Below are 144,179 nucleotides of genomic sequence, written 5' to 3'. Positions count from 1 at the left end.
GAAACAGCAGTAGCTGGTGACCGGGTAGCTTCTCGAAAAGTTCTCCACGTCCCAGGTTTGTAAAAGTGGGTTTATTGTAAGAATAAAATGTTGATATTATGCATTAGCATCAGTCTCCAGACAGCGCTTTGCGCCTGAGGATAGCGCAGACCGCTTACGTTTAATGTTGCAATTTTTAAACTTTGGTTCATTTTAGAGGTTGGGGAAGGTGTTACTTCTTTACTTCTTTTACGAACTTCCTGGATTCTGGGGGGGGGGGGTTGTATTGTTATCCTCCGTGTTGCCGTCTTAGAATTTCATATCATCATCAGAATCGTCTTCACCGGAGATCTGGGATTCCAGTTCACCTGGTTCCCCCATTGTTGTTAGATTTTCCTTTGCTGGTGTTGGGGTTTCACTATTATTTTCTACTGGATTTGGGCTGCTGGCTTTTGTCCTTTTATTTTTTTCCGTGTCCTAGTCTCTCGTGCGTTTTGCGGCACTGTTTGCTTCCATTTTTTCTTCTCTTATTTCTGTTTTACTAGTAGGGGTTTCTACCTTTGCGGAGCGCTTCTTCTTTTCTGTTTTTCTTGGTGTGGTTTGTTTCAACACTTTTGTATCTGCTGTCAACATCGTGTCAGGTGGTGGCTGTACGGATGGAGCTGCTTCTTGCTCTGCCATCTCAGGGTTTCCGTAGGTGTTGCAGAGACAGGGGTTATATTCCCTCCTCTCCTATTCTTTCCGCATGTGTTCTTTACGGGCGTGCATTTACTTTGTGTTTTGTGTCTCCGCATTTTAAACATGATTGATTGCATTGATCCAGACTGTGTCCTACTGTTAAGGAGTTTTGGCATTTTCCTTTCGGGCAGTCTGCCCCCAACGTTCGAAGGATCCACATCTGAAGCACTGCTTCTTGACACCAGGTTAATTGATCTTTACCCTGGCTAAACCGATATAGACGAAGTTGGAAACGTGTGTTTTCATCTCCATGGAGACGTATACCACCCCCAACATCCATTCTGGGAAGTCACTGTCCTGCATTATTCTAAAGTCTTTAACTGTTCCCCATTTGGAAAAAAGATTCTTAATTAGAGCATCCATTCTACTATCGAATTGCCGAAGTGGTGTACTCCTATATTTATTGTTAATTACTAATTTAATAAGCCGAAAGGCTATTTTACCGGCGAAAATGTTAATAGAAGGGGGATGGTAAATCCCTTTATGTTTTCACAGCCGGGTAAGAAACTCGGATCGAACTCCATCGAAATCCATAGTTTCATGCCGAAAAAACTATCGGCGAGCACAAGTGTAAATGATCATTTAGGTAGTACAACAGCAGGGCAACTTCATGCAAAGGTGGTGCAAGATCCGTCACTAACTTTAATATTCTCTCATAATGTAAAACCCAGCTCCTAAGAGATGTATATATATATATATATATATATATATATATATATATATATATATATATATATATATATATATATATATATATATATATATATATATATATATATATATATATATATATATATATATATATATATATATATATATATATATATATTGTTTTAAATTATGAGAAGAGGTCACTACCCAGACCGGTTTCAACCTTTTTTGAGGTCTCATCAGTGAGTAGGTAGACCTGGAATATCAACGGTTTAAGTGAACACGAACTTACATAACTCTACTATCGAATTGCCGAAGTAGTGTACTCCTATATTTATTGTTAATTACTAACTTAATAAGCCGAAATGCTATTTTACTGGCGAAAATGTTAATAGAAAGGTCTGGGTAGTGACCACTTCTCATAATGTAAAACAATATATATATACATCTCTTAGGATCTTGGTTTAACATTATGAGAGAATATTAAAGTTAGTGACGGAGCTTGCTCCATCTTTGCATGGAGTTGCCCTTGTGTTGTACTTCCCAAGTGATCATTTACACTTGGACTCGCCGATAGTTTTTTTGGCATGAAACTCTATGGATTTCGATGGATTTCGATCCGAGTTTCGTACCTGGCTATAACAACATAAAGGGATTTACCAGTCCCCTTTCTATTAACATTTTCGCCGGTAAAATAGCCTTTCGACTTATTAAATTAGTAATTTACAACAAATATAGGAGTACACCACTTCGGCAATCCGATAGCTGAGGTATGTAAGCTCGTGTTCATTTAAAACCTTGATATCCCAGGTCTACCTACTCACTGATGAGACCTCAAAAAAAGGTTGAAACCGGTCTGGGTAGTGACCTCTTCTCATAATGTAAAACAATATATACATAAATCTCTTAGGAGCTGGGTTTTACATTATGAAAGAATATTAAAGTTAGTGACGGAGCCTGCTCCACCTTTGCATGGAGTTGCCCTGGTGTTGTACTACCCAAGTGATCATTTACACTTGGGCCAGCTGATAGTTTTTTCGGCATGAAACTTTATGGATTTCGATCCGAGTTTCGTACCCGGCTATAAAAACATAAAGGGATTTACCATCCCCTTTCTATTAAATGAATTCTTCATTGTTCTAATTTTTCATTTGAGAAATGTAACGTTTTTTTCTTTAAACCTAATGTAATCAAAAGCCGTGACGAAATAATAAAAAAGCAAATAAAAAACTTTTCTTCAGGTCGACAATAAGTTTATTTCGAAACATTATGCTGCCCTGGAACATACTTCTATCCATAGTCCAATATTTTTATACCATCATGTTGTTGTTGTCGAATTCGCATCTAGATGTGACCATGGACCTGCAGAACTGCTTTGGCATTCTGTTGAACTTTGATGGATCAGAGCTTTTCTATAGGGTTATTGTGAATTTTCTGTAGAGCAGCGGCAATTGCTAGACAGGAATAAATATGTGGAAGTGTTAGTTCTACTCGTAGACAGTTCTTGCATATTATTTAGCTTCTAGTTCCGTCCGGCTGAATTTTTATGCCCAGTCCGTGAAAAGTCTGGTGATCATTTCCATGCTTGGTCTGGTGATGATTATAGGTATTTCCCTATTTTCATTTATTACGCTGATTTCGTTCTTCTTCTTCTTCTTGATAGTTCGATTTACTATTCTTATTTCTGCAACAAAGTTAGCATAAGTTAATGATTATGGCTGTAATTTTTGCGGTAAGTATCTTGCTTCTTTGGCTAGTCTGTCTGCTCTCTCATTGCCTTCAATATTTACATGAGCTGGTAACCATTGCAGAGTACAGTTCTTATTTTCACATTTAAAGTTGTTAGTTGTTCTTGTGTGTGTTTTTTTTTTCATTTTTTTAATGCTTAAAGTGCAGATTTTGAGCCACTTTAGATGGCTATTCCTTCTCTAATGTTTATTACTCGATTAGAGAGACAGAAATTGAGAGCCGCTTGTTGGTTCACAAGTGAATTAATGGCTGTTAATTCACAAGTGAAGTTTGAATCTATTTTGCCAGCTGTAGTTTTGATTTGTGTTTCCTCACCTCCTGGTAGAGTTAGAAAAACCCTGCTCCTGCTTGTTTAGTGCTTCATCTATCAGTATAGGCAATGACATGATTTACATTATTTAAGTGATGTATAGTGTCAAGTTTTTTCTTTTATTTTCATGCTGTGAATCCTTTTTTAAACAAGGTTCTAGGAGAATTAAGTTAATCATTGTGTTTTTGGTAGTATAATAGTCTTTTTAAAATTTATTCGTATGGAGTTTACTCCCTTTTCTCCTCCATCCCTATTGGAGCGAGTTGATCCCCTCATGAGGTTTAAGTATTTATGACTGTAGATCTGTGTGTTTAATAGGCTGGTTTGCCCGAGTTTCCGGGTGAAAAACCCCTTACCACCGTATGAGACCGGCTAGCTCACCTTCGTCGAAAGAGACCAGAAAAGGGTCCTCAAGTCATAGAAGGAAATAGAACTCAGGTCTTTCCGACCGAAGGGATTCGTCTATACCAGGCATGTCAAACACGCGGGCAGCCTGAGGCCCGCCAACAAGTAACATGCGGCCTGCCAAACTTTGTAACCAATATGTTATTTAACTTTAGACAACACCGAATTAAATAAACATATTTAAAAAATTAACATTTCCACTTAAGATTATTTTATATGCCAAAACTACTCTGCAATTTCTAAAGGAAATAATGTTCTATTTGTCATTTCAAAAAATCTTGTTACACCACTGCATAAATACCGAATTTTCCCGAATTTTAACGGGCAAGTCTATACGCGACTACATCCGCTGACCACAGCAATCGGAGGCTAGCCGTTAGCAATTTTCAAGTGTTAAGAAAGTGTAGTGTTTTCTTTATAATTAATAAAGAATTTACAAAAATAACGTCGAAATCTTCGACCAGTTCAGTATGAGTAAAAAACGATTGATTGAAGAAGAAATCGTAGTTTTCAATAAAATGGGAGTTACAATATTTTCGTTATAATACAATATAAGTTAACACTTCAAAATCAACAAGGTGTATTTTGTTGATTTTGTTGAAACTCTATAATCTTCAATCAAACCTATTGAAGATTATAGAGTTATGATAAAAAACAGTTATTTTTTATCACATTTAATTGCAAGAAAGTTGAAACCATTCACTGACGGGGAATTTATTCGCGAATATATTATTAAAGCAGTTGAAGTGTTGTGTCCTGATCAATTAAAGAAATTTAAAAATATATGCTTATCTCGAAATACTTGCTAGCAGAATTGATGATATAGCCGGGAACTTAAATAATCAACTAAAATCAACAATTCCAACATTTCAGAATTATTTCCTTGCAATTGTCTAAAGTACAGATGTACCAGATATGCTCAGCTGGCTGTTTTTATTCTTGGATGTGATATGAACTTAAAAGTAAGTGAAAAACTTCTAGAAATTATTCCTATGTACGATAGGCAACCACTGGAGTTGATATTTTTTGCGCCCTTATGTAAGTTTTGAATTAATACAATTTACCGTTAAAAAAGGTAGTTTGTCTTGCAACTGATGGTGCTCCTGCCATGACTGGTGCTGTTAAAGGAGTTGTTACAAATTTAAAAGAAAAATGCAAAGAACAATGTAATAATAATTTTTAACATTTTCATTGCATTATTCATCAGGAAACACTCTAAAGTTTCAAATATTAGACATGTCCTAAAAATGTCAGCAAAATTATAAATATAGAAAGTGAATATAGCGATCGACTTTATTATACAGAAATTAGATGGCTTTCCAGTCATAAAGTTTTAAAGCGATTCTTTGAATTGCTGGACGTGATTACCATTTTTTTAATCGATAAATTATGAATGTGAAATATTAAAAACTGATCAATTGATAAAGGACCTGACTTTTCAGTTGGCATTACAAGCCACCTTAATCAACTTAATCTTAAGCTACAAGGCAAACATCAAGTAGTTACCATGTTATTTGACAATAATAACATTTTCAAACAGAAATTATTGCTTTGGCAAAAACAAATTCAAAGCGAAAATTTAACCCATTTTGAATGTTGTTAATCATTATTATAAAAATCACCGAAATTGAAATTTTCAGTTATTAGAAAATGAAGTGGAAAGATTTTCAGATTTTAAGTAATATGAAAATCAGTGTCATCTATTTACTTCTCCTCTACGGATCGATGTTGAAACTGTTGGAGACAATTTACAGTTGGAATTAATCGAAATTCAGTGTGATTCCGTATTGAAACAAAAATATATGGATGTTGGAATTCCAAAATTCTATAATTATTTATCAGTCAATCGATACCCCAATGTGTTATGTGCAATTAGATGTTTTATCTATGTTCGGTAGCACATACGATGTATTTATGCGAACAACTATTTTCAACTTTAAAGAATAATAAAACTGCTGAAAGATTAAATTAACAGACCAACATGTGTGAGCAGTATTGAAAATAACAGCTCAACAAATTCAAACATATTTTGAAGATTTCGTTAATGAAAAACGTTGTCAAGCTTCTTCAAAAAATATATATAATTTTATTTAAATATGTAAACTTTATATTTTATATGTAGTTTTGTAACATGGTTGTAGTTTGTACTTATATACTCTAATGTTAATATTAAAAAATCTGTTTCCGCTTTATTTCGAGAATTTTTTCTGTTGCGGCTTGATGGCTAATTCTTAATTTAGCCCTTGGAGGTAAACGGATTTGATAGGCCTGGTATATATTTGATATACTGACGGAACTATGAAGGCTCTTAGTATAGTGGACAAGAATGGCTCTTTGCTTATTTCAGTAGACAGATGCTCTTAGTTGATCGATTTTTTAATTTCATAACCATATTGTAAAGTACATGATCTCTTTAGTCTAGATTTTCCTGTCCAGGCATCGGAAGTCCTGAGTGAGATGTGGTCCTATTATTTTTGCCGTCTGATTCGCTTAGTGGATTTAACTGTGGAGAACTTTCATCTCTCTTCTAGTATGTAAAGCTCACACTCTTGTTGAGATTTTAAATTGATTTTGGATGACACTGCACCAATTATAATTTTTGCTGCTCTCGATTGTAATTTATCAAGTTTTTCTTTTGGGCTAGTAGAAGCTGGAGCCCAGATTGATGAGGCATATTTCATAGTGGGTCGTATGAGTGCCGTATATGTAGATTTGATTGTCTTCGGTTTTGCAGCCCACTTTGTTGCAGAAAGCCTTTTGATGATATTAAGCTTTTTAAGAGCTTTATTAGATATAGTTGTAATATGAGTTATAAATCTCAGTTCAGTATATGGGTTAGTTCTAAGTAATTTGAAGACTCTGTTTTAATACCATATTCGCTTTAACTGTTTACACGAACTGCTGTATGAACGCTTTTAGTACAGCGCTGATAGTTTTCTTATAAAAGGAATAATTAATTCATGAATAAGTGTAACCAAATGTATGGCATTAATAAAATTCTTTCAAAAAACAGGCAGAGAGTTGTTGATTTTGTATAATTTTAGGTATTATTTTAGTTATTTAATCAAGCTTAATCAAGATAAGCAGGAATCAGCAAAGATCAATGACAGAAAGAACAGAGCATTTTGTTTTCACTGACTATAAGTAATAATAATTAAGACATTAGCAATTTTTAAGTTAATTATCATGCTAGCCTATCTGAGATTATCCAACAGCTGGAACTAAAACTAAACTAAAATCATCAATAGTTCTCTTTGTAAAAAAAAGAAATTTTTTTTTCAAAAAGAGCGCAAAGGCAATATGCGAGAGCGTGTTTTTTTCCCAACTGCTAAAGAATTATACCTGATTTATCAATAATCATAAATCTGTAATAAAGTATTATTATTTTGGATTTAAAAAACTAAACCATCCTTATAATTTCCAAAAATAATTGCTGGACTGTGGTACAAATTGAGCTGTCTTCAGAAAATAAACTCGAACATCAAAAACAGGTATATTTGTGTACATAATTTATTTTTGCAAAAACATACGAACATTCTATACATACATTTTAACATATTTCGTATATATATTAATTCTGAAGAAATTGTAATAATTTATACTTTAAACAACATTTAAATATACACGTCAAAATTAAAGAGGAAAAGAAAATAGCATTCACGATTTTTTTTAAATTGTTTGAATAACTAACTGTATAAAAATCAATTTATGTTGAAAGATACCTATTGTTTAACTAAAATATGCGAAATATGACAACTGTATCGTCCATATAGCTTTTATATTTATTTATATTTATATATTATTCTTCAGAAGAAATTATATTTTCATTTTAATTCTTTACCGAAGCTTAAGCAACTACAATCTGCGTGTAAAATGTCTTCACGACTCGTCTACTTATATACAGAGACTGTTGATTTCACATCAGTTACTTGAGTATCCCATAATGCAAAAAACATATGAGAAGGATTGCTGTCCCGATCGGTTTCAATCTCTTATTAAATGCGCAGGGGAGGAGCATTTCTGTAAACACCGGGAACCTAAAGGACCACACTAAACCTTACTCAGTAATGTAAAATTATTACTCAAGGATACTCAGCGGTGGGTAGGGCAGACAATGGCCTCGGTTCCACTTAGTGACACAGGCAAAGCCTACCACTGAGCAAAATCCAAGCAGCAGCCAGAAGCCAGCGAGAACCACTCTATTCCCAAGGCAACAAAAGCAAAACATTAAATTTCGTCAGACCCAGGAAAATACGAGTAATAAAATGGAGTATCACCGCATCATATTATTGAATACTCCCGATCAGTGATTATTATATAAAGTTTCTTGCCAGGTTACAAAGTATATTATACTTGCTAAGAAATTATATTATTCCTTTAAACCTTTTCTTTATGATTTTAACTTTATACTAAAAATAAGCAGGCTATCTCCGTAATTTAACTTTTGCAATTAGATCCTTTAGAAACAAACCTGAGTTCGAATACCATCTAGAATGCATAGAACATTGACCATGGCTTTTCAGCGTTTTTCTGGTTAGAAGAACACACGCAAATTGCAAACACAAATATACATCCTTATGGATATGACAAAGTATCCGAAAATTATTGTAACGACTAATGGTTAATGACCAATCTGGTCCAGTCATGGTCATTAACCGGATTATTATTATTATTATTATTATTATTATTATTATTATTATTATTATTATTATTATTATTATTAATTGATTTGCCGTGAAACGGACCGAATGGCGATGTTAACAGTGTCGTGAGAAAATGAAAAACAATGACGAGACACCAAAGAAAAGTAACAACGCACATCAAGGTAAGCCGCTTCCGGTAAAATGACAGATAACTTTGATTCATTTAAACTCATGATGAAAGACTTGTTAAATACACGCATGGAACAAATTAACAAAAAATTCGAGGAGTATGAACATTACATACAGTTCGATAACGAGACCTCTGAAGAAATGTTAGGAACCGTGCGAGAAATAAAAACGAAGTTAACGGTAACGATAGAAACGCAAGAAACACTCCAGCGCGAAAATCAAGAATTGCGGAAAGAGGTAACACACTCAGGTGTCAATTGGAGCACATGCTACAAAAAGAAAGAAAAAAATAACTTCAAATTGAGGGGAAAATGAAAGAAAATACAAAAGACTTAAGCATATAATGCAACTGATCGGCAGCAAAATTGGAATTGAAATCGCAACAACAGATATCACCTCTATTAACCGAGGTCCACAAAAAAACAAAGAGAGACCGCCACTAATCATCAATCATTTTACCAACAGAAGTCTGAGAGACTCCATTCTTGCAGCAAGCAAGAAAACAAGGTCGACAACAACGATCTTAACTGATAAGAAACTCCCAACACCAATCTATATAACGGAACACTGGACTCCATACTTCAAAAATCTTTTATACCAAGCAAGGAAGACAAAAACAGAGAAAAACTGCAAGTTTCTGTGGACAACGAAATCCCATATATTTATGAGAAAGAATGAAAACACTCTAGTATACATAATTACAAATGAATCCGACTTACACATCCTACCAATATAAAACACTAACCTTTCACATCCTTAAGAATAACATTAGAATTCATTAAAAACTATATAACGATGCTCTCAAACATAGTCAAATATATCCAGTCAGACAACATAAACTTCGAAGTCGTTGACCCTTTGAAGAAATAGTCAGACAACATTTCCACCAATACCAACTTCACTATCATACACACAAACATAAGAAGTACAAAAAACACTGGCTAACACTGATAACACAGCTGAATTATTCCATGATAAACATAGATGTGCTAGTACTGACCGACGTTCCAATAAACGACACAGAAATTTACACACAACATAAATAATTATCAAACCTACAACTTATATAGACCAAACAAAGGAGGAGGTGGCATTATGGCATTTATCAAAGAAAAATACAATGTGACTGAAAAATAAACATACTTCGAACATGCGGAAACACTAATTTTGGAAATCACAAATAGCCACAATAGTATCAAATACATAATAAACACAATATACAGATCCACAGATAGTAATCCGCTCAGTTTTCATCATGAGTTAAAAATATGGCTAAGCGGCATCGAACCCCGTACAACACACAGGCTCATTCTAATAGGAGACATTAACATAAATACCCTTGACCATGCTTCTTCAACCACTAACGCATATCTAGATATACTAAGTCAGTACATCATAAACCTTACCATTAACTCCTCAACAAGAGAAGAAATACTCAATAACTCTCACTAAGAAAATCATGCATTGATCATATCAACATACCGGCTCCCATCCATACATATACAGCATCAGTAATTAACGTCAAAATTGCCGATCACTGCTTTGTCTCAACTTCGTTTTACTAAGTTCCCCCCCCTCCCACCACCACAAAAGTCGACAAACCTCGATGATACTAAAGAGCACTGTCGATAACCAAGTAAAAAATTCAGACTGGAATTCCCTACTTAAAATAAATGATCTTGTAACGTTATACGAAAAGTTTTAATTAAAGTTCACATAAATATACAAAAAAGCAACAAAACCTACACAAACGAGGCGACAAACAGACAACAATCTATGGATAAATGACGACATACTAAATACTATTACTGTAAAAGAAAATCTATGGAAAAAACTTAAAAAGCCACCCAGTAACACATATTTACAAACCTTATGCAAAAACACAAGAATTCAACTAACAACAAAATTTTGTAGGACAAAAAAGACGCTGCTACTTCCAAAAATTCATGGAATATAACGACAACATTAAGCAAATATGGGCTACACTCAAGGAAATAGTAACTCGAGAAAAGATAACTTCAGCACAAGATTTTATTGCAAAAAGCTTCGGTCAGGACACAAACCAAGAGGAACTAACAGAGTCATTCAACCATGCTTTCACAAACAACATCTCCACAACTCAAAAAAGACAAACTACCAACGAACAACAAAAAACTACCGACACAAAGTCAACAACAAACGATGTATTTTCCACCAGTAACAAAACAGGAACTGAAAGAAGCATTCCTACAACTAAAACCAAAGACCACTCCAGGAATAGACAAAATAAGACTCACAGATCTTATAACACACTTTGAACAAATAAATCCAATATTTTGAAACTTGTGAACATAATATTCGACACAGACATTATTCTACAACAACTGAAACCTGCAGTAATTACGCCAGTATACAAACACGGCAAAATAATCAATATTTAAAACTACAGACCACCAGTCATCTCAAAAAGTCTAGAAAAAATTACACACACCAGATTACGGAAATATTTACAGAAGTACAACATCATCTCACAAAACCAATACGACTTTCAGAAAACAAAAAGCAATATTACTTTATTAGAAGACCTCGCCTACACAATAGACAAAGCTCTCGACAAAAACAAGTACGCCGTCCTTATATGCTGGACCTAACGAAAACATTTTATACACTTGAACATGACATACTGCTCACCAAACTATACTCAATAGGTATAAGAGGAACACTGTATACATAGTTCAAGAACTACCTCTCAAACAGAACACAAGAAACAAAAATAGGTACATTTCACAATCGGGATATCCAAATAAAATACGGTGTACCTCAAGGTGTCATATTATCACCCACTCTATTCAACATATATATTAACGATGTTCATAACATATCCATAAGAATTTAAATATTCCAATACGCAGATGACACTGCACTACTAGCAATCCACACAGACATTAACAGAGTTCTCTGCAAAGCTCAACAAGCCTAAATGAAATCACAACATTCTTCCAAGAAAATGCAATTCTAATCAACGGCACCGAAACACAGATGTTGATAATACACAACCCAAGAATCATATGCCAGCATCACTATCGATACTTTGTCACACATACCGCTGCATTAACAACCGAGATGCCTGCCATTGTTCCGAAATCAAATCACGCAAAATATCTCGGTCTCTATATAGATTTCCACCTTAAATGGACAAAAGATAAAGAATACCTACACACCAAACTCTGGATCATCGCAGCAAAACACTTCCCAGGTAAAGACATTATTCCATCAAACATAAAAAATCATATATCACGGTATCTGCGATTCCCTACGATACGGAATAACAGTCAATGCAAATACATCAAACAGCCACCTAACAAAATTAGAAACATTGCATAGGAAAATTGTGTCAACAGTCATTTGGACACCTTTCACGCAACAAACAATATCTGACAAACACATGCGACACACAGACTTCTGAGCATTAAAAATCTGAAACACTACATGACATTAACAAGGAACTACTTCAACACTACCTATCGAAACAACAGAGACACATATCGTATAACACGACCTACAACAACTCTCTATAATCAATCATCTGTTGATAATTGATCCCCACACCCTTCAACAATTCATACGGTTCTTTTGTGATATCACATCAGATACCCATGCAACTCAACAACCTACCAAGAAATTTAAAACACGTAGATAACTAGAGAACACTAAAACACGAACTCTGGAAAATATACCAACAAAGTTAAGATACCATTAACACTAATATACACATCAAAAATCACTAGCATCCAATGCCTACATCCCATACACAAACAGTAGCAACAACATAAATAGTGAAGGCTAAATCCCACTCTCTTCATAAAAGCTAACCCAAGCTTTGAAGTAGGTGGGATTAACTTGCCTCACTTATCTACAAGTAATCCTTATAAACAAATGCAGAAATTTGTTTGTATAATCACTTTCTCAAACTTTGAAAGGAAAAAAAAAACATTCTGTATAATCTTCATTGTTAATATTAGAACTTGTGTTGTAAATACATAATATAAAGGCAAAAAAGTGTTATTAAAAATTTTAAATGAAATCCAATGTAGAAACTACAGCACTTAGTGCTGAACTCTGTAAAATTATAAGGTGCAATGTCACACAAGCTGTCTATTGTATGTATAAATATTTTAGCAATCAATAAATTATCATTATTATTATTATTGAAAAAAATAAAAAAAAAATATATATATATATAATATATTATTATTATTATTATTAGTAGTAGTAGTAGTAGTAGTAGTAGTAGTAGTAGTAGTAGTATTATAGGATTTTAACAATATAAAATGATAGGCAACCAAAAATTAGATTTTTTCAAAATCTTCACAGAATTTGAAATCGTTTAATATCCTTCAAAATGGTATACACATTTTAAAAGATAATATGAAATAACGTGCAGAATGCAGTTTAAAGTCCGATTTCAGTAACAGAACAAGCTTAACCAAATAATTAGATAATTGAAAGACCAGTGTTCATTTGTAATTTCTAGGATTTGGGGAAATAATAGATAAAGAATATCTAATTAACTAATGCAACTAACAGACACGGCAGACAGAATGACCCACCTTATCATAGCAACGATTATGAAACGAAATTTAATTTGCCATGGCTGACCATCGACATTGGCATGTTGTGTGAAAGATGGAATGATTTTAATTATATTATTTTCTTTATTTATTCTTTCCATAAATTTAAAAAAGGGAAAAATATATTTTATCTCACAAAATGAATTTACATGAATTTACAAAAATCAAATGCATTTACATTTGATTTTTGCTTCACACGATAGTGGCCTGAAAAGATCTCACTCAAACAACGAAAACACGAATTTATAAATTTCAAAATTATTTTTATATTTTAACATAATCTCCGTTAAGACTAATACATTTATTCCAGCGATGCTCCAGCGGCATTATCTCATCCTTGTAGTGGTTTTCAGTAAGATCTGCAAAATACCCCTCTACAGCTGCAATCACCTCTTGATTCGAAGAAAAACACTGACTATCGAGGAAGAGGTTTAGTTTTGAAAGAGATAAAATCAGAGGGAGTCAAATCTCTGGAATAGGGTGGATGTTCCAGCAATTCATATTGCAGATCCTTTAATTTTCCCATTGCCAAAAATCCACTGTGGAGGGGTGCATTGTCCTGATGAAAAATGATTTTTTTTCTGCAAACCGGGTCTTTTCTCATGAATTCTTTCGTCCAGTTTAGTTAAAATATCGGAATAATATTTCCCGATTATTGTTTTATCCTTTTCAAGATAATTAATAAACTAAATGACTTTAGCATCCCAAAATACTGATGCCAAACCTTTCCTGCTGATGGACCTGACTTCTTTGGAGCTGAACAACCGGCATCTGCCCGCTATTTTGACTGCTGTTTGGATTCTGGTGTACAATGTTGAATCCAACTCTCATCCATAGTAATAAATCGACGCACAAAATCAGTTTTATTCTTGTTAAAACGCTCCAAGCACTGTTTATAGATTTTAATTCGAGTGCGTTTTTGGTCTGCTGTGAACAAGCGAGGCACGCATCTTGCGCAAATCTTTTTTATTTGCATTTCTTCATGCAAACTATATCCTACACGTTCTTTGCAAATGGCTATAGACTAAGCAATTTCACGCACTTTGACTCGCCGGTCATCCAATACCATATCCTGCACTTGATCAAAGATTTCTGGTGTTCATACACTTTTTGTACGTCCTTCACATGGATCATCTTTAAGTCTGGTACGGCCACGCTTAAACTCCTCAGCCCATTTCCTAATTGTAGAAAACGAAGAAGAAGAGTGGCGATAATCTTTTGTCAACTTCAAATGAATTTCTTTTGCCATTAAACATTCTTTTACAAAAAATTTTATAACCGCACGATACCGATTTTTATACATTTTCAAGGGATACGGACAACACATTTGTTTCACACAGCTGTATAAAACAAGCTACTAGATAGAATGACTTGCAATTTCATATCGATGCTTATGACAGATGTACCAACTTAGAAAAAATCTTGCCGATAGTGTTGCCATCTATGGCGAGGCGGAGAATATTTTAGACTACCCTCGTTCTTATATATATATATATATATATATATATTTTTTTTTTTAAATATTTTTTTATATACATATTTTTTTATGTTATTTTTTCTTTCGGTTCCGACAGAAAAAAATGAATTAGTCGATGTCATAAGGGGTTGTAAGGAATCTGTCCTATGAACTCATATTTTTGTCCTGCATTCTGGGCATTTTAGCCAGCGAAGAAACAAATTACAGAAATATAATCCCATTATTGAGCTGTCAAGTGAAATAATTTCGACCAGAGAAGTTAGTTAAAAAAAAAAAAAAGGATTTAGTATTTTGTCGGAGTTCGCAGCAGACTGGAGCTACGGTAGTTCAAAATCACTGATTTGAAAGTAAAGATAAAGCTCATATTTGTATATTTAATGGAAACACCAAGTCATAAAGCACACTGGTGTGTTCAGAAATTTTAAAACAAGGTTTATTAGGTTTCACTTATAATCTCATTTGCAGGAAGCCCTTTTAAATTAGTTCTTGGTACAGACAAGTAGGAATTTTTTGAGAAGAAATTCAGATTTTTATCTCTCAACTAAGAAAATTCCTCTATCCAAGTCCAAGAATAAATTATTGATAATTGCAAGTAATAAAGCGATATGACAGCAGTTATCTGCCGTATTGCCCGCCCGTCTTTCTAATCACCAAATGAAATAAATTTGTTCGATTGCGAAGCCTACCTTCTAACCCGATTTCCGAAAGTTATAGCTAAAGTAAATAACTTATATTATCTTTGGGAATGAAATACTGTTCGAAGATTGCAAGCCGCTCAGAAAACACGTTCTCAATAACCTTAACTCATTTCTTATGTATTTTCTTCAGAGTGAGAAAGCAGTGATGTGAGCTGAAAGTGGTAAACAAAAGAGAACAAAACTATTTCTAGGACTACTAGCCAACACTCTTTCCAAACATTCGCTAATGACCAAAATATCTGTTATATTAGCAAATTCTTTCATAAGCTAGAGAACTCCTTGGATCGAAATATTCTGGATAAGTGCTAAGATAACAAAGGCTATGAGAACATTGTAGTATATCTGTCAATTACATTTGTTCTCGTAGATTTGCAGGTTTTGCCGAGAGAAAATTATGAGTTTCCGGAGCCAAGAACTCCACCACTTTATTACGATGGCGGCTAACTCACCTTCACTTGAAAAGTATTTATAAATCTTCTGCTTTCTCTAGACGAGGTTCAGACCTCGTCCAGAGAAAGTAGAAGTTTATTTCCAACCAAAGGGCATCTCTTTACCCAAGAGAACCCAAAGTGAGCACAACTAAGGTTGTGTAAATAAAGAATCATCGAAGAAGTCTGATAGACATAACCTATTCAAAATAATATTATTGAAGTATTCCGTACTGACATTACTTATTACGTTACACCCAGTGGATTGTTGAAGTCGATTTATATCTGACCATCTGATTATTGAATTACTCCACAAATCATTCGATTATGAGTTCGATTTAATCATCGGGAATGAACACACACACACACACACACACACACACACACACACACACACACACACACACACACACAAATTCGCTGTTTTGCGAAAGTTGTTTCTTTCTGTGCTGAAAACAGTTAATCAAATTATACACAAAATTGTTATCAATGATGGAATTAATGATTAAATTGCATGAAAAGTTTATTTATTTTAGAGTCAATGAGCATTTGAGTGGTTTTACAACACAACAGCCATCTCCTGACCCGACATTTTGCGAAAGGCTTCATATATTTATTTGTGAGATTAAAAATGAGTAGTAGTAGAGTGCAGAGGCAAAGAACATCAATTCAAAAAAACTTTATGGCACAAGATCAACAAGTCGTGTCGATACTGAATTATCATCTTTTTGATCAGCTTTCCGATTTCGTCTTTTGCGATTACAGCATTGTCGAAACCGCACTTTAAACTCTGTGTTAAATCTTTCCTGAAAATAGAAAACCAAGATATTTAAAATTACGATATTTACAAAAGAATAATGCACAAATTATCCAAAATGAATTACTTAATGACTGATTTAATTACATTCTCACCAAGGAATAATTTAGTTTAAATCACTTTACAGCAGATTTGACCAACGATTATCTAGTCCTGTTGAAATGTAACTATTAAAGTATAATTCTAGCGATAATGCCGAAAAACTCTGTTAACGTCTTTCGTAAATTCATAAACAATGGACGCTTAGATGTAGAAAACTAGCGATTGTTCTTCGGTTAATTGAAAGAAATGAACTATATAAAATACTAACTTGACTAATTTTCTAATTCAAAATTCATTAATATCTCTGTACAGATTTTATATTCAAATTTATCATCAACATCATCATCAAATTCCTGATATCTTCCTCGAAGAAGGGAAACTTTTCCTCTCGCATTCTGCTTAAGTGACCATACCATCGTAGATTACCTCTATCATACATTCCTCAGTGCAAACAATGTCAAGATCATACCAAATATCATCATGTTTAATATGATTACGACACCGAAGTATACTAATATATACACTCTCCTAATTTTCTCAGTGTATTCATGTCGGAAATGTCTGGTCTTCCATCAATGGTTTTATTTTAAATTCACATGTTAAACTTCTTTGGAACACTGCCTTTTATAATAATGATTCAGCATTTCATTTTGAATAATATCTCTCTAACTTCACACAAAAGTATTCAGCTGACACCAGGAATACTAGTTTTCTACTAGTAGCATAAAACGTTTCGTGCTATGCAGGCACTATTTTCTCATTTTCATTAAAATTGTGCCTGCATAGCACGAAATGTTTTATGCTACAGACTTTCTATTCAGGTGGAAGCTTGTGTTTTTGATGTCTTATTTTTAAAATCATTTTTATTGCTAATTTTATTACCAAATGTGTTAAATGTCATAAATTATTTCAAGGAAATCAGCGAAATTATATTCATCGTTATCAAACCACTCTTTCTGGGATTTCGGCACTGGCCCAGACAAAAAGCAACAGAATCAAAAGTTCCCCTTGAAATTCCCCAGGGACATACGTGTGACATACGTTCCTGTCACAGCAAAAATACGAACATTGTCAGCAGCCACGAAAAAGCCGAATTTGCCCATGTCAAAAGCTTCTGAAGACATGCATTAATGCACTTTCCAAACAATGACCACTACATACATTTACATTTTATTACATTACATTAGCCATGCGCTATCAGCCCAGGGAGACTTTTGGCCTCAAGCACCATGCGTCGCCACTGGGCTCGTCCTCTGCGACTGTCCACCACGGTCTGGTCTCCAGCCCGACAGCCTACAGGTCTTCCTTTTCCTAATCTGCCCATCTCTTTCTCGGTCTCCCTGGCGGTCCCCCTGATCTGGGTGGGGCCTCCCACGCTTGTCTCACAGTCCTTTCGGAGGTCCATACGGTACAGGTGCCCAAGCCACTGAAGACACTGGGCTTGCAGCTTCTCAAGACGTCTCTGCCGAGTTGTATAAAGCGTGTATGCCAGCATTGGACCGCCTCCTCTAGACTCCGTCTGCCATGACCCCTCCATAGATACGTCATATCATCTTGTTCTTGAATACTCTCAGGTGATCGGCTTGTCTCGCCATTGGAGTCCATGCTTCAGCACCGTAGAGGAGAACAGGCCTGATCAAAGTCTTGTATAGTCCCACCTTTGTAGTCCAAGACAGCAAGCGTGAGGCGAAAAGGGGATGCACCTGATAAAAGGCAACATTCTCAGCACTTACATGACTGTGGACATCAGCCTCAACTTTGCTGTCTTCACTCACGAAAGAACCCTAGTACCTAAATTCCTTCACCCTCTCAAGCTGTGCAGCTCCCTCTGGATCTTGAGAGCATGGCGACTCATAAAAATGTATTTTGTCTTCTCGGCATTTATTTTCAGGCCAACTTCTGCAGCTTCTTGGATAGCAGTAACCAATGCCACCACATCCTCCCATTGATGCGCTATAACGTTCAGGTCGTCAGCGTAGCTAAGAATCCTAAATTGCACCTCCATCTGCCATTTTCTGTGTATTTCTAATTACTTTTTCCAACACTAGAATAAAGATAATCGGGAAAGCCCATTACCCTGCTTCACACAGGTCTGTACTTGAAACGGGTCCGAAAGGTCACCTTCTGCTTTCACTGTTGCTCTCGAACCAGCTAGGCACACCTGCGCCATTTTTCGGAGTTTTCGAGGCATTCCCAACTCTTCTAACACCTGCCATATTTTTGGGCATATCATTGAGTCATAGGCTTTAGAAAACTCTATGAAAATATTATGAACTTCCCGGTTATATTCCCAGCACTTTTCAAAAACTTGGTGCAGCGTGAAGAGTTGGTCTATTGTAGAACGGTTCCTCCTGAAGCCCGTCTAGTAGACACCAAGGTACTCTTCTGCATATGGTGTGAGGCGCATTAGCATGATGTTACACAGTACCTTGTAGCCAGTCGACAGCAGTGAGATGCCCCTATAGTTGCAGCGTTGAGTCCTATCTCCTTTCTCATATATTGGGTTGATCAGCGACTCCTTCCACTCGTCCGGCAGCCGTTCTTCCCGTCAGATCATCAAGATGAGACGGTGCAGCTTCTCCAGCAGGACGTCTCCACCATTCTTCTGGAGCTCCGCTGGTATGCAGTCCACTTCTGGAGCTTTATTATTTTTCAGCATGCGGATAGCAGGAGTAATCACACTAAATGTCGGCTCAGCAATTGATATTTCAGCAATTGATGGTTCAGCAATTTGATCTTCTCTTCTTCTTCCTAACATGGAATATAGGCCATGTGGCCTGTTCCGGTCTTATGCCATCTCTTTCTTGGTCTTCCGATTCTTCTTTTTCCACTTATTTTGTATCTGTATAATATTTTTGGTAGTCTGCTGTTGTCCATTCGATTTAAATGTTCTAGCCATTTTTGTTTATACTGACTTATGTAGTAATTAATTGGTTTGATTTTTAGGGATTGTAAGATTTCTTCATTTGTTTTGTGGTCAGACTTGGTATATGCAGCTGTTTTTCTGAGGAACTTCGTTTCTGCTGTTTGAATTCGTTTTTCATCTTTCCTTTTCATGGTCCATGTTTCGCTTCCGTATAGTAGAGTTGGTTTTGACAAGACATTATATAGTCTGATTCTAGTGTGTTTTTGTACCAGGGATGGCTTATAAATACTATTTATTATGCCATTTACTTTGACAAAGTTTGATATTTTAGTGTCTATGTCTTTTTCTTCTTCGTATGATAGATTACATCCCAAGTATCTGAAAGTGTTTACTTGTTCTAGTATTTTATTATCTATCACTATTTTACTTCTTATTGGGTTTTCTCCTTTGAATGCCAGTATTTTTGTTTTTACTTTGGATATTGTCATATTATATTGCTTTGAGATATCATTTAATGATTTTAATGATCTTTGTAAGTCATCTTCTGATGTAGCTAATACTATTTGATCATCTGCAAATAGTAATGTATCTATCTTCATTTGCGGGGTCATTTGTATACCAAATGGGTTATGCTGTTTCCAGATTGTTAATATTTCATTTATATATATATTGAAAAGCAGAGCTGAGAAGGTAGCTCCTTGTCGTACTCCTCTTGATATATCTTTCCATTCTAAGGTATGTTCTAATTTAACTGCTATTTTATTTCCTGTATATATTTCTTGAATAGATTGTAAAAGTTGGTTTGGTATGTTTAAATTGGTTAATATTTTAAACAATTTTTGTCGACTAATTTTGTCAAACGCTTTTTCATAATCAGTAAACGCCACATGTGTTTCTTTTTGAAATTCTCTTCTCTTTTCTATTAATAATTTTAAAGTAAAAATTGGATCTATGCAGAATCGGCCTTTTCGGAAGCCATTTTGTTCTTCTAGTAATTTGTTTTCTACAATGCTGCTTAGTTTCTCTTTTAATATTCCTGCATATATTTTATATCCTGTATTCAGCAAGCTAATTCCCCTATGATTATTGCAATTGTCTTTATTTCCTTTTTTATAGATTGGGATGACCAGTGCTTTTTTCCAAGAGTTAGGGGTTTTTCCGGACATCCAAACCATATTAAAAAATTTCAAAAGTCTTTCATTAAATTTTTCACCTGCATTTTTGTATAGTTCTATATTTATATTGTCTTCTCCTGGGGTTTTCCTATTTTTCATCTTCTTTATTATATTTTTCAGTTCTAACATTGTGATATTTTCTATTAGGTTGTTCTTTGTCATAAACTTTTAATTCATTGTTCTCATCTGTCCAGAGATTTTGGAAATAGGTCACCCATTTTTCTAAATCTATTGTTTGTATTTTTATCTTTTCTTTTATTTCTTTATTCATGTATTTTATTACTTTATAGGTTTTGGGTTGTGGCTTAAATAAATCCTTTTCTAGTTCTGTTACGAAATTGTTCCATCTTTCTCTATGTTTTTTCCTTACTTCTCGTTTTGCAATTGCACTATTTCTTTTATACTCTATTTCTGCTTCTATTGTTTTGGAATTTAGCCATTTCTGGTAACTGTCCTTTTTGGTTTTTATTATATTTTCTATTTCTTTGTTCCAGTCCCGTAGTCCTCTTTTTTGATTATCATTGCACTTCTCATGTAGGCTCTCACTACCTATTAGAGAAAGGGCGCCACACACGCACGCTCTCTCCCCAGCTTCGTGTTGAAATCTCCCAGTAGCCACTAGCTTGACGTCATAAGACTGTAGATTAGTACAAGTACGCTCAACTACTTCGTAGAAACAATCTTTGGCTTCCTCCGAGCTCTCTTCAGTAGGCGCATAACAGTTCACAATAGACACATTTTGAAAACGTCCCTTAACTCTAATAGTACACAGCTGATTGTTCACAGGTTTAAAATTTAAAATATTACACAAAATGTTATCACTAACTAGAAACGCATTTCCGAGGAATCTTCGTCCTCTGTCGTCACCACTATAGTATAGCGTGTACCCCTGATTGCTGGTCGAGCCTTGTCCCGGCCAACGCGCTTCTTGTACAGTACAAAATCCAATTTTATACTGTCGCGAGATATTCGTCACATTAAAAAGAGCTCCTTCTTTCACCAAACTAGGTATATTCCAGGTCCCAAAACGGTTAATAATCATAGTCGCAAAGACGTCCGATTTCCGAGGCTTCTGTGGTGCTTGTTTCGTAACCAATAGGATTTTCTTGGTTGGCCCCTCGCTAACCCTCCCCTTATATTAGGATTCCTTAACTAAATTGAGCAGCATAGTATTAGCGGTAGAAATTCTTAAGCAGTTGCATACAACAAAGTACTATAATAAGCTTCTACTCAAATTAGGCTTAGTTGCTCGCACATTCTCTACCACTACAGTTTCATAAAGTATACTCACTAAAAAACAATAGACAATTTACACAAACCTATATGCAATGTGCTCAGCCTAAACATCATAATTTTAAAAGAAATACTCCTCAACAAAAATATTTCACTAAAACGCGTAAACAACTTTATACAGCTAGATCAACCACCAATAATAAATAACCAATTATAAATGACCACTACATAACCTGCCAAAATTAAACAACACGGACATCAATGGAATAACGTACACTTTCTACTTATCCTCCTCATCACAGTGCTTCTTCTCTCATGAAGAGGGCCACATTAGGAAACAATGTCCCTTTATCACCAACAATTCATCAACAAATATCCCAGCCTAGAATAGCAAACCGGTTGAACAAAACAACATCGTACACGAAGAAAATCAAATCATAGCAAAAAGTAAACCAAAACTTCTCTCCCCATTACGAATTTCAGAGTCAAGAAAATCCCGAACTGGTAAAGACAAGACTCACGTCTCTCTTGAAGGCCTGCCGAGTAATGAGATCCAAGGCTCTGTAAATGAAGTCTCACAGCACGAAAAGACGGATCCTCCCAACAGAGATGACCAGAACGAACTAATTAAAAATAATCACCAGATACAATAATCAGAATCACCAACCCAACTTCCCACCAATTCAAAACCTCATTCGATAGAAGAAACTACTCAAAATGGCCTTTCATCACCTGCACCCACCCACGGAGAAACTGAGCTCCCAGACCATGAAGAAACTGTAATTCCACATGACCTAGAAGAAGAAAAAACTGAGGAGGAACTTCCCCACACTGAGGGTCCCCTATCCATGAAGCAGCTGTCATCCTTCATACAGAACGGGCGAGGCTCTCCTCACAAATTAACTATAGTCCTTAAATACACCACAAGAATCCCGGAACTATTACATCAACTTCAGGAACTACACTTGTAAATGAAATGTAAAAAGAGCAGAGCAGAGGTTAACGGGAGTAAGCGAATCTGCTACCTAACTGATGGGCTACAAACACAATACTATGACCAATAATAGATTAAACTTACAATCAAACTTTCATAAACTTAATATCGTTGAGCTTTTTTCTCTCAATGCAAGGTGATGTGTCTCTGCTTTACGTAACAGGATAGTATTTGACCAGGTACAAAAATATTATATAGACCAAATACTTCTGAAAGAAATAAACATCAACTAATCCAATTTATCCAGAAGATGGGTAGGATGGTACAAACTGAAAGTGATTACTGATACACCAGGATATGCCTTGTATACTCACATAAAAGCACCCAGCCATAATACCTGCATGTGTTCACTCTCTACATATCAGAGCAGGATGCTCTGGCTTCACAAATCTTGGATTTCATTCAAAATTTCTTTATAGTAATGACCAAGAACACATCATAATATCTGCAGACTTTAATCGTGCTCTTGACTAACGAAAATACAGACTTCAATGTGCTGAACATCGTAGCCCATTAATAAACAAATTTCAAACACTGGTAAGCAATAACTAAATCATCGACGTCTTTCGGCATCAACATCCAGATAAGAAGTCCTACACCTGGATGCTTGCCATCACAGAGACTAATATGACACTCTACAAAGCATGACTGGACAGATACTACATTTCCAAACCCACCTTTCCTCTAGATTGAAACATCTCAGACATTATTCCTACATTTTCAATCATTGCTTTTTTAAACTGCAACTTTTATTATCTTTAGAAGCATCCAAATCAGGAAGTGCCCTATTGGATCTTCAACAATACCCGCCTGAAAGATCCAGATTACATAATAAACACTCAGGCTTTAATAATCAACCTCACGCACTTGAAAGGGGAAACAGAATTAATGAAAGCTTGTAGCCCCACTTAAAATCACAAATAAAATCCTTGACGCAGATCTACAGTCACCAGAAAAATCAACTGAGGAACATTACAATCTGACAACTTGAAGTATCTCCCAGAAGAAAGCCCTGAATATCATTCAAAGACACTCAGAATTATCTGCAAAAGGTGCCATATTTAGATCGAGGCATGCAAAAATAAATCTTTCAAATGCCCCCACAAAATATTTTTTCTCTTTGGAAAAAAAATGCCAGGCAGAAAACTGCGTTTCCTCTATCAGACTTCAAGATAGCAGCATCACAGAAGATTCAAGTAAAATCACTTCTGAAATCCTACAATTCTACAAAAATGCATACAGCTTTATAGGAACATCCCTTCATGCTATTCACAAAATACTGAAAGAAACCAAAAAAATCTCTGCAACAGATAGGAACCACTTAGAAAACAAAATCACACTACATGAACTGAAACCTACATGCACATTCTTGCCAAAGAACAAATCTCCCAGCCTTGGAAGAGTTTTTGCAAGTCTTCTGGAATCAACGCGGACCACTTCTCCACAAAACACTGCAAGAAGCCTACTTCAATCAATGGGCTCCAACTAATTATCATGACCTCAGTAGCACGATTGATACCAAACAAGGCAGACTACACGGATATTCGAGCTTCCGTCCAATCTCCCTAATTAATACCGATTGCAAAATCATTTCCAAAGTTATAGCAAACTGAATAACGCCAACACTACCTGACTTTATTGGCCAATATCGAACGTACTCTGTCCCAGGAAGATCAATACATGATAACCTCCATTTAATAAGACATCTCCTCCACACCGCAAACAGCGAACATGTAAACCTAGCATCGTCAGCCTTGATTAGAAGAAGGCTTTCGACAGAATAGACCACGAGTACCTTTATGAAGTCCTAAAGGCATTTTGGGTATGGTCCTCTCATCATTCAAACGGTGCAATTGCTATACAGAGATGCACTCTTCTATTTAAAAATCAACAACAGGCTCACACGCACTTTGCCATACTCTCGAGGGATCAAGCAAGGATGTCCTCTTCCTGGACAATTATACACAATGGCCATACTACACTTTTCAAAAAGAGTACACGACACCATCATCTCCAAACGAACCAGCATAATAGAGTCATATCAAAAAATAACCCTTTCAGGATATGCAGTTGTGGTCATTGTAATATTCCTAAATGAAGAAGAAATGACAGTAACCGAGGAAGCACACAGCTGTATGCACAAGCCTCAGGATCCAAATTAAACTCTGGAAAAACCACTGGCTTGTGGTCAGGCAGATGGAATGCTAGAAATGATTCTCCAATCGAATGTATTTGATCAAGTGAAGGACAAATATACTTACGTGTACACGTTGGCAACACCAAATTATATAACACACTGAACTGGAAACAGTTGTACAACCGATGTAAACATGTGCTAGTAAAAATGGGACAGCATTCGTTCCATGTCTTCAATTAGAGGAATAGTACCAATAGTTAACCAGATCGCTGCGAGTGTGTTATGGCATGCTCTCAAAGTACTCACATCCCCTGAAGACTTTCTCCATCACATTCAAACGTTTCCTCTGGAACAATACTAACTGGACAACATGCTCTGCAAGCCATTCAGTAAAGGAGGTCAAGGTCTGAATTCCCTTGAAAACAAGATTAGATCCTTCAGGATAATCTTCCTCGTAAAGACCTTTTACGAGGCCCTAAAATGGAAAACATTCACATGCCTACCAATGAAAAATCCAAAAACTGAATAGCAATATCAACAGATGCAAGCTTCTATTATAAAAGCTTATCCATATATCACTACACTACACCTTAAGGAATCGGTATTCCTTCTATACACTGCAGAGAGATGGTATTTCATCTTGCATCTTCTGAAACCTCACTTCCAATTCTTCCCTGCAACTGCAAGAAAATATACCACTTCCTCATATCAGTGCCTCCAACGTAGCCCTTCATATTTTTATCCATAACCGTCTCATCTACAAGGCTGCACATGCCACTCAGTTTTCAGTGCTATCTTCCATAAAATCGAGGTGTACCAAACCAGATTCCGATATATAGTGGAAGCTATGTTGCCATTTTGCCAACCCCTTTTAAGCTCTACAAATTATTACTTAGATAACCCAATTTATGTTTATTCTGCAAAGTTATAGGTTATCTTGGAACACACATACCTAACCTGTCTGGCAAAGAAAGCAGTGATCACCTATGCCCTGAATACTGCCTCTACCAGCTGGAACTAAGCACACAGTCAAGAATACTACTGGAATTTAGTCCATGCAGAAGAAAACAAACAGGGAATATGCAGTTTCCTCTTTATCTGTGCTAATGCCATCATTTACAACTTCTGTCTAAAGCACACAAGAAACAACCAGCATCCATCAGTAGTAGGGGTGGCACTCTGAACCAGATCAAGATCAAGATAAAATAAGGGCTCGTGACGTCACTGGTTGATAAGGCGATGACGTCATGGCGTCATGATCTTGGAATGTTTGGAATTTCCCTGGGGGCATATGTGTCAATAGCTTGAGTTCTTATGTTTTGGTTCGTGTATGGAACTATGGGTGAAGGTAGAGATAAAGATTCGTTTTGTGATTGGTAGAGCACTTTTGACCACAACAAGATCAAGATAAGATAAGGAATCACGACGCGAATGTTTGTTATTATCAGATGTAGATAAGTGGCATAATTTGTTAGTCGTAAATAAGTGACGTTATTGTTTTGAATGGAAAAGTAAGATATATTAGTGGATGAGGATTTGTGACGTGATTGGTGGGACATGTCTGACAAGAACAAGATGATTGATCTTGTCAGAACTGTCCCAAAAATCATGTCACAAATCCTTATCCACTAATATATCTTACTTTTCCAATTTGATTCCTTATCTTAAAGGAATCTTGACGTGTGTGTGTGTTGTTTTCAGATGAAGATAAGTGACGTAATTTGTTACTTGTAAATGAGTGACGTAATTTGTTAGTTGTAAATAAGTGACGTTATTGTTTTGAATGGAAAATCAAGATATATTAGTGGATAACGATTCGTGTGATGATTGGTGGGATATTTTAGACCAAATAGGGTAGGGGGAATGGTTTCATATGGCATTATGGGGGATAGATAGTGATAAGATAAAGTTTGGAATGGTTGGTTTCCCTGGGAGCCCCATTCTGTCAGGGACATCACGTGGGGTGTTGTGTTCTCGTATAGCATTCTGGATGATATTTAGAGATAACCAATCGTGACCTTATGTGTTTGGAAATTTCTGGGGAACAGATATCTCTCTGTGATATCACATGGTGTTTTGGTTTGCCAATGGAATTGCAGGCGATGTTTTTGAGATAAAATATTTTGGAATTTTCCCAGGGTGACACACATCTGTCATAGTCGTCATGTTTTGCCTTTGGTTGTCTATAGATGGATGTACTAATTTTCCAATACATTTTAGGGATTTCTTTCCTCATAAAGGCTGAAATTCTTAGAGTAGAGTCGTGATGGCGGAAGTGATTAGGCTTTTCTGAATAATTCAATCATACGCTGGTGCCCCTCAAAAACACACTTTTTTTTCCATAGCTCATACATATTTTATTCTATATTCATATTGTAAAGACTGGGAATTCCTAAAGTAGAGTAGAGTCTAGTGCCATTCAGGCTTTTCTGAATAATTTAATTATATGCGGTTGTCCCTCAAACAAACACTTTTTCTTTTCCATGGCTCAGACGTACTTTATTCTATATTCATATTCTAATTCTAATTCATGTGTTATTCATAATTCATCCGAATATTTTGATTTGTCTAAAATTAAGAACTTAAAGCTAAATAAATAAATAAACAAACAAATCGTTTGTGAATCCACTGTGATTTCAAAAGTTATCTCACTTAAATATGCATAACACATCAACGACAATATCTGTTATTTTAAGTTTACACGTTTATTTCACAGATATTACTTACATTTCTTTCCAGAATGGGACATCTTGGAAATGTCGAGGTTTTCTGAATATTCCAAATTACTGATTTTAAATATATTCATAGCACAAAACACACAAACACAAGATCTGAAGTGCAGTTGACTCTTTTTTCATTATAGGTTACTAGGGCATATAGTTTTTCCTTCTCTCATAGATATGTTTTTATTTTTTCACACATTTCTGGAGTTTCTTTGTTTACCGAGAAATTTTGTATGTAGTCTAGAAATTCTAATGATAATTTAAATTTACTTACATACTTTCCAGAATGATTTTCTTAATGCGAATAGATATTCCAAAATTAATAGAATTAAATCATATATCCATACCACAGCCCATCACACAAACTTGAAAGAACGAAATTTCTGTAAATAACCTGAAAAGCTATTTGACATTTGTTCCCTTAGATTTTCTGTCCGTTTGATAGTTCGCTAATTCCTTCATATTGGGGTCATACTGGTTTTATTCCCATCGTATTGAGTGTAAGCTCAAACTGTCTTATCCTGACAAATGATAATTTAATTTAAATTACTAATGAATTTAAATTAATGAATTTAAATTATTTTCCCACACTGTTAATTTCATTAGTCTTGTTCGTAGATAACTGAATGACTATTATCATTTGTTTTCAGTCCTCGTTCTGAGTGTGGGAACATTGGTTCATTTAAAACTTTACACTATACGATATGTTTAAGTAAGCACACATCGTGTGTTTTCATGACTCAATTTCCTAACTGTTGATGTTTTGCATGGTCTTTCTGTGTTCCTATGAACACAGAAAGCCCACCATTCTATTAAAGATTAGTAGTTTGCGGTTTTCGAACATATGAACAAAATGATCACAGTATCTCAAACAATATCAATAGTTAGCATTAGACAATTTTCTACAATTTTATTTACAGGATATCAGTTTCCCCATTTTTTCTTTCGTTCCCATAATGGAATATTATGTGTTAAGTTATGAAAGAAAACAAAGACAAATGTATATTTTATATTGCTCAAATATTAAATAATCAAATGTTTACAGTCGCATTTTAATTCCAAAGCTACTAACTCAAATTTATTTATTTTTCTTTCGTTAGCATTAGAAGGATTTTTTACATTACAAGGATTTTTCGCATTATTAACTAAACAAAAACAAAGAGATTAAACTTAACATGTGTCTGAAAGCAGGGTTACCATGTTTCTTGAAAATAATATGCAACAATGTCAATCATCAAAAAAAGAAAGGAAGAAGGACAGAAAGAAAAATTGTAAAGAAAAATAAAATGTTTACCTTCAAATAGATATTTATGATCACAGCGAGCAAGAAATTCATCAGCATTTCAAAGTTTTGAAATTCATACCCATATTGTCTTCATCATTTGGTATCATCTGAAAGAAAAATGGGTCTGCCTATAAAGTTCGCTAATGTTTTTGATTTTTTTCTTCCAATGGTGACCATTATTTGATATATGCATGTTGATTCCTTATTATCTGCATGCTATGATACCATTTTTTTCTACAGAAATCTTTTAGAGAGTTTTAGTAACGGGATGGGCTAAAATATCTGCTGTCGCCCTGAAATATTTGCTATTTCTCTGTAAAATAATCAAATTCTAACAGTCGTATTGTTCGAATTTGGTATGCTTTTTCTAGTCTGGTGAAGTTATCTATAGATATAGGAACAAAATTGTCATTTTTCTCTTCATTTTTACCTTATTCAAAAGTACAATTCCATCATTTGCTATGGTCTCTGTTTTTTAATTCCCCCATCAATAGAATGTGTGGGTGGTAAAGTTGTGAAATAAGATTCGACTTGCACTCAAGTCACTTGATTTTAACTTTTATCATGTACAGTTGTGTAAAAAGAAAACAAAACGTACCTTCTCTTTATTTTTGGAAATAGTGTAAATTTTTCTTTCTATTTCTTCTTTATCCTGTGTTCTCATTTCCCAAAATTTGTATTTTTGCTTTCTGCACACAGTACGATTCCTGTTTTATTTCTATGCCAAACTTTTTAAGAGTTTTAGTAATGTGAGGGGTTAAAATATATACTGTCTCTCTGTAAAATAACCAAATTCTAACAGTCATGCCATTAGTATTTGGTGCAAGTGTTTTCTTCTAGTCTGGTGGAGCTATGTACAAATATAGTAACAAAATTGCCAGTTTTCACTTCATTTGTACTTTATTCATAAAACTACAATTCATAAAACTACAATTTGCTATGACCACTGTTTTTAATTTCCCTACACTAAAATAGTATGGGTGGAAACGTTTTAGTGATGTCACCTCCAAAAAAAATGTTTTTTTTTTCCTCCAAAGTTATCAGTATCTGTTGGAAGTGATATCACTAAAAGATATCCACAAATGAGGAGCTCACTCATCTCCACTAGGCTGAGCAGACATCTTCTGGAGGAGAGAGGGATGAGAGGGATTAGAGCATGGAGTGGGGGAGCATTGCAGGGATGACCACTGTCACCCTCTCATAACCCTTTCACCTCCATCACCTAATGATGAGGTGAAAGGGTTATGAGATTTTTTTTCCATCCCAAAAATTTTGGACATACGAGTGAGAGAACAAGTCACATGGTCTTACATCCTGAGCAGACATATTCTGGAGGAGAATAAGGTGAGGTATTAGGGGATGGGTGGGGGAGCATTGCAGGGAAGGCCACTGTCACTCTCTCGCCTACCCTTTCACTTCCACCACCTAATGCTATTTTATCCTCAATCCCAACAATTTTGGATATGTGAGTGAGAGAACTAGTCACATGCTCCAACATCGAAAACGCTGTTTTAGGATAAAATACTTAACATAATAAGGACAAATAATATAGAATACCCTTCAAACCACAGAGAAAAGGTTTGTCCAATGATGTAACAAAGTAAGATAAGCGGAAACATGTCTGTTTGTCATCTGCATGAAAGTTTCATTTTGGAGGGAACAGTCAGTGTAAGGGTCAGGTAAACAGTACTATAAGGAAAACAATTGAGTCGATTGGCTTTTCAGTTACTGCAATTTGTTCATCCAATGCAGCTATCGTATTGTGTTGTGATGTTTTGTGTCCAGTAAAGTAAAATAATGAGTGAACCACAAAAGTGTTTGAATATTTTTAAGTAATCACATGTTTCTAATTTTTCTTCTCTTTAAATAATAATATTTCAGCAAATGAAAATATGCATTTATAAACAGAAATGAACAAAGATGTGTGATGTTGTTGTTGTTGTGTTTTCCACAATGAAATTTTTACACGTTTATTCTGTTTACAATTTGATAAAACAAATCCATAACTTTATATATCTTAATGCAATTCTGTTTAAAAAAGGTGCCATACTGTTCCAGATAACACAAATGCAAATTTTGGGGATTGAGAAGACAGGATAAATTAATGTTCATACAAGGTAACAAGAAGAAATAGACAGAAAACATTTATTGTGTTTTCAAAATAAGATACGGTGCATTTTCTTTTCTTTTCACACATCTGTACATGATAAAACTTTAAAATCAAGTGACTGTGAGTCGAAACTTATTTCACAACTTTACCACCGATACTATTTTAATGTAGGGAAATTAAAAAACATTTGCAGAACAGCTCCACCAAACTAGAAGAAAACACTTGTACCAAATAGTAACAGCACGTCTGTTAGAATTTGGCTATTTTACAGAGAGACAGTATATATTTTAACCATTCACATTACTAAAACTCTTAAAAAGTTTGGCATAGGAAAAAAAAGGTATCGTGCTCCATGCAGAAAGCAAGAATACAAATTTTGGGGAATATGAAAACAGGATAAAGAAGAAATAGACAGAAAACATTTATGCTGTTTCCAAAAATAAAGAGAGGGTACATTTTGTTTTCTTTTTACACAACTAGATGATAAAAGTTAAAATCAAGTGACTTGTGTGTGAGTCGAAACTTATTTCACAACTTTACCACCCATATACATTCTAGTGATGGAGTATTTAAAAACAGGGACCATAGCAAATAACGGAATTGTAATTTTGAATAAAGTACAAATGAAGTGAAAAGTGACAATTTTGTTACTATATCTATGGATATAGTAACAAAATTATTTTAGAGAGAGACAGCAAATATTTCAGAGAATCAGCAGATATTTTAGCCCATCATGTTACTAAAACTCTTTAAAGATTGCTGTGGGAAATAAAAAGGTATCGTAGCATGCACATAACAAGGAATCAACACTTATATATCAAATAATAGTTACCATTGGAAGAAAACATCAAAAACAATAACTAACTTAATAGCCAGACCCATTTTTCTTTCAAATGATACCAAATGATGAAAACAATATGGGTATGAATTTCAAAACTTTGAACTGATGATGAAAATCTTGCTTGTGATCATAAATATTTATTTGAAGGTAAACATTTTATTTTTCTTTACAATTTTTCTTTCTTTCTTCCTTTCTTTCTTTTTTTTGATGGCTGACATTGTGGTATATTGATTTCAAGAAATATAGTAACCCTGTTTTCAGACATATGTTAAGTTTAATGTCTTTATTTTTGTTTAGTTAGGTGAAACTATGTGAAAAATCCTTGTAATGTAAAAAAATCCTTCTAATGCTGAAGAAAGAAAAATAAATAAATTTCAGTTACATAAGTAAGTAATTTATGAGCTTTGGAATTAAAATGCAACTGTAAGCATTTGATTATTTAATATTTGAGTAATATAAAATATATGTTTGTAACTTATTGAACAAACACGTGTGCTGTCTGTTGTTGTTGCATTTTCCAATAAAAGTTTAAAAACATGTGAAGGCAGGCAAAACGTTTCTTTTTCAAAACATAACACATAATATTCCATTAGGGGATTGAAAGAAAAAAAAGTGGGGAAACTGATATCCTGTAATTAATATTTTTGAAAATTGTCTAATGCTAACTATTTATTTTGTTTGAGATATCTGTAAACATTTTGTTCACATGTTCGAAAGCCCCGAACTACTAATCTCTAATAGAATGTTCGTGTCATAATAGAAAGACCAAGCAAATAATCAAAAGGGAGGAAATTGAGTCATGAAAAGACACGATGTATGCTTACCTAAACATATCATATAGTGTAAAGTTTGAAATGAACTTATGTTCCCATACTCAGAACAAGGACTGAAAACAAATGACCGGGTATGAGTCACTCAGTTATCTACTAACAAGACTAATGAAATTAACAGTGTGGGAAAATAATACACACACGCACACAGAGTTTATTATTTATTTATTTATTTTATTCAGTTATTCTGGTTATAATATGTAGTTAACTGAATTTTAAAAGTAAATAGAAAACGAGCACTCATTTAAAAAAAAAAGAACCATATATACAAAAAAAATCTGCATTGAGAGATGGGAAATTACCGATCACTGGCAGATATATTAGTAAGGATAAGACAGTTTGAGCTTACACTCAATACTATGGGAATAAAAACATAGTGTGACCCCAATGTGAAGGAATTAACGAATTACCAAACGAAGAGAAAATCTAAGGGAAGTCAAATAGCTTTTCAGGTTATTTTCAGAAATTTCATACTTTCAAGCTTGTGTGTTGTGCTGTTGTGTGGATATATGATTTAATTCAACTAATGTTGGAATATCTATTCGCATTAAGAAGAGTCATTCTGGAAAGGCTCTAAGTAAATTTAAATTATCATTAGAATTTCTAGTCTACATACAAAAGTTCTCGGTAAGCAAAGAAACTCCAGAAGTGTGTGAAAAAAAAAACATATCCATGAGTGAAAGAAAAATAAAATGCCCAGTAACCTATAATGTAAAAAGAGTCAATTGCACTTCAGATCTTGTGATTGTGTGTTTTGTGCTGTGAATATATGTTTAAAATCAGCAATTTGGAATATTCATAAAACCTCGATATTTCCAAGATGTCCTATTCTGGAAAGAAATGTAAGTATTATATATGAAATAAATGTGTACACTTAAAAGAACAGACAGTGTCATTGATGTGTTATACATATTTAAGTAAGATCACTTTTGAAATCACAGTGAATTCACACACAATTTTTTTATTTATTTATTTATTGAACTTTAAGATCTTAATTTTAGACAAATCAAATTAAATCACGATGAATTATGAATAAAATATGAATTATAATTAGAATATGAATACAGAATAAAATATGTTTGAGCTATGGAAAAAAGTGTGTGTGTGTGTGAGGGACACCAGCATATAATAAATTATTCAGAAAAGCCTGAATGCTGACGACACTAGAGTCTACTCTACTGTAAAAATTCCCATAGCCTTTAGAATATGAATATAGGATAAAATATGTATGAGCTATGAAAAAAAAGTGTGTGTTTGAGGGACACCAGCATATAATTTAATTATTCAGAAAAGCCTGAACTCTGACACCACTAGACTCTACTCTACTCTAAGAATTCTCATAGTCTTTAGAATATGAATATAGAATAAAATATGTTTGAGCTATGGAAAAAAAGTGTGTGTTTGAGGGACACCACCATATAATTAAATTATTCAAAAAAGCCTAATCACTACCGCCATCACGACTCTACTCTATGAATTTCCACCCTTTAACAGGAAAGAAATACCTCAAAATGTATTGGAAAATTAGTACAGCCATCTATAGACAACCAAAGACAAAACATGATGACAATGACGGATGTGTGTCACCCTAGGAAAATTCCAAGATATCTTATCTCAAAAACATCACCTACAATTCCATAGGCAAACCAAAACACCATGTGATATCATAAAGAGACATATGTTCCACAGAAATTTCCAAACACATAACGTCACGATTGGTTATCTCTAAATATTTCCCAAAATGTGATGCAAACCCAACACACCACGTGATGTCCCTGACAGAAGCGGGCCCCAGCGAAATTCCAAACATTCCAAAAACTTTATCTTATAACTATTCATCACCCATAATACCATATGCATTTGCCCACCTAAATGACGACGAAATGGCACCCGACCCCTTAAGGATTCTCTGTAGTGACCATCTCTGTATCCCAAGTTCTACTGCCCCTTAGAACACTCCCGTAGGTAGAAACCTCTCGGTTAAAGCAATAATAATACTATTATTTCGAGTACGCTTAGGGAAACGATGAACAAACTGCTCATAAACAAGTCGTAGGCTTGGAGTATTTCCTTTACCAACTCTTTATGAACGAAAATAATGCTCAAAAATAAACTTTTCTTCCAATGTCAACAGCAATGCTACAGCTAAATATAATAGTGTAGACTCTAAAAGTGCTCTTCTATGTATATGCATTCGAATGGCATATTTTATGGTGCATATACTGCCGGGGTGTCGAAGGTCAGTAAATTTCTTATTTTGTTTTTTATTCTCTTTGCACCATCCCCTATATTTGACTTAACTTTATCTAAAGACGAAAATAATCTCATTTGAATGTTACTTACATTATACATGGCATAAATAAAGGGATTACAGCAAGAGTTACTCATTGCCAGCCAGTGACAGCAAAACCAAATCACATTGATATATTTATATCTGAAACATAAAGATAGATATCATATTAAATAATGAGAATAAACCTGATATTCTTTATGAAATATTAGAAAATCAAAAATAATGTACAAAGTAGACTAAGGTTTAAGAGTAATCCTATGTTATTAGCAGGTGAGCTAGTTTGTTTATTTATTAATGCGTCTCTCGTACTCATGAGATGCAAAATATTCTCATCAGAGAGTATTGTACTTTCTACTTGAAAATAATTTCTACCTGAATGAAGTCCTTTATCCTCTTTACAGCAAACAGGCGTTTTCAAGACTTTTAAATCGGACCTCTGATACGATATTGGAAGGATTTCTCGTCCACAGACACTTGCGTTTTTATCAGGTAAAACAGGCAAACCGGCCAGAAGAAAATGAGAACAGCCATCCATAATGCACTACGCAGTGTATTACGATGGATACCTTTACCAGTGCATTATGGATGGATTCTTTACCAGAGTATTAATTAGGTGTCTCCTCTACATGTGGCAGTTTTTTATCTGAACTAGCATCCATTAAGCCTCCCATTTCTGCCAGATCTATCAAAACTTGAGAAACAACCCCTCAACATCTCATTTGCAGTCGAACTACATATTCACTGAACTGGCTACTTCTTGTCATCTTTCACTGTACCCATCTGAATTCTGATGGAAAACAATGAAATATTTCAAAAGGCCTATATTCTACAAAGAAACTAATTGATTACGTTTACGTTATTATTGGCTTCCTGTCAACAATTTCATCTATGGGAAAGTGGCTGCAGAGAAGTGTCATTAATCAACTGGACGGACCATATCTGAATAGTAATAAGAATTTCAGGGAGGTATTAAGTCCGCCACTCCAACATGAGAGCAATATTCCATGTTGTCAGATTTAAGTAATTGTTCAACAGAGTAGTATTGTCTTGAGTAAGTCATGTCTTTCCGGAAGCTGATGAAGCGATAGAAGTGATATAGTTGTGCAATGAAACGTTTGAGTCAGTAGTAGAATACAAGGCACTATGAACCAGATCAAGATAAGATAAGGATTTGTGATGGAATTGGCTGATAAGATCAGTGACGTCATTGTGTGTGATTCGTTGCATGACATCACGAGATTGGAATGTTTGGAATTTTTCTGGGGAACAAATGGCAACTCATTGACGTCAGATCGAGTGTTTTGGTTCGCGTATGGAATTCTGGGTGATATTAGAGATAAAGATTCTTGTCATCATTGGTGGGACAATATGAACCAAATAGGGGTAGGATAAATGGGGGGAGCGACATCGGTGTCATGCTTGTGTTGTTATGAGATGTAGATAAGTAAATGGTTTGCGTATGGCATTGTGGGTGATGGTTAGAGATGCCCAACCAATCACGACATGATACGGTTGGGCCCTTTAAACCAAATAGGGTTAGGGTGAATGGGGGAAGCTACATCAGTGGCATGGATGTGTGTTGTTGTGATGGTTTGCATATGGAATTGTGGGTGATGGTTAGAGATAATATAGACTATGACAGTGTCATGGATGTGTGTTGTTGTGATGGTTTGCATATGGAATTGTGGTGATGGTTAGAGATAATATACACTATGGAATGTTCGGAATTTTGCTGTGGGCCGCGATCTGTCAGTGACATCACGTAGTGTGTTTATGTTAGCATATGGGATTGTGGGTGATGGTTACAGATAACATAGATTATTGAATCTTGGAATTCCTCAGGGTGACACACATCCGTCATTGACGTCACGTTGTGTTTTCGGTTGTCTATAGTTAGCAGTACAAATTTAGAAATATAGGTTAGTGGTATTTCATTCGTGTTATTGAGTATGGGAATTTCTAGTTTAGAGTCAAGATATGACGGAAGCATTTAGTCCTTTTCTGAATAATTAATTACAAACACTCATTGGTGTCTCTCTCTCACACACACACACGCACACACACACACACAAAGAAAACAAATATACGTTTTTCTTGTCAATAGATGAGTATGTGAATTCTTAGTTTGGAGTCAAGAGATGGCGGCAGCATTTAGACATTTTCTGAATTAATTAATTATAGGGTATCATTGCTGTCCCCTCAAACATACACTTTTTTTCATATACATAACTCATCTGAATATTTTGATTTGTCTAAAATTTTAATATCTTAAAGTCCATTGCTTTATCTAATTATTTTTATCTTTATTACAGAAGTTTTTTGTTATTGGAAATTTTAGTTTCAAGTCAAGAGATGGGCTCAGCCTTCAGAGATAAAAACGAGTTCTTTTTTGAATGAAAAACCAAATGGCATTTTTGAAAAAATAAAATAAACGGGTTTTAGGCAGAGGGACCCATTCGAAAAATATGTTACAGTCTCCCTTAGACACCACTCCTCAGCACTCTGCTAGAGGAAACTCCATCAATCGGCCCGTTTGGGGAGGTGTTTAGTGGCAGCGCAAAGAAATGGTTTTGCAAAAGGACGAAAATGGCAACGACAACGGCACCAGACTATGGCTTTAGGAAACTGGAACATCTTCTCTCTGACAGGGAAGGAGTAGGAACTGGTCGAGGAAGCCAAGCGCTACTGGCTAGACTTAGTCGGGCTTTCTTCGACCAAGAGGAGAAGCCCTGGAACTGTCGACCTGGATAAGGGGTGGAAGCTTTACTACTCTGGTATGAGCCCGACAATGTCTGCTCAGGCTGGTGTGGGATACTCACAAGCCCCCAGCTATCAGACTGTGTTGCTGAGTGGATCCCATTGGCGGAACGGGTATATGTGTTAAGGCTTCAGAAGAAAAACCATGATTTGGCTGTGGTGAAAGCCTATGCACCTAATCTGGAGTCAGAATACTCTGCCTTCCTAGAGGAAGTGCTTGCTGCTTTTGACAGGGTGGCAGACATGGAATCAGTCCTGCTAATGGGTGACTACAATGCACATGTTGAAACAGATGACCAGATATGGAGGGGTGTGGTTGGGAGGAAGGGTGCCCCTGACCTTAACGCGAATGGGTTGAAATCATTGGACTTCCACTGTACTAACAGCTTGTCCATAATGAATACATTCTTCCAGCACCGAGAAGTCCATAAGTATACCTGGTAGAGGTATACACTAGAACAAAGGTCTCTGATTGACTTCTTTATAGTCTCAGCAGACCTAGGACTTTCGTGTGAGAAGAGGGGCAGAACTATCAACTGACCACCACCTTGTTGTGTGCACTCTACGGCTTCAGAAACCAGATGCTACCATCAACGCTGGTAGGCCTAAGCAGCTGTACCGCGTGAAATGGGAGACATTGGAAAACGTGGCTGTGAGGAATAATTTTGCAGATGACATTTCCTCCAGGTTCAAAGAGATTCCCAAGCGCACTGCAGATGTTGAGGAGGAGTGGAAGCTGTTCAGAACAGCTGTCACTGCCTCTGCACTCTCATTCTGTGGCAGAAAATGGCTCGGCGTGGCAACAGGCAGTGAGAAAATGACACCTTGGCAGAACCAAGGAGTCCAAAAAACTGTCCGGGCAAACAAGGAGTCCTACCTAACATGGCTTAGAGTCAGGTCACCTGAGATACATTTGTGGTATGCTGAGGCACAAAAAACTGCTGTTGAGACAGTGAAGAGAGCAAAGCAGAAGGCTTGGTAATCCTTGGGAGAAAGATTAGACTCATCCTATGCAAATGCAAACAAAGTATTCTGGCAGACCATCCACCACCTTCGAGGGAGGAAATCGTGCACAGCTTGAGCAATTAAGGCCTCTGATGGTGCACTTTTAACAACCGAGAAGGATATCCTCCACAGATAAAGGGAATACTTTGAGAGCCTTCTTAACCTGGGTGGCCCAGCAGTTGTGGACATCCAGGAGATGCAGATCGGGGAAATGACAGCAGCAGAGGTCCATTTAGCAAAAAAATCGCTAAAATCGAGCAAGGCTGATGGCGATGATGAAATTCTGCCCGAAATGCTAAAAGCCTTAAATCGAGACGATGTTCTCTGGCTGACTTCAGTGTGTCAGGCTGCTTGGATATCTCGGCGAGCACGAAAGCAATGGCAGACAGGCATAATAATACTAGCCTTTAAGAAGGGAGACCAAAAGGATTGCAGTAACTATCGTGGCATCTCTCTGCTCAGCCTTCCTGGGAAAATGTATGCTAAGTGCTTGGAAAGACGGTGCAGGAGCATAGTTGGGTCAAATTTCCAGGAAGAACAATGTGGCGTTCGTCCTGGTAGAAGCACAATTGACCAAATCTTCACTTTAAGGCAAGTCTTTGAGAATTCTTGAGAATATGCCAAGAATGTCTACACATGTTTTGTGGAGTTGGAGAAGGCATATGACCGGGTTCCTCTGGATAAGCTTTGGCAAGTAGTACAGGAGTATGGAATGGCGAACTATTAGCTGCCATCAAGTCCCTTTATGAATTCCCAGAGTTTTGTGTCAGGGTAAACAGCACAAAGTCTGAACCTTTCACAGTCGCCGTTAGCCTCCGCCAAGGGTGTGTTCTGTCACCCCTCCTTTTCATTATATTTATGGACTGGATTGATAGGCACAGCTGAGGCAGAGAGTATGTCAGAATTGGAAGATGTAGCATTGGATGTCTGCTTTTTGCAGATGACCTATTTCTGCTTAGCTCTTCCACAGATGACCTCTAGCGAACCCTGGATAGGTATGTAGCTGTTTGTGCAGATGCCGGAATGAAGATCAGTGTGGCCAAAACTGAAACATTTGTGGTCTCAAGACAACCATCCCAGTGCACTCTAAATGTAAGTGGAGTCCCAATGAGGCAGGTAGAGAAATTTAAATACCTTGGGTCCATATTCATAAGTGATGGAAAATGGGACATTGTTACACCTGATATCTTGGGAATATAGTATTCTCAGCTACCATGGTGTAACATGAAGAATAAATATCATAAGTTAAAACCCCTACTTAAAAAAATGAATTATTTAATGGAAAAATTCTTGCATCCAGTAAAATGTATAAAACGTAAGGGTTGTTGTTAATGTAGCTGATAAAGGAAGGAATGTATTAATATTGTAATATGACTTAAAATAAGGAATTCTAACTAAATAAGTAGCTAACAAAGGAAAGTATATATTAATATTGTAATACGATTAAAAATGAGAGTGTTAAGTAAATAAGTAGAAATGGGTGAGTCATAAAATACGTTATGTGAGAGATTAAGTTATTAAGTAGAATTCATAGAAAAGGTTTGAAAGGGGATTAAGTCAGGCTAGCACATGAAAAGCAAAGCTATCGCTTATGACCCATCCCCGGATCGAAACATTGAGAACGGGCTTGCCGATCGAATGACATTTGGCGAGAAAACTCCACCCTAATTGGTCGATGATTAAAAAGCAAGTAGAAGGAGGAGAAAGGAAGTAATAAAAGGTGCCATAAGTGAAGCAGCTATAAAAGGGTTGGTAACCACATGAGAGGAGCTTTTTGGATAGTCACTTTTGGCCTTGGAGTTTGGTTTTGGTTCCGGTGGAATTCACAGGGTTTTCCTGAGTGGCGACAGGGGTGATATCTCCTTGTCACAACACGGAAACGAAAGTGAGCGGGATTTCGATTTCCGTTTTCCTGAATAGGAAGCAAAGGAAAAATTGCCATAGAGTCCTAGGAAAGGAGGGATCTTCTTCGTTTCGACGTTAGTGATAATTATGCAAAGCAGAAAGCTGTAAAGAGATAGATGTCCTCATTGCTAATAGTAGAGCAAATATATGTGTGTGTTAAAGTATTCCAGAGTTACGAGAAGTTATATCAGAGGTTCGTTTGGAAAAGGATAAAGGCCCATACGAAAAGCTCAAGAAAGGTACTGTAAATCATAACCTATGTTAGCTAGAAATTTGTCTGCGAAAAGTATCATGATTCCAATACAGAACTGTTGAAGTTACACAAGGACTTTAGTATATGATAGAATGTGTTATGTGTAGATTGACTAGTGTTAAAGATTTGTGAATGATTAAGAGTACTAAGGTATTTTTGCATGTCTATTATATTGCACAAGATATTTAAATGACATAATTGTGTGTTAGTGCAAATAACGGTAAAACGGAATAGTGTAAATTAAGTAATTACGTATCCTAAGAATTGAATGCCTAATGTAATGTATAAAATAATTGAAATGTCACAAGTATGTGTTAGCAGTGAATGATATGTTAATCTACTTCAGTATGAATAATCAGATAATGTGAATTGATCTAATTTGTTCACATCAGGTGAATTTATGAATTAATGTGTATGGCGGCATAATCACAAATAGCCATATTGCTTGTAATAATTTAATGTTAGTCTGTAAGTATTTTAGTTTAGTATTTGAATTGTACCATGTTTAGAAACTTAATAAACCTTTTGTTCAGTGATAAAAGAGTTGTCTGATGTTGCTAATCCAATGCACCGCTTAAAATCATCGTACCTAATCACGCGGGAAAATTTAATGTTGAGGAAAGAGATTAAGAGTCACGACTGCAATAATATTTAAATACAAAGAGATATATTCGAGATTGACTTTCTCTCTATTTATGACAACATAAATGGTGCAGTTGATAACCACTTGAAAATATTGCACTTAGTCACGTGGAAAATTTAAGTTGAGAATCGAGTTAAGTGTCACGACTGCAATAGTTACACTCTCATATATATTTGAGTTCTTTCTCCTTGTTTATGTATGTAATACCCTAAACTAATTATCCCAAAAGGCGCAGTATAAATAAAAACATTAGGGGTACTATGGGGGGCAATAACTTAGATATTGGTATAAGTTTTGGTAAAATCCCGGGAATAGAAGTTAGAAGAATATAGATAAAAGGAATTCGTAAGATTAGAGTAGAAATCGTAAATTGGGACACAACAACATAGAGCTAGATACTTGAATTGGCTTAGCAAGCTCAATATTGCCGGAGCTTGGCCATTCAGTAGAATTGAAGCAGGAGTTAAGCCAGAAGGCAAAGCTGGCTCTCTTCAATACAGTCTATGTCCCCATCTTCACCTATGGACATGAGAGTTGAGTAATGACCGAAAGAATGCGGACACGAATCCAAGCGGCTGAAATGAGGTTCCTTCGAGGGGTTGCGGGGCTGACAAGACCCCCCCCCACAGAGTCAGAAGCTCTGCAATTCGGGAACCCTCAATACTCAACCGCTGCTTCTCCGTGTTGAGAGATCACATTTACGTTGGTACGGGCACCTGGTCAGAATGCCACAAAAGAGGCTCCCTCAGCAGGCCCTCTTTGCCAAGACAGAGGGTGGGAGGCCACGTGGAAGGCCAAGGATTCGCTGGATAGATTATATCCAAAACCTTGGGTGGACGCGTTTGGGAATCCCACCAGAACACCTGAGTTTGGTGGCAGAGGATCGTGACCATTGGAAGTTCCTCTTGCAGCTGTTGCGCCCACAACCCAATTAGGAAAGGTGGGCATTGAAGATGTATGTAAAATAAACGGAGATTTAAATGGATTACAAGAACTTTCGTATGTAGTCTAGAAAAATTCTAATGATAATTTAGATTAACATTAGAGATAACAATGAGTTCTTTTTCAAATGAGAAACCAAATGACATTTTTTAAAAATTAACGGAGAGATTTAAATGGCTTACAAGAACATTTCTATGTAGTCTAGAAAAATTATAATGATAATTTAGATTAACTTACTTTTTCTCCAGAATGGGTCTTCTGAATGCAAATAGATATTCCAAATAGATGATTTTTAACCATATATTCACATACAACACACACAAAAACACAAGATCTGAAAGAATGAAATTGCTTTAAATAACCTGAAAATGTTGCTCACTCTCTTTCCTTAAGGTTTCTGCCCATTCGTTAATTTCTTCGCACTGTGCATCACCGCTATGTTTCTTTCCATACTTCTGGAAGTGGTTCTCTACTTAGCGACTGCATGGGAAGAAATGTAAACTCATCACTTGCCTATTCTGTTAATTTTCACAAGGTATTGCCATTGTGAAACATTTGGTATTAACACTTGTTTTAACACTTGGTATTTGGACTCATAATTTTTTTTTTCAATCTGCTTGGTTGTATTTTCTCTATTTTACTTTTAAAAATTCTAAATATGTTTTTCACAACAAGTTTAACTAGGATATTACATGAGAGGCAGCAGTTTAGCATCAAGTACGTGCAAATGCAAAGAATGAAGGTTTCAGGTCCCTTCTTTGACTCATTTCCGTTAGGCCCAATTGAATGTTTACCTCTCAGAATGAAATTCATTTCACAATGGTGATATTTATATATTTTTTAACTCATCTATTATACTAGGTATTTTTTACAACACAAATAAATAATTATTTATTCTTATTTCAACTGAATATGTTATCTTTATTAAAACTATACAGCTTCCAAAGATCATTCTTGAGAATCCTGTATTTTTCTTTTCCTTTAGTAAATATTGAGTGAAAGGAAATGAGACAAACTAGGGTTGTAAGTAGTCACTGCTATCCTATTCTGTTAATTTCTTAATTTCACAATGCAGTGCTACAGTCTTGTACAAAGACTTAGTATTTGCACTAGTATTTTTTTAAAAACTAATTGGTTGGTTTTCTCTATTTTACTTTTAAAATTCAGTTTAACTACATATATATATATATATATATATATATATATATATATATATATATATATATATATATATATATAGAAAGTATTTTACCTTGGGTATAATAAATGTTAAATTTACCAAGCTATTTTCATTCATTAAATGCAAGGGGGCCACTACTACCCAGACTACCCAGACCGATTTCGACCTTAATAAAACTATTTCGACCTTTAATAAGGTTAAAACACCTTATGGTAACTTGTTCTGGTAAAATATTTATGAGCTCTGTATTACTAAAATTTTAGTATTTCTAGCCTGGCTCCCACTGATGAGACCTCAATAAAGGTCGAATCCCGTCTCGGTAGTGGCCCCCTTGCCTTTAATGCAAAACATCATACACCTCCACTAGGAGTTGTGCTTTACATTAAGGGTAAATATTAAGATTAGTGATCAGAGCTTATAATACTTTTGCCAGGAGTTGCCTTGGTCTTGCACTACCTGTAGGATCAGCTAGACCTTGCAACACTTGCAGGCACAAACTTGACTTGTTTGTCTGTTTGCTTATTTGGGAAATAGAGAAAAACAGGTTTAAAATAGCTTGGTAAATTTAACCTTTATTATACCCAAGGTAAAATACTTTCTACATTTATATCTCCTCCTGAGATTTTCATTTAATAAGGTTAAAACACCTTATCATAACTTGTTCTGGTAAAATACTTATGAGCTCTGTATTACTAAAATCTTAGTATTTCTAGCCTGGCTCCCACTGATGAGACCTCAATAAAGGTCGAATCCGGTCTCGGTAGTGGCCCCCTTGCCTTTAATGCAAAACATCAGATACCTCCTCTAGGAGATGTGCTTTGCATTAAGGGTAAATACTATGAATAGGGATCAGAGCTTATCCACTTTTTACCATCATGAGTTTGCTTGGTCTTGCACTACGTGTGGGATCACCTTGACTTGCAATACTTGCAAGTCAAGGTGATCAGGCACAAAATTGACTTACCTGTCTGTTTGCTTACTTTGGAAATGGATTAAAACCAGGTTTAAAATAGCTTGGTATCTTTAACATTTATTATACCTAAGGTAAAATATTTTCTACACACACACATACACACACACACACACACACACACACATATATATATATATATATATATATATATATAAATTTAACTGACTAGAACCCGAAAAAGTATAACAAAAACCTTTAAAGCATCACGACTAGCTTCATCGGTGCTGCGACTTCTTCAGGTGAGAAATAAAAACATAAGATATAAAAATAACAAGGTAAAAAACAGGGATTTCCAGCTTAATAAAAAGCAGAATAGTAACAGTCATATATGAATAGATGACCGCATGCTACCGTTGGCATGAGTTTAATGTGTGCGACAGCTAATTTTAGAGCGCCAGTACTGGATTACTGCGCTATGGGAATCATGCAAATTGTAGCTTAGATTGTTGTTCAAATGTGAAGGGTGCAGAACTATTTCTTTTGATTCGATAATTCTTCTTTCGAATACATCCTCGCATATATATAAATTAGTAGTGCGTTCCCAGTCAACTTGATGTGGCTGTTCTTCAAGGTTAGAGTTTGCCGAGAAGAGGACATGACTGGAAAGGGCGCTCGCTCGTGTTCTACTGTAAGAGATGTCACGTCTATGTTCCTCAAGACGAAGTGAAACAGATTTATCTGTCTGGCCAAAATAAGGTCGACCACAGTCGCACAAAACTTTATAAACACCAGGAAAATTCAGTTGGTTGTGTTTTGGTTTTGGTCGACTCAGAAAATAACGAAGTTTTGGCAGAGTAGTATAGTCGGTCTTTATGTTCAATTTCTTCAATATCGTAGCTAGTTTTGTGGTAAGAGAGCTGATAAATGGTAACTGTATATGAGTGATAGGGTTGGAATCATCTTCTTGTCGAGGATGTTGGCGTGGTCTCAAACGTTTGGTGATGTTACGAGACGAATATCCATTATTTAAGGAGGTGTTTTTCAGGAAGTTAAGCTCTGTTTGAAGGTCTTCTTCTGTGGAAGTGAGACATTTTGCTCGATGGGCGAGGGTGGAGATGATGCCCAGTGTCTGAGGTGGGAAGTGATGAGAAGAACCATGTAAATATCTATCAGTGTGGGTGGTTTTTCGAAAAATTGAAGTAAGACAGTCGGGTAATCTGTTGATCTTTAGATCCAAGAATTGGAGAATGCGGTTAATCTCTAGTTCTGATGTGAATTTAATGTTCCATAAGGCTGACACTCCTTTAAGACCTATTGTGGAAGGGACTGACTCACCTGCGTACAATCTGTCTAAATATCTTGCAGCTTCTTTAAAACATTTAGTTGGCAATTCCTCCTTCTTCATCAAAAACTCTGAAGATTTCATCTCAAAAATAAAAAATTTGAATCTTTTAGACTCTGACAGAATGGTGAGTTTTGACATCGTATCTCTGTTTACGAATGTACCTATAGATGAAGTTGTGACTCTTCTTAAGGACAAGGTTTCTAAAAAAATGTTTACTCTTCTAACTCACTGCATCAATTCCGGCTATTTCTGCTACGAAGATAAAATATACAAACAAACTAGCGGTTTAGCTATTTGGAGCCCTCTATCCCCAGTGTTAGCTAACATTTTTCTAGAAGATTTTGAAGAGAAAGCTATTTCCTCAGCTACTTTGAAACCTAAACTTTGGTTACGCTACATAGATGATGTCTTCCTTATCTGGGGACATAATTTAGAGGAACGGCAAAACTTTCTAAACCATTTAAATAACAAACATCAGAACATTAAATTCACATCAGAAATAGAGATTAACGGCATTCTCCCCTTCTTGGATGTAAAGATCAACAGATTACCTGACTGTCTTAAATTTAAAATTTTTCGAAAAACCACCCACACTGGTAGATATTTACATGATTCTTCTCATCACTTCCCACCTCAGAAACTGGGAATCATCTCCACCCTCGCCCATCGAGCAAAATGTCTCACTTCCACAGAAGAAGACCTTCAAACAGAGCTTAACTTCCTGAAAAACACCTCCTTCAATAATGGATATTCGTCTCGTAACATCACCAAACGTTTGAGACCACGCCAACATCCTCGACAAGAAGATGATTCCAACCCTATCACTCATATACAGTTACCATTTATCAGCTCTCTTACCACAAAACTAGCTACGATATTGAAGAAATTGAACATAAAGACCGACTATACTACTCTGCCAAAACTTCGTTATTTTCTGAGTCGACCAAAACCAAAACACAACCAACTGAATTTTCCTGGTGTTTATAAAGTTTTGTGCGACTGTGGTCGACCTTATTTTGGCCAGACAGATAAATCTGTTTCACTTCGTCTTGAGGAACATAGACGTGACATCTCTTACAGTAGAACACGAGCGAGCGCCCTTTCCAGTCATGTCCTCTTCTCGGCAAACTCTAACCTTGAAGAACAGCCACATCAAGTTGACTGGGAACGCACTACTAATTTATATATATGCGAGGATGTATTCGAAAGAAGAATTATCGAATCAAAAGAAATAGTTCTGCACCCTTCACATTTGAACAACAATCTAAGCTACAATTTGCATGATTCCCATAGCGCAGTAATCCAGTACTGGCGCTCTAAAATTAGCTGTCGCACACATTAAACTCATGCCAACGGTAGCATGCGGTCATCTATTCATATATGACTGTTACTATTCTGCTTTTTATTAAGCTGGAAATCCCTGTTTTTTACCTTGTTATTTTTATATCTTATGTTTTTATTTCTCACCTGAAGAAGTCGCAGCACCGATGAAGCTAGTCGTGATGCTTTAAAGGTTTTTGTTATACTTTCTTGGGTTCTAGTCAGTTAAATTTCTTTTTATAAATGTATACATCCCGAGTAAATCCTAATTTCAATAATATATATATATATATATATATATATATATATATATATATATATATATATATATATATATATATATATATATATATATATATATATATATATATATATATATATATATATATTAAAGATACCAAACTATTTTAAACCTGGTTTTACTCCAATTCCTTGGTCTTGCCCTACGTGCATTGTCAGCTAGACTTGCAACACTTGCAGGCACAAACTTGACTTATTTGTCTGTTTTCTTACTTGGGAAATGGAGTAAAACCAGGTTTAAAATAGCTTTGTATCTTTAACATTTATTATACCCAAGGTAAAATACTTTCTACATTTATATCTCCTCCTGAGAGTTTTATTTAATAAGGTTAAAACACCTTATGATAATTTGTTCTGGTGAAATACTTATTAGCTCTGTATTACTAAAATCTTGATATTTCTATTTCTAGCCTGGCTCCCAATGATATGAAGTTCAGTTTGCAACGTATCAGGATAGTATTTATTCATTGTTTGATTTGTTACTAATATAGTGTTTGTTATTTATATTTTTTTACTAACATTTTGCATTTTTTGTATTACCTCTACTAACTTGCTGGTAGTGCGTTTTACGCACTACGGGATTATTCAGAGTCGCAAGACTCTTAATTTTTTTTCCTTTTTATTTCAGATGTAGAGACCAACATGAGTAGAGCAAACACCCGCCCCCCAGACTCGGACATTAGGAGTGGAGATTCCAGGCTTGGAGGATCCCAGAATATTTACAACAGTACTTAAGGAGCTTGTAGGAGTTAATAACATCTTCTCCTTCACCACGTATGGAATAGGACGATTCTTGTTCGTCGTCAAAAATGCGTCCACGAGAGATAAGCTTTTAGAGGGTTCCCCCGTCCAAAGGAAGCAGGTGATCCCAACCATGGTGGGATCGCAGGTTCGTCAACTCAGAATCGACCGTTTCCCTATGGAATACCTAGAAGCCGGAGACGACGTGCTCACCCAGACATTCAGCAGGTTGGGGGATAGTGAGCAACATCAAGAAGAGCGTCTCCAAGGAAGACCCCGCTTGGTACTCGGGAGAAGTTACCTTCACGATGGACATGCGACAGCCCGTTCCAAATCTAGTTAACATCGGCACGTTGCGCGTGATGGTAAATTATCCGGGGGTACAGAGGCAGTGTTTGCGATGTGGCTCGACAGAACATCTCGGGAGTGATGCCCCCGAGCCAAGTGCTTCAACTCTGTCTGCGTCGGGCACATCTCTCGCCAGTGCCCACACCCCTGCCGTAAGTGCTCCACCAAAGAACAAAAAGTAACATCTTGTCCTCTACGAACCTTTGTAGAGCGAGCAGGGGCGCCCATTGAGGCACTTTCACAGCAGCCTGCCCGAGACGCTGGGCAATTTTCAGACTTTCCCACCAACAACGGGGAGAAAGTATTCACCCAAACCATCCTGGGAAAAATAAAAAACGTCCATCTGTAACAACATCAACAGAAGAGACTATTCCCTCCCCACCAACAACATCCGCTGAGGAAGCAATCCCCACCTCGGCCACTTCCAACATTCCATTATCACCGTCGGAAGTAGAACAGCACACAGCCGAGGGTGTAGACGATGCTATGGATAGCACAACACCAGCTATCTCCCCTCAACAACATCAGAGGAAGCTTCGTCTGCAGACGCTTTACAGATCTCCCCTGCAGTAGTCAGCATCCCCCCCCCCTGCAGAAGAGAAGAAGACATGTAAGGGGGAACAACATCTTACACCCCCCAAAGAACCTCCAAAAAAAGAGAAAGGATGCGGCTTCACCTAAACTTGACAAAAACATCGAAGCTGCTCCAGGAGGAGTAGGGACTCCACAACACGGGAGTCCGAAATGAAGCTGGAAACCCCCTCTGTCGCATGAAAGTATTAACTCTCATATTAGGAACATCACCGACTCCCAGTTCAACCTATATGACTTCAGAATTCAAGACAACAAACTGAAAAACTTCAAGGTCAAGAACATTCGCCACGAGTTCGAGCTCCTCTCGAACTCGCGTGAAAACTGGAAGCCAGTCTGCAGGGCGCCGGATACTCTACCTCCCCCCAACAAATAGATTCTCTAAGAAAATACGTGAAACAACTAAGAATCAAAGACCTAGGCCGGGTTTAATAATCTAAGACATCGTAATGTCTTAGATTATTAAACGACTTGCCAGGGCAAATGCAACATTAAGACCAGCATTCTTCCAGTCGCTCCATACATACTTGTACGGCGCCCATAACGTCATCTTGATGGGGGACTTTAAATGTGTGGCGGACATGGCCTATGACAAAGTAGGGGGAAATCCGAACACAGATACTGCTGGCTACAGGCATCTGGAAACCTACATTAGGAATCTCCAGTTGACAGACATCTGGAGGGCTCACAACCCCTACTGTTGGGAGTATACGTGGACAGGCCAAGGCATCGGCACACAAATCGACCGCCTCTATTTGTCACCTTCCTTTGTCTCCAGAGCCGAGAGAATAAGGCACGTTCCAATTAATTATTCCATCTCGGACCACAAATTAGTCGTGCTCAGTTATCATCCATTAGAGGCTGTAGATGTTGGTCAGGGCCCCTAGAAGTTATCACCAGACTTCCCGTCCCTGTTCTCAGCCAAGCTTAACCAATTGTGCTCCACCTGGTGCACCGCTGGCTGGGACTAGGACGCCTGGGCAAGACTAAAACTTACCATCAAAGACAACATGATAAAATGGGGCCAGGAACATGCCTTCCTCAGAAGAGCTCGGCTCCGTGACCTTTACAAGGAGAGGAGCTGGTTCGTGGCCAGCCAACGCCAAGGCTTTCCATGTCACAACGCCATCCGTGACATTAATCTTGACATTGAATCAGAGAGACAGGAGCAGCACCTCCGCTTGGAAGACAGGCAATCGGAAGCTTTTTACAACAGGCGTTACGTCAACTTCCGGCAGGAGCAAACCATCACTACCATCAAAGAAGGCAGGTGTGATCACACCACAACACCTAACATCATAAACACCTTCTGGTGGTACTTCACTCAACTCTACCAAGACAACAGTACCCCCAATGATTGCTCCTGTTGGAATGTCGACCCCTTCCCTGTGCACATCCAAGCAGGGTTGAATGCACCATTTACAGCGGCCGAAATAACATCAGCCTTCAAACAGTGTCGTACCAAGAAATCTCCTGAGCCAGACGGATTAAGCACAGAACTCTACCGAGAGGGCTGGGACTACATCCTCCCCATTCTCGTAGCAATATCTAACATCTTCCTTACCACCGGAAATATGCCACGAGAATTTCTGAAATGCCATACCATCTTCATCCCTAAGACTGACAGGGACCCTTCCATCATCAAGAACTGGCGTCCCATCAGTCTGTCGAACACGGATTACCAGATCCTCGTCCGTGTTCTCAACAACAGACTGAAGATCGGGATGAGATATATCATCAAAAGCACACAAGTGTATGGTGTTCCTGGTAGATCGATGGAGTTCAATCTCATCCTCATCAGAGAAGTGCTACGTCTAGTTAACATCAAAAACTATTCAATGGCATTGTTGACTATCGATCGCACCCGAACGTTCGACAACGTCCGGCATTCCTTTCCCTTTAACATCCTGGCTCCTCAACATCGTCAGAGGAAGCTACAACAACAGCTCCACCCACTTCCTCATCAACGGACACCTATCTGACCCCATTACCATCCAGAAAGGGGTCAAACAAGGGTGTCCCCTCAGTCCGCTGCTCTTTGCTCTAGGCCTTGAACCGTTCCTGCGGGTTGTCAACAACTCCCATGCGGTTAGAGGAATTCCACTTCCTCTCACCACGGATGATTCCAAGGTAATCGCCTACGCGATGACGTGGTGGGCACTATTAGAGACAACGACGCTATAAGGAATTTTTATTCCATCTTAGACAATTTCAAAGTGTCAGGGTTAACATCCAAACCGACAAAACCAAGATCAAGACGTATGGAGTCTGGGACCTGAACAACATCCCTGCAGGTCTCGTCCCTACTGCCGACCCCCCCCATCCTGGGGTCCTGTTTGAAGACCAGCCCATGCTCAACATAGAACATCTCGACAACAACACCATCCAGAAACTCAAGGATTGGACAAATGACAGCTGTCACTCTCCTCCAGGGCCACTGTCATCAAAACCATCGTATGCCCTGCGCTTCAGCACGTCCTGAACATCACCATCATCAGCGAGGATCAGGAAATCCGGCTCTACAGGAAGCCCTTGAAGTTCTTCTGGGGCAATCTACGCCAGGAAGTTGAAATGAAGATCCTTCAACTTCCGGAGAAGCTGGGGAGCTTCGGCCTCCCCTCCTTCAACATCAGATACCTAAGTAATACCGCTTTCCATCTTAGCAGGATACTGCAGATCAACCATCCCTGCAGATCCTGTGCAGTATTTCTTGAGTTTCAAGCTTCCCCTTTTTGGGATCCCAGTCCACCAGGGTCACAAGGCAGACATTGTTCCAGAAGAATACAACAGACTGTGCCAGCTTATGCAACAACTCCGCTCGTTGGGTGTGAACATCGCCGCGATCCGGAACAGTTATACTTGGTACGAACATTTCTTCAACATCCTTCGTACCGATGTTCCTGATCTGGGGATCAACAACAACGAGATCCTCTTCGGCCACCTCTCCAAACATCGAGGCTACCCTTCAAGAAAGGACCTGGCATGGAGGATTGCGTCAGGACACCTTCCAGTTAACACCAACATCTGGTGGTTCAACACCACCCGGAACCCCTTTTATGACTGCTGCGGGAGCCTGGACACCGTGAAGCACGGCTTCTACTGGTGTCCCATTTCCATCCACATCTGGAAGAGGCTAAGCGTCGAGCTCCTCATCCCGCTCCTACTGCAGGAGCAGTCATCTTCCTGCAGTTCGCTCCCCCAGCCAACAACAAGCAGAAGTTAGTGGTATTTATAATTAATGAGCTCACATACCACAGCTGAAATTTTCTAATCCTACTAATCCTCCCAATCTGTTGGATCTCTCTCGGATCGTTTTTTTACAAGTTCTACGGTTCCTTAAGGAAATTTTTACATCTCGAAAGGGAGGCTCTGGATGTCACCACATTTAAGATCAAGTGGTGTTCACCTCCAATCCTGTGCAATGTCAGACACAACACCATCAAGTTTTGCCTGCTGCTGCTTTAAGATCTCCATCTGCAGCAGCAGCTCCACTCTGAATCAATTCCTTGGTCTCTCGTCCCCCCTGAGGTCTGTTTTGTTCCCTGGTCTCCCATGGGGGTTCGGAGAAAAAACCCAGGCAGCGCAGGCCTACTCGAGGCCGGCTGCCCTGATGGAGCGGGTCACCTGGGCACTGGCTAACTCCATGGTCTTTTCGATCTTGTGAGCCAGGAGGTTTGGGATGAAAGGTTATCATCTGATAGCATGGAGCTAGAAAGATGTGAGATATGAGCTGAGCCCTACACTTCCTTTCCCTACTGCCTACCTGCCCTTCCCATCCTTTTCCCTCTCCTGTCCTTTTCCACTTCCCCATCTTCCTTTATTTCCCCACCTCAACCTCGCTGTCACTTCCCTTCTCTTCTTTCTCTTTTCTACTGGCGCACTGTGACCCCGCCCTTTTCGTAGGCTAATGATGAGTTCCCCTGAAGCAGAGTAATCCCCGTCTCCCACCCCATGACTCGGACATTAGGAGTGGAGATTCCAGGAATGGAGGATCCCAGAGTCTTAACTCTACAGCCCTTAAGGAGCTAATAGGAGTTTCTAACATCTACTCCTTCACCCCATATGGAGGAGGACGATTTCTTATTGTGGTAAAGAACTTAGCTTCAAGAGATCAACTTCTGAAGGGTGTCCCCGTCCAAGGGAAGCAGGTGACCCACACAATGGTGGGGTCGCAAGTACGTCAAATTAATATCGACCACGTCCCTATGGAATATTTAGAAGCCAGAGAAGACGTGCTCATACAAACTTTCAGTAAATGGGGAAATGTGAGTAATATAAAGAAGAGCGTCTCTAAGGAGGACCCCACCTGGTACTCCGGTGAAGTCACCTTTTCCATGGACATGCGACAGCCAGTCGCATGCCCTGGCAGATCCAACATCAAGATCCACTTTCTTCCAGTCACTTTATACTTACTTATATGGCGCCCTTCACGTCATCCTGATGGGGGACTTTAACTGCGTGGTGGACCAGGCCTACAATAAATTGTAGGCCAGGTCTCCCTTGTCTCCAGATCCAAAGCTATAAGGCACGTTCAAATTAATTATACCATCTCCAACCACAAAATGGTTATACTCACGTATCATCCACTAGAAGGAGTAGAAGTTGGTCCAGGCCCCTGGAAGTTACCACCAGGCTTCCCATCCTTGTTCTCGGCTAAGCTTAACCAACTGTGATCCACTTGCAGTACCGCTAGCTGGGACTGGAACGCGTAGGCACAACTAAAATCTAACATCAAAGAAAACATGATAAGATGGGGCCTAGAACGTGCCTTCCTCAGAAGATCTTGGCTTCGTGATCTATACAAGGAAAGAAGCTGGTTCGTGGCCAGCCAATGCCAAGGCTTTCCATGTCACAACGCTATCTGTGACATTAATCTCGACATTGAAGTGGAGAGACAGAAGCAGGTGGAAGAAAAGAACACCAAGATCCGACTCCACTTCCACTCGGAAGACAGGCAATCGGCTGCTTTCTACAACAGCTGCTACATCAATTTTCGACAGGAGCAAACCATCACCACCATCGCTGAAAGCGGGTTTACCTACACCACAACACCCGACATCCTGAAAGACTTCTGAGGGTACTACAACAACCTCTACAAGGAAAATAGTACCCCCAGGATTACTCGGTGGAATATTGACCCCTTCCCTGTGCACATCCACGCAGGGTTGGATGCACCAATCACAGCGGCCGAAGTGACATCAGCCTTCAAGCAGTGCCATACGAAGAAAGCGCCTAGGCCAGATGGACTAAGCACAGAACTCTATTGAGAAGCCTGGAACTACATCCTCCCCATTCTCGTGGCACTATTCAACAACCTTCTCAACACAGGGAACTTGCCGCGAGAATTCGTGGAATGCCATACAGTATTCATCCCAAATCCAAGAGGGATCCAGCCAACATCAAAAACTGGAGCCCCATCAGTCTGTCGAACACGGACTACAAGTTCCTCGCCCATGTTCTCAATGACAGACTGAAGCTGGGGATGAGATACATCATCAACAGCACACAAGTGTATGGTGTTCCTGGCCGATCGATGGAGTTTAATCTCATCCTCATCCGAAAAATGATACGTCTGGTTAACCATAAGATGCACTCAATGGCACTGTTGACCATCGATCTCAACCGAGCGTTCGACAGCGTCTAGCACTCCTTTCTGTTTAACATCCTGCAGAAAGTCGGGGTCAGCAGTGGACTGCTTTCTAACATGAACAGCTACACCTGCCTCCTCGTCAACGGACACCTTTCGGATCTCATTAACATCCAGAAAGGAATCAAACAAGAGCGTCCCCTCAGTCTGCTGCTCTTTGCACTAGCCCTTGAGCCATTTATATGGGCAGTCAACAGCTCACATGCTGTGAGAGGGATTCCACTACTGCTCACCACGGATGACTCCAAAGTAATTGGATATGTGGACGACATGGTGGGCACCCTCAGGGAAAACGACTCCATACAGAACTTCTTCAACATCTTAGAGAGGTTCAAAGTGTCGGGGGTTAATACCAACCCCGACAAAACTAAGATCAAGACGTATGGAGTCTGGGACCTAAACAACATCACCATGGGTCTCGTCCCTACAGGAGACCCCCTCACCATCCTGGGGGTCCCATTTGCAGCAGAGCCCGTGCTCGACGTTCAATAACTTACCAACACCACAGTCGAGTGTCTCAAGGACTGGACAAACAGACAGCTGTCACTCTCCTCCAGGGCTACTGTCATCAAGACCATCTTGTGCCCTATGTACCAGCACATCGTGAATATAACAAACATCAGTGAGGATCAAGAACTCCAGCTTTACAGGAAACCCCTGAAGTACTTCTGGGGCAGTATATGCCAGGAGGATGACATGAAGATCCTTCAACTTAGGGAGAAGCTGGGGGCTTTCACTTCCCCATCCTTAACATCAAATACCTAAGCAATACCGTCTTCCATCTTAGCAGGACTACAGACCAATCATCCCTGCAGCTATCCTGTGCAGTATTTCTTAGGTTTTAAGCTTCCCCCTTTTTGGGATCCCAGCCCACCAGGGTCCCAAGGCAGATATTGTTCCAGAGGATTAAAACAGACTTTGCCAGCTAGTACAACAACTCCGCTCATCAGGTGTCAACACTGCCATGATTGGGAACAGTAAGATCATCTCTATAACATCATTCATACAATCATCTCTTTAACATCCTTTGTATCCTTTGTACTGACGTTCCAAATCTAGGAATCAACAACAACAACATCCTCTTTGGCCACCTCTCTAAACATCGAGGTTACCCGTCGAGAAAGGACCTGGCCTGGAGGATAGCCTATGGACACCTTCCAGTCAACATGAATAGGTGGTGGTTCAACAACTGGAACCCACTATGTGGTTTCTGCCAGAGCCTGAACACCATAGAGCATGCCTTTTATGCATGTCCCATTTCCAACTTCATCTGGAGGAGGCCCCCCAGCATGCCACCTTGACCTCTCTGTCACTTCCTTACCCTTCTTTTCCTTCATCATCGAGGACACTCTGACCCCTTTATTTTTCAATAGGACAATGTTGGGTTTTTTCTTTACTCTCACCCACCTCAATAAAAGTCGAAAACCAATCTGGGTAATGGCCCGTTGCCTTTAATACAAAGCATCATACATCACCTCCAGGAGATTTGCTTTGCATTAAGGGTAAATATTAATATTAGTGATCAGAGCTTATTCTACTTTTACTATGAGTTGCCTTGGTCTTGCACTATGTGCAGGGTCAGCTAGACTTGCAATACTTGCAGGTGCAAACTTGACTTATTTGTCTGTTTGCTTACTTGGGAAATGGTGCAAAACCAGGTTTAAAATAGCTTGGTATCTTTAACATTTATTATACCCAAGGTAAAATACTATCTACAATGTGTGTGTGTGTGTGTGTGTGTGTGTGTGTGTGTGTGTGTGTGTGTGTGTGTGTGTGTGTGTGTGTGTGTGTGTGTGTGTGTGTGTGTGTGTGTGTGTGTGTGTGTGTGTGTGTGTGTTGTCATACTTAAATTTGCATAACACATCAATGACACCAGTTGTTCATTTAAATTTATACATCTTATTTGATTGAAATATTATTTACCAATTGTATTTACTGAATCTAACATGCAGAAAATAAATAAAGTGAAAAATACACTCTATATTTTGTTCGTTAATTTTCTTATTGTTAATTTTTGTGCTGTTGTTCAAAGGGATGATTTCCCATGGTTGCAGAATTGCCATCACATGGTTTTTGGCAATGTGACACTCATCTGAAGGTTTATTCATTTGTGATCTTGGGAATTTGTTACTGTAGTAAAATTAAGGGTTACATTTTTATTTTTTTTTAAAACCAATACATATATTTTTGAACACTGTTATAAGCACAAAATATATAGTTATATTTCCAAAAACATATAAAAGTACATGGATTATATTTCACGTTTAGGGCAACACAGATCATTTAAATCAAAAACAGGTCTGCCAATTAAAATCGTTAATGTTTTGATTTTTCTCTTTCTTTGGCAAGCAATATTTGATATTTGCATGTTGATTCTATTTATCCAATCTTTTAGTTTGTCCAGAGATAGTGAACCAATTTCCCAGTTTAGCTGATGATTATATTTTATTAATCATGCTACCAGCCAAGACGTCTATAGACGTTAAGGTTATCCATGAATGCAAAGTACGTTTTAAAATTATAATACCATTGATATTGTATTGAAATATATGATGGATACGAAGCATATGAGGATGTATATTTGATCCATAATCGCTGGTGTGGTGGTTAACCAAGAATTCTGTTTTTTAACTCTTTCAGGTAATTCTTTCCAAATACATGTTGATTTTGTCAATGCATATCTTACAATCATTCCATCAGAAATACAAATTTCTTTAGAAAATAAAGTTGAACCCTAATTCAAATGAAATTGAACATCAATAATACCAATGATAACTGAAGCTTCGTATTTTTCACCCACTGTCAATTTTTCATATTCTTTTTCCTTCATTCTTCTTGTGTTACTTCATTTGGCACCACAGATAAATAGTTATTTATTATTATTCCAGAGATTATTAGCTCTGATCTTATATTTTATGTTAACTTGCTGTTACAAAATTCCAAACAACTAGAACATTACAGAAAGAAAATTTCAAAGACTTTTGGGGCTCACCCATTATTTTTATTTTACCAGACACAAACACCACTACAAAATACAATAACTGCAGTGGATGAACGAATTGCAATAACTAAAATTTACTCAGTTTTCCCTATAATGTCACAATGTGAGATAACATTCATATGAACATTATGCACACCAGCATGCAAAAACTTGTCCATGAGTCATCTGGCAAAAGTTACATTTTTGAAGAAACAGTCAGAGTAAACAATACTATAATAAAAAACAATTGAGAACAATGCCAACCATTCACTTATCTACATATCATAAAAACAGACATTATTATTATTATTATTATTATTATTATTATTATTATTATTATTATTATTATTATTATTATTATTATTATTACTATTATTATTATTATTATTATTATTACTATTATTATTATTATTATTATTATTATTATTATTATTATTATTATTATTATTATTATCAACAAATTGCTAATAATCAAAGTATGGTCCTATTCATGACATTGACATCCTAATCATGACATTGACATCGCTACTCCCCATTCACACTACCCCTATTTGGTTAAAAGTGCCCCACCAATCATGACACAATTCCTTATCTCTAACTATCACCCACAATGCCATATGCAAACCATTTACTTATTTACATCTCATAACAGCACACAACCATGACACTGATGTCACTTCCCCCATTTACCCTACCACTATTTGGTTCATAGTGTCCCACCAATGACGACAACAATCCTTATCTCTAATATCACTCACAATTCCATAAGCAAACCAAAACGCACGACCTGACGTCAATGACACATATGTTCCCTAGAAAAATTCCAAAGATTCCAATCTCGTGATATCATACAACAAATCACACACAATGTCGTCTCTGATCTTATCAGCCAATCACGTCATGAATCCTTATCTTATCTTGATCTGTTTCATAGTGCCCAGTATTCCACTGTCAGGCTGAAAAGACAGATCTGGTTAGCCTATTGAGCTGAGCATTATTAAAAGTGAGTGGAGAAGGCCCGTGGTCATTTATAAGAGAAAAAGGCAAAACTCGGTTTTGGAAACCTTGAATTTGACTAAGTACATTTCATCCCAATCAGAGATGCAGTTGAGTTCAATGTTCGTGACACTTATTACAGATGAACTTGATGCATCAGATGTGTGAGCACTGCAAAATTTTTTACATGAGCATTCACTGGCAAAGTATAACTACGCTAACAGTCATGACATCTATAGATGTCAAGATTATCATGGATGCAAAGTGCATATTAAAATTGTAATACCATTGATATTACATTGAAATATATGATGGATACGAAGTATATGAGGATGCGTATTTGATCCATAATGTCCGGTAAGGTGGATAACAGAATGTACAAAACAAAAGCAGCTCTCTTATAGCAGAAGGAATTATAAAGGTTGTGATTTGGACAGTCGTGATTGATTCAGTAGAAATTGAGGTTCAGTCAGAAACAGAACACAGGTAAAGATGATTGAAGATGATGCTGATAGATGTCATTTGACTTACTCTTGATTCCATGGATGTTGATAATTTAATATGAAAGATTTTTGTCATTTTGAGTTTATATTTTATTTATTTATTTATTTATGATTGGAGGGGTAGTTATTTTTTTTTATTTTATTATTTTTTTTGGCTAGCCACATAGACACTATACTTATTTAGGCTTAGTTTGATTTTTAATGTTATACTCATAAAAGATGAAGAGTAAAGAAAAGAAGCAGAACTTGGAAAGAAGAAAAATAGCCATACAGGAAATATCCAGTTTCCAAACCACAGCTTCGTTTCGATATTTCCCCCCTCCATACATACCATTACAGCCTACCTCCAGGTACTAACTGGCAGTGTACTGGCAAAGAGTATATGCGCCAATTGATTGCATTACTGTCTGCTTCGGTTCCAAACACTAACTAGTGGCCAGCCTGTGGCCACTAATTTACTGCTCTACAATCAAAGATGGAAGAGACATTGGATCCTGCAATATGTTTGGCATGGCCTCAAAAAGAAACACTAATGCTGCATATGAAAGGTCGAGGGTGGATAGAAACCTGAACCCTTGCTCTAGTAACCAGCAGAAAGCACTTCAGTTCTCAAATAAACAAGGGCGGGGGTGTCATTGGATACTGAAAGTCATCTTCTGCCTACAACTAGTTGGCATTTATGTAACTAGGAAAGTATCCCTTTGCAAAGGAATATTGCTGTCAGCAGAGAATCAGCAGAGAAACAAGCCAAAGCACAAGATAGCAGGAATGATTGATCTGGAGAGGCCATTTATTGCACATCACCGGTGTCCCTTGCTGCTGGAATACTAACTGTAGCCAATGCTTAGTAGAAATACACCACATCATGAGAGGGAAGGCTTGGTTTTACCCATAGACTCTGTATGTTGCTCATCGGCACACAGTGGCCCAGATCTTTCTTCAGTTGGGTCAAGAATATTGATTTTACATTACAAAAGCCCGATTACGAAACAATTTTTTATGCTTATCTACTTTTCTTGTTTTGTGTTATTTTATCCTCTCAAAAAGGTCATTAATATTAATGGATTAATAAATGAATCTATTAAGTGTGAACAATGATTACAGAATTTTTAAAACTCTAACGAAAAAAAAAATTAGTACGAATTTTGGTGCCTTTCATATAATATATATGCATTTTTTCTCTGTTTTTGTGTTAAACCCATATTGGATGATTGGACAACCTATTGTACGTTAACATGTATGGGAAGAGAGAAGGAGGAAATTGTTCACATGAAGGTCTCTAGATTGTATTAGTTGAAAAACGCATATATCCGCTATTTCTAACAAGTGCATTGGTATTTCATTGCTGCTGCTGCATTCTAGAAGGCTATTCCAGAAGGAGGCAGCAGCAATTAAAGAGGAGTCAAAGAAATACACCATTAAGGATTCGTGACATCAGTGGCTGATAAGATAAGTGATTTCATTGTGTGTGATCTGATGGGTGACACCATCAGAACAGAATGTTTGGAGTTTCGCTGGGGGACAAATGTGTCAGTGACATCACATATGGAATTATGGATGAAGGGTAGAGATAAGATAGAGTATGGAATCCTTGGAATATTCCTGAGGCACATCTGTCAGTGACATTACATTATGTGTTTTTTTGGTGTATGGAATTGTGGGTGATGGTTAGAGAAAGGATTCATGACATCAGTAGTATGTAATGTTTGTAATTTCCATGGAGGAACATCTGTCAGTGATGGTTAGTTGTTTTGGTTCGATTATGGAATTCTGGGTAATGGTTTGTATATGAAATTGTGAGTGGTGGTTAGAGATAAGATCAAGTATAGAATCCTTGGAATTTCCCTAAGGGAAAGATCTGTCTGTGACATCATGTTGTGTGTTTTGGTTCACATATGGAATTCTGGGTAATTGTTCGTGTATAGAATTCTTCATAATTGTTGTCATATTGCATTATGGGTAATGATTCTCATATGGAATTGTAGGTGATGGTCAGAGTGTGGAATTCTGGGATGTGGGTGTGTTTGTCATTGACATGAGATGAACACTTTTTCAGAAGAGGCATCATTTTTTTTCTTTCATTTTCACATTTTCTAAAATAATTAATTACTGGATATCAGTGGTGTTCCATCATCCTCCACTCAAACACAGACACACACAGATTTGTTTTTCATATACACAAGTAATACAAATATTTTTATTGTCGCCTGTGTAGCTCAGTGGATGTGGCGTTTGCACACCACCGCACTAGGCCGTACGAAGGAAGTCTTGGTTTCGAGTCTAGTAGGCGACTAGAGGAAATTTTTCTAAGCCTTTTTTCGACCAGTTCCCGAGTTAGTCGATCTCTGGCATGGGCAAGCAGGTTTTTCCTCCCGGAAACTCGGGTTTTTCGTCCTGTAAACTCAAGAAAATCGACCGTAGAACCCACATTATTTCAGACATTAAATATATTGTGTTAGGGTTAGAGACCACGAGATGGCGGCACATTTGAGCCGTCTCTCTTCACTGCGTACCGCTTAATTAGTGATAGCCTTGGGCCATCTGTCTCTGATTGGGTACCAGTGGAGATTGAACTGCCCACTCAGTCTCCAAAAGTTAGATAGGGCTAAATGGTCTCGCCTACTCCCGTATATACGGGAATAAAAAAGGCGTTAGCTGATTTTTTTTTTTTTTTTTTTAAATTTTAAGGTCTGAAAACTTCAATACTTTGCTTCATTAAATGTTACAATTTTTTTCCATGATTAAACAGAATTGCATTAAGGTATAAAATTATAAATCAATTTATAAACGGAATAACTGATTAAAAATTTCAGTGTAGTGTAATTTAAAAATGAAAAAAATCCAACAACACCAAACTTTGTTAATTTAGGTTTACAATTGAATATTTTTTGCTTAAATATTAATTACAACTATATTCCAAGAAAATAATTCGAAACATATAATTACCTAAAAATATTTCACAAGTTTTAATTTTCACTCAACATTTTCCAATGAGTTTATTAATCAAAATGTTCGTTACTTACTCTTTTTTTTTGGTTAGAGTACATCAAAATATCTCGTCAAGCAAAAGACTCTTAATAACGGATATCATAGGAAGCACAACACAATACATTTGATATATTGTTAGTCTCAAAATGACACCATGCATGATTATCCTTTCTATGTATTCCTTTATCACCATCTATACACAATCAGTCTCCATATAGTGCTCATAAATGTCCCATAAAAAGAATCTTTATCGAGTTGAATAAAATCTTGGAAATCTAATTTAACAACAGTGTGAAATTAACACAACCTTGCAAACAAGTGTACCTATGAGTTTACAGGCGAGACAGTAGTTTATCACTAAATATGTGCAAACACAAAGAATGAAAGGTGTTATCTGTTATACACAATTTCCTGTTGTCCTCTCCGATAAGTATGGATCTCTTGTTTGGAACTTGTAGTAGAGGATTCAACAGGTATCAGACTATTAAAAGTAAGGTATCAGACCTAATATTCAGTTAAAATACGAAAATGACAGCATTATTAATTAATGATGCTGTCATTAATTACGGAATGATGGAAATAATGATGGAAATCTTTATAATGGAGCCGTAACTTTATTTCCGAAATAAATTTGTATTTCAGATAGAACTATTTTAAGATTTACCTGAAAATCAAATAAGTGAATTCATTGCAAATTTCTAGGTGTTATATGAACTCTTCTAAATGACACACTTTTTTTAAAAAAGAAAGTTCATTCCTCTGAAAAATATGCATGATACAATTAAAGTGAATATACAGGGTGGCAAAAAACATTTATTACCAAAAATCGCCGATAGGGAAAATTTTGGCGCTGGCAGAGACCAAAGCAGTCAAATATTTGAGTAAACACATGTAAAAAGGATTATGTAAATTTTACTGTGCATACGTGAGAGCAGGTCCACCAGTTCCACTTAAAAACAGATTAGGAATGTTCAGGCAGTTATTCGAATGACTAACGAATTGTGCTCAATATGCATCGTACCTTGCCTCAGTGTGCTTGACTTGTTAAATTGTTTTGCCTTAAACAGTGCAATTCCATTGTTGTCCTTCGGGAATTTAGAAGGCTTCATAACCTGTACAGGTCCTATGTTCAGCTGTAGCACTGACAGTTATGATTAAGATGTTTGAAGAAACTAGATCACTAGGAGTTAGACCTGGCAGAAGATGGAAATAAGTGCAAGAGTAGACAGTAACAGACGTTACTACTGCAGTGTTTGTCGACACAGGGACCAGTACTGGTACAAGGGCTATGCCATAGTTTGCAATCTTGATATGGCTTATGTTATCATCTGGAAATCTTATGGAAAATGTTTCACTTCTATCTGTATAAGTTCAATCGTGTGCAAGCCAATGCAAGCCGATTTCATAATAGGACCATACTTTGATTATTAGCAATTTCTTATTAGAAACTTCTTTTGCCATCACAAAAAAATAGTTATTTATTATTATTTCAAATGAATATTAGCTCTGTGGTATACTTTGATAACTTCTATGTTACAAATTTCCAAACATTTAAAACTTCAGCCTATAGCCTTATCTTTATGGGAGTGTAAATTCAATGGCCTCTAATTATGATTCATATCTTGCCTTTTGATATTCATGCATGGTCCTTCTGTGATGCTAATAATACCAACATTCTAATTGAGATTATCGATTTTGGTTATCGAGTATATAGAAGAAATGTTTCCAGGTAACTCAAACAATTCAATAGTTAGCATAATACATTTTTCCAAAATAATTAATTACAGGATATCAGTTTTGCCTACTTTTTTCCCGTTCCCAGCATTATTTTTACTGAAGTGATTTTTTTATATTTATGTTTTTCTTGTATTATGATGTCTTATGATCTGTGTTAATGATTCTTCTTAAAGAATTTTTTGTCACCGATTTTTATATATATGATCTTCATTTAGATGTCATTGTCAAGATTGCAAAAGTTCATTACATTACATTTTCCTAAAGAAATGCTAACTTCGTTTTTTACAATAATTAAAGAGAATTGCATTAGGGTATATAGTTTTATATATCAACTTCTAAATAGAATAAGAGAATAATTGAGTAAAAATTTCACTGTGGAAAAAAACATCAACAACACAAAACGATTGTTCATTTAAGTTCACAAATGCATATTTTAATTTGCAGAAATAATGTTTACAAGTATATTCCCTGAGAAACTTTAGTTTATACTGTATTTTCCAATACGTTCAATAAGGAATATGATCCTTACTCACTGTTTCTTGATTACATTACATAAAAATAGCTGGTCATGCAAAAGAGTCTTAAGAATGGACACCCCTAGAAAGCACAGCTCCATACATCTAATTAGGTGTTAGCCTTAATATGACACCATACCTCCCTAAATGTTCCATGTATTCTTTTGAAACCAGATATAGAAAAGCAGTCTTCGTATAATGTTGGCAAATGTACCAAAATAAATAAATCTTTATCGAATTGAATAAAGTCTTGAAAGTCCAATTTTACCATTGAAGAACTTAGATGATGAGCGATAAGTTTTCCCTTGATATGAATACATAGTAATTCAGTTTCTAAAAGTAGTAAATGATTATCAATATCGTATATTTTCAGTGAAAATCTCTAAGATTCTTCACAAGTAATAGAGAAAACTTTACTTCCACCAGCTCCTGTATCATCAAAGTAGTTCCCCATCTTGGCATTTGAAAATATAACAGTCTCTGAGGTGAAATTCATAGTCTACTCTTCTTTGTAAGTAGGCGAGGATATCAGACCACTTCCAGTGTAACTTTTCCCAAGTGGTCCTGGATAACCACATTACAATGTATATATCTTCTAAAATAATAATCGGTTTCCATCCTTTTAAAGTTGTGTGAAGAGTTTTGTCTCATGATATTTTCCTGAAGAAAGAAACTTTCAAAGACTTTTGTGGCTCATCTATGATTTTACTTTATCAGACACAAAACACCACAACACAATACAATAGCTGCACTAGATGAACGATTGCATTTTCTGAAAAGACAATGGACTCGAATGGTTTTCCTTACAGTACTGTTTAACTAGACCATTTCTTTAAAAATATAACATTTGCACAAGATAACTCATGGACATATTTTTGGATGCTGGTGGATATGATGTTGATGTAATTTTATCTTAATTTGTGACATCATAGGGCAAAGCTTATATCTGTGGCTTGGATAGTTTTCTATATTATTTGTCCTTATCATGTTAAGTATTTTTTCCAACAAAAATAACCAATAACAATCAGAACAATAATTATTTATTATTTTTATTATTGTTTCAACTGAACATTTTCATGTTAAATTTTTCCCCACTAAAAATTCTGGCAAGTAATTTAACAACCAATTACTTGTGCTTCCAAGCTACTTCTGTAGGTGAATTTTGTATTCCAAAAAGTTGACACAGCTTCTTGAAACATTTGAATGTTGACAGGAACAAATTAACACGTTCGCTGCCAACTACGAGTATACTCGTAGTTCGTATATGAGCTTCACAAGCCAACTACGAGTATACTCGTATGTCGATTTTCCGACCTCCTATGCCAAACACGAGTTATCCCTTTGTATAATTACCTTAATTTGGACCCTTGGATTCTGAATAATGCGGAGAGCATGTCTGGGGGCTTGGTAGAAGAGAAATAATTTCAACTAAAATATAGTATATTGTGTATGTGCCTCAGATGCCAACTACGAGTATACTCGTAGTTCGTATATGAGCTTCACAAGCCAACTACGAGAATACTCGTATGTTGATTACCAACCTCGTATGCCAAGAGTGAGTTAATCCGTCGTATAACACGTAATTTGTATATCAATTTAAACTAGTAAAATCAATAAAAATAAAAACCAATCAATGAAATAAAAAAGCACTCAGTAAAATAAAAAAAAATCAATTTATTCAAATTAAGAATGGTACATTTTAAAACACTTTTCCACGCACAATGGTGGTTTTTCCTGGCAAACAGGACAATAATAACGTGTTTCGCGTCTACGTTTGTTTCTTGTACAGACACGGCATGGCTTTGTCGGTTGATTCTTTTTTTTCTGTTGGTGGTAAAATTTCCAAATAATGAAAATCCCGATTCCTCCTGATATTCTCTGATGCTGTAAGTTCATCCATCCCTTATCCATATTTGAATAACATCTGGTGGATTGTTTTTCCTATTATTTCTCAGAGTTCCACACACATACGTTTTTCTGTTGGTAAGCGATTCTGTTAGAGCTACAGAATTATAAAAATTGTCCATATGCAATACATAACCCCTGTCTAAATATTCTTCCATCAAGTGGAATACAACATCATATGCATGACCCATTTTCGCTAAAGACGATTCAGATTTTCCTGTATAAATTTTTATTTTTATCACCAATCCATTTGATTCGCACAGTTCATAGAATTTCACGCCATATTTATGTTTTTTGTTTTTTATGTATTGCCGTAATGCCAGTCTACCGCGCCACAACACCATTGACTCATCAATACATAAGTTTCTGTCTGGTGTGTAGCAATTTCGCATTACACTATTAAAATGATCTAGGACTGGTCTTAATTTGTGCAATTTATCATTAGATGCTTGGGAATTATCTGCGAAATGCAAATGACGCAATAAAATTTGAAATCGATTTCGGCTCATTTTAGAGCGCCAAAATGGCAAATTGTAAAGTTGATTTGTACTCCAATAATGCTTAATAGACGGTAAATTACAAGGACCCATATGAAGTAAAAGTCCAAGAAATAATTTCATTTCAGGTATGTCTGTTGCTTTCCAGTTAAAAATTCTTCGACTTTTTTTGAACTGCGTTCGGCTTTCCTCAATATTTTGTAAAGCATATAAATTGGTTTGTTCTACTAAAATTGTGAGAAATTCTTCAGAAAAGAAAAGTTCAACTAACTTTTGATACTGAAATTTCTAGTGTCAATTTTAAAACCTGCAGTTTCAACAAAGTCAAATTGTGGGGGCTCCTCTTCTGAATTTTCCCAATAAGTTGATGTTGATGCATTTGGCTGTTTGCTATCTTCATCTTCAAAAGTTTCTTCATCATCGGAGTCACCGCTAGAGTCGTCTGTAGGATCATCTTCGGAATCGGAACCAAATATTTCATGAAATTCAGCATCGCTCATATTAGCATAAGCTTCCACTTCTATATCAGTAAGTTTTCTTTTACTGGTCTTGGCGAAATTGAAGGTTCTTAGAGACTAGAAACTAAAACTGAACTAGATGCAATAAACACCGTCATCAGCGCATGTAATATATAGCTGGAAGTGATACGAGATTACTCGTAGTTGGCGTATGAAACAAAATTCTGTCTGATAAGCCGGCTACGAGATTACTCGTAGTGACCTTGAAGATGGGAGTGATACGAGATTACTCGTAGTTGGCGTATGAAACAAAATTCTGTCTGATAAGCCGGCTACGAGATTACTCGTAGTGACCTTGAAGATGGGAGTGATACGAGATTACTCGTAGTTGGCGTATGAAACAAAATTCTGTCTGATACGCCGGCTACGAGATTACTCGTAGTGATCTTGAAGACGCGAAAAGCGCTTGGCGTGCGGGAACAAACTATGACTGAGTAGCGTGGCAGCGAACGTGTTAAACTAATAATTCATTGAGTAGATTTTCAAAAATGTCTCTAATTAGTTTGTGGCAAGACATTTCACAAGATTTGTATGCAAACTCACAAATTTCTTTTGGATTTTTCGATTCTAATCTGTTGGATACATCTGTTGTCACTATTTTATTCATTTTAAACTTTATCCATTAAAAAACCCATAATTAAGTTATTTGCTAGCTCTGTCTTTTTTGTTCTACTTGTAGAATAGTAGGTCTTAAAGTTTTGAAATAGGTTTCGACTGTCAGTCACATGATTTTAAACTTTTATCATGTACAACTGTGTGAAAAGAAAACAAAATGTGCCCTCTTTATTTTTGAAAACACCATCAAGAGTTACTAATGTTACTTGCTCAAACAACGTTTTTGATGTAAGAGCAAGTGACTAGTTCTGTCACTCATATGTCCGAAATTGTTGGAAGGGGAAAATATAGCATTAGGTTGTGGGGGGGAACAGGGTTGTCGAGTGGGTGAAGGCAGTCTTCCCAACAATGACTCCCTCACCCCCTCTCTCTCCTCCAGAAGATATCCACTCAGTCAAAGGATTCAAACCGATAATCTCTGCTTATCAGTTTGAGTTAAGTGATATCACTATCAGATATCTGCAAATGGGAGGCCATTCAGTCCCTTGACTGAGAAGATATCTTTTGGTGGAGAGGAGGGTGAGGGAATCATTGTTGGGAGGGGACAGGATAGTCTCACGACTATCCTGTCCCCTCCCCTACCTTAAGCTATATATTTTTCCCATCCCTACAATTTCGAACATATGAGTGACAGAACTAGTCACTTTCTCTTACATCAAAATCGGTGTTTGAGCAAGTAATATTAGTAACTTTCGATGGCGTTTTCAAAAATAAAGAGAAAGTAGATTTTCTATTCTTTTCACACAGTCGTACGTGGTAATAGTTGAAAATCATGTGACTGACAGTCGAAACTTTTTTCAAACTTTCTACCCTACTATTCTACAAGTAGAACAAAAAATGACAGAGCTAGCAAATAACGTAATTGAGGGTTTTTTAATATATATATCATAAAATGAATAAAATAGTGACAAGTTTGTTGTTATATTAGATATATGCAATGTTAGAATAGACAAATCCAAAACAAATTTACGAGTTCGCATACAAATCTGAAATTTCTTGCCAGAAACTATTCAGAGACTTGTTTGAAAATCCATTCAGTGAATTATTAGTCTTATTTGTTCATGTCAAATTTCAAATATTTCACGAAACTGTATCAACCCTTTCAGAAAAAAAATTCAGCTAAAAGGTAGCTTGGAATCATAAGAAATTGGGCGTTAAATTAATAGCCAGACTCTTAGTGGAGAAGATATAACATGAAAAGTAAAGTATCAGACATAATGTTCAGTTGAAACAATAATAAAAATAATAAATAATTACTTTATTTGCATTGAAAAAAAACACCTAACACAATAAGGATAAATAATGTAGAAAACTGTTCGAGCCACAGATATAAGTTTTGCCCTATGATGTTACAATGTAAGTTAAAATCACATCCACAGCATATCCACCAGCATGCAGAAACATGTTCATGAGTCATCTTGCAAAAATGTTACATTTTTAAAGAAATGGTCAGGTTAACAGTTCTATAAGGAAAAACAATCAAGTCGAGTGTATTTTCAGTTAATGCATTCGTTCATCCAGTGCAGCTATCATATTGTGTTGTGGTGTTTGGTGTCTTGTAAAGCAAAATAATGGGTGAACCACAAAAGTCTTTGAAATTATCTTTCTTCAGGAAAATAGCATGAGACAAAACTCTTCACATTGCTCTCAAAGTATGGAAACCGATTATTATTTTAGAAAATATGCATATTGTGATGTAGTTATCCAGGACCACTTGAGAAAAGTTACAGAGGAGGTGGTCTGATATCCTCTCCTAATTGCACACAAGAGTAGACCTCGAATTGGACCATACAGACTGGTATATTCTGAAATGCCAAGTGAAGAACTAATGGTAGATGATACATGAGATGGTGGAAGTAAAGTTTTTTCTATTAGTTGTGAAGAAGTTGAGAGATTTTCACTAAAAATGTATGATATTGATAATCATTCACAATGTTTAGAAACTGAATTACCATATATTCGTATCATGGGAAAAATTGTCACTTACCATCGAAATTCATCAATGGTAAAATTAGGCTTTCACTACTTTATTCAATTCGATATAGATTCTTTATTTTGGGACATTTACGAATATTATATGAGACTGCTTGTGTATATCTGGTAACAAAAGAATCCATGGAAGTTTAGGGAGGCACAGTAGTGCTAACACAGTAGTGCTAACATCCAGGCTAACAGCTTATGAGATGTATGGGGCTGTGCTTCCTATGGTGTCCTCTCTTAAGACTCTTTTGTGTGACCAACTAGTTTGATATAATGTAATCGAGAAACAGTGAGTAATGACATTTTCTTTATTGAACTCATTGGAAAATGTTATGAGAGTTAACTAAATTTTCTCTGTGAATATATATGTGAATAATATTTCAGCAAAATAAAATATGCATTTTAAACTTAAATGAATGAACATTTTGTGTTGTTGATGTGTTTTTCACAGTGAAAGTTTTACTCAGTTATTCTGTTTAGAAGTTGATATATCAAACCATAACTTTATACCTTAATGCAATTCTCTTTAATTATTCTAAAGAAAATTAACATTTCTTTAGGAAAAAGTAATGAACTTTTAAGATCTAGACCAGTGGTCTTCAAAGCATGGTCTGTGAGCCACAGGTGACCTGTGGAACTGTTTGCCATGGCTTTCCTGCCATTTTGAAAAATGAACTACTTAACATTAAAATGCGATTAAATAAAAAATAATTTCATGAGGTCTGCAGGCCACTAATCTATACTGAAGTATTTAGAATTGTAACAATGCTTTCCAGATTCACAAGGAACATCCTGCATTTGATACTTTACATAAATTCCTATAAAATAAATATTAAATGGACATGCTTCTTCAGCCATCTACAAGCTCTAAGTAGTACTTAAGTACTGGTAATAAAGTCGCAAGTAGAGGGTGAAGCAGTATTTCGTTCGAGTATGCTGTCTAGTGCCTTCCAGATACATCTCTGAGGTTCTTGGTACTACATTACTTTCATATACATACAAGAGGATCTCATCTACAGTCAGCTTATTCGTGTATAAGCAAACGCAGGTGCATCATGTCAGTCACACCCTATTGTGGTTTTATATTGCCAGACTTTATTCATTAGTGTGAGAAATATTTCGTGGATAATAGCGATCAGATATCAATTTTGATTCATTTTTGGGTTCTCCTTCCATAACTATGGCATCTACGAGTAAGAAACGTAAATGCAGTGATTCTTGTCGTGTTTTTGTTGAAAAGTGAATTAATGAATTTGTACTTTCTTGTATCAATCGACGATAAGCCAATATGTTTAATTTATCATGAGTCAGTGTCAATAGCAAAAGAATACAGTATATAACCACGCTGTGAGACAAAGCATGCATCCAAATTCGATCACCTTCAAGGGCGGCTTCATGTGGACAAAGTGATTTGTCTCCAAATTGATTTAAAATGGAACCAGGGTACATTATTTGGAAGAGAGAAGAGAGTGAAGTGTGCATCAAAGTAAGTTATATAATAGATGAAAAAATTGCTAAAAATTCAACAGCCTTTTTGGACGGCGAGTTTGTGAAAGAGTGTCTCATCACTGATGGGGATATTCTGTGCCCAAATAATAAGGAAGTGTTTAAATAACCGTGTTTCTCTGGGATAACTGTAACACGACGTGTCAAAGAACTTACCAATGACATTGAAGGAACTTTATGAAAAGGGTCATCCGAATTTATATCATATTCACTTGCTTTAGATGAGAGCACAGATGTGAACGATACAGCACAACTGGCTGTCTTTATCTGTGGCATTGATCAACAGTTCAATTTGACATAAAAACTGCTATACTTATGAAAGGAATGACAAAAGTGACTGATGAAGCCGCCAAGAAAAGGATTTAGCATTTCTAGTTCAGCTTAACCAACCTGAAGGGTGTGGTAACTGATGGTGCCCCCACTATGGTGGGAAAGAACGAAGGGTTTTGTTGTACTGCTATGGAAAAAACCGGAAATAGAAGAAAAAGATTATTTCCATTAAGATTGTGCAATCCACCAGGAGAATTTGTGCGCGAAAACTATAGGATTTGAGAATGTCATGAACGTTATTGTGACTGTCGTAAACACACACACACACACACACACACACACACACACACACACACACACACACACACACACACACACACACACACACACACACACACACGATAATTTGGAATGTCATGAGGGATCACTGAACTTGAAAGCCTGAAGTAATAAATTTCAATAAGTTTGTAAGGTGTGTAGGGTGCATATTTCTTGTTCATCATATGTCATTAAGGCTATTTTACAGGCTACTCTATCTTATAAGGTTCCTGTGTCCAAAAGGTAATTTATTTAGCATATCCGGGGTGTAGAAACTTTGAGTGGCAGTTTCTTAGTGATTATCATATTTATATTTGATATATTTAGTTGTCTGAAGTCTTGTTATACGGTATGCGTTTCTGATTATCTGTAGTTGGAATCGAAATAATATTTCAGCATAACTGCATACTGGCATAAGGGTTTTGCTGTTAGTATTTTGTGCTCTGACATTGCGGTGTATATAAAGCCAGTGTTTGGTTCCAAAAGATAAGATCAGTTTCAGTTTTATCACTCTATACTATGTGTGTGTGTGTGTGTGTGTGTGTGTGTGTGTGTGTGTGTGTGTGTGTGTGTGTGTGTGTGTGTGTGTGTGTGTGTGTGTGTGTGTGTGTGTGTGTGTGTGTGTGTGTGTGTGTGTGTGTGTGTGTGTGTGTGTGTGTGTGTGTGTGTGTGTGTGTGTGTGTGTGTGTGTGTGTGTGTGTGTGTACCTGCAGAGTTTGCCAGTTATTGTTCGGAGTTTGTTTCGTTATTCGGTTATTCGGTTATTTTATTTGGTTATTCTAATTCACATCTGCATCGAAGTTGATCCAAAGGTATGGTATTGTTTCAACCTGAGTGGTGTTGGTGATAACAAAAAGATAACAAGCTATTTTAAATATAAATAAACCCAGTTTTTTTCACTCCATTTCCCGAGTAAACAAACAGACAAGTCAGTCAAGTTTGCACCTGCAAGTGTTGCAAGTCTAGCTTACCCTGCACGTAGTGCAAGTCAAGACAACTTTATATATAAGGTAGTATAAGCTCTGATCACTATTCTTAATATTTACCCTTAATGCAAAGCAGATCTCCTGGAGCAGATGTATGATGCAATGTATTAAAGGCAAGAGGACGCTACCCAGACCGGTTTACACCTTTATTGAGGTCTCGTCAGTTGGAGCCAGACTAAGTAATACTAAGTTTTAAGTAATACAGAGCTTATAAGTATTTTATCAAAACAAGTTACCATAAGGTGCTTTGACCTTATTAAACAAAAATCTCAGGTTGAGAAATAGATTTAGAAAGATTTTTACCTTGGGTATAATATATGTTAAAGATACCAAGCTATTTTAAATATAAATAAACCTGGGTTTTTTACTGCATTTCCCAAGTAAACAAACGGACAAGTCAGTCAAGTTTGTGCCTGCAATTGTTGCAAGTCTAGCTGACCCTGCACGTAGTGCAAGCCAAGCCAACTCGTAGTAAATATAAAATAAGCTCTGATCACTATTCTTAATATTTGCCCTTAATGCAAAGCACATCTCCCGGAGGAGATGTATGATGCTATGTACTAAAGGCTAGGGGCCACTACCCAGACCGGTTTCGACCTTTAATGAGGTCTCGTCAGTCGCAGCGAGGCTAAGATATACTAAGTTTTAAGTAATACAACGCTTATAAATATTTTACCAAAAAAAGTTACTATAAGGTGCTTTGACCTTATTAATAAAAATCTCAGGATGACAGATAGATGTAGAAAGTTTTTTTACCTTCGGTATATTTCTTAGCCTGGCTCCCACTAACGAGACCCCAATAAAGGTCGAAACCGATCTGGCTAGTGGCCCCTTTCATTAGCCAACAAATAAATTGAATATTTATATAACAAATATATGATTATTTTTAAGGGTGAATATCAATTAAAGTGCCTACTGAGTTAAAAATACAAATTCTCCAGTTCCTAAGTGTTCCTCTATAAATCAAGTTTACAGTACATAGTCATATACCATGGAACTGAAGTAATGAATAATGCCCGATTTTACGTGGATTTCAATTCAAATTTATTAATTAGTAATGTACAATATGTAATTAAAGTAAATGTTTACTTATTAATGCATGCGAGATATACAATATCTAGTTGGTCTAGTTATTTGCATTTTAACAAGCAAATTAATCGAGTGATAACCGTTGAAAATTTGCTGTTACCAGATTTCAAGGCTTAACCTTAAGTTAAGAGGTAGCTGGAAGAATTTTCGAGAATGTTATTGAGGGATATTTAGAGATATTATTAATGACCTCTAGAGAATTTATTATCGGCACTTCTGTAGTAATACGATAGTTGCTTATAACTAATTTGCATGTATATTAAAATTACTGGTTGATGCAATGCTAGATGATGCTAATTTTCTTCATCATCTTACTAATTTTACATCGGGGATTTCATTGGTCATTACGATTAAATCATTGCATCTTTACTATGAAGCTATGCCAATTGTAACTCAAAGCAATGTGACATACTCAAAATCAAATAGAAAATCGACTTCTACCTTCAAAAAAGAAAATAAATCACATGCATCGAATCAATCTGTAGTGGAGAGAGCACAACAATCTGTGGAGTGCCACGAGGAACTGTTCGCTCTCTCTCTATAATTCTGTTATCATCTCTACTGCTCAAAACGATTAGGGGATATTTTGGTTTTCCTGTAAATTATAAGGTTATAAAATTAATTTTCAAATGTAACAAATTTATTTTAAAATATTGAGAGGTCATCCCCACCTATAGGAGTTGCCAGAAGGTGTACAACCTTATTATTTGATCTGATCCGATCTGATCTATTCTATCTGATCACATTCCAGATTATCTTCATCTCCATAACGTTCGGCTACATACTTCGTCCACCTTATCATGTTTTCATTTTTTTCAACAAATATTTCCTCTTTCACTCTTTAAAGCATCACGTTTTGTACTTCTCTTCTTTCCTGAAATCAAGTTCAAGCCTTCATTAAACTTTCTCATATCCATTGCTGTATCATTTTCCTCTATTTCCCAGCAGAACGAATTGAGTCAGTCTTCCTTTGCCTTTTTGACCAGAATTTTACTTATTTATTATAGTTTTTATATCTGACTTGGGCTCGTCGTTGTTCTTCTTCCAATTTCTTCAGTCGTCCTGTTTTTATTATCTATCACTTCCTCAGTAATCTCTCTCTTCACTTCCTGTTCCATATGACTTTTAGCACATTCCTTAATTTTCTGTCTTACATCTGTCCAGATTACTTCCAATGGTCTATCAGTACCAATATTGCTGAACTTATTTTCTAGTTAACCTTGATATTTCTCTCTGATATATTTTCTTTTTAGACCATCAATTCTTATTTTTTCTGCGTCAGTCTGTCTTCCCTTTCATTACTTTCCTCCAAGCCCCTAGGGCCCACCAGAGACATCCTCTCTTCTTTTCTTTGCATTCATATTCCCCATTATTATTACAATGTCTCTGTTATTTTTCAAATCAAAACATTCTTAAATTTGTTGATAGATCTCTTCGACTTCTTCCTCTATATAATCTGTTGGAGGCAAGTATACTTGAATTATAAGGATATTTCTAGGTTTGGCCTTTATTTTCAAGGCAATCGCACTTTGAGAGCTACGCCAATATCCCTTCACCATGTCGGCTATCTTTTTATCTAAAATTATTCCTACACCCCTTTGATGGTCTTCTCCTCATTGATATATTGAGTTAACATTCGAGGTGCCCATATTTGTATTTCTCTTGAGGTTCATTTTCTTATGTTGTGTCTTTACATCAGTTCCAGAACTTCCAGAAGACTTTGATCCTACAGAATCATTTGAGGTCTTATTATCCTGGGACTCCAATTCAGATGTGCAAACCCACTCCCTGGTAGTATATAGCACGAGATCAGACCCAGGGGTAGAAACTGTTCTTGTGCAGAATTCATTCTTCTGTCTTGTCTTGCTCATAATAATTTGGAGATGTCTGTGAATATCTTTAGGTAGAAGATTATTTTCACGGATCGGTGAAGCTTGAATGCTTTGTTGACTGCGTGAAGAATTAAAAAAACCCACAAAACTACGACTTTCCCTAAAGTCGTAGTTTTGTGGGATTTTACCTAAAGTAGGATTTTTCATATTATCAAAACTTAAACGACGCACATATCATTGGTGAGAGAGTTTCATTAAAATTTTCGTATGAGTCAATGTATATAATTAATTACCTACCTATAAAACTGTAATCCCAAAATATATCAATACATTGCAGAATATTATTAATATCCTGTCACAAGATTGAGAACTCTTAACAAATAGTTAACAGCATGCACTTCACTTACTTGTTAATGTTTGGCTCTATTTCTTTGAGAACGTTGTATGACTGGAATGGCAACCAACAGATAGCAAATATGGCTATTACGAAAAATAGCATTTTGATCACCTACAATATCAAAAAAAAAAAAACGGGATTTTTAGCAATAGCTTAGAATAATTTAGTAGTTATTTTGAAAAAAGAAACGATTTATATATAATTTTTTTTATAATTTTATGAACTTGATTTTTTTACATATATATATATATATATATATATATTTAAAACTTATTAACTGACTTCAGAAATTAATTGAGTTTCACTACTAGTTTCATCGGAATGCCGACTTCGTCAGGTGAATACAGTACCATGGAGAAAACATCTTAAAAATATATTGTGTTTTAAACAAAAAACAGAGTTTAGAACAATTACTACTTACTAGTTTGAAATTGAGTCCGAGCGTTAGTTCTGGCGTGAAACACACACACATTGTGTGTGTATGTGTGTGTGTGTGTGTGTGTGTGTGTGTGTGTGTGTGTGTGTGTGTGTGTGTGTGTGTGTGTGTGTGTGTGTGTGTGTGTGTGTTTTAAAGCTATTTTAAACTGGCTTACTTGGGAAATGGAGTAAAACTAGGTTTAAAATAGCTTGGTATCTAACATTTATTATACCCAAGGTAAAATACTTTCTACATTTATATCTCCTCCTGAGATTTTTATTTAATAAGGTTTAATAAGGTTAAAACACCTTATAGTAACTTGTTCTGGTAAAATACTTATAAGCTCTGTATTACTAAAATCATGGTATTTCTAGCCTGGCTCCCACTGATGAGACCTCAATAAAGGTCGAAACCGGTATGGGTAGTGGCCCCTTGCCTTTAATGCAAAGCATCATACATCTCCTCCAGGAGATTTGCTTTGCATTAAGGGTAAATATTAAGATTAGTGATCAGAGCTTATTCTACTTTTACCATGAGTGCCTTGGTCTTGCACTATGTGCAGGGTCAGCTAGACTTACAACACTTGCAGGCGCAAACTTGACTTGTTTGTCTGTTTGCTTACTTGAGAAATGGAGTAAAACCAGGTTTAAAATAGTTTGGTATCTTTAACATTTATTATACCCAAGATAAAATATCTTCTACATATATATATACATCAAAGAAATAATTACCTTCAAAAATTATAAATTCCAATAATTTTATTCATATTTAATCCTTTATCCAAGTGCGAAGAAACAAAATATATACGTCTGGAATACAAGGCAGGCTATTTCTATATACTAGAGTTGGGCAAAATAATGTAAAAAAGCGACGAATTTTGGGAATAGAATTTATAATAAAATACTGAGGGATTCATTATCCCCTTAACTTAATAGAATTTGTGTTGGCTACATCGGAAAAACTTGGTGGTGGCAACACTGAATATTTTTGTATTGTTTGGATTACACTCGTTTGTTCTGCAGGTGCATATAAATAATCACACTAATGTGGTTATTTGTATTTAAGACTGTTTTAAATATAAAATATAAAGCTAGCTCCAGTCGAGGTAGTTTGAATTCTTGAGGTTTGATAGTATGATCTATAAACAAGTACCTGTTTGTGGTTTGGAGTGCATTCCAGAATTTCCACCAGACCAGGGATCTTTAGCTAGTATTTTCACAAGTCTAGAGCTAGAGGTGGAGAGATATCTTGATCTAAAGGAATGTTCATGTTATTTCTCATTTAATTTATTTCTTTCACGGTATCTTCTTCTCTTGTGAAGCATGGAGGAATGGTGTAGTAAAGAACAGGCGACCATTGGAGAATAGTTATTTAAGGTACCAGAGGTGATTCTCACTGTTATATTAAGCTGTGTCCAGGAGAGTTGTGTGATGATTTCGGATCCAAACTGACGAACAATACTCTGCCACTGGGAAGAGCAGATCCATGGCTGCTGTTATAATAGAAAAGGCATTGTTTATGATGTTGTTCCTGGCAGATATCTTTAATTTAGTTTATTCCAAATGTTTTCGGTATGTTAAGCTACGGCAGTGTTTCTCAACCTTCTTTGATGTGTACTCCATTTTTTGATATTAGTTTTCGTGGGCCACACACCTTTCCCCTTTGCAATTCATGTCTTGATACCCTGAAAAAACTCATAAATGTTAACAAAACAAACTTCTTTTGTTACCAATCGTTGTGACCTATTATTCTCAATTCAGCTTGTCGAGTGACCAGATAGCAATAAGCATTTAATTGCCTTATGTTCAATTTCGTAATGGATTATAAGCAGTTGAAGAGTTATTGTTTTTAAACCTATAGAAAGAAGAGCCACATCACTTGAATTGTTCAAAATATTGGACTATTTTATATGCAATGCAAACATACAATTGAAAAATTTTTGTTAGAACTAGCACTGATGGTGCTCGAATTATGTCAGCAAGGTTTAAAATGTTACAAGACCTTCTGAAAGAAACCTCTCCACAATTTATTTGGACATTGCATGATTCATAGAGAAACTCTTGCTGCAAAGGAAATGAGTCGACACAATGTGCTAACTCCAGCTACAACCGTGGTGAATTATACAAAAACTGAGACCATTAAATTAAGAACCAGCGGAAAGCTGTTCCAGTAGCGAAATGTCAGTTACTGGAATAAATAATAAAACACACCCCAACTCAATATCACCAAAGTTCAAGATCGGTACTATCAACATAAGAAGCTTGAATGGCAAAGAAATGGAGCTAGCTGACGAATCTAATAAGTACAGATCGACATTATAGGGATGACTGAAACAAAAAAGACAAAAACGGATGAGATCTTTCTGAGCAATAAATACAAATATTATAATCAGTCAATGGCAATCTAGGAAAAAGAAAGAGTAGACATAGTATTCAATAGTCAATACTTGGCTAAAAGAAGAAAGCAGATCAAAAGTTCCAGGCAAATAAGTCTGCTTGTGCTTTTATAGAATACAGAGATAAATGTTGAGACAGAGACTAAGAAAGCAAAACACTGTGTAAGACTAGCTAATAAACGTCATGGGAAGATTTTGGTAAGAACATAGACGATAATTATCAAGAAAGTGGCAAGATATTCTGGAGGTTGTTGAAGAAACACAGAAGTGGAGGAAAGAGAGCTTTCAGAGTACCCATATATAAAAAGGGAAATAAAACTGAATTTGAAAATTACAGAGGTATTTCTCTGCTGAGCGTACCTGGTAAGATTTACGCAAGTATACTTGCGTAACGATTGAGAAGGATTGTAAAAGAAAAGCTTGGTGAAAAACAACTGAATTTAGGCCATATATTGGCTGTTAGGATCAGATTTTTACTTTTCGAGAAATAGTTGAGAAATCATGTCCATATAACAAAATCTGTATTTAGGTATTTTTGTAGATATGGAAAAGGCATATGACAAGGTGCCAAGAGAGAAGCTATTCAAAACGCTACAGTTATATGTTGTTAATGGGGCATTATATTAAGCAATACTTAGCCTTCGTTTGAGTTGTTGTAAGTCAGAAGTTAGAATTGAAGGAAGTACAGGAAGATGGTTTAATGTTAAATCTGGTGTCAGTCAAGGATGTATATTATCTCTTCTGTTATTTGTTATCTATATGGATCACGTTATGAAGGAAAGTGAAATTAAACTTGATATCAAAATTGGAGATGTTAATGTCAGCTCTTTGCTTTATGTGGATGATGTTATACTTCTAAATAAATCCGCTGCAAGGCTACAAGATTCCCTGACTGAATTGAATAACTGTTGTAATAGATATAGTATGAAGGTCAGCAATAAGAAGACAATGAAAATAGGCAGAAGCATTGAAAATAAAATATCAACTGCATTGTGAATGGAGAACTATAGGACAAGAAAAACATTTCAGCTACTGAGGAACAATTTTTAGTGAACATGGTAAATTAAACATGGAAAGAGTCTACAGAATCAACAAACCTGGTATGGTATGAAGTCAGCTGAATAAAGTTATGTGGAATAAGAGAGAAATTAGTCAAAACACTAAATTAGCTGTATACAAGACAGTGCCGAAACCAATTTTAACTTATGGATCTGAGAGCTGGGTCAGAAGTAAAAGCCTTGACCAAAGACTAGGTAAAGCAACAAAAATCTCAGTAATGTTTGCAAACCTCGAAGCATTTATCAAAACCTACAAGAGAGAAGATCAACACATCAAAGTTTTGTTTGCAACTATTGAAAATGACCACAGATATGAGAGTCCTGAGAATAGAGGCATGAACAGATGGCATCAATGGCAATATCATATTAAAAACGAGGATATTAGTTAAAAACTTGGATTGTTAGTATTCAGGAAAGTGTTAGCAGAGCTAATCTCTGGTGGTATGGTCAATTAAATAAAATGGTAGATGAAAGATTAGCAAAACAGCTGTTCTCTGCCAGGTTGGCAGGAAAAGACCCAAAGGGAGACCAACATGTAGGTGGATTGATAGGCAAAAAGTGCCTTAGAAGATAGAAATAAAAGTTCTGATAATGTTGGAGTCTTGACAGATAACAGATTGATTTGGAGGAAAAATTGTAGATAGGCAGTTAGTAATGATGTAAATTTTTCATGTAGTACCATCATATCCTGTGCACCCCCCCCCCTTGAGGATTCAGGTCAGGAATTTGATAATGATGATGATGATGATGAGACCGTTAAAATCAAGACTGTTTTCTGAATTTTGCAAGAATATGGCTGGAGCGGAACATTCAGCATTACTAGTTTACTGCGAGACAAGATGGTTATCACAGGGAAAATGTTTACAACGTGTTTACGAATTAAGAGACCAAAGAGCAATCCTCCTGGAAGGGGAAAAGTACGAAGAAGCAGAGAAATTTAGAAAATTGTGGGATGAAATTGAGCTACTTGGTGGACATATTCGAGAACCTAAATATATTAAACCTGCAACCACAAGGAAAACATACGTATATCTTAGAATTGACTGACAAAGTTAATGCGTTTTGTAAAAAGCTAGAGTTGTGGACCAAAAAGGCAAAGCAACAAAAATTAGAAATGTTTGCAAATTTCGATGAATTTATCAAAACCTACATGACAGAAGAGCAACACATCAACGTTTGGTTTGATGTGTTGCTCTTTGTTTTGTTTGCAACTATTTAAAATCATTTAACAATGTTGACGAAGAATTTTAGAAACTATTTTATAACCGACGCAACATGATTGCAATGAAGAGTGGGTTAGAATCCCATTTGAAATTACCCCTGAATTTTCTGTACTATAGTCAAGAGCGTTTGGTGCACTTTTGCCATTTCCAAGAGCTTATCTTGGAAATGGCAAAAGTGCACCAAAAATATAGATTTTGTGACGATACTTTAATAAGAAACAGGTTCTACACCTCCACCGTCTCTGAAAAAACTTGAAAATGTTCTTCAAGAAGAATGGAACAAAATTCTACTCAAAACTATTCAAAACTTATTTGAGTCCATTCCAAGAAGAATTCAGGTTGGACTGAAAGTAGAAGTTGGTCCAACATCATATTATTTAAAAACAGATATGTACGTAGAAGTGTTTGCATTCTTTTGTCCAACTCGTGGAGAGAGTAGTGTCTTCACATTAATTTCCTTAGTATTCCATAATGCAAAGCACACATCCTTTCTGGTGTGTGTAATGCTATGAATTATGAGAAGGGTTACTATCCAGACTGGTTTCGACTTTTAATTAGGTCTCATCAGTATGAACCGGACCTAAAAGAGATAAGAAAATTGAAGAAATTCAGAAATCATATATTAGATTTTCTACTTGTATATAATCTAATATATAATATTGTGTATAAGGTAAATGGAATGATAACAATGAATGCGAAGTCATTAACTTCTGTTTACACATAGCTTAGTCGTGGATGTAGTTCATGTGCATTGAGCATAATTAAACAAAGTGTAAGCAAACAAACTTTGCTTACACTCAGATAAAGAATAAAACAAGAATATAATGTGTTGAGACGGTCGGTCGTATTTTCAGGGAGCTCCCGAAAGCTAAGTATAATTTTGAATGAAAATTAGAATATAGTTTAAAATCAAAACGTAATATTGTCTAATTCTGGTAGCTTGTTGTGTCTGTGTGATTTTGGTGTGAATTCCGTTATTTAATTCAGTATTTAACGATACGTTTCATAGATTTGAATATGGCGCCAATGCTACGTAATAGTCTATTACAGAACCTTAATGTGAATACATCTGTGGGATTGGATGATATACCGGCAGGGGTCTTGCGTGAAGCGGCTAAGGAATTATCAGTGCCCTTGACCATGTTGTTTAATCTGAGTCTCGGGTCTGGTTTAGTCCCGAAGGCGTGGAAAGAGGGGAAAATAGTTTCACTGCATAAAGGAGGATCCAAGACTGTGGTGGCAAATTACCGACCGATCAGCATATCAGGAGTCATTGTCAAGGTCTTGGAGAAAGTAGTCAAGGGAAAAATACAGGAATGGATTGAAGAAAATGAGATACTGTACAAGGGACAGCATGGCTTTGTGAAGGGTAGATCATGCCTCAGTAACTTGCTCAAGTTTTATAACAAGGTGACGGCTGAACTGGATAAGGGAAATGGGTTTACAGTGATACTGCTGGACCTGGCAAAGGCGTTTGACAGGATACCACATGGAATTCTAATCCATAAACTATAACATATGGGAATGGATATAGGGTTGGTGAGATGGATAGGTGGGTGGTTGATGGAGAGATATCAAAGAGTAGTTTATTCAGTAGTAGAGTCCAAAAGACGGCCTGTCACTAGTGGTGTGTCGCAGGGTCTGTTCTTGGAACACTGCTGTTTAATCTGTTCATTAACGATATAGGGAAGGATCTAAGTGGAACAGTTCATTTGTTCGCTGATGATGCAAAGTTGGGTAGGGCGATAGTGAATGCAGAAGATGTCAAAGTCTTGCAGGATGACATAGATAGATTGGAGTTCTCTGCTAAGGAGAATGGATGTCAATTTAATGTGACAAAATGTAAGGTTATGCATTTTGGGGTGAAAAGATTAGCAGCATATACCACATCGGTGGAACTGTACTCCAAGAGATTGATGAGGCCAGGGACTTGGGAGTGTTGGTCGATAGGGAGATGAAGTTTAGGGAGCACATTGCAAAAGTAGCTAAATCAGCTCATCAACTCACTTGGTTGTTGAAAAATACCTTGAGGAGCAGAGACAAGCAAGTTATTCTACCTCTGTACCGAGCCCTGATAAGATCTCATCTCGTCTACTGTGCCCAGATTTGGTCACCTCGGTTCCTTCTTGATGGGGAGGAGGTGGAGAGGATCCAGAGGTGAGTGACTAAGATGATAGCAGGTCTATGGAATGAACCATATGAGAACAGATTGAAAATTTGTGGGTTACAGAAACTAGTTGATAGGCGGAAAAGGGGAGATATGATTGAGACATTCAAATTGCTAAAAGGATTCTATAGGGTTAATTCAGAGGATATTTTTGAGATCAGGACTGGTGGTGGGAGTGTGGTTAGCAGGGGTGTTAGAGCTGGGTTCTTTACTTTTAGAGTAGTAAATGAGTGGAATAACCTGCCAGAGTCTGTTGTGGGTGCAATGAGTGAGCGAGTTCAAGGCAAGGTATGATAGATACTGCGAGAATGTCGAATAGTTGTGTGGATATGATGTTTTAGGGCCTCCCTCGATGAGTCTAAGGACTTCCTGGAGTAGCCCGAAATAATAAAAATAATAATAATTTCTTGGCATCTTTAATCTAATTTATAATTATGTGAAAAACTCTTTCCACACCTTCAGAAATTCTCAACCATTATAACCTTATATTATTTCTGTACTGTTTACTTAATTTTATTAAACATTTCTCCTGAATGGTTTTCGGTACATGAAATACTAAAGAATTATAAATACATTTTATTCAATAGTAATCACTGTTGTCACTGTACACTCACGAACATGTAAATATTTAATACTTTAATTAAATGAAATAATGTGGTTTCGGTTCTTCAGTCGATTTTCTTGAGTTTACGGGACGAAAAATCCTTTCCGTGAGAAAAAATCTGCTTGCCCATGCCATCGACTAACTCGGGAACAGGTCGAAAAAAAGTTTAGAAAATTTTCTTCTAGTCTCTGATTAGATTCGAAACCAAGATGTCTTCTTTAGTGCGGTCAAGCGCCGTGGTATGCAAAGGTCACATCCACTGAGTTACACCCGCATTATTTCAGACATTAAATAGGGTTAGCGGCCACGAGATGGGGATACTTGTTGAGCCGTCTCTCTTCACTGCGTGTCCCTTAATTAGCGACAGCACTGGGCCTGCTATCTCTGATTGGGTGCCAGTGGAGATTGAACTGCCTATTCAGTCTCTAAAAAGTTAGATAGGAATAAAACGGCCTCGTTGACTCCCTATATATGGGAATAAAATGGTGTGTGTTCGCTTATTTTTTCTTTTACTTTAATTAATAAAGATTGAAAAATTAATTTTAATTAACCATCAACTTACCTGAAAAATCAGATGTCAGGAGAAACACTAAAATAATCCAAAACGAACTTTTCTCACAATACATTATAATAAAATAACCGCACTATCAATCTAAATTGCTATTTTAAACGATCCACAAATAAAGCAACACTATTTTGGTTAGCTGAGCGAGGAATTGAGGTAATTGGTCCACTTCTAACAATCATTCTTTTCAAGAAACATTTGCTCATGATACAGTCTGACTTCATGTGAAAATTGAAAACACCAAAGAATAAGTTCAGAAGTTGGGAGTTTTGAGACAAAGTACAGCCCTCTTCGGGGGGGGGGGGTTACGATATCAGGTTGTGGAACTTTGGGATAATAAATTGTTAGAAGAGATGCAAATAGGAGACGCTTCTTTACATTTTCATTGCCTGTGGATAATTTCCTAATTAAGCATAGCGAGCTGAGAACCTTCTCATATTTCTTTGTTTAAGGGATTTCCTATCTTCGCCAGAGGTGTCTATTTTGTTAATAGTAATATACTTTAGATGAAAAGCCAAAAGGCTATTTTTTTCTGGCGAGGTTTTATCCCCTTAACTTATAGTAATATACTTTCTGAAAGATGTATTTGTAGAGAATGGAGGAGTGGAGAGTTATTAGTTTTCCTTTTCGTGAGTACTGCTTTTCTCTACCTGCTGCCTGCAGCAAGGTGGAAGAAATGTCCAACTTGTATACGTTTGGTTTTGTATGTCTGGGTTTCTATGGTGAGCGAGGACGGGTTTTTGAAATTTTGTCTGTTATTCCTCGTTTCTGTTTTATAATTTGAATCAACATAAGAATCTATATGCTTTTTTTATTTTGATGAAAGACAATGACGATTTAATGATTTTTCTAAAACGCACCAAATGTAGCTAATTTTATGAACATCCGAATGCAAAATGATATTTGATTAGGAACAGGCGGATGACAAGAAACAATTAAAATGTTCTCCCGTCATTTCATTTATTCCAGAGAAATTATGAAAAATGCAACACAATAAATCAAAATGAACTTGTGATTTCAAGTTACGTTTTTTCAATACGTAGTTCCTTGTAACACTTTTAATACCTGTTTAATAATATAACAACGTGCAACTATGACTGTCTTAGAGATTAAGTAAATATCTTTGTAGATTTCAAAAGGTAACCAGAGTGTAACTATGTACATCACCTGTGATGAAATGCCAGGTGATGTTCATAGTTAAATGAAAGGTAATATAACTATGTACATCACCTGGCATTTCATCACATTATTCTGTTTGATATCAGACACTCCTTTTTATGTGATTTTCATCTTTACTATTGTTGTGAGATAGATTACTTTGTATTCATGTCTTCACAATATTTTCGTGTATATTTTCGCATGTAAGATGTACAGAAGATATGTTTGTTTGTTTTTTCCTTATTTTCTTTGCACTAGTGTGCATTTCTGAAAGTTCCTTCCTCCGGATTATTTTTTTCTTTCTTTTTTTCTTTCTTTCTTCTTATTTTTTTCTTTTGTTTTGAGAGCGATTAAATTAATCTAATTATCTGATTTCTGAGCACTGCTTTGTTTTTCCTTTCCCACATCAAGAATTATAATTATGTAAAGCTTCCCATCAACCTGTGCATGATATTCGGTTTGCGTTCATAGTACTGGGCTGCCTGAAGAAACTTTGTGGTCCTACTGGAGGGATTTCTTGGATTTCGAATTTAGTTGACGTTCAGCAAGGACAAGCGGAAATGTTTCTCTATGATATATTCAGGATTTTACTCATGCAAATAAGAAACTCTCAATATTATTACAGGAAGTAATATAAAGGTTAGCGTTCAGGCCATGAGATCGCAGCACTAGTCTCTCTCTCTCTCTCTCTCTCTCTCTCTCTCTCTCTCTCTCTCTCTCTCTCTCTCTCTCTCTCTCTCTCTCTCTCTCTCTCTCTCTCTCTCTCTCCTAAAAGCTTTGATTTATTAATTGCTTGAGCTCACGCTCAGTGAAAGCTGAAGAATAAAGACCGGTTGTAGGCTTGTTTTGAAATAGTTATTGTTATTGGTATAAATATAAATTCTTGTACACGAGCACTAGGATACCAATGATAATACTCTCTATCTCAACTTGTTTTATTCCACAAATGGAGTATGGGATTCTCTTTTAGGATGCTTCGCATATTTTCAATGAAAGCCGTTGCAGAATTCCTGTTTATGAGTAATAATTTCATTAAAGTAACTTATAATTAATTGTATGCATAACTTACATATAGTCTAGTCACCAAATCACCAATGTTCGCAAAATAAAATATGTAAGCAAATTAACATAGGACTTCAGAGTATGAAAACTGCAAGAAATAGTTAAATAACCATTTTAGAATATGTGTGAAATTCAAAAATTACAGTTACTGCATGAAATCACATATGAGTGTTTATTACTGTCTTGGGAGATGTTACATTGTTTACTTTTATTTTGTAATTTTTCAAACATCAAATTTTGGGCGTATATAAGAAGTTATTAATATATGATTAACAGTGTCTAAAATCTCCATTAATTATTTGGCAATGCGGAAGGAATGTTTGATTAATTAAGTTGAGGCGTGCTGGGCCCATAACCCAGAGGTCCGTGGATCGTAACCACGCTCTGCTAATGATTTCCCAGTCTGGTTGGCCTAGTGGTTAGTGTATCCGCTTTCCAGCCAAAAGGCTGCAGGTTCGAATCACGCCGTGTGCATGGATATGTGTGATTGTCTGTTAAAATACCACTGGTGGGGGTATTGGACATTAGATGGCGTTGGGTAGCTGGGATCATTATAGTGGGTGGATTGAGTGATGAAGACAAAGACCTGTAGAGTACGTGCCCTCCATCGATGAGTCTTTAGACTCCCTGGGGGTGCCAAATAATAATAATAATAATAATAATAATAATAATAAATTTTTTATTTTAGCTTTTACCTTAATTCAGGATGTTATCTTGTAGAAATGAAGTTCGTTTCTTTTCCCAAATACATATTTTTGTATTTTGAGTAAAGTTATTTTCTTTTCTCAATGATTCATGTCATTGCTATTGGGTTCTTGTTTCGTAGTTTATCTGCTTTTTAACATTAGTTGATGTTATTTTTTTCTGATACCAGTCATATATCTCTCTCATCAAAATATATTCTTTTGGGTATTTTATTTATTTAATTATTTATTTTTGGAAATAGGTATGGATGTTTCTGATTTTCTGTTAAGTGGTGGGTGGGCGGTAGATGAAAGTGGTGAAAATGATTAGTTGCGGTTCGTTGTAGTTGGTGAATTGAGTGGTGGAGATTGAGAGTTGTAGAGTAGGTGCCCTCCATATAACATTTGGAAATCATGACTTACTACAACCACAAATACACGATAAACATTATCCATAGACCACCCCCTCAAGATAGAAATGACTAAATGACATCAACAATTACACAACAGACTTATCAATAAATTAAAGAGTTAATTCTGTAAGTTAGTCAAGTAAATAATAGTTATATATCCGATATGTTTCACTGACTAATATCTGTCAGTATTTTCAAGGATACACTGGTAAGCAATGGAAAGTAACAAAAACTAGGTAACTAACCGACAATTCTAAAAACTATATAAAGTTATCACTGTGCGTGATACAATACGCGTGTCGCAAGTACAACGTTTTATTTGTTGAGATATTTATTGTAATTTTCATGAAAGTTCATTTCTTTTTGGGTAAATGATCTGATTAGAATTTTCCATATATCTGGTAGGATTAGGCCTTGATTTTTATTTAAGTTACCTGTTGAACGGGCGATTGTAGCAGCTTCTTTGAATGTTCTGGAATGGTAGTTCTCTTCTATGTAGAGCATATGACTCATATCCCATTCAATATTCGGTATATAGAAACCCTACTAACACTGGACGCTGCCTCCATTTCGACTCGTCTCATTACATATCCCAGAAATTCAGCATTAGCCATATGCTCAAAAAAAAGCTACAAAGTGTACCACAGACCCTGGCGACTTACAAGAAGAATTAATGAAAATATCCAGAAATCTATTCCTAAATGGCTACCCTACAAGAATCATCAACAAGATTCTCTTTAATGACATACCGCAAAGACAACGAGATGAAACCCAATACATCAGCCCTACAACAATTCATTTTGTTAGTACCATATCCAAAACATTAGCACTTCTAAAACCATATAATCAGAGTAACCTTCAAACCTATTGAGACCATTCAAAAGTTTATAAGATCCCCGAAAGATAGCCATCCTTTCTACAAATACTCTAGAGTTTACAGGATACCCTGTTCATGCGGTATCAATTACATCGGACAGACATCTAGAAGTTTTGAAACAAGAAAGAAAGAACACCTAGGCTATGTAAGGAATAACAGACAAGATATATCAGGCCTTTCTTTCCACTTCGCCTCTACCAACCATAATATTGAATGAGATATGAGTCATATGCCCTACATAGAAGAGAACTACCATTTCAGCACATTCAAAGAAGCTGCTACAGTCGCCCGTTCAACAGGTAACTTAAATAAAAATCAAGGCCTAATCCTACCAGATATATGGAAAATTCTAATCAGATCATTTAACCAAAAAGAAATGAACTTTCATGAAAATTACAATAAATATCTCAACAAATAAAACGTTGTGCGTGCCACACGCGTATTGTATCACGGACAGTGATAACTTTATCTAATTTTTTTAATTGTCGGTTAGTTACCTAGTTTTTGTTACTTTCCATTGCTTACCAGTGTATCCTTGAAAATGCTGATAGATATTAGTCAGTGAAACATGGCTGATATTAAACTATTATTTATTGACTAACTTACAGAATTAAGCCTTTAATTTATTAATACTAGTGATCAAGAAAACGGTCATAATATAAAATAAATATAGACTCATCCTAATAGGCGATATTAACATTAATATCCTCAACTGTGGTTCACTAACCGATAACATATATCTTAACATATTAAGCCAGTAACATAAACCCGACTATAAGCTTCCCAACAAGAGAATAAATTCTAAACAACTCACTAACATAATTATTCATAGACCACATAAATATATCGGCTTCTACTAACACGTATACGTCATCGGTTATCACCACTAAATTAGCTGAACACCATTGCAACGCCATTCCACAAGACTACCTTTACATTATTCGTATGCTATAAAACCTCACTAGATAAACAGCAAGCTACTATCATAGTTAAAAGCAATGCTGTTAAAATAGTTAAAAGTTAATAGTTGTTAATTGTTAAAAGTTAACAGTTAAAAGCATCTGTTCCAGAAACAAATTGGAACCAGCTACTTATTATAAATGATCTAATAACTTTATAGGACAACCTCAAATTTCTGTTTACAGAAATATACAGAAAAGGAACAAAACACAGAAGAAACAAGAGACATACAATAAATAATCCATGAGTCAATGAGGACATCCATAACAGCCTTGCAATGAAAGACCTTCTGTGGAAGAGACTAAAAAGGCACCCAATGACATTCACTTACAAACAATGAACAAAAACACAAGAAACCAACTAAAAATAAGAGCGCAAAAAGACATGTTACTATTAGAAATTATCGGAATACAGTGCCAATATGAAAGAAATATGGTCAACACTTAATGAATTATTAACCTCCCCGCCTCCAAAAAACAAAGAAGGAAAATCTCCCCACAAGATTTTAACATCGACAACTTCGGTCAAGAGAAGAACTGGGAGGAACTTGCAGAATCATTTAACTATGCCTTCACTATCAACATCATACAGCTCAAAAAATACTTTTTCACATTCATCTGAACACAAAACAGTTAATCCAAATTTAGCTGTAAATTTATTTTGATTATAAGACCAGTTTAATACACATATGTACAAGAACGCCGACTAGGTTCGCTAGCATACTGTCTAGCTTTGTCAAGAGTAAAAAAGGTGAAATAAATAATAAATGAAAAAAAAAAAAACGAAATAATACAGTAACCGTTTACGAAGGTTAGGCAACCAAATTTGACAGCTCACGTGACAATATATGCATGTAGCGATATGGTTCACTCATTATTGTGAATACGCGTTACATAGTTTTTAGCGTATTGTAGTTCTGCTATACTTAATGAATTAATCATATTTTTCCATGTGTCTTTCAATACTGCTCCTTGATTTCTGTTCAGGTTATTTCCTGTCCGTTGGACCACTGCTGTTTCTTTAATTATTCGGCATCTGTAATCATCCTCTATATATGGCATTGAGCTGTTTTCCCAATCTATTGCGTGGTTAGAAGTTGTGAAGTCATGCGCCAAAGCTGAGGTATCTGTTCTGTTGTGATTTACATCTCCAACATGTTCTTTCTGTCTACTTTTCAGGCTTCTTGAAGTTTGGCCTATGTAGGAAAGTCCACAAGTGCATGGTATTCTATAAACAACTGCATATTTGAAAAATGGAACGCTGTCTTTAGGGGATCTTAATAACTGTCTAATGATTGTAGTCGGTTTAAACATTTGTGTTTAAACCGACAACAATCAGTCTGTTTAAATTGTTTAAACATTTGTGTTTATTGCAGTATATAAAGACTAAATATTAATAATGTGCTTTCCTCTTGTATTCAAATTGGAATTGAACGATGCTCTCTCACAATTAAAGCAAACGACGAGTTCAGGAATTCAAAACGTCAGACTCACAAGCCTCCTAAAACATTTTAAGCAACTAAATCATCTACTTCTGAAACGTGTGAACATGATATTCGACACTGGCGCTACTCTCAAACATCTAAAAACCGCTACAGGTACACCTATCTAATGGAAAATGAAATGACGTTCTGAACTACAAATGAATAGCCTTGCTGATCATTTCTGAACTTATTGAAAAAGTAACGCACACAAGAGTACGAAACCACTTACAGAAATAGAGGATCATCTGACAAAAGTAGCACGGTTTCTAGAAAACGAAGAGCACAACTATGACACCAAATAAGAAATAGCCGAACCCCTAATGGTAAACCAAAAAATCCTGAGTATAACGAATCTCAGACACTGCATACTGTTACGGAGACACTATTTCAAAAACGTTTACTGCAATAACAGAGAAACGTGCCACATAACCAGATCAAAGATAACCCTCTTCAGAATCAGGCATAAAAGAAATGAAAAATATGTCATCTGAACAGCTACAGAACATTAAAAGACTATGGAAATTGTATCAGCACACTTAGAACTGCAACAGTTACCATATATTTCACATACAACATATTAACCACAGTATATATATATATATATATATATATATATATATATATATTAAGGATACCAAGTAATTTTATAAACTTGGTTTTTTTACTCTTTCTCCCAAGTAAGCAAAACAGTTAACTTAACTGTTTTGCTTACTTGGGAGAAGGAGTTAAAAAAAACCAAGTTTATAAAATTACTTGATATCCTTAATATATATTATTCCCAAGGTAAAAAAACTTTTCATATATATATATATATATATATGAAAAGCTTTTTTACCTTGGGGATAATATATATTAAGGATACCAAGTAATTTAAAAAAAAATAAAATAAAAAAATAAAATATATATATATATATATATATGTATATATATATTTTTTTTTAATTTTAATTTTTTTTAAGAATAAATATTTAATGACTTTAAACCGAGATAAAATATTAAGTTTTAATGAGAACGATACAACTAATTTCAGCCTTTTACAGCCTTCTTCAGGTATCTACTAAATGTAGAACATAATAATAAAAATTGAAGTAACATTGTGTTTTTCAAGTTGATCTATCTAACGCACTATTGTTCGTTGCATGTGTGCTTACGAGTTCTCATGAACTTCAGTATTGAACAAGTGCAGCATGGCTATCAGGGATGTTGTAAATCAAATTGCTGTTCAAATGTCCAGGAGGAGGATTTCCCTGGGTTCCACGATTTTCCTTTCAAACTCATCACTCCAACGAAAAATGTTTTCGGATTTATCCCAGCAAACTGAGTGACTCTGTATATCATCATGAGGATTGTTTGAGGAAAGAACATGACTTGATAGTGCAGATGCATGTCATCTTTCATAGGAGATATCTCTCTTATGCTCTTCTATACGAAGTTCAATAGATTTATTAGTCAGTCCAAAATAAGGAATATTACAATCGCACCATAACTTATATACACCTGGATATTTCAGGTTGTGATCAATAGGCTTCGGACGGCTTATAAGAGAACAGACTTTAGGGAGTGTAGTGAAAATCGTCCCGATGTTGTATTTTTTAAGGATTTTAGCCAATTTATTGGAGACTGAATTGATGTAAGTATTGAGATGCTACCTATAAAATCAGTAGTTTCCGTGGTATACTGTCTAGGAGGATCCAGAAGAAATTTCTTAATCGTTTTTTTAATTTTATTTTATTTTATTTTATTTTTTTTTTGTTGTTGTTTAAAGACAAGAGAAAGGTGATTAATTTCTTTTTGGAGCTCATCTGGTTCATTTAAAAGAGAGCGTGCTCTGTGTCCTAAGGTAGAAATAGTTCCGAGCTTTTGTGGTGGAAAGTGATAAGATTGATAGCGCACATATCTGTTAGTATGAGTGGGTTTTCTGTATATATAGATTTTAAATATATCAGAGCATCGTGTAAGAATTATATCCAGAAATGGAAGGCAGTTATTTCGTTCTAGTTCGGCAGTGAATTTTATATTAGAATGCTGGTTGTTAAGATGATGAAAAAATCCATGAGAGATGTGTCTCCGTGACTCCATATAATGAAAATGTCGTCAACATAATGTCTTCAAAATTTCGGCTTAAGTGAGAAGTACGATATGGCCTTCGTTTCAAAATCTTCCAGGAAAATAATTGCTAGAACAGGGGATAAAGGGTTGCCCATTACTTGGTTTTGTTTGTAAATGGAGTCCCTATATCTGAAGTAGCCAGATTGAGTACAAAGCTTTAATAAAGCAAGTATCTTTTTAGACAATTTGTCGTTTAGTATTGTTAATACCTCCTCATCTAAATAGGGACGTTAGTAAATAATGAGATAATGTCAAAACTTGTTGTGATATCATTTTCGCTGATTGAATTATTTTTGATATGAGAAACGAAGTCTGTGGTGTTTTTGATGAACGATGAAGATTTATTGGAGAAACACTTAAGGTATTCTGCAAGATGTTTCGAAAGCTTATAAATAGGACCATCAATTCCTTCCACAATTGGGCGAAGAGGTGTGTCTTCCTTGTGGATCTTCGGAACACCATAAATGCGTGATATGTAGAGAGCGTAACGAAAGGCGAATATTGTAAGGAAGTTCAATTGTAGTCTTTAATATTGTTTGTGCAGTTTTGTAGTTCCCTTGTTGGATCACCTTGAAGAATTGAATATGTAATGTTGTCTTCAAGCAATTGAAGCATTTTATTGTGGTAATCTTCAGAATTGAGGACGACTCTGGCATTGCCTTTATCTGCAGGTAAAATATTGATGTTTTTATTCTTTTTAAGATTCTTTAAGCCTGTCTTTCGACAGGAGAAAGATTATCTCTTGGAGGTTTAGCATTATTGATAATGAAGATAGATTCAATACGGAGAAGTTTTGCAAATGATTAGGAATAAGTGAACTGACTTTTTCTATTTTAGTAAGTAGAGGTTATTACTAAAATAGAAAAATAAAAAAAGATCTAAATTTCATTTAGATCTTTTTTTATTTAGACCTTTGCTTAGAATATCTTTTTCTGCAACTGTTGTAACATGTGACGAATTGTTTACTACAACTTTGTCAGGATTAATACCGGCTTTATTTGGAACAGATGTGTTTTGAACTCTCTTAAGGGTCTCAAGTTTCTTGATAAGATTAAACTTATTATTATTTTGTATCTGTGTTGCTTGCGCTTCGCTGTTAAAGATAACATCATGAAAATTATCATTATCCATAACCTCTCCAAGTTTTTGAGTTAAAAGCTTTTTACGTTGAACAAAAGGGCAAGACAGCGTTTTGTATCTGAGATTCTTTCGCTGAGAAGATCTAACTTTGGTTTACGATAAATTCTCTTAGCGCGTTCTGTTGTTATTGTTTTTTGAAACGATAACAACAGAACGCTTTTTTTGGTTGAATTTACAACGTTTGAGGAAACCCAACCTGTTGATTCTCAGTCCTATTTTCTTCAATGTTTGTTTATAACTTCTTTTGATGTCAGTTAGAGATGCCTCGTCATTTAGGCTATATATGTATTCCTGAGCTTCTACTCGGTTGTAATGGTAGATTTTAAAGAATAAATATTTAATGACTTTAAACCGAGATAAAATATTAAGTTTTAATGAGAATGATATAACTAGTTTCAGCCTTTACAGCCTTCTTCAGGTATCCACTAAATGTAGAACATAATAATAAAACTTGAAGTTACAAAAAACTAAGAATTACAGGCAAAACATGCAACACGTAATTGACACAAAAACTTTGTATTTTTCAAGTTATAGAAGAACATTATCAACATGATCCACCACTTTAATCTTTCCTATAAGGCCATATCAGCCATCTCTTATTTTATGACCATTATGCTATTAGATTACTCGAGAGTCATGGGGTCTTTCCATTTCTGGCTTTATATCTATGTCCCCTCTATAAATCTCTACTAGAATTCTACTCTATTCTACTATAATCTACTCTTTCCCCTTCAATATACCCTATTCCTCCTATGTGTTTAAATTTGGAAGAAGGCTAGTTCAGAAGCGTGAAGGTAGCGGCCCTTCCACTGAATTAACCATCGCCAGGCTAGTCACCTGATATGGAGTACATTATATTACTTTTAAGCCGACAAGCTTAAAAGTAGAATAATGAAATTATTCTACTTTTAAGTAGAATAATGAAATGATTATAAAAAGCAGAAAGGTAATCGCAATAAATCTATGGAAAACGACCCTGGAATGGAAAAGGTAAAACGAAAATGGAAACGACAAAATATAATACATATAGCAAACTGGAGCATAAAAGGAGTAGCATATGAAAAACCAGAATTAGACCAAATATAAAATGGAAGAAATTTTCAAATAGCAGTAAGCACTGAAACAAAAAAGTAATTAAAAGGAACCATGAGAACAGATAATTTTAATGTGATATATAATGGAGTTGACAGAAACCAAAGAGCACAAACATGTATTATGATTTGGATTCATAACTTCCTATCAAAACTGTTAAAACATTATAAATTATGGACTCAAAGAATAAGAGAAGCAACAATTAAAAATAGATAGAGGCAATAACTGTTTCATATGTTCCAGAAAAAGGAAGAGAATAGGATAATATTGAATTTTATAATCAGTTATAAAATATATATAATAAAATAAATAAAAATGATTATGTAATATTAGCAGAAGACTTAAATTGAAGAATAGGAAAGACGAAAATTAATAATAATATAGGAATATATGGAGAACATACTCGGAATGGTGAAACATTGATCGACTTTGTAGTTTATACTAACCTAAAAATAATGAATTATTTATATAAACATAAAGACATACATAAATGTACTTGGGCATAAAAAGGATGTAAATCAATATTAGATTATTTTATCTTAAATTAAAAGACATGAAATTCTCTTTAGATGTTGGAGTTCACAGAGGATATGAAATAAGCAGTGACTGCTTCCTCTTTAAAATATAATTAAGATTACCGCCTAAATGACTACAAATACTAATGCAAAATGGCTACAAGAACAGAAAGAATATTTAAAACATTTGTTTATAAAACTAGATTTAAATGACACAGATATACAATGAACAAAGTATTGATCATTATTTATATGAGATAAAACAAAATGAAGAAATAGAATTAGAATGGCTTAATATAAAAACGATACTAAATGTAGCAGCAAATGAAAACTTAGGAAAGAACAAAAAATTCAATAAAAGGAAAAAAAAACTGATGATATGGAATGATACAATGAAAGAAAAATTAATATCAAAATGTAAAAAGAAGCCTATGGTAAATGATTAAGCAGTAAAAGATTAGAAGATGAAATAGATTATAAAAGAATAAGAGCCATAGCTAAAAGAGAAGTCAGAAAAAGACACAGATAATCATAGAAAAATTTGTTTCCAACTTAGAACATGATTTATATAAAATAAGACCAAACGTACATAAGATTTTGAAACACTTAAATACAGATATATTAACGAAAACATAAAATAAAACACCGAATTGAAATTAGAAGAATTTCTAAATTTCTGTAGGGAATTGTGGACAAATAAATATTTTAAAAATGATAACTGGCAAACATTTAATGAAAATGAAAAGGAAAGAACAAAAAATTCAATAAAAGGGGAAAAAAACTGACGAAATGGAATCAAAGAAAAATTAATGTCAAAATGTAAAAAGAAGCCTATGGTAAATGATTAAGCAGTAAAAGAAGAACTCGAGAAGAATTAGAAATCAGACTGAAAATAAAAAGAAACAGGAAATCACCTGGAGAAGATTAGCTAGGTTCAGAACTATATAAATATAAAGGAACAAGGTTCAAACAAAGATTACTATTATTTTAAAATAGAATCTATTCAACTGGTAACTCCCCAATAGAATGGGAAAAAAACAATTGTCATTAAAATATTTAAAAAAAGGTAGTACAGATGACCCTACGAAACATTCTTGGCCTCTACCATAGATGGCAACACTATCTGCAAGATTTTTCTGTTGCTAAGTTGGTACATCTGTCATAAGTATCCATGTGAAATTGCAAGTCATTCTATCAAGTAATGTGTTTTATACTGCTGTCTGAAGCAAAAGTATTGTCCGTATCCTTTGAAATAGATAAAATTGAATATCGTGCGGTTATAAAATTCTATGTAAAAGAAGATTTAACCCCAAAAGAAATTCATTCGAAGTTGATAAACGTTTATGGGCGCTCTTCTCCTTCGTTTTCGACAATTAAGAAATGTGCTTCCGAGTTTAAACATGGCCGTACCAGCCTTGAAGTTGGTGCACGTCAAGAACGTCCAAAAAGTGTAACACCAGAAATCATTGATCAAATGCACGATAGATTATTAGATGACCAGCAAGTCAAAGTGCGTAAAATTGCTGAGACTATAGAAATTTCAAATGAACGTGCAGGATATATTTGGCATGAATAATAGCAAATGAAAATGCTTTGCGCAAGATGGGTGCCGCGCTTGTTCACAGCAGAACACTCGCACTCGCATGAACATCTCTGAAAAGTGCTTGAAGCATTTTAACAAGAATTAAACTGATTTTGTGCGTTGGTTTATTACTATGGGTGAGACCTGTATTCAGCATTACATACCAGAAGGTTGTTTTGACTGCAGGTTGTTCAACGCCAAAGAAGACAGAGTCGATTCCATCAGCAGGAAAGATCATGGCATCGGTGTTTTGGGATGCTAAAGGCATTTTTTTATTAATTATCTTGGAAAGGGTAAAACAATAACCAGGGAATATTATTCCGATCTTTTAACCAGACTAGACGAAAAAATTCGTTAGAAAAGACCCGGTTTGCAGAAAAAAAAATCATCTTTCATCATGACAATGCACCTGTCCACAAAGGTGTTTTGGCAATGTGAAAATTAAGGGATCTGCACTATGAATTGGAGGAACATCCACCCTGTTCCCCAGATATGGCTCCCTCTGACTTTCTCTTCCCAAAACTAAAACTCTTCCTCGCTGGTCAACTTTTTTCTTTGAATCAGGAGGCTGTAGAAGGGTATATTGAAGATCTTACTGAGAACCACAACAGGGACGGGATAATGGTGCTGTAACCTCGTTGGAATAAATGTATTAGTCTTAAGTGATATGTTGAAATATTAAAAATAATTCTGAAATTATAAATTCCTTTTTCATTGTTTGGCAGAGAACTTTTCAGATCACTCTCGTATATATATAGTTTCACAATGGGTGACTGTGTGTGAAGCAAAAATCAAATGTAAATACATTTTGATATAAATGCATTTTATGATACATGATATAACAGTAACGCTTTTATTGATTTATCGGATGAAATCGTCATAACTGCACTTTTCGTATTAATCTCTGTAACGAGATTATTGAAAATTTTCTGATTAAAAAAATTTAAGTCGTCTCCTCTTTTTAAATTAACTCACCATTTCCAGTACGATATCTACATCCTTGAAGCTAATATCTTGTAGGTATTCATCGATTTCGTTTAGTTTCTGCATCTGCTTCCACGCCACTGTACGCTGCGCATGTTGGACCTCTCTCTTGCAGTTGCCTCATAAAAGACAGAGCACACAGTGTGTGTATTTCCCTGGCAACCCTGGCAAGTGACGTAATCTCCTTAAATTTGGTTATCTTACTGCGCTTCTGCAGAAGTTATATATTGCTCGGACTAATGTATAATTTGTCAATAGATACAAATACTATTTTTGAACTTAATACTGATATATCCAAACTTGGTGGGACACCTTTTCTCTAAATAATTAGTCTGTGTTTTTAATTTTTACTTCAAATTACTATTTTGGAGAAGCATAAAACACATCTGTTTCAGGACTAGCCTAGATCTGGGAATAATAATGATTTAAAAATTAATTTTTTTAATAGTTATATATTAGTTATCAGTTTTACAATAGTTATCAGGAAAGTTATTGCTATGTTATCGAAGCTACTCTTGGGTAGCTCTTTGGAGATAGTGTAGTAAATAACTGAGAATTTCTTATCACTTTAGTATATTTTTTATTTATAGTAACTATTTTATTTTCAAAGCATTATATTGAGACTATGTTTCAAAATCCAAAAATGTTTTTTATTAAATCGAGGTATTTGCAGAACATTGCATGAAATCCGATCTCATATTATTTGTGAAGACATTTAATTGATATTAGAAGGGATGGGGAAACGCACGGCAAACACTTGCCTCGTATTTTAATTGCCTGAACTATGCATTCTTGAGTCTCTGGCAAAAGTAATAATTTTTCTACAAATGGCAAAGTTCATTTCATACTAACATGCACAGTGTGTTTACAAACATACAGTTCAAATATTGTTAATTTTCTTTTTACCAAAAAGAAGTAGTACAAAATAATTAGCAAAATATATTTTCTATAAATTTTTTTCTAATAATAATATGATTGTATCTTATATACACATTTACGATGCTGTATTTAAAATGTCTATTTGAAATAACTTAAATATTTTTCAAATTCAAAATATTGTTTATTAATAGATATTAATATCTGGAATGTAGGAGTCCATGGTGACATTACAGTGATGGCTGCTTCATTTATATGTGATATAGTTGGTTGTCTAATGTCATTTTACGATATGTTGTTATAACTATTCCTTAGTTGGCATGAAAGCAATGTCTTAGCATAATTTCTTGGTGGCGCAGGTATTTGGCTGTTAATATTTTATGTGTGGTTAATGGAATGCAGATAAACATTTTCATCAATTTCTTTGCTCCCAAAAGATTAACTTTACCGTTTATTACTGTTGCACTGTACCTTTTTGTTATAGCGTATTTTAATATGTTTCATATAATGCATTTCATATAATATAACATAATAAGCATAATATTGTCATAACAATATATATTTATGTACGTAAGCATATCAGTCTCTACTCTTGCTTGCTGTTATCTGCAGTTTACTTGTAGGAGTTTTGTGTGACTATTACAGTTCATATCTGCAAAAATATATCAATCTGCGTAACAGAGTTAATTTTACTAATTGATACGCCTTGCATATATATATATATAATTGATGATGTTGTAGGATAATGTTGGATTGTGGATTCTCAACTCAGTGAAATTCTCAATATAATGATTTTTTTTCTTGTTAGGATATAAGTGGACAGATGCCACTAGCAGCGACCATGGTGACCAGTATGCAGGCAGTGCATAGGAAATGTGCAAGAGCCTTATGGTCAAACATATTTTATGACTCACAAAATCCTACATATACACTACACCAACATCTGTTGGTGTAGTGTATATGTAGGATCTGTATGCCTAAACTCCAACCTGAATAGTATACTCCACTACCACCTTCAGTCTACCAAACCCCACCTATTCTTTCTAGACAGAAACTCAAATCTCACCTTTCCACAACACTATTCATCTTAACCTTCCAAACGATGACATGTTGTTATAACTTTGTGTTATAACTGTTTAACTCCTTTATACCCAAGGGTGGCGTCGGTGCATATGCATACACCTGCTATAACATGCCTTGCAAGTGAGCACCCGACCTAGAATCGCCCAATTGCGACCTTCTTTGGATGAAAATATCCCTTTACAACTCAGTAAAATTCATATGCTGCCTCTATCGCTAACCTAATGAAACCAAACAATCTGAGCTCTTTAATTTCCTCTCCTTAAAAATTGACTTTCTGCAGTCCTACTTTGCAACAGCAAGATCATCCACCTAGGAAATTTTAATGTCCACATCACTAACTGGCTTTCCTCCTCCAGCAGACATCTTGCAGACAGAGATGCTGAAACATTTGCCATCACTAATGACCTTGCACAACTAGTTCAGATGCCAACCAGAATACCTGATAACCCGAACCACTCTCAAAATACTCTAGATCTCTTCCTGACCAATGACCCTTCCAAATGCACAGTGAATGTAGAAGGCCCCATATACAATTCAGACCTATTGCTCATCCCCCCCCCTCATGCAACAACGCTTACACAGCCACTCCCATACAAGAGTAGTTTGCCATTATAACAGTGCCAAATGGGACAGCCTCCACAACTTCTATGCCTCATTCCTACAATTAGACTATTGATTACAATCTTCCAATACACCAAACTCATAACCAAAGTAATCCTCACTGGCATGGAAACATACATTCCCCACAGGACTCGGACCTGCTATTCCCTAACTAAACCCTGCCGCGTCACTCAATCCAGCTGGATATGTGGCACGTTACAATAATAATAATAATTATTATTATTATTATAATTAAACTAAAACAACAACTTGCCAGAGATGCAGAAATTAATGTAGTGATTGAACTCACAGGAAATAATGTTTCATTCATCAGAATCAGGGTCCTCTGGACCACATACACGATTATGAATGTGCTGACCTTTCTTGTGGACAACGAATTGCATTCGATGTGCGACCTGCTCTACAGCTGAGCGTAAGGAGTCGGATTGGATGTTCATAACAGCCCACTTTATGTTCTCTTTCACATGTTCAACACATGCAAGTTGCGAACGACACCAGCATACACAACTGATTTCAAGTACCCCACAGCCAAACCTCGCGTAGAGTTATGTCCGGGGATCGAAGCGGCCATGCCGTCTGAAAGAACTGAGTGATAACCCTCTCATTACTGAAATGCTGGAGTAAAATGCGCTGAACTGAACGTTCAATGTGTGACCGTGCTCCATCCTGCATAAAAATTATGGAGTCCAGACACTGTCTTCGCTGCAATGCAGAATGACAAACTTTTCCAGCATTCGTCGATAAATGGCTCCAGTAATGGAGCAGGGTAAAGGACCTGTAGGGTAATACGCTCAAAAAAGGATGATCCTGTTATGAAATCGGCTGTGAAGCCACATCACACGGTAACTTTTGGAGAATGCAATGGTACTTGCTGCATTGCTTGGGGATGTTCAGATGTCCAAATTCTGCAGTTGTGAGTGTTGACAGACCCATCCAGATAAAAACCAGCCTCATCACCCCACAATATTCTCCAAGGCTAGTCATTGTCGACCTCCATTCGGGAAAGAAACGTTAGCGCGAAGGTCATGCGCTTATCATAATCTGCAGTAGTTAATGCTTGCACACGACTAAACTTATACGGATAGAAGTGAAGCATTTTCCGATTTAAGATTTTCCAGACTGTACCATAATCCATACCACGGTTGCGTGCTATGGCAAGCGCTTCGACCAGTATTGGTCCCTGTGTTGTCGAACGCCGCAGTCGCAACGTCTGTTCCTGTCTCTTTTTGCACTGCTTTCCGTCCTCTGCCAGGTCTAATTCCTAGTTATCCAGTTTCTTCAAACGTCTTTATCGTTTATCTCAGTGCTACAGCTGACATAGGACCTGAACGCAGGTTATGAAGCCTTCTAAATTACCGAAGGGCCGCTACGACATTACACTGTTTAAAGTAAAACAACTTAACAAATAAGGACGCATATTGAGCACGATTCGTCAGTCATTCGAATAACTGCTTCACCGTTCCCAATCCCTTTTTAAGTGGAACTGGTAACGCTGCTGTCACGTACGCACAGTATAATTTCTCCTATCAGCTAATTTTTGTACTAAATCTTTATATATATATGACTATTACTATTAACAAATTATCTAGTATTAGATATTTGATGACCTTGTGGTTCCACACACGCACACGTGTACAACAATAGAACTTTAACACGGTCTATAGCTCAAGTTCATAATAACTGTAATTTACAGTCGAATATTATAGCTTTATAATTGTATAGCTTAAGAGTGTGTCAATGTTTTTTTTCAGTGTCTTTTAATAGCTTTCCATGTTCTTAAAGCCTGACGAAGTCGATCCCGGCGAAACATGTTGCGTTTCAAATAAATCTCAATTTGTTATAATTCTCGGATTTTCAGTCAGTTTATATATATATGTATGTATATATTATATATAAGTTTTTTACCTTGGGAATAATGTATATTAGGGTTACCAAGTAATTTTTTAAAATTGGTTATTTTACTCCTAATCAAACAAAGCAAACAGTTAAGTTAGCGCCTGAATGTAGTTAAAGTCTGAAGGCGGTACAATACCAGGGCAACTCATTATAAAGGTGGGTAATGCTCCGATCACTATTCTTAGTATTTTCCATAATGTAAAGCACATCTCACTAAGAGATGTATATTGTATGTACATTATGGGTGGGGTCACTACCCAGACCAGTTTCAATCTTATGAATAAGTAAAGCCGTCTCTAAAAAATTCGAGGGATCCCTAGACCACTCAATAGTGGGAGAAAGACGGTCCATCTCAGTGTTGGCTCCATTCAGTGATGGCCTTCCACTCACCACCGAGCAGAACTGCTCATATTCTATTCCGGAGAAAAGCAATTTACCGATAAAGCCCCTCACACAGCCGTACCGGAAAACACTTTCCCCGGAGACTCAAATTGCTCCCTGAAGTCTAAAACCTTAAGAGAGCGAACTCATATTAGCAATAGCCGAGCCTCAGTTAAACTTCATTGGTTACAGAATTGACAGACCGGTTTCTCATAATGTAAAACGCAGCTCCTAGGAGATGCATTGCTGTTTCACATTATGAGAGAAGGTCACTACCCAGACCGGTTTCAACCTTTTTTAAGATCACCTCAGTGAGTAGCTAGACCCTAAATATACCATATATACCATATATACCAAGGTTGACAATTGACAATTGACATTTATGTCTTTAGGGGTGAAGCAAGATGCTTTTCATATTCCACGCTATCTGTTGTGGTTACAGTGAGGGTAAAATTTATGAGCAGTTTGCTCGCCCTGAATGGGCATGGAGATTATGAATCGCTATGGGATGCTAATATATCTTTTGGTCTTCTATATTTGAATATGCCCGTTGGATCGTATGCTGCAGCATGCTGAACCAAATCTTTGGGATGTGTGGACGTCTTTAGGAAAAACTTGGATGCTAAGGATTGTAGAAAAGAGAAAATATAGGGAATATTTGTGTCTCTGTGGAGTTGATTGTTTCTAACATACCACGGGGCCTTTCAGAATCATTCTCAAGCACTTGTTCTGCACTCGCTGTATTTTTATAATGTTAGCATTAGAGGTGTGGCTCCAGGCCGGAGAGGCATAGGTGATTATAGGACGAATCGTGATCTGGTATAGTTGCAATTTGATTCTGTTGCTGAGCTTGCTATTTGTATTATTTAGCGGATAGATCTGAGCTATGGCTTTAGATGCCTTTATGCATGCAGACTTGGTGTGCTGATTGAAAGATAGCTTTTTGTCGAGAATTACACCCAGGTAATTTGTTTCAGTCTGCCAGGGAATTTTAGTATTGAATAGTAACACATTTCCTGCAGGAGACATTGCCTTTTTTGAGAAAAGAACGGCTGAGATTTTTTGGGGGTTGACTTCCAATCTTCACTTAGAGAACCAACCCTCCAGCTTTAGAATGTTTTCTTGAATCTTTCTGGTAATGAAATGGGGTCTGAGAGATCTGGTTAATATTGCCGTATCGTTCGCATACAGAGCCAAAATGGAAGTCATCGGATTGTGCGGGATATCTGACATGTATATAGAGAACAGCAATGGAGCCAGTAGAGATCCCTGCTGCCCTCCAGCAAAGATGTGGCGCTGGGAGGATGTAGAACCGTTGATTTCTACTTGCATTGATCTATTCTGAAGATACAAATGGATTAAATGAACCATTTTAGTGAGGTACCGGCTAAGATAAGTTTGTGCAGGAGTCCAAAATGCCAGATTTTGTCAAATGCTTTGGATAGATCTAGGAAAACAGCTCCTGTACACTGGCGCCAGTTGTAGATGGTGGTGATGTATTCAATAATTCTGTGGATTTGCTGAGTAGTGCTATGGTGTTTCTGAAAACCAAACTGTTCTTTAGGGCGGATGTTTAGGTCATTTACTTAGGTTTGGAGTCGTGAGAGGATGACCTTCTCTGCAACCTTACCCAGATTGGAGATGAGACTGATTGGACGATAATTTTGCGGTAGGTGTGGGTCTTTGCTTGGCTTATGTATAAGAATTACATCAGCCAGTTTCCAGGTGGAAGGAAAATACTGAAATCTTAAAATTGCATTTATTATACTGGTCAAGTGCACTACTGCTTTTCGGGGCAGAAGTTTGATCACCCGATTAGTAATGCCGTCTTGCCTGGGAGCTTTTTTGTTCTTTAATTTTTTAATAATGTCATATATCTCAGCAGGTGGTGTTGGTGCAATATGGTCAGTGCTGGTGATAGGAAGTTTGAGTGAGTGTCTGACCTTGCTGTGAATCTTATATATGTGGTCAAAGTCAAGGTTTCCATAGGAAGGCCTGCATTGTTCCTCTAAATTGTATGCTATAACTTCTGCTTTGTCTACATCTGTGTGAGCAAGGCTCTGGTCAGAGGATATGGGGGAAGGGATCTGTCTTTGTTTTTGATATTGTTCAGTAGTCCCCAGATGGAGTGGTGAAATGGAGGATAACTTTTCATCCCATACTTGGTTTCTATGAGCTTTGATTGCATCTCTTACTGTCCCATTTAATCTGTTTAGATTTGTTTTATCTTGTGGTGCACACGTGTTACGGAATCTTTTCCTAGCTCTGTGTTTGTCTCTGATCAAGTTCACGATGTCTTCAGGCAAATGATTTGGCTTGCGGGCAGATTTGTAGGAGGAAGCTACCTTTATAGTAGAATTAATTTGTTGTGTGAGATTTTTATCCGCAGTTTCTACTTCTTCTTTTGTGCATATGTGAGGAACAGGTCCAATATAATCCTTCAGTGCTGTTGACAGTCTTTCCCATGCTATGTAGGAGTGAGAAGGACTCCTCCTAAAGACAGGTATTCTTGTTTTCCCAGTTGTAGTAGAACTGGGTTGTGATCGGATGATAGTTCATCCATGGATATAATGCTGTATTGAAGTTAGATATCCAGCAGGATAACTATATCAAGGATGTCAGTAGTGCCAAACGTACTGAGATGAGTTGTTTCAGTGGGGCCTGCCACAACAGCATTGCTTGATCCTAAGTAATTGGAAAGGATGCAACCATTCTTTAGTTGGTGGTTGAGTAATTCCATGCAGGGTGCTTGAAGTTCAGATCCCAGGTTATAATGGTCGGCTCTCTGCCGTATAAGATGGCATTTAGGTCAGAGTGTAGTAGAGATTTTTGGGGAGGGTTGTAAGCTGAGTATATTTTTCAGTTTGCCAGTGACTACTTCCACGCCAGTGATCTCAAGGGTAGTTGTTGATTGGTTGCTCACAGAGTGGTGCTTAATGTAATTTTTAATGAAGATGGCAGTGCCGTCGCCTCTGTAGAGTAATCTGTCATTTCTGTATAGGCGATAACCCCTTATTTTAGGATTGTCTGAAGGTCTTAAATGAGTTTCACTGATTAATATAACATCTGGTTGATATCTATATGTGAAATCTCGGAGTTCCAGAATTTTGTTTTTGAGGCCATTTGCATTCCAAGCAACTATCTGAAGAGATGCTGGAGTGAGTTTGTTACTATTCATTTATGAGAGCTGTGAGGATGACCTGCGTTTCACGAAGAAATCTTTTAGTGCAGGTTTCAGTAGGGTTTGATAGGCTGAAAGTTTTTAGCATGTTTGCTAGTGAGGCCGTAATAACAGATGTTAGGTTTTTAGGTGCTGTTGGTTGATTTTGTTCTGGAATTGGTCTAATTGCACGGGTCACAATCGCATAACTTCTTGTTTGCTTTTGGGTGTCTCTATTATTGGAGATCTCCGACTGTGGCCGCTGAGTCTGCGGTTTTGATGCCTGCGCCTCTGGTATTCTTGTACTGTAGGAGGAGGACTGATTGACTGCATCCATCCGTCTGTTCTTTGGGTGCTGAGTACATCGTTTGTAGTTCGTAGGATGAGTGCCACTGCAGTTGTCACATTTGGCCGAGGTGGTCCTCGGCTTTGTACAGGTATTGGTTGGGTGGCTGTAGCCACATTTTAAACATCTATATTCTGCTCTGCATAGATTCTGGACATGGCCAAACTTCTGGCATCTGTGGCACTGCCCAGAATATGATCTTTTCTGGAGTGGTGAAGTTTAACAAAAAATACCTTAGGATCTGCATTCCGAAGAAAATTACATGACCTGTCGAAAATACCTTCGAAATCTTCACTTTACATGTTCTGGCCTTTCCAAAACCCTTGAAATCCAACGCAGAATGTGAAGACTGAAAATGTCTGTTCTGTAGGGAGAAAAAAGAAATACGAGGAGTGGCTATTAAATGACGAGACTGGTTGCAAAAAGTTATTATTACAATTGTGAAACTTAATTGTTATCCTCTTTAACATACTCTCTTCCGCTATCTATATTGATATAAAAAAAATAAATAAACGTTCAACATTATCTTCAGTTTTGACTTGTTCATTCTCGCTGTTTTCTTTATTAATGACGTGGGAGTTTTCCAGTGCATCGATTGTCTCTTTGTTTCTGAATCGTTCTGGAAATTCCACGTCTCGTCGCATTGATCTTCTCCTGCAAGTCATCAATTTTCAGTCAGTGGATGAGATAAATAAGAAAACGGCATTGCTACTGAAGCAGATAACACCTGATAACTTTTCAGCACTGCTGGCGAGAATGGAAAATTCGTTGCAATGGTATATAGATAGAGGAGGGGAATATGCTGAAGGGAATAACAAATAAGTTGTACAAATGTAATAATTATTATAAACCACATTTTTTTAACCAGTCACGTTATTTAATAGCCACACATCGCATTGCTCACAACAACCGAAGGCATCTTAACAACGCTGCTTATTTTACTAGACGCAAAGCAAGACGAAGTGTTTAAAAGCACGACGCCATAGGTGAGCATGTTACTTTATTTTTTTTAATTTGTCACTCGAAATGGACTAGAACATATAAACGACTGCCTAATTACGTTTCTTCGAAACCTTTTGTATAAACAGAACAAAACAAATAAGACTGTATAGCGCATATAAAAACTGTTAAATATAATAATCTAGCAGCGGAAGAAGTCTTAGAAACTGTATGAGTAATTAAAAATATTATCAACGTAGTAATTGAGCGACAACACAGTCTGTTTAAAGAGACCTCTGAACTGAGCCAAAAGCTTAACTCCTAACTCCTTAAACTTGCAGTATTGACTGTTAAATAACCACAGCATAAGGAAGATCTTATCACAGACGGCTTCCTGACACTTTACCAACAGAAAACTTAAGGGACAGTACTAAAGTTAGGTGACACTGTTGGAGAACGGCTGCAGCTAAATAACATTCAGTCCATAAATTGACTACCCAAAAACATCTAATATGAAGGCTTAGCATAACCGCTCCTGTCATAGTTCGTCTAACAATTAAGTTCACAAGAGACAGTCTGATAAGAGCTAGTAGACTGAAAAGGCCAGTCGCCCCAGATCTTAATATATCCGAAGATAACGCTCTAGCCGTTTTGTGCAGGTATCTCAGCTAGAAAAATAAAATCAGAAAAACAATACCGAATTTTGTGAATAGCGACTCGAAAATTTTCATGAGAAAGTCACAAAATTCAAAGCCAATACAAATCAAAGGTTACAAACACATATCACAGGCCACCTCAGTGAACGTGTAGCAAGTTTGACCACAGAAAATAGAAGAGTGCTACGTTTAACGAAAATGAACATGTACTATCAAATAACACCAGAACACGGCATATCTTTAACCCGCTCATTAAATGGAACCAATGCACTCACATGTAAATATCAGAAGTATTTTTGAAAATATTGTCTTATACTGCAAGCTTATCGGAAGAATAATATTGGCGTTATTGATAACTTAGTCCTAAATGAAGTATCCACTACTACTACTGAGGAAGTAACAAGTTACCAAATTCCAAACTTTCAACTACAGTACTACAGTACATACACTCTGCCGATAAACAAGGTGGTGGAATACTGATGTTCATAAAACCAAAATTAAGTGAAGGAAATGAACTGCAAATTTAAACATTACGAAAACATTTGCATCAAAATAATACACTCACTTTATCAACAGCATATATTATTAAATAATATTTATAGGCCACCTAACTTGAACACGTTAGAATTTCTACAATAATTTGTTAGATTTTAATAATATATCTTGATGCAGAGTTGAAATGGAATAGCCACATAAAATATCTCCACATTAAATTCTGGATAATAGCAAGCAAATTATACTCGTATAAACCGAACAATTTAGCTTCTAAATACATAAAAAGCAATTATATACAAGGCATTATGCGAAAACGTATAAAGATATGCTATAACAATGGGCATTCTGTGAAGACTACAAACTAAACATATTAAAACACCTCTACCACTGTATGATAGAGGCTAACTCACGTTTGGTCGAAAGATACCAGATAAGGTTTCTCAAGTCTTATACGGGAATCGAACCCAATGTCTTTCCGACCAAAGGGCTTCGTCTATAGTGACTCAACTAGTGAAGATCGAAATATAATTACTATTGATCACAAATTGCAATCATCGTTTATCTTCTTCTTCTTCTGCAGCTTCTCCAACTTAAGTGGGGTCACTGTTTGTTATGAGTCTCCTCCACACCTTCCTGTCTTGGGCTGTCACCACATCCAAGTTCTTCATCTTCAAGTCCTCTTCTACCAGCTCTATCCATCTGCATGACCCTTCTTCCCACATATTCGTCCTCCCTCCTCATCACATGACCAAACCATCGCAACCTTGCCTCCTGTATTTTCGCTCCTAAGTTCGTAACTTTCACTGTTCCCCTGACATAGTCATTTCTCAGATGATCCTTTCTGGTCACACCGCACATTCACCTAAACATTCTCATCTCTGCTACTTCCATCCTGCTGATGTTAGTTTTCCTCAGGGCCACAGTTTCTATAGCATATGTCATAGCTGGCCTCACTACTGTCCTATAAATTTTGCCTTTCAGATTGATCGGCACCCTCTTATCGCATAACACTCCAGCCATCTCCCTCCAGTTCCTCCAGCCCGCTTGTATCCTGCATCCCACTTCCTTCTCAGCTCCTCCATCTTCTTCCACTGTTGAACCTAAGTATCTAAAGTCTCTCACCTTCCTGATGACATTTCCTTCCAGCTCCAGATCTGTCTCCTGGCCACCGCCCACTGCGCAACACATATACTCTGTCTTACTTCTGCTCAGTCTCATACCACTCCCTTCCAGTACTTTTCTCCATCTTTCCAGTTTAGTTTCCGTATTTATATTACACCTCCAGACTTCTTGCCTTGGCACTCTATCGTATGCTTTCTCCAGATCAATAAATACCAGATGTAGCTCCCTTTGTTTCTCTCGATATTTTTCCATCATCTGTCGTAACCCAAAGATAGCATCTGTTGTTGATCTACCAGGCATGAAGCCAAATTGTTCCTTTGTCCGTATTTATGTGACGTCTAAATATGATTAATACACACAATAAAATCAGAACGTTGTTTGCAGCTATTCATTTAAATTTTAGTGTTATCTATATTAACCCTATTTAATTAACAGCTCTCTTTCGTTTGACAGGACTTTTGTACTATGACTTATTCGTGCACCATTTCGTATTATTAGGAGTATCTAAGAAGTATAACCAAAGTAGACAATTCGATGCCATTTTAATCAGCACAGTATCATCATTAACTCTTTGATTTAGGAAATTCATAAAGACTCTTCCAAAGATTAAAGTGATCAGCAATGAGACGTAAATTTAATGCATCTGGCTACGTTTATTGAGGTATTATTCTACGAGTAGCTCAATGGGCAAGAATGACACTGGCATGTTCGAGACTTATAATTGAACAACCTGTGAATTGCACAATGTGTAATTCGCAGGTTGTTCAATATCTATTTGATATATGTGAGCACACTTAAGAAATAAGAAAACTGTGAAACAATCAAGGACTATACTTTCATATCTGCGAGGATGGTCTGAAAAGTTCTCGGCCTCAACTATAGATGGCAACACCATCGGCAAGATTTGTTTTTTTACGTTCGTACATCTGTCGTAATTTCACTTGAAATTTCACATCCATGTGAAATTACAAGTCTTTCTATATAAATAGTTTGCTTTATACAGCTGTCTGAAGCAAACGTCTTGTCCGTATCCCTTGAAATGGATAAAATTGAGAATCGTGCTGTTAAAAAATTCTTTGTAAAAAAAGGTTTAACGCCAAAAGAAATTCATTCGAAGTTCATAAAAGTTTATGGGCACTCTTCTCTTTCGTTTTCGACAATTACCGACATGAGCTTCTGAGTTTAAACGCTGCCGTACCAGTCTTGAAGATGGTCCACGTCAAAGATGTCCAAAAAAGTGTAACAACACCAGAAATCATTGATCAAGTGCATGGTATGGAATTGGATGACCGACCGGCGAGTCAAAGTGCGTGAAATTGCTGAGACTATAGACATCTCAAAAGAACGTGTAGGATATATTTTTCATGAAAAATTGCCAATGAAAACTTTGTGCAAAATAAGTGCCGCGCTTGCTCACAGCAGATCAAAAACGTACTCGCATTAAAATCTCTGAACAGTGCTTGGAGCGTTTTAACAAGAATTAAACTGATTTTGTTTGTCGCTTTATTACTATGGATGAGACTTGGATTCACCATGACACACCAGAATCCAAATAGCAGTCAAAACAGTGGACAGAAGCCAGTTGTTCAGCGCCAAAGAAGAAAGTCGATTCCATCAGCAGGAAAGGTCATGAATTCGGTTTTGGGATGCTAAAGGCATTTAGTTTCTTTATTATCTTGAAAAGGCTAAAAAATAATTGGGGAATATTATTCCGATCTTTTAACCAGACTAGACTAAAGAATTCATGAGAAAAGACCCGGTTTGTAGGAAAAAAAAAAAATCAGCTTTCATCAGGACAATGCCCCCACAATGGTGTTTTGGCAATGGGAAAATTAAGGGATCTGCACTTAGAACAGTTGGAACATACACCCTATTCATCAGCGTTTTTCTTCGATTCAAGGGTCGCAGCTGTAGAGGGGTATTTTGCAGATCTTGCTGGGGACCACTCAGGGACAGGATAATGGCGCTGTAGCATCCTTGGAATAAATGTATTAGTCTTTAGGGATATTATGTTGAAAAATAAAATTAATTTTGAAATTATAAATTCCATATTTCATTGTTAGGCCTAGACCGTTTCAGATCACCCTCGTATATCATGACAGTCTGTATCTTTTAAATATACGTTGTCTATAATATACTGTATCTATCAACTTTTTGTTCGGTTTGAGTTCCATACCTTCACTTTTATATAATATATAACGACTCTGCAAAGTGTAAGAGATTTATAATTTATACAGAGTTTATATAAATTTATTCGTGATTCCTAATTTCTTTCTTTTTTTAGATTCCAGCTAACGAAACCATATATTATGGCTTCAGTTGAGTGGCCAAATCTGAAGATGAGGAGAATGACGTTATTTTGTCGGAAAGCTGGAGTCTATTAGCCATAACGAAAGAAATAGGACGTTTAAATAACAACGAAGTATCCCAAAGAAATTCACTTACAAACCAGATTGGGAAAAAATTAATGAAATAGATCCCCTTAATGATATATCGCGTATTGGAAGACTGAGGGGTAAATAGGATTGCGTTGTTTATAGAGAAAAAGACAGAACAGACAGTCCACCAAATCCGTAAACTGGCTTTTGTCGAAATAAGTATTCCTAGACCAACAGCTTACAAAATTCTCTAAACGAAATTACGTCATCAAGCATCCAATCCAAGTTCATAAAATGTTGCTGAAAGTAGACTACCATGATAACTTAACATTCTGAGATCATTTTCATAATACATTTTGGAGTAACGCCTCCTTTGTTGACAGCTACTGGTTACTAAAAAAACAGAATTCATACACCGAAAGATTAATCTCATAACTTCCGTACTTGAAGAACAGAAAATAGCAAGATGTTTGAGAACGTGATAAAAATCTTCTCAAGTAAATGCTTAGTATGAAATCTATTTATATAGAAAAATCAATCATAACTGATCCACTGGTTTTTGAAGTAAAGTTGTCAATGCAGAAGTTTGCAGTTTGCTTTATTTGAACGTCTTACAGAAGTCTGTTATTCGTAAATTGATGAGATCATGTCTTATCAACAGTATCTTCGATCCAATACACAAAATGGATAAATGACGCATTTTCAGTCACAGTAATCCTATCGACAGCTTTGCGGATGATGATGACAGTATACTTTTATCATCAGCAAAGCTGTCGATAGGACTGAATATGCATTATCTACGTAGGTAAAGAGGTTTTGATGATACGACAGAGCCTTGAGGCACTCCTATATTTGTTATGGAGAGGATCGACATGAATGAGCAGTGTCGATTACTTTCACTATTTGTATTTTTAGGTGTGAGGTATGAGGAAATGGCCGTTCGTGCGTCAACCACCCACGAACGGCCATTACCTCACAGCACACGTTTATCTCCCTAATTTGAAATTGATTTGGATTTATGTCTGTGGAATAAGTGCTAGTTGAGCATAAACAATTGTAGGGACGTGACCCTTGAAACATATTTTGCTTAAAACTTTAAAGATACTTTTTCTGTCTTGAAAGAGAGATATTGTATCATTTCTCTTATACCGACCACAAGTGAATAAATCCGTGAGTCTAGCATTACGTCTGCTGCTACTGTGTTGAGCTCTCATTTTGTTGCTCCGCTCACCGTTCCTCGGTCTTCTTTCGCAGTTATGGAATAGCGACTTCGCTGATCACGAAAGGCCAAAATCAATTCGTGCTTCTTAATAGTAAGAATCTCTCTCTCTCTCTCTCTCTCTCTCTCTCTCTCTCTCTCTCTCTCTCTCTCTCTCTCTCTCTCTCCCTTCCTATATAAGAAGAAAGAACACTACTGTTTCTCAAACTGTAATTTGAAATTAAAAAAAAAAACATATTTGATTAGAAATGCTATAAACAGCATCCGTCACTTTGTCTTTATTTGAGAGGAAGAGATAAACGGTGAAACTTTCCTTTTTTCTGCTGCAATTTCTCTAAATTCACAGAGAGACTGTCAGAATCTTGTCATATTGTTAGAAACTCAATTACTAACTTTCTTTCTTTTAGTTAGAACACCTAGCAATTTGCCAGTTTGTTCTTTTTAACGATGTAAGAAGATTAAAGAAAATCATAAATGTTAACACTAAAACTACATCGTTACTTGTCTAAATCAAATCTAGAAAAAGAAAATAATGTTGAGTGAGTATTGAGCATTAAAATTGAGCTAATTGGAATGACAGCGTGACTATCATCGGATTGTTAAACCTGCTATCAAAACTGGAGATGATCTTATTCTCTTAAATAAAAGCAATATACAAGTCTTCAGTCTTCTCTAAATAAAAGGAAAAACGAGTGTATTTAATTTGATATTAAAATTAGTAATAAAATGTTAAAGATGAGGAAATTTGCAAAATAAAAAAAAATGTAATGTACTTATAACAAATAAAACTTTTCAGCTATTTCGGCAAACTGTTTATGGAAGTGGGCGAATTATTTATAGAAATAGATAATCAAGAATAAACAAAGCTTGCGTAGTGGGGAGTAAATTGAAAAGAATATCTCTTGATACTGTTGCTTTCAATACAGATCTCAGATCTGAATATCTCTTCTTGGTATAACTTCCAACTTCTATTTACAGAACCATATCCCCTCATTAGCATCTAATAATTTTTCTCTTTCATTCCTGCGTTCTATAATCTCTCAATAATTTCTATATCTATAAAAAAGGCGAATTTGTTCATGTCAACTGAATACTTTTTACCAAAAGGAATAATGAAAAGAGCGCTGTTTTGAGTGTGGAATGTCATAAAACTTTCTAAAGTCACTATGCACAAGAGAGTAATTAGATTCATTAATGCGGTATAATTCACCTGCGTGTCCCATTTATCCTACTCTCCAGGAGAATAATACCAGATCATTATACCACATATTACTTCTGCTACCTCAATTTTCCATTCTGCTCATCGAAACTGTCATCAGTAGTACTGTAAATCTGAAAAAATACAAGCAACAGCAGTTCACCATTCCTTCACCGTTCCACACCATTTCCGTTTGTTTTTGTTTACAGAACAAAATAGGTCTTCGTTATTGCTTCTACTGGCGCTCTTTCTACATTCTATTTGAATAGCAGCTTTTATTTAAAACAAAGCAGAGCCTCCGAAGCTTAGTCAATACAGAAGAAACGCTTCGGTCGGAAAGACCTGGGTTCGATTCCCGTCAGTGACGTGAGTAACCTTTATATGGTCTCGTTCGACGAAAGGTGAGTTAACCGCTCTCAAACAGAGGTAAGGGGCTTTTTCACCCAATATTTCGGGTTTTTTGTCCCCCAGAACAGGTAAACCGGCCCTTGAACGCACACATCTACAGACATAAGATACTCCTGAATAGTATTGACCGATCTATTTCAGTGGGATTTCCGGTTTTGAATCGTAAGAGGCCACGAAGCCTAACACGTAACCGTAAGAGGCCAATAGGCCTAACGTAAAGGAAGAAGAAGATTTAAAACAAAGCAAAAGTGTTGTAAAAATTGAGAATTATTCAACAGCCATGAAATCAAGAAAACATCTGTGAAGTGCACAGTGGTAAAACTGCAATAGAAAAAGAATACTGAAACAATTGTATATGCGAGATTCGCCTTTTATTACTATAGTTCCAAAGTTCGTACACTACCAGATATTTTTCTTTTTGCAGTAAACGAAGCAACCTAATAATCAGCATTATTAGGTTGATTCCAACATCATTTCAAAGCCGAATATAGAAACTATAAAAGTCTCGTCCGAAAATTGACCAAAATACTTTCTGGAATACACCGTCTCCATATTGCGAGTTGCCCTAGCTGAACCTAATAGGAAAGGCACGAGCGCTAAAAGCGTTCGTATATTGCCTTCTATTGGTCCATTTTGATAGGTTTCACTTGAAACCTATCAAAACCTTTAAACCTTTCATTTGATAGGTTTCACTTGAAACCTATCAAAACCTTTAAACCTTTCATTTGATAGGTTTCAAGTGAAAGCTATCAAAACGGACCAATAGAAGGCAATATACGGGCGCTTTTCCTATTAGGTTAGGCTAGGGCAACTCGTAGCATGGCGGTGGTGTATTCCCGCAAGCTCTCTGGTCACTGTTCGCACGAAACTTTTATACTTTCTGCACGAAATTTTTACAGTTTCTGTATTCTGCTTTGAAATGATGTTGGATTTAATATCCACTTAAGTTATGTAAATAATAATAATAAACACATAAATAAATAAAAGTGGGAAAGGACTGTAGGAGAAAAATTGACAGTTATCATTACCTACGGTCATTTTCTTGTCAAAACGTTTGGTCATAATTTGGTATTACTGCCGAATCAACTAAGGTGTACACATAGACTTGTGGAAGTACTATATTATGTCTGCCCCTCCCCTCTCTTTCTGCTGGTTAAAGGGTGGCCGTATCCAGAAAGCTGCATTATGGACCGTTGTCGGGGAGTGTAGTACTTAAGGTGTTCCAAGAGTCGAAGCATACGGTGACTCAGAACAGTAGCCGCCTGGCTAATGATGGCCTAAATGATGCTCAGGTGCACAGGATTTTCGCTTTGCATGATCCCACGACAAAAAAAAAAAAAAATAATAATCTGCTGACAATGGAGTCCAGGCATCCGAAGTAGGCGCCTAGTAATGGTACACATATTTATGCCTAATCATTGACGACTACGTCTAGAGCTTGCATCCAATAAATGTTACTTAACCATTGAAGGCTGGGAAAAAATCTGATGTTTTGGATGAATCACTTTTGGATCTACTATAAATTCTACAAAATACTTCGTTCTATTGATCTATAGAGGTACACCCCTCTGTTCTGAATGACTTACTAGATGCACAGACACGTTTCGACCGTATAATATCCGATATTATGCTTCAGGTATTGTTCGAGGGTTGTTCATCGAATAAGACTTCGACATTCAGATGCAACCTTCCCACCAGAAATATGAGAGTTTTGTACGAAATTTGACTAGAGATCTTACAGGAATACACTCGCCGGCATTTACGAGTTGCCCTAGTGCGGACCTTATAGGTAACATAACCGCTTTGCCCAAGCGTCCATATATTCGCCTTCTGTTGATATTCCCGTGATCTCTCTGGTCAAATTTAGTACAAAACTCTCTTCTTCATTCGGTTTTGAAATAATGCAGGATTTAATATCCAGTTGAATTATACAGTTTTCCATCGCCAAAATGAAGCCTTTTGGCTCTTTATTTTAGTAAATATTTTACGCACCGACCAAGAGTTCGCTCCTTACGAAAAATACACCTTTCGGACAGTTCGAGTTCCTTAATACTGAACGAGAATTTTTGCTTTCTTAAAGTTTCTGCCTGGTCCCTGAGGAGAACCAACCAGTTCGAAAGAGCTATAAGGCCAGTGAAAACTTATCAAAATGGATCAGTAGGAGGCGAATATATGGACGCTTGGGCACTGGTCAAATTTCGTACGAAACTTTCATAGTTTGTGCATTCGGCTTTGAAATAACTCTGGATTTAATATCCACTGATTTATAGAAATATAAAAAAGTACTTATTTTGCATCTAATGTAGAAAATACGTTTAGATCTTACTTTTCGCCTATTTCCATTTAAGATATTTTAAAGAAACAAAACTAGTCTCTTTAAATTAAATTAAATTTAAAATACTATGAAATAGTATGAATTGAATCAAGTTGCTCAAAAATTAACACAAAATACTGCAGTTATTAAATATATATTTTTCTATCTATCTATATCTCACGAACACTTCTAAAATAGACATTTCTTATGAACAGTAGTGAAATAAACATACCTTTTTCTTATTTTTTAAAATCGATGCGTCCCTCTGCTGCTGTGCATTCCCAGGTGTAGTAGTATTACTCAGTCGCAATCCCATCTTACAGTAGGCATAGCTTATAATACAAAGTGGTATAAAATATTGAAGGGATACTAGCATGTGATTATAAGTTTTCCAAACATTAGGAGAAAGTCCTAGGTTGTCACAGAATAATTTGGTATGGTTTGATCCCTTCGGATATGTAACCACCTCTACCTGTAAGGCAATAGCATATGGAACACTTGCTAGAGCTGAGAAAGTCCAGATAAAAAGTATAGCGATTTTCGTTCGAAGTTTGCTTGTGCGAGCTTTAAGTGGATGCATGACAGCGCGATATCTGTCTAGAGCTATAGCAGTAAGGGTAAATATACTTACGTTCACAGATAATACCTGAACGAAGGGACAAAACGCGCACATAAACTTTGGTAATACCCAACGCTGCAGTAAGGCAGCCTGAAATTGAAAAGGTATTGAAAATAAGCCAATGATTATATCTGCGAAGGCTAAGTTGGCAATGAAAAAATTAGTCACTGTCTGCATCCGTCTGCTTGTGCTAATTATCCATAATACACAGGAATTTCCGATAACATCTACCACAGAAATTGAACCGTAACAGAAAGAAAGAAGAACAACAATTCCAACAGGAACATCGTAAAGCTCTTCTTCATAAGTGGCGTTTGAAAAATGCACATCTAGCGATCTGTTGAATGTTTCAGTAACTTCATTAAACTCTGAACCGATAGAAAAACGGAGATTAAAGTCGTCTTCATTCATACTTTTGTGCATTATCGACTGTAAACGTGCAATAATTTCATAATTTCGCAAGTTCCTAAGAGTAAAGATAGCAACTACCACGAAACCAAATTTACGTTGAACGTAGACCGGTGCAGCATATGATTTAGTAAATTCTGCAGCCAGCAAGCAAGAGACTAACAGTTTAACGGCAGGAGAAGCGACAGTGCTGCCATGTAGTGGCATCACTGGTGCTACACAGCAGCATGAATGATTCTAAGTATGCGTGTTTTTATTTTTATAAGTATCCTTTTTAAAACGTGACTATTTTATTGCGAATTAATCATTCAAAAAATAACAAAAACGATTGCTGTAGAACTACATGTTACCTCAAAATATTCCGCATTTTGATTTACGTTTACCATGTTTAGGACGAAGATAGAAGATATTAAACATATTCATCATTGATCGAAAGACCGAAGTATTCAGGATTATAAAAGACAGCCACATACTTATTAGTTCGAAGATATGTGGTATTTTTAATGTTCAGGTATCCACTGGACAATATAAAAAAATATTTTTTACTATTAACCTTACTTCACAATGATATAAGGGAAATTTCTGCGCCAAAAAATCTTGTTCTTTTCATATGTCAAGTGTCAGTAGCGTTGAAAAAAAAAGTTATATTTTGTTGAATCTATTATTTTCCAAAATAAATTAAGATATCCACTGTTGCAATAAGATATCCAGTTTTGCATTCTCTGCTTCGAAATGATACTGATATGGATATGAATATTTCTCTCTCTCTCTCTCTCTCTCTCTCTCTCTATATATATATATATATATATATATATATATATATATATATGTATATATATATATGTTCACTGATAGTATTCCTATCAGTGCATATGTATATTCCTATCGTTATATGAGAGGAATATGTTTGTTTAGAAATATACGTATCAGTCCTACACTGCTATATAAAGCTAAACAGATATATTCATAGATTTGAATGTAAATCTGTAGGTCTGAAAATATCATGTAAAGTAGAACTTATGTACTCATAAAGTAGAATGTATACATCTGTTAACAGAACGTGGAGATAAAGCTTCAAACGAAAGATGTCGTTATTATTATAGGATGCCATACCCTTCCAAACTATTGATAAGACTTGATCACCAATATGTTGGCCAACTTATCATTCGATAATTATACACAGGAACACTAATAGAAAGGAGTAAAATGTTCTCATAAAAGAGTAGTATAGAAATCTTCTTCTACGCAGAGTCGCTACACATGATCGAAACATCAAGCAATAAAAAGCGTAGATTACACTTGTGTGAAACACGTCCATCTCTATGGACCAAACATATGAAAGAAAAGTGCAATGAGAAACATATACGAAGCGATAAATCACTCTATATCTTTTTCCAATCAGTGGGCAATTGTGGGATTAAAGACAACTGAAAAACACTACTAGAGAATGTATCATCCGAAATGTGATATTTGTTGGAGGAGGTGTAATGATCTCGAGGGGTTTAGCTGTTTTTTTTTTCAGTATTCATGAATCTTGGTTGCACTTCTGCCTAGAAAACACATTAAATTCTACGGACAGGTTCATGTATTGGTTCTCATTAGAGAGTGGGCAAAACTCTCTAGCCTGGAAGCTGTTATTTAAAAGTTACATATTACCTGATACATATGTTTCTGTTATGCATTTCTCGCAATGAACATTTATAAAGTCTAGAAAATACCATATATACCTGTCCCGCTCAGGGCTAGATAGGATTTCAAACCCAGGTCGATCTTTCTAACCAACGTATGTAATCAATACTGATAGCATTATGGAGGCGAGTGATTTTCCATGATATCCTGTACAAGAGCAATAAAACGGGTTATCGCACCTCATACAAACTGCTTTCCAAAACATTTGACACCAAAGTAAGTTTGCTTTCGCGTCAGTAATTTGCGAAATACATGAAGACTCTTTCTATGGGGACACGGCTATTACAGGCTATCATTTTGTATATGTATTTCTCATATTAGTCTGCTTTGTCGAAAAATAACATACTTCATTTCATTGTAAGTATTACTTGCCATGACAAACAAAATATGCGTTTATGATAACATTAATGACAGAGAATTTTTGAAAACCCCATGGTAATGCGTCTCGACGTCAGTCTAGCGATCCTACAAAACCAGATATCATATTCATCAACAAATGTAATATCCATAATCTTCATTGCTTCAATAAAAGCAATGGCAGTGAAACCATTGATTTTATTGATTAAACCAAAAGCAAATTACATCTCCTTCACAGAAATTCCTTTCCTCCTTCTGAAGGTAAGGCGGAAAGGTGTCAAAAGAAGTGAACCAAAAGAGTTCTGGCGTTCTCAGAGAGCATTCCAACTCTAAAATTATATTAAAATTTGCTACGTCTCTGTAATGTCAGAATTAAAGTAAATCAACATTAGTCATTTGTTATTAATGGTGGTTCTCTAAATAATGAAGAATTTATTATCGTATCTGAGAAATTCAACGTTCGAAAGGAGTGTCCCTAAATGTTTAGAGACACTCCAATCTCTCTCTCTCTCTCTCTCTCTCTCTCACACACACACACACACACACACACACGCGCGCGCGCACATACATGTTAGGTGTGTCACTATCATCACGCACTCATGATAGGGACACTCCTATCATGAGCGTGTGTTAGGTGAGATATCTAGATGAGATATACACAGATACAGATGAAAATAGAATGTTACTTATATATCAAAATCATAGACACAGTACTGAATATATATTTATTCAGTAGTTAATTTGTTATTTATCAAATACTTAACTTAACTCTACTTTTCACTTAACAGCACACACAACGTACTACGCATTTTACATTTCTAAATGATTTATTTTTTTTATTGAAGCAAAACGGTATTTTTATTTGCAATCTCATGTTCAAAATAGATTATATCTGACTAGCATAACCTATTCAATGTTAATTTCTTTTTCTCAATTTTTATTGATGTTTTTTAGTAATGTAACTGGCATATGTAACGAACAATCCTTTTAACTACAAATACTGGCCACTGAATTCGAAACTTTTATTTAATGCTGTAGTCTCCGTACATGCGACTGCCAATACCAATCCTCTTCAACTACTTATTCATAGTTCGGTGAGATATGGGTCGGAAACAGCTTTCATTAAATACTTCGGTCAACTGTTGCATAAGTTGATGATACGGACACTCCTATCCTGAGTATGCTTGTGTGATAGGAGTGTCTCTAAACATTTAGGGACACGCATATCGAAGGAAGTTCTGTCCGCACAAGCCTTCTCAGAAGACGTCTCGTTCCTGAAAGACTGTCTTAAGACCAGAGATGCGCCTCTTAGACAATCAGGGGAATCATTTTTCCACTGATTAAACACCTGATATATCTCATCTTTTGAGAAACCAGACAGTTTTCTTGTTTTCAAAATCGTGGCTCCAGCCACACGGGCATCCATAATAAGCCCTTTATCGAACTCAGAAAATTCCCATTGTGATCAAGATTGTTGACGATTACCAACCAGCGCCATTCTTAAATAGTTGCCTAGAACACATGGTGATGAACATGATCAAGTATTTTGCATATAAATTGCTTTTTTATGTACATCTGCATAAATGTTTCTAATTCAGTTTTTATAAAACTCAATGATACCTTATTAGTTATGTATTTCTGACTCATGGATATAATTTTATCATGAATCCTTGAAGATTTAGGATTTAGCAAGACTGACAGTGCTTGGCAATTGAAATAGAATCCATTACTGTTTATTCCATGTCGTTCCCAAATTAATTCATAAAATAGGTAGAAATATTTGGTCTTGACAATTTCAGCGATGTACACTTCCATCTCCGATCTGCACAACCACACCTACTTTGTGTAAAAGACAAAAACTCAAATTCAGCTCCTTAAAATTCAAGTTCACTTTCACAGTCTTAACTCTTGAGGATGGTATTTCTGAATAGCTCCAATATACGATGTCAGAGAGTTTCGAGCTTAGAATATCCTCTGTAGCTAAAAATCTCTATCACCTCAAATCTCTATCATCCCTCAGAAAACAGGCAAACCAACAGAAGAGGAGTGACTATTCCTTCCTTCCCATAATTCCCCAATATAACCAGTTTTATGACCTTGAAGTACACTACACGTGCACTATACACATAACACATTTGCCTCATAGCGTTAGTTGCTTCGTCTATAATACCAAACAAACATGATCGCAATCTGAAAATCTTGATTTCCTTCTGTAAATACAAAATCAGCATTTTCTCCATTACAAATTTTTCAGATATTAACGTCATTATCCTCATAGAAGAAAACAAAGAAAGTCACTACGTACAGACAAACACGAAAATTGTATAATGAAGTGGTGATTGACGATGAAGAGTAATACGTAAAGAAGGAGTGCCAGGTAACTGAAAGTTAGCCTCTAGTCACGTTTCACAGATGTCATTTGTGAACATTCATTTCATCTCAAAAACAGCAGTGTCAGAAGTTCTTCATTCTTAATTTCAGGCATGAGAGAGAGAGAGAGTGCACTTATAGCTTTGAAAAAGAACTTGGAAGCATTTTAAATTCACAGTGCAGTAATTTTAGGATTAGAAATTATGACAAGTAACGATGAGAGATCAAAAATCAAAATCAGCTAACGCCTTTTATTCCCTTATAGGGAGTAGACGGCCTCTTGCCTACTCCCTATAAGGAAATAAAAGGAGTTAGCTGAATTCTGTCTTTTCTTTTAAAGATGATAGAACATTTTGATTGTTTTTAATTTTGCCAGTTGCATATTATAGTGCTTTTATATTTGGGGATTTTAAAAAAAATATAAAAAGGTATATGTCGCTTGGTGTTTTGTAATCTCTCTCTCTCTCTCTCTCTCTCTCTCTCTCTCTCTCTCTCTCTCTCTCTCTCTCTCTCTCTCTCTCTCTCTCTCATTCTCTCTCACCCTCCAAAAAATAAAATAAATAAATAAACATTCAAATCCAAAATGACCACCTCCTCACCATATACTTTTCTAGAAATAAAAAGTGCCACACCAACAAAAAAAGAAGCAACTTAAAAATACTTTGGAAAGTAATCCGTAATGGAAAGTAATGTGTAATCCGTTTTATATACTTATGCTCTTCTAAAAAAATGTTTATTGAAGAAATCACCATCAACAAAAATAGTCACTCCTCCTAAGTTAGAAAACCCACCATGCAAAGGGATACGAAAATGATCCCGCTTTCCACTCACAACTAATAAAACAATCTTAGGTAAGAAGAAGAACAAAAATAAACACCGCCTATTTTCTTCCTTCCTTCCTTCCTTCCCGTAATACCGTAATATAACCAGTTTTATGACCTTGAAGTACACTGCTAACTTTAATGACATTCAGTTTCAGGACTCCCAGACATCTTCTTATGTTGTTATTATAGGACCAGCTAGATTATGAAAGGAAGATGTTGTGACTAAATTTCCTCTTCATTTTTTCTTTTCTTTAAGAGATGATTTCACTGCAGTTAATCATCTCGATATCAGATACTGATTTGTCAATTTGTTATGTAAAGGCGGTAATCTTCTGCGACAAAATTTAATTGACTTAAGCCACTGATGTCATGCCGAATTTTAATGAACTCACTTCGCTCAGTTGTTTTCATAATGGTTTAGACTTTTGAATAGAATGATATTTTATCCGACCAATAATAGTTATGAAAAATGCAAAGTACAACTTGTTATAAAGAGTAATAGAGATCTCGTAATTTATCCCATTTTTTTCTTGTATAGAAGCAAATGTTCACAGTCAAACAGGAAGGTTCAAAGAATATGAAATTCAGGGTAACTGTGAACTTTGTATGGAATGAAAGAAAAACTTTGACCAGGGCATAACGTGAGTTGCTAGTGTCAGGTACCTTTTACAGTATGCTTGAAAGATAAACTATTTAGGAAAAGGTCAAAGTGTCTGCATGATGACAGTTGATTTGTAACCTAGTGATAGATGAACAATTTGAGTTAAGTTACTGCTTACCGCAAATACATTAATGTTCTTCCAGCTTCATCGTGGAAACTTGAACACTAGTTGGCATATTAAAGACATGATGTTGTTCGTAAAAGTGGAATCCCTATACAAAGCACACTAGTCTCTGGTCTAGAGTCCGTCGACGTCTTGGTAAGTTCTGTCGAGTTATTGTATCCAAGGTTGGTCATGTGTAGCTTTTTCTAGATGCATTTCAGTGTACACAGCAGTGCGGGCTCGAAGATATGTGGCGCCCCTAGGCCAGTTTTATCAACGCATTTTAAGACAAGACAGGCATCATAAAATTCTTTATTGTTAAAAGCAGTTTATAGTTATTAAGAAAAAAAGGGCGTATAGAGCATTTGGGGGGGGGGGCACTGCTCGTACCACCAGCGCTTCGACTATTAGAATTACTGTTAACAACGATCCTAACTGATAAGAAACTCCCAACACCAATCTATATAACGGGACACTGGACTCCATACTTCAAAAATCTTCTTTTATATCAAGCAAGGAAGACAAACACAGAGAAAAACTACACGTTCTGTGAGAAACGAAATCCCAGATATTTATGAGAAAGAACGAAAACACTACAGTATACATAATTACAAATGAATCCGACTTACACACCCTACCAATATAAAACACTAACTTTTCACTTCCTTAACAATAACATTATAAATCACTTAAAAACTATATAATGGCGATCTCAAACATAGGCGAACATATCCATTCAGACAACATAAACTTCCAAGTCTTTGACTCTTTGAAGAAATGGTCAGACAACATTTCCACCAATACCAACTTCACTATCGTACACACACATAAGATGTATAAAGAAAACACTGGCTTACATTGATAACACAGCTGAATTATACCATGATAAACATAGATGCGCTAATACTGACCGAAGTTGCGATAAATGACACAGAAATTTACGCATACAACATAAACAATTACCAAACCTACAACTTATGTAGCCCAAACAAAAGAGGAGGTGGCATCCTGATATTTATCAAAGAATAATACAATGTGACTGGAAAACAAACTCATTTCGAACATGCGAAAACACTAATTTTGAAAAACCCAAATAGCCACAAAAATAGTATCAAATACACAATAAACATAATATACAGTACCCCAGATAATAATCTACTAAGCTTTCTTCATGAGTTAGAAGTATGGCTAAGCGGCATCGAACCACGTACAACACTACGCTCATCCTAATAAGAGACATTAATATAAATACCCTTGACCACGCTTCTTCAACCATTAACATATACCTTGATATACTAAGTCAGTAACATAAACCGTACCATTAACTCCCAGACAAGAGAAGAAATACTCAACAACTCACTAACACAATCATGCATTAATCATATCAGCATACGGGCTCCCATCCATACACATGCATCATCAGTAATTTATATCAAAATAGCCGACCACTACTTTGGCTCAACTTTGTTTTATTAAGTTACCTACCCCCCCCCCCCCACCTCCTACCATCACAAAAGGGACAAAACTCGATCACATTAAAGAACATTGTCGATAACCATGTACAAAATACAGACTGGAATTCCCTACTTAAAATAAATGATCCTGTAACATTATATGAGAATTTTCAAATAAAGTTCACAGAAATATACAAAAAAGCAACAAAGCCTACACAAATGAGGCGACAAATAGACAACAATCCACGGATATATGACGACATACTAAATAGCATTATTGTAAAAGAAAATCTATGGAAAAAACTTAAAAAGTCACCCACTAACAAACATTTACAAACCTTATACAAAAGCACAAGAAATCAACTAACAACAAAAATCCGTAGGGCAAAAAGACGCTACTACTTCCAAAAATTCATGGAATATAACGACAATAGTAATCAAATATGGGCTACACTCAACAAATTAGTAACTCGAAAAAAGAAAACTTCAACACAAGATTTTATTGCAAAAAGATTCGGTCAGGACACAAACCAAGAGGAACTAGCACACTCATTCAACCATGTTTTCACAAACAATATCACACAATTCAAAAAAGACGAACTACCAACGATTATTATTATTATTATTATTATTATTATTATTATTATTATTATTATTATTATTATTATTATTATTATTATTATTATTATTATTATTATTGAAACGCGATATGAAACGCGAAAATCCAGAATTGCGGAAAGAAGTTAACATACTCAAGTGTCAAATGGAACACATGCTACAAAAAGAAAGGAATAAAGAACTTCAAATTGAGGGAATAACGAAAAAAAATACAGAAGACATAAGCAATATAATGCAACTGATCGCCAGCAAAATTGGAATTCCAATAGCATCCACAGATATCACCTATATCAACCGAGGCCCACAAACAAATAAAGAGAGACCGCTACCAATCATCGCTCGTTTTACCAACAGAAATCTGAGAGACTCCATTCTTACAGCAAGCAAGAAAACAAGGCCGACAACAGCGATCCTAAATGATAAGAAACTCCCAAAACCAATCTATATAACGGAATACTGGACTCCATACTTCAAAAGTCTTCTATACCAAGGAAGGAAGACAAAATCAGAGAAAAAATAAAAGTTCCTGTGGACAAACAATTCCCAGATATTTTTGAGAAAGAATGAAAACACTCGAGTATACATAATTACAAGTGAATCCGACTTACAGAGCCTACCAATATAAAACATGAACTCTTTACATCCTTAAGAATAAGATTAGAACTCATTTAAAAACTACATAATGTAGATCGCAAACATAGGCGAACATATCCAGTCAGACAACATAAACTTCAAGGTCTTTGACTCTTTGAAGAAATGGTCAGACAACATTTCCACCAACACCAACTTCACAATCATACACACAAACATAAGAAGTATAAAAAAAACACAGGCTTACATTGAAAACACAGCTCAATTATACCATGATAAACATAAATGAGCTAATACTGACCGAAGTTGCAATAAACGACACAGAAATTTACGCATACAACATAAATAATTATCAAAATTACAACTTATGCAGACCAAACAAAAGTGGAGGTGGCATTGTGGCATTTATCAAAGAAAAATACAATGTGACAAAAAAACAAACTCACTTCGAACATGCGGAAACACTAATTTTGGAACTCACAAATAGCCACAATAGTATCAAATACACAATAAAAACAATATACAGACCGATAGATAATAATCCACTCAGTTTTCTTCACGAGTTAGAAACATGGCTAAGCGGCATCGAACCGGGTACAACACACAGGCTCATCCTAATAGTAGACATTAACATAAATACTCTTGACCACGCTTCTTCAACCACTAATAGATATCTTGATATACTAAGTCAGTACAACATAAACCCTACCATTAACTCCCCAACAAGAGAAGAAATATTCAATAACTCACTAACACAATCATGCATTGATCATATCAATATACGGGCTCCCATCCATACATATATATCATCAGTAATTAATGTAAAAATTTCCGATCACTACTTTGTCTCAACTTCGTTTTATTACGTTTCCTATCCCCCCTCCCACCACCACAAAAGTCGACAAAACTCGATCATACTAATGAGCATTGTCGATAACCAAGTAAAAAATACAAACTGGAATTCCCTACTTAAAATAAATGATCCTGTAACATTATACGAGAATTTTCAACTAAAGTTCACAGAAATATAAAAAAGAGCAACAAAACTCACACAAACGAGGCGACAAACAGGCAACAATCCATGGATAAATGACGACATACTGAATACTATTACTGTAAAAGAAAATCTATGGAAAAACTTAAAAAGTCACCCAGTAGCACATATTTACAAACCTTATACAAAAACACAAGAATTCAACTAACAACAAAAATTCGTAGGGCAAAAAGACGCTACTACTTCCAAAAATTCTTGGAATATAACGACAACATTAAGCAAACATGGGCTACACTCAACGAATTAGTAACCCGAAAAAAGAAAACTTCAGCACAAGATTTTATAGCATAAAGCTTCGGTCAGGACACAAACCAAGAGGAACTAGCAAGTCATTCAACCATGCTTTCACAAACAACATCTCCACAATTCAAAAAAGACAAACTACCAACGAACAACAAAAAACTACCGACACAAAGTCAACAACAAACGATGTATTTTCCACCCGTAACAAAACAGGAACTGAAAGAAGCAATCCTACAACTAAAACCAAAGACCACTCCAGAAATAGACAAAATAAGATTCACAGACCTTATAACACACTTTGAACAAATAAATCCAACACTTTTGAAACTCGTGAACATAATATTCGACAGACGCATTATTCCACAACAACTAAACTGCAGTAATTACGCCAATATACAAACACGGCAAAAGAAACGATACTCAGAACTACAGACCAATAGCTACACTACCAGTCATCTCAAAAATCTTAGAAAAAATAATACATACCAGACTATAGAACTATTTAGAGAAGTACAACATCATCTCAAAAAACAAATACGGCTTTCAGAAAACAAAAAGCACCATTACTTTATTAGAAGACATCGCCGACACAATAAACAAAGCTCTCGACAAAAACAAGTACGCCGTCCTTATACTGCTCGACCTAACCAAAACATTTGACAGACTTGAACATTACATACTACTCACCAAACTATACTCAATAGGAATAAGAGGAACACTACGTACATGGTTCAAGAACTACCTCTCAAACAGAACACAAGTAACAAAAATAGGTACATGTCACAGTCGGAGTATACAAGTAAAACACGGTGTACCTCAAGGTGTCATATTATAACCCACTCTATTCAACATATACATTAATGATGTTCATAACATATCCATAAGAAGCCAAATATTTCAATACGCAGATGACACTGCACTACTAGCAATCCACATAGACATTAACGCAGCTCTCTGCAAAGCACAACAAGATCTAAACGAAATCACAACATACTTCCACCAAAACGCAATTCTAATCAACGGGACCAAAACACAGATGCTGATAATACACAACCCAAGAATCATATGCCCCGCATCACTGTCGATACATTGTCACACATACCGCTGCATTAACAACAAAAATACCTGCCAATGTTACAAAATCAAACCTGTAACACACGCAAAATACCTCGGTCTGTATATAGATTCCCACCTTAAATGGACAAAACATATAGAATACCTACACACCAAACTCCGGATTATCGCAGCAAAACTCTTCCAAGTTAAAGACATTATTCCACCCAACATAAAAAAAAAACTTCTATATCACGGTATCTGCGAATCCCTATTCAGATATGGAATAACAGTCTATACAAATACATCAAACAGCCAGCTAACAAAATTAGAAACACTACACAGGAAAATTGTGTCAACAGTGATCTGGACATATTATACGCAACAACCCAATATCCGACAAGCACATGACGATACACAGAATTCTGAGCATTAAAAACCTGAAACACTATATGACATTAAGAAGGAATTACTTCAACATCATCTATCGAAACAACAGAGACAAATATAGTATAACACGACCTACAACAACTCTCTACGTCCCCACACCCTTCAACAACGCATACGGTTCTTTGGTGAGATCACATCAGTTACCCACGCAACTCAACAACCTACCAAGAAAGTTAAAACACGTAGATAACTACAGAACATTAAAAAACGCACTCTATAAAATATACCAACAAAGTTAAGAAACCATTAACACTAATATACACATCACAAATCACTAGCATCCAATGCCTATCCCATACATAAACAGTAGCAACAACACAAATAGTGAAGGCTAAATCCCACCCTCTTCATAAAAGCTAACCCAAGCTTCGAAGTAGGTGGGATTAACTTGCCTCACTCATCTACATGTAATCCTTATAAGCAAATGCAGAAATTTGTATGTATAATCATTCTTTCTCAAACTTAAAAAAATAAAATAAAATAAAATAAAATAATTAAAAAAATTATACAAAAAATTCTGTATAATCTTCATTGTTAATATTAGAAGAACATGTGTTGTAAATACATAATATAAAGGCAAAAAAGTATTATTAAAAAAATTAATTGAAATCGAATGTAGGAATTGCAGCACTTAGTGCTGGACTCTAAAATTATAAGATGCAATGTCACACAAGATGTTTATTGTATGTATAAATATTTTAACAATCAATAAAAAATTATTATTATTATTAAAACATTATTTCGATGCCGACTGCAGGACAGTCAGAAATACATATCGCATAACAAGACCTCAGACAACTAATTATATCACATATAAATACAATAATCACTACGAAAAGGCCACAAGAAATTTCTACATCCCAGACATGATAAACAAATTACCTTTTGAATACAGAACCCTTACAAACTACAATAGCCTGAAAAGAGCTCTAAGGACATACTATAAACAAGAAACACGCACCCAAAACACCATACAAACTTATTTAAACAGAATATATTTCGTTCAGGCTTCCAGTTCAGCGGCGCATCAATGCATTCCAAGTTTGTGTGTGTGTGTGTGTGTGTGTGTGTGTGTGTGTGTGTGTGTGTGTGTGTGTGTGTGTGTGTGTGTGTGTGTGTAATATTACATAACTTATATAATATTATATAACTTATGACACACTTAACAATATAATTGTAAATTATTACTGTAATTGTTATTTAAAAAAACTACTATCATTATTACTATTTAAATCTCATTATATGTAGCACAAAGTGCTGAACCTTGTAAAATAATATACTGAATAGATGATCATTGTACATATGTAAATATCTGAGAGATCAATTTTTAAAAAAATATTATTATTATTATTGTTATTGTTATTATTATTATTATTTAATGGACATAATATTTGACACTGGTATTATTCCACAACAACTAAAAACTACGATAATTACGGCAATTTATAAAAGTGGAAAAAGAAATGATACACAGAACTACAGACCAATAGCTAACCTGATAGATGTCAGCAAAATTCTTGAAAAATAACACATAGAAGACTACAGAACTATTTACAGAAGTAAAACATTATCTCACAAAATGAATACGGCTATCAAAAACAAAAAGCAACATAAGCTTATTTGCAGACATCTTCAGCAGCACAAACAAAGCCCACGATGAAAACAAGCACGCTGTATACCCCCCCCACACACACACATCTCCCACCATCACAAAAGGGACAAAATTCGATCACATTAAAGAGCATTGTCGATAACCATGTAAAAATACAGACTGGAATTCCCTACTTAAAATAAACGATCCTGTAACATTATATGAGAATTTCAACTAAAGTTAACAGAAATATAATATATTATTTCAATATGATATACTACATATGAAACTATATGCAGTCGAATTAAGAGGAACACTACATAACTGGTTCAGGAACTATCTCTCAAATAAAGCAATAGTAACAAAAATAGGCACACATTACATCCGGGGGTATATAAATAAAATACATTGTCCCACAAGGCGCCATATTATCACCTATTCTGTTCAATACACAAACGATGTTCAAAATCTGCCCACACGATGTCAAGTATATCAATACGCAGACAACATCGCGCTGCTAGCAGTTCACACAAACATCAATACCGCTCTCTTCAAAGAACAACACGACTTAAACGAAATCTCAATATGCTTCTACCAAAATTCATTTAAAATCAACAGCACCAAACCTCAGATGTTAATTATACACAATCCTACAATCATGTGCCCCGCACCACGATCGCTACACTGTTACGTATATCATCCACTGCATTACCAAATCTACAACGCATGTAGACCAAACAAAAGAGGAGGTGGCATCGTGATATTTATCAAAGAAAAATACAATGTGACTGAAAAACAAACTCATTTCGAACATGCGAAAACACTAATTTTGGAAATCACAAATATCCACAAAAATAGTATCAAATACACAATAAACATAATATACAGTACCCCAGATAATAATCTACTAAGCTTTGTTCATGAGTTAGAAGCATGGCTAAGTGGCATCGAACCACGTATAACACTAGGCTCAACCTAATAAGAGACATTAATATAAATACTCTTGACCATGCTTCTTCAACCATTAACATATACCTTGATATACTAAGTCAGTAACATAAACCGTACCATTAACTCCCCGATATACGGGCTCCCATCCATACACATACATCATCAGTAATTTATATCGACCACTACTTTGGCTCAACTTTGTTTTATTAAGTTACCTACCCGCCCCCGCCACCTCCCACCATCACAGAAGGGACAAAACTCGATCACATTAAAGAGCATTGTCGATAACCATGTACAAAATATAGACTGTAATTGCCTACTTAAAATAAATGATCCTGTAACATTATATGAGAATTTTCAACTAAAGTTCACAGAAATATACAGAAAAGCAACACAGCCTACAGAAACGAGGCGACAAACAGACAAAAATCCATGGATAAATGACTACATACTAAATAGTATTACTGTAAAAGAAAATCTATGGAAAAAAAATAATAAGTCACTCAGTAACACACATTTACCAACCTTATACAAAAACGCAAGAAATCAACTAACAACAAAAAATCGTAGGGCAAAAAGACACTACTAGTTCCAAAAATTCATGGAATGTAACAACAACATGAAGCAAACATGGGCTACACTCAACGAATTAGTAACCCGAAAAAAGAAAACTTCAGCACAAGATTTTATTGCAAAATGTTTTGGTCAGGACGCAAACCAACAGGAACTAGCATATTCAAATGGTATACAACTAGCATACACAAAGTCAACAACAAACTATATATTTTCCACAAGTAACAAAACAGGAACTGAATGAAGCACTCTTACAACTAAAACCAAAGACCACACCAGGAATAGACAAAATAAGATTCACAGACCTTATAACACACTTTGAAGAAATAAATTCAATATTTTGTAAGACTTTTGAACGTAAAATTTGACACTGGCATTATTCCACAACAACTAAAAACTGCAATAATTACGTCAATTTACAAACATGGTAAAAGAGACGATACTAAGAACTACAGGCCAATAGCTACCCTACCAGTCATTTCAAAAATTCTAGAAAAAATAACACACACCAGACTACAGAACTATTTACAGAAGCCCAACATCATCTCACAAAACCAATACTGATTTCAGAAAACAAAAAGCACCATCACATTATTAGAAGACATGGCCGACGCAATAAAACAAAGCTCTCGATTAAACAAATACGCCGTCCTTATACGGCTTCACTTAACCAAAGCATTTCATACACTTGAACATGACATACTTCTCATCAAACTATACTCAATAGGTATAAGAGGAACACTGCATATATGGTTCAGGAACCATCTCTCAAATAGAACACAAGTAAAAAATATAGGTACATGTCACAGCCGGGGAATACGAATAAAACACGGTGTTCCTTAAGCCGCCATATTTTTACCAATAGCAATCACCCACTCTATTCAACATATACATTAACGATGTTCATAACATGGCCATAAGAAATCAAATATTTCAGTACCCAGACGACACCGCACTACTAGCAATCCACACAGACTTCAACACGGCTCTCTCCAAAGAATAACAAGACCTAAATGAAATCACAACATACATCTACCAAAACGCAATTGTAATCAACGGCACCAAAACACGGATGACAGATGTTGATAATACAAAACCCAAGAATCATGTGACCCGCACCACTATCGATACACTGTCACACGTACCGATGCATTAACAACAAAACAACTTGCCAATGTTACAAAATCAAACCTGTAACACATGCAAAATACCTTGCTCTCTACATAGATTGCCGCCTTAAATGAACAAAACATATAAAATTCCTACATAAAAAAAGCCGGATCATCGCAGAAAAACTCTTCCAAGTAAAAGACATTATTCCATCTAACATAAAAAAAAAACTCCTCTCGGTATCTGCGAATCCCTACTCAGATACAGTATAACAGTCTATGCAAACATATCAAACAGCTACCTAACAAAATTAGAAATATTACATAGGAAAATTGTCAACAGTGATTTGGACACCTTATACGCAACAAACAATATCAGACCAGTATATGGCGACACACAGAATCTTGAGCATTAAAAATCTGAAACACTACATAACATTAGCAAGAAATTACTTCAACATCACCTATCGAAACAACAGAGACATATATCGTATAACACGACCTACAACAACTATTTACATCCCTATACCTTCAAAAATCCATACGGTTCTTTTGTGAGATCACATCATTTTGTGAGATCACCCACGCTACTCAATAACCTACCAAGAGATTTAAAACACTTAGATAACTGCAGAAAATTAAAACACGAACTCTTGAAAATATACCAACGAAGTTAATATACCATTAACACTAATGGTATATTAACTTCGTTGGTATATTTTCAAATCACCAGCATCCAATGCCTACATCCCATCCATAAACAGTAACAATAACATAGAGATTGAAGTCTAATCCCACTCTCTTCATAAAAGCTAACCCAAGCTTCGAAGTAGGTGAGATTAGTTTACCTCATTCATCTACACGTAATCCTCAAAGACTGCAGATTATATAACAAAACAGTAAGGTGTATAACAATAATGAAGATACTTATAACATTATTCGGATAAGCTCTGCAAAGCTTCGAGGAAGAAGACATAATGATTACTGATTACATAATGATTACATAATGTTTATTATTCACATCACGTATACAAATTATACATATCATACTATTCAACTTGCATAATCATGACAACATTTCACAATACAATTCAATTCACAGTATAATGTTACAAAATAAAATTCAAGTATTACTATCATATTCTGTTGGTTCTAACACTTATTATGGCTAATATTTTATTATGGTTAATAAAACGTTTTCTCATATATGCAAGTAGAATATAAAATATTTCGAATGGTTTCAAAGTTATGATAAGTAATTGCTTTAGAGTAATGTAAGTTAGTTAATGCAAATATGTGTAACCATGGGCCGTAGTCATACTGGTTACTAGAAAACTAATTAGCTTAAAACAGACACTGATAGTCCGGGGACCGCACCTAACAGGGCTCCCTTACCAGTCATAATAATGTACATGACTAAAATATAAGTCATGTACATGTGCGTGACTTATATTTTAATACTAATTGAATGAATTAATTTCTAAATCAATACCTTAATTGGTTATGATATGTAAGTTATAATGATCTCTTATACTATACGTTTAAAATAATTGTCAACATTCTTTAATCCCATGAGGTAGTTTCTCAATCTTTTTCTGAATACATATTCTGAGGTAATAGATTTAATTTCATTCGGAAGTTTATTATAGCTGCTCGTCGCAATGTACTCGAAAGATTTATGAAAAATTTCTTTGTTAGCTTTAGGTACTTCCAGCGTGTTTCGACCGCAGCGCAATCTACAGTCTACATTATATACCAAGAAACTTTCAGTGTTTCTTTTTACATATAACAGACAACCACAGAGATATAGTTTCTGAAATGGTAGAATATTATGAACGATATACAGATCATTGGTTGAATGTGCAAAGTCAGTAGTAGTTATGGTTCTAATTATTCTGTTTTGTATTCTTATTAATGGAAGCAGATTGTTATAATAATCTCCTCCCCAACAGGTAATGCTATATTGCAGTGAAGAATTTACCCAGGAATAGTATAAACATTTTAAGAATGCTGCATTGACAAATTTTGTAACATAATATATTCTATTAATGATGAACCTAAACTTCTTTGTTAAGAAAGTGGTGTGGGAGTTCCACTTCAAATTGCTATCGATATGGAGACCCAAATACTTGACGGTTTTTTTTTTTTTGATTAAGCTACATTTACAATTTAGAGTATCACTACATTTCCTTCCATGCCATTTTATAGTTATACTATGATCTAATTTGTCTGTTAAGGTAAAGTACATATATCTCGTTTTGTCGGTATTAATGTTAAATCCGTTGTTGCTAAACCATATACTTAGTTTTAACATATCGCTATTAATCCGATTTTTTAGATTTTCAAGGGTTATTTTGGTGTATACTAAAGCCATATTGTCAGCAAGGATATCATTTTGCCAAAACGTTTGTATTTACGTAGATCATTAACATATATTTGAATAGGATGGGTCCTAGTACCGACCCTTGTGGGACTCATATTTTATTATGTTTGTTGTGCTTTTAAATGTATCATAGCTGGTACATTGTTTTTATTATTCAGATAGAATCTGAACCAGTCATTAGTAATTCTCCTAATTACGTATTTGGAAAGACACCCAAGGAAACAAGTAAATATTATAATCGATTTAATAAAAAATGAATCATTGTAAATTTAAATGAATCATTGTAAATATGACTGTGAAAAAGATGTAAAACACATTGTTAATATCATTATTAATGCAATTTAAATAAGATATTTTCCTAACATTCTATACTGAAATATATATATATAGATAGATAGATAATATCTATCCTGTTTAATTGAACTATAACTGATTATAAACTATTACTAAAATCGTTATTACTACAAATGACACACGGATTGTTGAACTATATAACTTGAGCACTGTACAAATTATGCGATAAATTGGAATCTGAATTGAACCACAAGTGAAAAATTGTACTATTATCTTTTAAATTGTATGTATTATATAAAAATGTGTATGATATGTATTATATAAATTGTATGTACAATTAAATTGCATGTATATGAATATAATTTATTTGATAGATAATAAAGTATTATTTGATGGGGGAAATTATTATTATTATTATTATTATTATTATTATTATTATTATTATTATTATTATTATTATTATTTATTATATTTATTTTTTATTTATATTTATTGTACTTATTTATATTACATTATTATATTATTTATCATATTACTTTTCTTTCTTCCTAATATTGGTATCAATAATCTTAATAATACAACTGCAATAAAAATTTGATATCCAACCTTAACAGACTTAAACAGACATTTTTCAAATTATTCCAAAATGAAAGTTTAAACCAAAACGTGTTTCAAAAATTTAATTTTGGAATAATTTTGAAAAGCTGGTATGGGTTATTAAAGTTGATTATTGGAAAATGCATTTTATGATTATGTTATTGATTCCAATATTACTGAATGTCTTAGCATTTAAAACATATTAACTTTGTAAAGATTTTGACAAAACCATTTCTATGAATTAGTAAAGTTTGAGGAAATGAACTGCTCATTTTGAACATTTTTACCCCTTACTTTCTGTATTTATGTGTGAATCTGATACTTTTTTCCCCTTGGGGTGGGGGGGTCCTTCATCTAAAATGCATGATTTCTGTGTATTCTGTTAGGTTCTTGGCTATGTCTGTAGAAAATGAAAAATTTTTAGTATTGGGAAAAAAGTATGAACAAAGTGATAATCAGAAAATATAATGCCAAAGTAAATACCTAAATAATGAGTTTTTTTAAAAAAATAGTAATACGCAAATTAGTTTTAAAAAGTAATCCGTTACTGTATAGATATTTTTATCATCTAAATGTAGTTCCCTATTAATATATGATTGTTTTTAGTGCATTGTTAATTTCGAAAATTTTTCACGTGATTAAATTTTCATTAATTGTTATGCATTTACCATGCACCCAAATTCAGTTTTTGTCACAAAATTAAGGAAATATATTCCCAATGATTGAAAGTTTGAAATGAAAAATAATATTGGAAGTTTGAAAAATATATGAACCATTTGCTATTTTGATAATCATGAGTAACTGTAATTTGCTAGAAACACTGTTCTTACTATATCTCTAAATTCAAATAATTTTTTATTGTATGTGTGAATCCAAGTGTGTGTATGTGTGTGTACTTAAATTTTATATAGTACAAAAGAAAGAATTTTCCACCTTTCATTTTATTTATATGAGATCCAGGATCCTCCTGCAATGGAATAAGTACCAGCTGTTCAGGAATGAAACTGACATTTGGGAACTTCTGCTTTATAAATTGTGGAGTTATTGGTATGTGTGTGTATATATATATATATATATATATATATATATATATTCAGAATTCATTTTTACTCGGTTGGAATATTATAAAAAAGCTTTAATGACTGTTACCGAGAGATAAAAAGATGACAAGATATATTTAAAAAGATACTACTAGTTTACTAGTTTCTTATCATTTTACTGTTGCAGTTTATATATATATATATATATTTTTTTTTTTTTTTTTAAGTCTCTAATTTTTTTTTTATATATTTCTTTGATTGTGATACCTGAGGATGTTGATCTATTCAACGAAAGTAGTAAACTAGTAGTATATTTTTAAATATATATATATATAGTTTTTTATTATCCATGGGTAAATTCACAAACAAGAGTTGTTTGTGTAGCAATTAAGGAAATTGTATAATGGCATATTTTTTTGTTTCTCTTTAAAAATTGTTCCAATGATGTACCTTGCAAAAGTAAAGCTGCTTAGTTTTGCAAAATTAAAATTACTGTATCTTAAAGGTAGCATTATTTGTAAATAATGCTACCTTTAACATACAGTTGCTGTTGTATGTATGACAGTTATGTCTTCAATGCTATTCAGATTTATACAATAAACGAAACAATAGTAAACGACGAAATCAGAAAAACAGACTGGTTGCTGATAGCATCTTTAGATTATGCTGAAGCTGTATATAATAATTTTACAACTTGCATTTAACAAAATATACAAGAAAGCATTTACAACAATAAAAATACTCTCCCAAACGAAACAGAATCCATGGGTAACAGATAATATATTAAAGAGACATACTAAGAAAAGATGCCCTGTGGAAACAACTTAAGAAGTCCCGAAACAATATCGCTTTACAAGCTGAATACAAAAGAAAACGGAATCTCCTATCAACACAGATTAGAACGGCAAAAAGAAACTACTACAGCAACAATTAACAACAGCTCAAAACGACATAAATGAAACCTGCACCGGATTAATGAAATGCTGGACAATATACACAGAACCACTGCCTCAGAAATAATAAAACACAGCTTTGCTTTCGACCGCAAATCCCTCAAACAATTGACAAACTCTGTAATTCTTAAATTCAGTTTTATTTCCCTTTTTATATATGGGTACTATGAGGGATCTACTCCAATCAACTGGAATTCATCCCTCTGTCCAGGCCTTCTGAACTATTCAGTGCAGCCGCTGTAAGACTTTTATATCTCCATAATTGAGCATTACTGGGCGATTATCATTTACTCCAGCTGCCGTTCCACATTTCAGGCTTCTGCTGGCTTTTTCTACTTCAAGTATGGATATGTGTTCCTGATTGCATGACTGGTGAGTGCTTTTTACCACTGTGCTATCACTTATTGTTTCATTTAGCATTTTTTCGAAATAATTACTCCATACATGAAGGATATCTTTTTATGCAGTTTTCCTGTCACCTTTATCATCTCCAATTCCTTTTGTAGCACTTTTCCCTACATTTCTAGCTTCTTCAACAACCTCCAGAATATCTTGCCATCTTCTTGATATTTGTTTTCTATGTTCTTACCAAAGTCTTCCCATGACTTTTGTTTAGCTAGTTTTACACAGTGTTTAGCTTTCTTGCATTTGTCTCCGTATTCCCTAAGAGCACAATCTGACTTATTTGCCAGGAACGTTTGATATGCTTTCTTCTTTCTCTTCACTGCCTCTTTATCTTCCTATGTCCACCAATTTCAAATCAAATTTCAAAATTTCAAATCCTCTGTACACTCTAATGTCATTCACTAGTGAGAAAACATCACTGTTAACAATGACATGGTAATGAGACTTTTTTTAGTCTTTGCCTCTACTCTCCATGTGAATTTAAGCACATTTTTATTTTGGAACATTTTGTTAGTAATAACCGGTCCATAATCTGAGGACCGGTTATTACTAAAATCCAACAGGTATTTGCCATTATTATCAGCTTTGCTATTTTCTCCAAATTTTCCAAAAATATTTTTTGATGTCTCACAATCATTTCCTACTCTGCTATGTAGATCCCCGTCAAGGACCAACTTTTCCTTATTTATTGTGTCAGTTGCTGTCTCTAAAGCCTCAAAAATTCCTCCGCTTCCACTTTAGCAGAATCTTCTGCACTACCATAAGCACAAATAAGTCTCATTGTCGAATTCCTCATTCTGATATTTCCCACATCTCTCTACTTGATATTGCCTGCCATTCAAGAAGATTATATTCGTATTTAGTGTTGAATACTATGGCTACCCCTTCTTTTCCTTGATTGTCATTGCCTGAATATAACATTTTCTTTTATTGCTCAGAAAGATCTCACCAGATTTTGTCCTTTGTGTTTCCGTCATCCCTATTATATCGATCTGGTACTTATTTATTTACTCAGCTAGCTCCGTTTCTTTGCCATTTAGGCTTCTTATGTTGGTACCGATCTTGCATGCTGGTGATGTGGAGTTGGGAAAGAGAGTATAGAGGATCTTCGATTTTGATAAAGGTATAATGCCACTGTCTTCGTAATAGAATCTAGCAAATTATGAGTAGCAGTGGAGATCGTATACACTTTGACTATGCATCAAACTGTTTTCTTATAATTCCTTCAATTTTTAGTGCCGATTAACAGTTTAAACATAGATAATGTCTTACCTTGTATAACGTTTATTCCATATAATTGTTTCCTTAATCAGAATTTCCTTTGACACTTTATCACAACTTTTCCAAATGTACAAACATAAATACAAAATATTTGTTTTATAGTGAAAATGGGATTCTAACCATCCCTATTTTTCCTGAGCTCAGCTTACTCATTCCTCAAATTACTCTTCAATAATTCATTTAAGCCTCTTAAATCTTGAGGGAGAAGCTACTCCGTAGGGAAATTCCCTGTTATTCTAAATTTCAGTTTTTTTTTTGTTTGTTTTTTTCATTTTATAGATGGGAACATTGATTGCTGAGCTTTTTCAATCATCTGGCATTTTACTTCTTGTTCAGTTTCTTAATTCACTGTACAATTTAGGCCTACTGTATTATGTTGTGCAGCTACCATATTTGAGTATTTCTGGCAGATTGTCATGGTCGATGGATTTTTCTACCTCATGTAATAAAGGAACCCTTCCTTGTGTTCTTCTTGAATATTTTCTACCACTGATCTCTTATTGCTATTGTTATATTATTGTTAAATGTTTATTTATTGTTAAATCTTTATTTAACAATCTTTTATAGGAATTATTCCATACATCTACTCGGTATGCGTAGTAGTCTGAGTGAAATTATCCAATCAATAATGAATTTTTTTCCTGACAGCGAATACACATTGCACAGACATCCCGCTGTACAACACACACAATGCACAGACATCCCGCTGTACAACACACACAATGCACAAATTCCCTTCACTAGTAATTTTCTATGTAAAAAATATAAATTCATAGAATAACTGAGTATCATATCAAATAAATCACAAGAATTGATACCACCTAGACAAATGCAAGTAACAGTCTGTCTCTTAAATGATATGACAAGCTTAGTATTACAAATACCGCAATATAAATGATAATCACAGCAAAGCACATAAATGGAATGTTGCTGGATGGAAACAATCATTCTTATGTTTCATAAAATTAAATGGACTTTGGGGAAAAAATGAAATTTTTTATTCAGACATCTCGCCATTAATTAAAAAGTAGGCTATTAATTTTCTGAATACGATTCTATATTCAGAAAATTAATGCTAGCTTAAATGCTTCAAAATCAAAGTGTTATCAAAATCAAAGGTTAACAAAAGATCTTTGTTACATTTTATTTCTGCATTCAGAAACACGTGTAAACCATTATATAGAAATATTTTAAGAAAAACAAAGTGAACCATAATGAAGACCGGTGATGATTTTTAAGATATTCGGTTATAATATATTAAGTGTGAATTACCTCTTTATTTAGAACGATGAAACTGAAATATTGTATATTGTTGATTGAGTGAAGATTTTTAATATAATCTGATCAGAAAACCTATCCTATTTAAAACTACAGCTGTTAACAATAATATCTTTAGAAACTCATCTACTTTCTTAGATTTATAGTTTGAGTTGGAAAAAGTAGTGAAAATGATCATTAATGGACTCCCCATTCAGAAAACTAAAGCTACTTGAAATGAGTACAAAATGCAATAATTGCATTAACATTCGAGAAATATTTCTTTGTGAAATTCGAATTCCAAAACATAAGAAAAATAGTTAATTGGAAATGTTTTCAGGAAAAGAAAAAAAAAGTCCATTCCATTATATTTAACCTACTAGGAGGAAATATTGACTTTTATCACAAAATGCAAATTCTTCTTGATAATCAAACTGACAAATAAATGAACACACACATTTCTTACAGTAAGAAGACAGAAACATAAAACTGATAATATTGGCGTATTTTCAGAAAATAGATTCATTTGGAGGAAAATTGTTGATAGGAAGTTATAATGATGCAACTTTTTCGTTTAGTACTATCATAGTGTTAATATACACTCCTGAGGACACATGTCAGGAAACTGATGACGAGAAGTTTTAAGTGCTTTATTGATTTTGTTTTTTAAAAAATAAAGATTTATTGTTACATAGACCATATATTTACAACGTACTTAAGTTCTTACAAATTGCCTACCGGTTTCGCTAGTAACTGACCAGCTTTCTCAAGGCTTGCATAGTACAAAAAAGAGGTAAATGCAAAAAAGGTTTCAAAATACAAAGAACCGTTAGTACCTGTTAGGTAGCTAGGATGACCCGTTCGCGTGACATAACTACTCCGCATCATGAACACGCGTTACATGCAAACGCGTAATATGATTATTT

General features: G+C 35.7%; 1 protein-coding gene across 1 annotated transcript; it reads right to left on the bottom strand.

The window, feature by feature from the left end:
• Positions 1–35,138: 35,138 nt before the first annotated feature.
• On the bottom strand, positions 35,139–119,559 carry LOC150104598 (prolactin-releasing peptide receptor-like). Its single transcript, XM_090395591.1, has 3 exons — positions 118,558–119,559; positions 76,756–76,856; positions 35,139–35,364 (listed from the first exon to the last, which is right to left on the bottom strand). Exons 1-3 carry the CDS (start codon positions 119,557–119,559, stop codon positions 35,139–35,141), a joined length of 1,329 nt encoding a protein of 442 aa, XP_090251717.1.
• Positions 119,560–144,179: the final 24,620 nt, after the last annotated feature.

The sequence above is a fragment of the Typopeltis vanoorti genome, chromosome 7 (assembly GCF_054136105.1).
Source record: "Typopeltis vanoorti isolate ZY-2024b chromosome 7, IOZ_Tvanoo_1.0, whole genome shotgun sequence".
Lineage (NCBI taxonomy): Eukaryota > Metazoa > Arthropoda > Arachnida > Uropygi > Thelyphonidae > Typopeltis > Typopeltis vanoorti.
The sequence above is the reverse complement of the archived record's forward strand: the minus strand, read 5'-3'. Positions and strand labels throughout refer to the sequence as shown.

Excerpts from the sequence above, each read along its gene's own strand:
- LOC150104598 (XM_090395591.1), bottom strand. The coding sequence starts at position 119,559 with ATGCCACTACATGGCAGCACTGTCGCTTCTCCTGCCGTTAAACTGTTA. Across the intron at positions 76,857-118,557 it reads TTTTAAAAAATAAGAAAAAG|GTGATCAAAATGCTATTTTT; the intron begins GTATGTTTATTT and ends TTGATATTGTAG. Across the intron at positions 35,365-76,755 it reads ATAGAGCCAAACATTAACAA|ATATAAATATATCAATGTGA; the intron begins GTAAGTGAAGTG and ends TTTATGTTTCAG.